Below are 144,179 nucleotides of genomic sequence, written 5' to 3'. Positions count from 1 at the left end.
GGTAGGCCCAGTCCAGAGAGACAAGAGTGTTTAGAGTCATTCAGGGTTGGAGGGGCGGGAGCGGAGTCTTGTAGGTTATACAAAGAAGCGTAAAAGGCCTGGAAGTTATTAGCAACATTGTCCGGAGTGTAAGCTGTGGACCCAGAGACAGGATATTTGAGACGCGCTATACGAGAGAGTTCATTTCTACATTTAAGATTACCCTCTTTATCATTTTGTGAATAGTATCTAGCCTGCGTCTTCCGCAGATTTTTTTCATAATTGAACAATAGCAGTCCTCTTAGGTCCTGTCTCAGCAAGGACAACTGAGTAGCTAAAGCAGGGGAAGGGACTGACTTATTTTGGGTCTCCAATTCCTTCAACTTAGTGAGAATGTCGGTCATCTTTGCTTCCCTTTTCCGTTTGCAAATAGCCCCATATTTAATGAAAAAGCCCCTAATAAATGCTTTGTGACAATTCCACAATGATAGGGTCAGTGATAGATTCAGCATTAATAGAGAAGAAATCTGTAAGATTATTACATAGTGTCTGGACATGCTCCAAATGAGACAAGAGAAAAGGACTCACCCTCCACAGGTAAGTGGGAGAGGTGGTGAAACTCTCATGTAAGGACAGCGTGATAGCTGAATGGTCTGACCAGGAGATGGTTTCAATGGTGGATGATGCCAAGCTAGCGAGAAGTGGACGGCTCACCAGGAACATGTCCAGACGTAAGTGTTATGAGTCAAAGAGTGGTGTGGCTAGGACATCTCGGGGGATAGAGTCGTCTAGATGTTTAGGACGGAGTACTCTGTGAGCCCAATCGACTTTTAGCTCTTGGGGAGAAAAGGCAGGCAATGCAGCCTGTATGAGGGAGCGAACATAGGAATAACAGCAGGTGCAACTGTTTCAGGTATTCCATGTAGCTTGATGTTATTGCGCCTACTGCAATCCTCGAGGTCTGCAACTTTCACTTTAAGAGCAGCAATGTCATCCTCAGCAGCTTGATGGGAATGAATTACCTCATTATGGGAGGCAGCAAGCTCCCCAAATTTAGTCTCTATATGATCAAACCTGTTTCCAAGGTCTTCCACAGTGGTATGCAGGGGATTAATCATCGCCATCATGTCCCTCCTGAAGGATCTTTGCAGAGTAAGTAGCATATTTTTCATTTGTGTGTCTGTTATTGCCTGATCACAGACAGGTAGCAGGTGCAGGTCATCTTCCTCTGAGGGAGGGAGGGTGCTCAGTCCCCATGGCTGGAGTGAATGGTGAGTAGGATGGGCAGAGCTGTTTACCTCCTGTTGCAGAGGGCTGAGCAGTGGTGATCCAGGGATAGAGCCCAGGGATAGAGCAGGGCTGCGCTGTATTTTCCGCCCCAGGTATCTGCTCATTGCATCCCGGTGATGATGCGGGTGACGGTGCAGTCAGGGGACTCCGCAACAGTCGGAAGGTTCCCGCAGTGCAGTGCTGGGTCTGAATTAGAGCTGGGTCTGAATTAGATCCCTAGTAACAGCTAGGGATCGACCAATTATCGGTTTAGCTGATATTATTGGCCGATAATAACGATTTTGGGCATTATCAGTATCGGCAATTACCTTGCTGATAATCCGATAATGCACCGCACCGCGACCACCCCCCCACGACCAGCCGCACCCCCCACCGCACCGGCCCCATTTCCTCCCCCAACCCCGGTTTTATAATTACCTGTTCCCGGGGTCCACGCTACTTCTGGCTCCTGCTGCATCCTGCGTTACGCTGTGTGCAATAACGAGTGACGTGACGCGACGCGACGTCACCATCAGTGCGCACAGTGACAGCTCAGGAGGACGCCACCAGAGCCAGATGTAGAGTGGACCCCGGGCCCCGGGAACAGGTAATTATAAAACCGGGGATGGGGGAGGAAATGGGGCCGGTGCGGTGGGGGGTGCGGCTGGTCGTGGGGGGGGTGGTCGCGGTGCGGAATATCGGTATAAGTTATCCGCTATCGGCCCTAACCTCCACAGATTATCGGTATCGGCCCTAAAAAAATGATATCGGTCGATCCCTAGTAACAGCACTGTTACAGGCAGAATCCCAATAGGAAGAATCTAAATATATACACATACATAAAAGGTAACCAGACAACAGACAATCACCCCTTACAAGTTCACTATGAATAAAAGTTGTAAGTGTAGCTGTGAATTAAATATAGACTATATATCAGGATCATTACAAGACAGGTAATACAATGTATTTGCTAAACTTCATGAAAACTAAGGCTATGGGGGGAATGTATCAAACGATTTAAACTTTTTTTTTTTTTTGTGGTAAAAAGTCAGTCCATGCAACTTTTTTGCGACTTTTTACCGCATGGCAGATTTGTGAAAAATCACTGTTCCCAGTAAAGTCTCCAAATGCGGATGCAGTAGTCAGAAATTTATAATTTCTGTCGCAAAAAAGTTGCAAACCCCCCAAAAAGTTGCAAGTCACTGCCAGATCAGACCTGGCTAACAAAAATGTCTGTTGACAGCTGCAACTTTTTGTGCGAAAAGCTCCTTTCCCTGGCTACCCGCCCGCATCTACCACCTGCCACCTAGCTGCTGCAAGACTACAACTAGCCTGCCAGCTTCTGAAAATATGAAACTACGGCACTGTAATTTCATATTTCTTGGCCGGAGCCTTGATTGGCCGGTGTCTCTCAACTACAACTCTCAGTACCACCTGATAAATGTGAATAAGCCCCTCCCCCCCCCAAAAAAAAATTACGCTCTTTTCCTATTATACAAATAAAATAAAAAAGCTTGAAACAACTAAATATATCAACAAATATAAATATTGGTATAGTCACGGGAGGAAATGTCCGAACAATTCCAAGAAAATGTTGATGATCCCGTGCAATGAATGATGTAAATGTAAAAAACGTACCAAAGTCCAAAATTGCTGATTTTCTGGTCACATCACATCCCAAAATAACACCAAAAATGATTGACTGTAAAATACATCTACCACAGACAATGATAAATTCCCCCCTATATTTATGCACTATTAGCCTTTTTTCAACTATTTTTACGGTTCACGCAGTTCTTTTAGCCATTTTTCCTGCTCAAAGTTTTTTTCCAGACATTTTTTGCTTTTGGTGTTTTTCCCACTATAAATCAAAATACGATGTATGAACATTGCCCAAAGGTAAACATATGCAAGTAAATGTATATCAATCCACTCCCCAGAGTAATTTACATCTATATAACAAAATGGTAAACACAAAAGTTTTTTTCTCTTTTTTGGCAAGTAATTTAATTGATCAGTGCATATATTTTGGCTTAAATGTTTTTAATAAAGAACATAGTTCTGTTTTGCAGTACAGCTGAATCCTACATATACAAAAGTGTAATGGCTTTACCACTTGAAACATGCTACATAAACAGTCTGCACGGAGTTACACAGCCCATGAATGTTTGATATGGCCCCAGCCACTTACAGCACATTCCTCTAATACATAATTTGCTTGAGTTTTTTTTTTAGGGGCCTCTTACCAAATCTTGCAGCAGAAATATAAACAGCCCTGTCTATAGTTGTCACAGTAAATTTTTTCTGGCTCACTGGCAGGTGTCTGCTACTTTCCCTTAGGCCTGCTGCGAAATGTCCAGTTAAATGAAAAGAAATTCCAGTCAAATTGGCAGTGGACTTATCTGCCAGCACCAAAAAGATTAGGAAAGAAACTCCCAGGTGCTAGCTCAGCCTTGTTCTGTAACTCTGTAGAAACATACATCAGCCAGAACAGGGGGCATCAACATTATTTCTTTGGCCACGGGTAGGGTAAATCCAGGTTATGGTTGGGAAAAACGGAGGAAATTTACTAAAACTGTCTACTTTTTGGAAGTGCAAACCATGTTAAATGGGCACTGTCCGATACAAAAAGTTTTTATATGTCATGGCAAAACATTAACCTTTGTAATATACTTCATAAGAAAATTTTATTTCCTTTTTATAGAAATCATGGCTTATAAAATCATGGCTTTGTCGAAGCTGAAGCACAGGCATGTATAAAATCCTGTAAGTGAGGGTGGGCTAGCACTCCTCTGTGCTCTCTCCTGTCTGAAAGTACTCCTCTGTGCTCTCTCCTGTCTGATAGGACTCCTCTTTGCTCTCTACTGTCTGATAGCACTCCTCTGTGCTCTCTCCTGTCTGATAGCACTCTTCTGTGCTCTCTCCTGTCTGATATGACTCCTCTGTGCTCTCTCCTGTCTGATAGTACTCCTCTGTGCTCTCTCCTGTCTGATAGTACTCCTCTGTGCTCTCTCCTGTCTGATAGCACTCCTCTGTGCCCTCTCCTGTCTGATAGTACTCCTCTGTGCTCCCTCCTGTCTGATAGTACTCCTCTGTGCTCTCTCCTGTCTGATAGTGTTCCCTTTATTTTTTGAACAGTGTACTAAGATAACACATCCTAGATCTGAATGAATGAACTAATTGTATGAAATACTTTCGTCTTTACATAGTTGAATGTGCTGACAACAAAATCACACAAAAAGTATCAATGGTAATCAAATGTAATAACCCATGGAGGTCTGGATATGGAGTCACACTCAAAATCAAAGTGGAAAACCACACTACAGGCTGATCCAACTTTGATGTAATGTCCTTAAAACAAGTCAAAATGAGGTTCAGTAGTGTGTGTGGCCTCCACATGCCCGTATGACCTCCCTACAACGCCTGGGCATGCTCCTGATGAGGTGGCGGATGGTCTCCGGTGGGATGTCCTCCCAGACCTGGACTAAAGCAGCGTCCAACTTCTTGACAGTCTGTGGTGGATGGAGCGAGACATGATGTCTCAGATATGCTCAACCGGATTCAGGTCTGGGGAACGGGCGGGCCAGTCCATAGCATCAATGCCTTCCTCCAGCCACATGAGGTCTAACATTGTCTTGCATTAAGAGGCCAACCGCACCAGCATATGGTCTCACAAGGGGTCTGAGGATCTCATCTCGCTACCTAAGCACATGGAGGGCTGTGCGGCCCCATACAAGAAATGCCACCCCACACCATTACTGACCTACCGCCAAACCGGTCATGCTGGAGGATGTTGCAGGCAGCAGAACATTCTCCACGGCATCTACAGACTCTGTCACGTCTGTCACACGTGCTCTGTGTGAACCTGCTTTCATCTGTGAAGAGCACAGGGCGCCAGTGGCGAATTTGCCAATCTTGGTGTTCTCTGGCAAATGCCAAACGTCCTGCACGGTGTTGGGCTGTAAGCACAACCCCCACCTGTGGACGTCGGGCCCTCATGAAGTCTGTTTCTGACCGTTTGAGTGGACACATGCACATTTGAGGCCTGCTGGAGATGAAAGCATCACCAGCATTTAAAAGTGACCAAAACATCATCCAGGAAGCATTGGAACTGAGAAGTGGTCTGTGGTCACCACCTGCAGAACCACTCTTTTATTGGGGAGTGTCTTGCTAATTGCCTATAATTTCCACCTGTTGTCTGTTCCATTTGCACAACAGCTTGTGAAATTGATTGTCAATCAGTGTTTGAGTGGACAGCTTTCTGAGTGGACAGTGTGATTTCACAGAAGTGTGATTGACTTGGAGTTATAGTGTGTTGTTTAAGTGTTCCCTTTATTTTTTTGTGCAGTGTGCTCTCTCCTGTCTGATAGTACTCCTCTCTGCTCTCTCCTGTCCTATCAGACAGAGGAGTCCTAACCCACCCTCACTTACTGGACTCTGTCCATGGCTGTGCTTCAGCTTGGACAAAGCCATGATTTCTATAAAAAACGGAAATAACATTTTCTTATGAAGTTTATTAAAAAGGATAATGTTTTGTCAAGATGGCTCAGGCTAGCCCATTTCTTGGTCTGATCACTGTCCTGTCCTCTTTTCTTTTACTGCCTCTTCTCTTCGGAGGTGCCACTGGCGTCTCAATGATTCTCTTCTTAAATCTTTACCTTCCCGGGAGTCGATCCAGGATTGTATTATAGATTATTTAGCCACTAACGAAGGCTCGGTCTCTTCACAGGCCACCCTCTGGGAAGCACATAAGTCAGTGGTAGGTGGGCATTGTATTGCGATGGGGTCCCGACTTAAACGTGACACTCTGGCTCGCTCCCGGGAACTTCATTTGCTCATAACGTGTCTTGAGGCTCTCTTACTTTCCTCTCCCTCTTTGTCTGTCCTGAGGCGTCTGGTGGCTGCTCGTGCACAGTTGGGCGATCTGGCTCTCCATAGAGTGGAACGTCAGTTGTTGTATGCTAAACAGCACTTCTATGAGAAGGGTAATAAGGCCCATACTATGTTGGCTAGGCGCCTACGTGAGTGTACAGATGCTCAATCCCCTTCTGCTTTGAAGGACTCCTGGTGTCCTTCACTATAACCCTGCTGCTATCTCTCGCGTTCTAGTTGATTATTACTCTGGTCTTTATTCCCTTCCGTCGGACCTAGGGGAGCGTGCGGCAGCCCTTGACTCTTATCTCTCCCGATGCAGCCTGCCCACTATGTCGGGGGCTGATCGTGAGGTTCTCAATGCTCCCATTACTGGAGAAGAGCTCCTTGTGGTTCTTAAAACCCTGCCGGCCGCTCCCCTGGACCTGATGGTTTCTCTTACCTGTACTATAAGACTTTCACCTCTGTCCTGGTCCCTAAACTCGTACCTCTTTTATGGGGGGTGAGGAGATGCCGCGTTCATTTTTGCACTCTTTGATTACCCTGATACCTAAACCTGGTAAAGACCCCCACGATTGCTCCAGTTACAGGCCTATTGCCCTCCTTAATTCTGATTTGAAGCTTTTTTCCAGGGTGTTGGCAGCTTGACTTAGCTCTTTTCTTCCATCCCTTATCCATAAGGATCAGGTTGGATTTATCCCCTGTCGTCAGGGTGGCAATAGAAACATAGAGAATGTGTCGGCAGATAAGAACCATTTGGCCCATCTAGTCTGCCCAATAATCTGAATACTATGAATAGTCCCTGGCCCTATCTTATATGAAGGATAGCCTTATGCTTATCCCATGCATGTTTAAACTCCTTCACTGTATTTGCAGCTAACACTTCTGCAGGAAGGCTATTCCATGCATCCACTACTCTCTCAGTAAAGTAATACTTCCTGATATTAGTTTTAAATTAGAGGGGCAAAGGTTTAAAAGTAATATCAGGAAGTAAAACTACCACAAGAGGACATAGTTTTAAATTAGAGGGGCAAAGGTTTAAAAGTATGTCCTCTTGTGGTAGTTTTTCTTCTTTTAAATATGCTCTCCTCCTTTACCATGTTGATTCCCTTTATGTATTTAAAAGTCTCTATCATATCCCATCTGTCTCTTCTTTCTTCCAAGCTATACATGTTAAGGTCCTTTAACCTTTCCTGGTACGTTTTATCCTGCAATCCATGTACTAGTTTAGTAGCTCCTCTTTGAGCTCTCTCTAGATTATCTATATCCTTCTGGAGATACGGCCTTCAGTACTGCGCACAATACTCCAATTGAGGTCTCACCAGTGTTCTGTACAGCGGCATGAGCACTTCTCTCTTTCTACTGCTTATACCTCTCCCTATACATCCAAGCATTCTGCTAGCGTTTCCTGCTGCTCTATTACATTGTCTTCCTACCTTTAAGTCTTCTGAAATAATTACTCCTAAATCCCTCTCCTCAGATACTGAGGTCAGGGCTGTGTCAAATAATCTATATTCTGCCTGAGGGTTTTTATGCCCCAGGTGCATTATCTTGCACTTATCCACATTAAATTTCAGTTGCCAGAGTTCTGACCATTCTTCTAGTTTGCCTAAATCCTTTTCCATTTGTCTGATCCCTCCAGGAACATCAACCCTGTTACATATCTTTGGGTCATCAGCAAAAAGACATACCTTACCATAGAGACCTTCTGTAATATCGCTAATGAAGATATTAAACAATATTGGTCCCAGTACAGATCCCTGAGGTATCCCACTGGTGACAAGACCTTGCTCTGAATATTCTCCATTGACTACAACCCTCTGTTGTCTGTTACTCAGCCGCTGCCTAATCCAATCAACAATATTGGAGTCCAAGCTCAATGACTGTAGTTTATTGATAAGTCTTCTATGTGGGACAGTGTCAAAAGCCTTACTAAAATCTAGATATGCGATGTCTACTGCCCCTCCGCCATCTATTATTTTAGTCACCCAGTCAAAAAAATCAATAAGATTTGTTTGACATGATCTCCCTGAAGTAAACCCATGTTGTTTTTCATCTTGCAAGCCACAATCCTATACTTTAGTAGGGTTTGGCCTATAGTTGCTTGATTCCTCCTTACTATCTTTCTTGTGAATGGGCACAACATTTGATAATTTCCAATCTTCCGGGACGGCTCCTGTTACCATTGATTAGTTAAATAAATCTAACGGTTTTACTAGCTCACCACTTAACTCTTTTAATAATTTTGGGTGTATCCCATCAGGCCCCTGTGATTTGTCTTCACTTTAGAAAGCAAACGTAGAACCTCTTCCTCTGTAAAGACACATGCATCAAACGATTTCTTAGTTTTTCTCTCTAATGGAGGTCCTTTTCCTTCTGTAAAAACTGAACAGAAGTATTCATTAAGGCAGTCGGCTAGCCCCTTATTCTCTTCTACATACCTTCCTTTCTTTGTCTTTAATTGAGTTATTCCTTGTTTTGATTTCATTTTTTCACTTAGATATCTGAAGAATGTCTTATCCCTTTTTTCCATAGACTGAGCTAGTTTTTCTTCTGCCTGTGCTTTAGAAGTTCTTATAACTTGCTTGGCCTCTTTCTGCCTAGTCTTATAGATTTCCCTATCTTCATTGCTCTGGGTTGTTTTATAATTACTAAATGCTAGTTTTTTAGTTTTTTATGATTTTGGCCACTTCTGCTGAGTACCACAGTGGTCTCTTCCTTTTTCTGCTTTTACTGACAAGTCTAGTGCAATTTTCTGTTGCCTTCAATAAAGCGTCTTTTAAGTAGTCCCATTTCTCCTCAACTCCATGTAATTTGTTCCAGTCTGATAGGGACTCATTTATGACTAATCTCATTTTTGAAAAGTCTGTTTTTCTAAAATCTAAAACTTTTGTTGTTGTGTGGTGTGGTGTGCTTGGATGGCCATTTCTGTTTGCCACCCTCCAGAAGTTTGGTATCACAGGTAATTTCTTGACTGCTCTGCGGGGTCTCTATTCCTCCCCTACGGCTTCTCTCAAACTCCCTCATGCTCCGTCTCCTACTTTTCCCCTGTTTAATGGCACCCGACAGGGTAGTCCATTGTCCCCTCTGGTGTTTGCCTTATGTAATAACACCAGGAGAGTGGTGGGCCTAGTTGACCTGATTAATCAGAGGTCTGAACCGGGACAAATTATTAGCCTGGATGCAGAGAAAGCCTTTGATAGGCTTGGATGGCCATTTCTGTTTGCCACCCTCCAGAAGTTTGGTATCACGGGTAATTTCTTGACTGCTCTGCGGGGTCTCTATTCCTCCCCTACGGCTTCTCTCAAACTCCCTCATGCTCCGTCTCCTACTTTTCCCCTATTTAATGGCACCCGACAGGGTTGTCCATTGTCCCCTCTGGTGTTTGCCTTATGTATTGAGCCGCTTGCGGCTATGGTCAGGGGGTACCCAGACATCACTGGCATGATCGGGAATTTAAAATCTGTTTGTTTGCGGACGATGTCCTCCTCATGCTTTCTAGTCCCTTGCTTTCTCTTCCTAACCTTTATAAGGCTCTCCATACCTACGGTGTGGTCTCTGGCTATAAAGTTAACCTTAATCTTCCTTTGAACCTCCCTCCTCCTGTTTCTAACCTCCTATGCTCTAACTATTCCTTAAAATGGTCCACCTCTGCTGTCAAGTACTTGGGGGTCCATGTTACTTCCAGTTATGCCTCTTTGTACTCCACTAACTATCTTCCCCTCTTCTGAGAGCTTAGGGCCCTGCTGGAGAAATGGCGGTCGCAATATATCTCCTTTTTTGGTCGGATAGCGGCGGTTAAAATTATGCTTCTCCCGAAACTATTGTATTTTTTCAGACGTTGCCTGTCCGGGTACCTTTTGTACACTCTCCACTCTTTCCAATCTGCTATCTTTCGCTTCATATGGTACGGCAAGAGACATCGGCTCCTGATGTCTGTTATGATGGCTAGTAGAGCTATGGGGGGGGGGGGGGGTTTAGTGGTCCCCGAGCAAAGTATTATTGGGCCGCCCACCTCAGTCACCTCGCGGCTTGGTCCTCCTATCATGCCTATAGTCGCTGGATGGAGTTGGAGAAACTTTGGCTGGCCCCTGTCTATCCATTCTTTTCCTCTTATTTTGAGTCCCATGGCTTTTTCTAGATATGTATGGGGGCATTACTCCAGGAAGTTCACTGTCCTCTCCATTCCCCCCCCCCCCCCCCCCCCGCGATCTTTCCTCCACCATTCTGATTTCTCTGCTGGTCTTTCCTCTCCTATGGTGCGGGAGTGGGGTTCTAGGGGACTTTTTTGCTGGGCTGACGTAGTTGATCCCGTCTCTCGCTCACTTTTGCCCTTTGAACAATTGGTGGCTCGTTGGGATCTCCCCTTGTCTGAGCGCTTCCACTATCTACAGCTACGACATTTTATGTCTTCCATGTACGACTCCACAGTGGTCTCTCTGCCTACAGGGTTTGAACGACTGTGCCGTGGTGGGGCTCAGACGCAGGGTCTTCTTTCCGACATATACTCCTTGCTCCTTCAGCTCCCTAATGGGGATCCCCCATCTCATCGGTATATGGGTCATCAGGCGGCTGCACTGAATACCACTATTACTTTACCTCAGTGGCGTGTCATTTGGGAGAGGGCTTCTAAATGTACAGCATACAGGGAAATCCATTATAAAATGATCATGGGCTGGTATCACACCCCTGAGCTCCAAAATAGATTGAACCCGGACATTCCTCCCCAATGCTGGTGTTGGGTACGGTGTTTCACATTTTTTGGTCCTGCCCTATTATAGGGGACTACTGGAAACTGGTTCAAGGACTGATATCTGAAGCCCTAGCTGTTTTGATTCCTCTGGATCCCCGTGTATACCCTCTTCATCTTTCCCACTCCGCCCTATCTAAAAAACAGTTTAAGCTATTTATGCATATTGCTTTGGCTGCTAAAACCCTTATTGCTAAATTCTGGAAGAGTACTTTACCTCCCTCTGAACCTGATCTCTTGGCCCGTATCCATGAAATTCGCTCCTTGGAATCAGTCACGGCTTTGTTAAATAATTCTGTGCCTTCTTTTCTGTCAGTATGGGAGCCCTGGGATCGCTCTTCTGACAGGCAACCACCTTGACCTTTCTCTTTTCTCCATTCCTCCTTTTTCTTTGAACTTTTCCTCTCCCCCCCCCACCTTTTTGTGGTTTGTTGTAGGTCTGTCTTTGTGGCCCCCTCTTGTTCCCTCCTTTCCTCCCCCTCCCCCCTCTGTCCTCTCTCCCCCTTTTTATTCCCCTCTTTTTATCTCTGATTCTTCTGGGTATTTTGGTATAGGTTGTTGTGGATACCTGTTTGCCCATCTTGCTTTAATATGGTTGTTATTTTGGTGGAATTTGCTCATACCTGGTATTATAGGCACATGTCTTGTTGGGTTGCTTCCCTGACTTTGTGCCTTCCCTCCCCCGATTACTTGGACCTTTGTTCTTGATTATTACCGGTTGGGTCCTGACCCTTCCCACTGTTATTCCCTTGCTAACTTATGGTTTTGGACTTGTATTTTTGAAAAATCTTCAATAAAAAACTTAGTAAAAAAAAAAAAAAGGGAGGGTTAAGGCTGATACATCTTGTGCATTTGCAGAGTGTTAGTTGGACGAGACGCATTTCCTGTTCTCCACAATAAAAATAACTGAATTTAATTTTTTTGTACAATTAGCATGACTAAAACTGTCCTTCTCATTTTTATTAATACCATTTTTGTTTTGTGTCCTGCTGCCCAGCCACTTAAATGTATAGCACTTTAATATTGTTGTAAACATTGCATTTTTATGTAATCTTTTGTTTTACTGAATAATTGAATTGTGCCCACTCTGGGACGTGTTATGCATTGGTGCTATGTAACAAATATGTAGGCAAATATGTATGATGCTTGAGTGACTCACGTTTTTTTTCTGTATCCCCATTCTGGGTGGAATTCCTCCATTTTTAACATGTTTCAATAGTGTTTATATATTTTTGCAATATATTGTTTGAAATGACTCCAATTTTTTGAGAGCTTAGTGGATTATGAGGTTTGATTGCTAACATTGTATTAGAGTAGATATTATTCACCCCACAGTCTGAGATAACTTGTTATGGCTGGCTGCAGCATAGGAGCGTAGATCGGACAGCAGGGAAGTAGTAAAGAGACTTCCCTCCGTTCTTACAGCTAAATCGGGACTTCACGATTTCGCCGCTGGTTTCCTGATCAGCTACCCTGCGCTACTTTTATAAGTCGCAACCAGCTTTGATCACGGCGTCTAAAGGCTTAATGCCGGTCACCGGCCTGATCAGTGATGTCCTGTATTAGCTACGGGTCCCGGCTGCTGATAGCACCTAGGACCAAGCGGGTATGAAGCTGGCTTAGCTCCTGAGCTTGCTTTCCGTACCGCGTACGTCATGAGTCTGCTCCCGATCTATAACGCGGGGCCATGGCTTGCCCCTGCGTCATAGCGGGTCGAGCCCGGCCTCTAACAACGGCCAGGACCCGTGGCTAATAGCGCGCGGCTTTGATCGTGATGCAGCACGCTATTAACCCTTTAGACGCGGCGTTCAAAATTGAACGCCGTATCTAAAGTAAAACCATGCCGGTTAGCTCAGGGAGTTGTTCGGGATCGCAGTATCCCGGAACAGCTTATAAGACAGCTGGAGGATCCCTACATGCCTCCTCGCTGTCTGATCGCCGAATGACTGCTCAGTGCCTGAGATCCAGGCATGAGCAGTCAAGCAGCAGAACCATCAACCACTGAGCTATAACATTGCAAAAAAAAAAAGTAGAAAAAAAAAAGTGAAGATCATTTAACACTTCTCCTATTAACCCCTTAAGGACCAAGGACGTATGAGTACGTCCTTGGTCCCGCTCCCGTGATATGATGTGGGGTCACCGTGGGACCACGCATTATATCGCGGCGGGCCCGGCATCATAGTGAAGCCTGGACCCGGCTGCTAATAGCGCGCGGCACTGATCGCGGTGCCGCGCACTATTAACCCTTTAGCCGCGCGCTCAAAGCTGAGCCACGCAGCTAAAAGTGAAAGTAAAAACTGCTGGTTAGCTCAGTGGGCTGTTCGGGATAGCCGCGGCGAAATCTCGGCATCCCGAACAGCTTGCAGGACAGCCGGAGGGTCCCTACCTGCCTCCTCACTGTCCGATGGCCGAATGACTGCTCAGTGCTTGAGATACAGGCATGAGCAGTCAAGCGGCAGAATCATCGATCACTGGTTTCGTATGAGAAACCAGTGATCAATGTAAAAGATCAGTGTGTGCAGTGTTATAGGTCCCTATGGGAGATATAACACTGCAAAAAAAAAAAAAAAAAAAAGGGAATAAAGATCATTTAACCCCTCTCCTATTAAAAGTTTGAATCACCCCCCTTTTCCCATAAAAAAAAAAAAACAGTGTAAATAAAAATAAACATATATGGTATCACCGCGTGCGGAAATGTCCGAATTATAAAAATATATAATTAAAGCGCACGGGCTATGGCGTACGCGAAAAAAAATTCCAAAGTCCAAAATAGTGCATTTTTGGTCACTTTTTAGATCATGAAAAAATTAAGAATAAGTCCTATCAATGCAAAAATGGTACCGTTAAAAACTTCAGATCACGGCGCAAAAAATGAGCCCCATACCGCCCCATACGCGGAAAAATAAAAAAGGGGTCAGAAGATGACAATTTTAAACGTATTAATTTTCCTGCATGTAGTTATGATTTTTTCCAGAAGTACGACAAAATCAAACCTATATAAGTAGGGTATCATTTTAATCGTATGGACCTACAGAATAAAGATAAAGTGTCATTTTTACCGAAAAATGTACTACGTAGAAACGGAAGCCCCCAAAATTTACAAAACGGCGTTTTTTTTTTCAATTTTCACCGTAGATTTTTGGGCAAAATGACTGACGTCATTACAAAGTAGAATTGGTGGCGCAAAAAATAAGCAATCATATGGATTTTTAGGTGCAAAATTGAAAGAGTTATGATTTTTTAAAGGCAAGGAGCAAAAAACGAAAGTGCAAAAACGGAAAAAACCCCGGTCCTTAAGGGGTTAAAAGTTTGAATGCACTTTGAATAAGGTTTTTATTACGAATATCTCTGTTCTTTGCTCCATTCAGTTTTCCCTCAACCCTGACCAGTCTCCTTGCCCCAGCTACTGAAAATCACTCCCACAGAGTGATGCTGCCACCACCATGCTTCAATGTACGGATGGTATCAGGCAGGTGAGCAGTGCCTGCTTTCCTCCAGAAATTATGCTTAGAATTTAGGTCAAAAAGTTCACTCTTGGTTTCATCAGACCAGAGACTCATGTTTTACAGCCTGAGAGTCCTTTAGGTCCTTTTTTATTTGCTAACCAACCAAATGCTCCTAAGTGTCTCAGGGCAAAACAATGAAAATTACAATTTTAGGGACACGTCCCCAAGGACTGCCCTAAACTAGAGACTACTTAACTAAATTATTAAAACTTAACTTTTATTGCTTAATTATAAATTGTGCTTTTGGTACCATAGTGAAAAAATGTTAAAAAGTCCGGTCATCCACTGTGTGACTACAAAATAGGTCAAAATTGCCCATATGTATTGTGATCAGTGTCACAGTGGGAAGGTCTAGTTGAACCAGACAGTGTCGCCACCGCTGACTAGAGAAACTCCCACCCTATTCAAATATTGCTATTGTGTCACTAGGATGCCATTATAAAAACATTATAGCCCCTCCTGCTAACGTTTCGCCAGTGTACCCTGGCTTTTTCAAAGAAGTGAGGACAGGTATACCATGCATCTATCGTCCTTTTATATGGTAGGTAATTAACTTCTGTGCGCATCATTTCCTGTGCGCTCACACCATTCGGTTCCACATCATAACTTTGCGTCAATATCACCCAATCATATTGATTGTTTACATAAACCTGCTACTATTTAGCCAATCCAACTTCAAACTTGCCTGTGATGTCATCCGCCAACGCTCCACTGGCCCTATCAGCGCCCGCTACGTTATCCTTCACGACTTCCATCGTAACTACCCGCAGCCGATCATGTGCCTGATCAGCTGACGGTCAGACATACCCGCTGTCACGGCCGCTATTGGTCTCGCGCGTGCGCGTTGTTAAACCCACAGCGCTTCTTAATACTGCGCATGTGGTGGGACTTAGTCTATGCCGCAGCTTAGTTATACACTGCGCATGTCTAATTGGCACTTTTAGATGACAGTTAGAAGTCTGTTTCTTATATTATAATGTAAAGATGTTAATAAGGTAAGTCTTCAAGGTCAATCATTGGTTCTTAAAAATAGTTCGTTCAATAAAGACATATGTGAAAAAAGTAATAACCCCATATGGGTATAAGTCAATGCCCATTGAGAATAGTGCAATTAGTGCACCCATACATTTAAAGAATACAATAAATCCAACTAATTATAAACCATATGATAACTTATATAGTGCAATTTAAGATTATAAATGGTGAATACAGATCACATAAACCTAAATGACAGTGGCCCGTTATACAGAACAAACCAAAGTCATATGTATTAATACTCATATTTAATAAACCAATGACTGACACAGTTCACTTCTAAGGCCATATGTTTATAGCTGTACCAATATTAATACTTTATAGACCAAACCAAAGGGAAAAATCCCTATAGATCCCATTACTTATATGTATCTTTTCCCAAGTAAGATGTAGATATCTTCATGGTCTACTTGACAACCAACGCATTATTACTGGTGTACTGGCTTTTTCATTTCATACTTAGAACAGAAAGTGAAACCGATCGACCACATTGACGATATATAGTCCAACACCAATAAGTGCCTGAAATAGGTAATACCCCTAACTATACATATTGCATGGTAAACTCTAAAATCACTATGGAGACTTAGTAATCAATTAGCCATCTAAGAAAGCGGAATAAGAGAAACCTTCATTGAGGCCACTCGGATTTAAAGACTTCAGCCGGTAAATCCACCGTGCCTCCTCTCTTAGCAGGACCTGATCAATATTGCCCTTCCTTTCGTTCAAGACCATTTTCTTTAGACCCCAAAATTTTATTGCAAATTTTTGTGTAGAGTGTATTGATCTCATATGTACCGATAGAGGTGTCTCTGTCTCTGTCCTTATTGTGCTCACATGTTTACTAATTCTCTTTCGGAATTCCTGTGTGGTTTTGCCTACATAAAGCTTCATACACGGACACTCCGCAATATAGATGATGTTCTTCGTGCTACAGTTTATGAACTCATTGATCTTGTATGTCTTATGGTCCACTGGATTGACAAAGCTTTTCTTCTTACACATAAATCTGCAATTGGTACAATGCCCACATGCATAGCTGCCTATTGGTGGATTCGGTAACCAAGTTGATGATTCCGGTGATATAGCCGTGCCTTTCTGATGGCTGTGGACCAAAATGTCCTTCAGATTGGGGCCCCTACGGTATGTGATGCTTGGATGGGGACTTAACCTATCTCTCAGATCCATATCTGATCGTAAAATATGCCAATGGGACTCCAAAATCTTATGGATCTTTTGAGAGTAGGCATCATATGTCCCTATGCATCTAATGATGTTGTCATCCTGTCTACTCCGAGAGTCATTCAACAGTGTGGTTCTATCGGCCACTTTTGCTCTGTTAAAAGCCTTCCTCATGTACTGCAGTGATGGTTGCCCTCCCGGAAGTTTCTCCCACCTACACATAGGAACATTGGAGCTCAGCCAGAGTGACCATCGCATTATTAGTCATCTCTCTTCTCTTACCCAAGCCCTTCTCCCCCATTTACTTAGTTTGGTGGGGCAGCCAGCTATAGGAAGAGTCCTGATTGAAACAAACTTCTACTTAAGAATTATGGAGGCCACTGCTTTTGGGAACTTTCAGATCCCTTCTCCAGATCTGTTACTCCATACAACCCTGAGCTCTACAGGCAGTTCCCCTTGTCTAGTCAGCAGTAGCAATGACGGGGGGGGGGGGGGGGGGAAGTAGAAGGAACCTTAGCATAATTTTTATAAGATAAATACAAGGTCATAATGGAGCCTCACCCACAGGGGGATATAAGGCACCTATAAACCACACCCCCTCTTGGGTCTCCTGGCTCGCTCAGGGGTTTGCAAAGTGAAGGTTCCTTCTTCTCCTGTGCCGCACTAAAACAAGGGCACACCAGGATTCCCCACTCTTACCAGAACAGGTTCTGTCATCATGCAGGTCAGGTGACTTGGAGGCAAGTTCTCTGCAGTCTCAAGTCCTGGCAGTGCTTTCTGTATTTTAAAAGTTCCCATAGAACAAAAGTACTTTGTGGAGTGCTCCTTTGACATAACTGACTTGTCCTCTGAAATAGTTACTTTTTTTTTTGGGGGGGGGGGGAGAAAAAAAATTGATGCTGTTAATCCCTCCCTTGGGTTTAATACTATGCAAATCCCCATTTTTGTGCTGCAGACTAGTAGTTAACCTTGTTCCCAGCTGCAAAAGCTACCCTCCCCCTCTTATTTTTTGTTATATATTATGTTATAATAACTCGAGGGTTGTGGTTTACAGGACCCTTATATCCCATGTGGAGGAGGCTCCATTGTGTCCTTAGTTTTATTTATTTCATTAAAATTATCCTATGGTCCCACTATGACATAGGGGCAGACTTACCACTCATTGTGCTGCTGACAGACTTAGGGAAACAAGATTAACTACTCCATTCTTAACTTATTTCACCCTGACGGCGAGACCTTATCAAGACAGAGGTATGTCTTTCCAAATCTTGCCCAATCCATTGAATTTACCACAGGTTGACTCCAATCTAAGTGTAAAAACATCTCAAAGCCATTCAAGAAAAATAGGTCCTCAGAGTCAAGTTTCAAGTGTCAGGTTGGGTTCTGAAATATTAATTTTTAGAGCATATTTCCGCCTAAAATTCTCACTTGATGTTTCTAAACCCCAAATTTATACATTTTACTGTAATTTTTGAAGGGGCATGTGTGATTTTTTTTTATTTTTATTTGCACACTTTTAGACAGGATACATTTGTGCATGTATTTATACATTTTTCTGTTTTTTGTTAGGCTGTAGAAAAAGCTAAAGCCCCCCAAAATGTCTTTATTTGACTTAAGTTCCCAAAAAACAGGGGTATTTTGGCCGAAAAACCAGAAAAGATGCCTGCTGTTTATTTTATGGGAAAAATTGTGGCCCTAAAATGAAGATTTCACATTTTACATCACAAAAATGTGTTGGCCTAATTGTTTTAAAATGTTTGTGTGTGCGTCCACCCCAACAAATGTCAAATGTTCTGATCAGTCATTCAACCGATCACTTCTCCTCTCACTGCTCTCTGTGTACATGAGCGAGACAAACATTGGGAGTCTGTCAGGTGGAAGCTTGGAGAGAACGTATTTAGCGTGCACTCTTGCTTGCAGAGTTCAACAGTGTGAACACAGTGTCTACAACATGTCAAAAGTTTTTTTATTTTATTTAACTATTCAGTTGACATACTGTACATAAGTTTATGACTGATTATTAAATGCACCAGACATGGGTTATACATGTGAATTGCTCTTCATACATCACTTGATTTTTATATAATGTAATAATTTTACTTTTCAGCTCACAAGGCTAGAACTAACTTTACTGTGGAGACTGGTGAACATGCAGGACTAATCCCCCCTTTTAGTTGTTTCAGGATAGCTCCAGGCGCACAGCTTATTCTGTGCCAAATACAGGAGCTTTAAGCCATTCATGCAACTTAATAAGTTTGTTTATGTTCTACATCCCACATCTTACATAGCAGAGCATGGATATTCACTAGTGTAATGTGCTTTAAAATGCTGTACTCATATTAAGCACAGTTTCTACAAAAAAACTAAGGTCTCTTTCTTGAATAGTTAAGCGAGGAAGCAAGGAAAAAGGTGAAGTGGCTGTTGAAGTAGGTTAAATGAACAAGCATAAGGATTTGAGTGTGTGTTATTTAACATAGACCAAATGGTGATGGCTAGACAACCTGGGTCACAGAATCTCCTAAACTCACGTCTTGTGGTGGTACTTATGATACAGTGGTTAGTACCTCTCAAAAGCAGTCCATGGAAGAACAGCCATTGAACCGACAAAGTATTCAGACTCTACTATAAACTTAGCTCTGAGGGCTTCAATTTTTCTTGATCATCTTTGAGATGTTTCTACACCTTTATTGGAGTCATTGTGGTAAATTCAGGTGATTGAACATGATTCGGAAAAATACACCCCTGGCTATATAAAGCTGACAATACATAGAGCAAAAACCAAGCCATGAGATGGAAAGAGCTTCCTGTAAAGCTCACCGATAGAATTGTGAATATTTACAGATCTGGAGAAGGATACAAAATAAATCTACTGTACTGTGCCTGTCCTATCCTACAAAAAATAAATAAATAAATATATATATATATAATTTGTATGTGTCTAGCACCTTTATTTCTCTCACAAATACCTTCTCTCTGTTGCTCACCTGGTTTGTTATTCTGTGCTCTAGAGGGGGGGTGTTAATGTTTTGCCATGATGCACAACATATTGAATCGGACAATGACCATTTAAATAGAAGACATGTGGAACATCCAGGGCTTTTTTTTTATTTTACTTAGAGCTGGCTGCTACAACACCAAAGTTAACAGGGTAAAAGGGCCTTGGTAAGAGAGGTAACCAAGGGTCCAATTGTCACTCCAAACTTCTAGAAGGTCAACCATCACTGCAGACTCCTTAATTTGGACTTTATGTGGCCAGAAAGAAGCCTCTCCTATGTAACATACACACAAAAGACCTTGATAATTTTAGCACATGACTGCAACATAATGTATAGAAAGTCAAGACTTTACAAATGCACTGTGTATTTCATACTGTCCCTGCATGTATTAAGGTGCAAAAAAATGGCCTGATCTGTTTCACTCACTACAGACTTCAAAACCACTTCTGAAAGTGACATCAAAGATGGTGTTGGTAGCTTTATGAAATGGATATCTATGGGAGAGAAGAAGCATGCAAGTTAAAGGTTACACAATACCAATTGGCAGCTGGGGAAGTCTAAAGTACACTGCCAGTGGACTTAATGGAAATGTGTCATCTGGAGAGATAAGTCACATTTTACTATCTTGTGATCTGATGAACAAATCTGTTTTGGTGGATGACCAGAGAATGCTACATCCTGTAGTGTCTTTGGTGCTGGAGGAATAATATTCTGAAACTTTTTTCAAATGTTGTGGACAGCCTTTCCAGAAGAGTGGAGGCTGTTATGACTGCAAAAGGGAGCTAATGGTTTTTGGAGTTCGTTATAACACCTATGATGTCTATACACACTGGCAGGTCTCTTAACTTCCTGGGACCCTTCTCCCAGCTCAAACACTGGCCATGACATGGTGTTAAATGCAATAGAACCTTATAGCATAAACTTTTTTTTTTTTTTTTTTTTTAATCATATTTTTATTAATAGTTTAACCATTTTTAAACATACAAAAACATTTCCCCAACAATAAACCCGCCACCCACCGTACATACAAACAGTCCGTCTCTTCCCTCTACAGGAGCAGGAATATACACAAGCAGTAAACTAGAGGTTTTAATATACTCATATTCCAATAGGGAGACTCCCCCCAATCCCAGCACACACAACTCCAGCAAGCAGCACCCCCAGGCAATCCAACATAGCCACCAGAAGAGGAGAGAAAGAAAAGGGCAGACAAGGAAGAGAGTGAAGCCACATACAGAGAGTCCCCAGACCATAAGCCAATCCTAATATAAACACAGGCCGAGGGGTCACAAGCAATTACGAACCAGTCCTCAGGGGGTCAAAATGGTGTACCCAGGGTCCCCAAATATTATCAAATTTCCGTTCAACGTTACGTTTAATATATATCCCTTTCTCCAAGCGTACTATCTGCCATATTCTGTTAATAAGATCAGCTACACTCGGAGGAGCTGGTCTAATCCAGTAATGCGCAACGAGTTTCCTGGCTTGGTACAGCACACGTAAGATCCCCACCTCTCTCATGGAAGGTTCCTTATCACATCCAATAAGACCAAGTAAGCATACCTTAGGTTCTCTAAGCAGTGTAACCCCATAAACATCCCTGATAAGGCGTAACACATCAGCCCAATAAGCATCTAAAACGGGGCACTCCCACATCATGTGAAGCAAGTGAGCCTCCAGCTCCCCACACCTAGGGCAGGCAGAGTCGGACCGAACACCAACCTTATGTAAGAACAGAGGAACAACTGTGACAGCCTGTTAGCCTCCGACAGAGACAACGACAAGACTATACACCATTCCTCATCACTCAGCCCACCAAGGTCTCTCTCCCACTTATTTCGGACCGTCAAAGGGAACCGTTTATGGTAAAAACTCAATAGCTCACCGTACAGCCAAGAAATAACTCCAGCAGATTCCCGTTTCATAATAACCGATTCTAGGACCCTGTTAGTTTGCACCTCAACAGCCGCAGACGATTTTGAGTTTCATACACGTGACGGAGTTGCAGGTACCGATAAAACGAGGAGCGCGGTAAAGCAAACTCCTCCTGCAAGTCCTCAAAAGATCGGACTACCCCCTGTACAGCCAACTGCCCCACTTCACATAGTCTCATCCTCTCCCAAAAACCAGCATCCACAAAAGAGTAGAAAACTCGCAAGCCCGGGTTACGCCACAGCGGAGTACACGATATGAAACTTGTAAGACCTAGTAACTTACGCGCGTGGCCCCAAAGCTTGCAAAGGAGTTGGGTAATGGGAGAGGAATCCGGAGGTCTGGTCGAGGCTCCAATCTCCAGAATATGCAATGGCACCCTCCCTCCATGTCTGCCCATAAACAACCGAACCGTAGGACCCAGGAGAGATATCTTCGCCCACCCTCTAATCTGATGTATCTGTGAGGCAAGATAGTACAGCCAGGGATTAGGTAACGCTAGCCCACCTGAAGTTTTCCCCCTTTGTAGTGTCTCAAGTTTGATCCTAGCAGTCGCCCCCCCCAACTGTCTGAAAAGCCATTGTATCCTATAAAAGTAAGTCATGGCTATCCACACTGGTGAGTTTTGCAGCACATATAATAACTGTGGCATTAGCACCATTTTTGTTAAATTAGTCCGACCAACCACTGAGATCGGTAATTTACACCAGACAGCTACCTTCGGAGAACTCTTGTCCAGCAGGGGCGTCAGATTCCGGGGTATAAAATTGTGTAAAAAGGGTGTGATGTTAATACCCAAGTATTTAAATTCCTGAACCACCTGAATATTGGAGAGGGCTATCTGAGGGATACGGGGCAAGGGATCCAGGGGCATCAATACAGACTTATCCCAATTAATGAGCAGGCCGGAATAGGTACCAAACTCAGTAATGATAGACATGGCAGGGGTCAGAGACCTAGCGGCATCACCCAAAAATAGCAACATATCATCTGCGTAAAGCGCCACTCTCTCATCAAGGGAGCCATAACGGAATCCAATTATATCAGGTGAGGACCTCAGGAGGCAAGCCAGTGGTTCTATAGCCAATGCAAAGAGTAAAGGTGACAGGGGGTACCCCTGCCGCGTACGTCTCCTCAAATCAAACGCTGGGGAAAGCCGTCCATTAACCCAAAGACGGGCAGTCTGGCAATGATAAAGGAGTTTGACATAAGAAAGAAACCTGGGTCCGAACCCCATAGCCCCCAACACTCCCCACAGATAGTTCCATTCGACGCTATCAAATGCCTTGGCAGCGTCCAATGAAAAAAATCAATCTAGCCCCTGCGCCCTCCTGTGTCATCTGTAAATTAAGATACACTCTCCTAATGTTATCCACCGTAAATTTACCTGGCATAAAGCCAGTCTGGTCCCCATGAACTAGAGATAATAAAATTTTAACCAGTCTGTTAGCGAGTACCCAGGCCAGCAACTTCACGTCAGCACACAGTAATGAGATCGGTCTGTAAGAACCAGCACATAAAGGGTCCTTGCCCGGTTTAGGTATAAGTACTACGATGGCCTCCATCATGGATCGAGGCAAAGCGCCCTCCAAAGCCGCCGACTCGGCCACTCGCAACAGCTGGGGCAGGAGGATCCCTGAGAATTTTTTGTATACCTCACTCGGATGCCCATCTGGGCCCGGGGCCTTTTCATTAGCAGCATCTTTCAGAGCCAGTTCCAATTCCTCCAGAGAGATGGGCGAGTCCAGCTCGTCCCTCTGCTCCAGAGAAAGGGAAGGGAGTGATGCTCTTCTCACATACGCCCCCAAGGCCTCCCCAGTACAAGAAGTCTTAGTAGAGTAAGCCTCCTTATAAAAGTCTACCATCACACCTAAGATCTCCTCCTCCGTGACCTCACTCCCCCGATCACCCCTCAAACAGCCAATATATGCAACCCCCCGCTGAGCCCGAGCAATAGAAGCCAACAGTTTGCCCGTTCCCTCACCACACTCAAAGTAGCGCTGCTTACTAAAAAAACTCTTATGTTCGTCCGTCTCCTCTAAGTATTTAGTATAATCATCCTGCACCCTCAGCCACTCTTCCCTCGATCCAGGGGTAGGGTGCAAAACATATCTAGCGTCAGCTTCTGTCACTAATAGTGTCAACTTTTCCCCCTTCTCTCTGGTGAAGGACTTGTGGACACTTATGTCCCGAATAAACAGACCACGGAGGAACGCCTTTAGAAAGTCCCAAACCATGGAGACCAAAGCCGAACCGTCATTAAGGGCAAGAAAGTCCCTGAGTTCCGTACCAACTAGTTCAGTAGTAGTCCGCAAATGCAACCAGAATGGGATCAGTCTCCACAGAGGGCGCACCCCACCAGCTCCCCCCCGATAAATCAAGTCGTAAACGGATCGGGGAGTGATCCGATAACCCCCTGGCCAGATTTCACCAACAAGTCCAGCCATGGTCCCATCCCCAACCGCCATGTCTATCCTAGATAGAGTGCCATGCGTGGCCGAGTAACAGGAGAACTGTCTAAGAATGGGATTACGGAGGCGCCCCAGATCGAATAGGTCTATTTCGGTCAACAGCTTGGCAAGACCAGTAGGCCTAGAAGGGGGAGGGGCCTGAGTTCCCCAAAACTTATCCTTAGGAGCATCCAAGACCTGATTAAAATCACCACACATAAGCACAGGGGCCACCGGGAATCCAGATACTATTGTTAGGATACGCCGTACGACATCACCACTATAAGGAGGAGGGATATATACGCCAACTATAATAAGCAGTCGATGAGACACCTCACACAATACGCACACAAATCTACCATCCAGGTCAATGCTAGAGGAGACAGCCTTAAACGGAATAGATTTGTGGACCAGCAAACTAACCCCTCTAGCATGGGAGGAAAAGGTAGAATGGTAAGAGTGACCGACCCATGCCCTATGAAGGGCCGAGGTGGTTTCAGCTGTCAGATGAGTTTCAGTGAGGCAGAGTATGGCAGGTTGAAACTGTCTCACAGAGTTAAATATTGCATAGCGTTTCGCCACATCTCCCAACCCCCTAACATTCCATCCTATAAAATTAAAGACCGCCATCAGGGATAACGGAGCAGAAAAGGGCTATTATATCAACACTGAAATCAGGGGAGCCCACCCGTACATTCCCAGGAAACCTACAGACAGTAGGAGAGACTAGACGGAAAACATAAACAAACACCCCAAAACAAGGTACAAATACAGCCACACAAGTCGCCGCGTCACACGGCACTCAGGGGCGCTAGTATACCCACACCACTCATCAGTCGTACCAAGGAAACACTTCAGGAGAAAGTCAGTAAAGTGAGAGCATACAGCAGGCATACAATCGGCCAACCGAACACAGGCGAGTATGCATTCGTACAGCTCTAGAAACTAAAACAAGGTATAGATATCTCGTACAGTAAGCATTGGTGCGCCATCCCCTCCAGAATCCAACTCCCCCCCCCCCCCCTCAAAGGAAAAATAGGAGAGAAGACCAGTCAGACATGACGGCAACACTGAGGCCCCACACATGGAACTAAAAACAGAATAGAGAAAATAATCAAAAAGGGCCGCTAACAGTAATGCCCAACATGTCTCACACGGTAACCTAAGCTATAATATACAGAGAAATACATGAGTCAACAACTTCAGGTAATAGCAAATATCAACATGACAATATCAGCATGAGCACAGAGGAACAGTTCAGTCCGGGTCCGGTCCGGGGAGCCTCCACAGGCCCTCTGGCGCAGCTGGGACTCCACTCCAGCATCCACTCCTTCAAAAAAGTGGGTGGTACCCAAGGCAACCACCCTCAACCTGGCAGGATACAGCATGGAATATTGTACATCCAAGGCCCGCAGTCTCTTTTTGACATCCAAGAAGGAGGCACGCTTCTTTTGCACCTCCGCTGAGAAATCAGGGAAGAAGGAGATGACGCGATTGTTCAGTCACTGGTTGTTGCTCTCTAGCCAGCCGAAGTATCAGATCTCTGTCCCGGTAATGAAGAAGTTTCACCAGCATAGAGCGGGGTGGGCCACCAGGGGGAAGCGGCCTCTTGGAACACAGTGAGCTCTTTCCACCGCAAAGAGAGGAGTCAGGTTATCTGCCCCAAATACATCCTTAAGCCATGTTTCCATATACTCCGTCGGAGAGTGTCCCTCACATTTTTCAGGCAGTCCCACTATGCGCACATTATTACGGCGCAGACGATTTTCCAGGTCATCTGCTTTAGTTTTAAGTAGGGCAATATCATGGCTGTGCCTAGTCCCGAACCAATGGAACAACTGTATCCTCAATGTCGCTGATCCGGCCCTCCGCTGCAGAGGTACGGTCAGTCACCTTTTGTATGTCGTGACGTATAAGTGAGATATCAGATTGTACAGTTCCCACCTGCATGGTCAGCTGAGTGAGAGTCACAGTGCATCTTTGTATTTCAGCGAAAACAGCAGCCAAGGTAGGTTCCACCTGGGGTTTAGAAGAAACAACAGCAGCCGCTGCAGCAAGCTCAGGAGGAGTACTAGGTAGGGAGACACATGGATCCTCATTAGAAGCCTCAAAAATGTCCTCACAATCCCCCAAGGGGTCCGGGGGGGGGCCCCATGTCAGCCATTGGGAGAGGGGCCACCACTTGGTCAGGCGAGTCAGGGGGTGAGTGCCTCAAGGCAAAGCTCTCCAATTTGGCCGCCACCTCCTGTTGTAGTGTCAATGTATTTCTACCAGCGGTCGACACACTTGTTCTCTGTTGAGAGGTGCCGGCCCCCTCTTTGTTCCTGCGCACCATAGCAAAGTGCAAGTAATGTAGTAGGGAGACCGCTCAGGCAACACGGTAGAAGCTGCAGCAGCTGCAAACACTCCGTCCCGCCACCAGCTACAGCTATCAGGGCACCCCTCAAAGGTGTAGTATCTTTCAGCACTCAGTTCAGCCAGCAACAGCAAGAGTCAGAGTACCCCTATATGTTGTGTTAGGGTACAGCTCTCAGGCCATCCAGCAGCAGGAACAGGCAGGGTACCCCTTTAAGTTGCAGCAGCTGTCAGCACTCAGTCCAGCCAGCATTAGGAGGAGTCAGGGCACCCCTTTAAGTTGCAGCAGCTGTCAGCACTCAGTCCAGCCAGCAGCAGGAGACAGAGTGCCCCCCTAAACTGTAGACATTTGCAGCACACAGTCCAGCCAACAAAAATATGGAGCAGGGTTCCCCTTTAAGTTGCAGCAGCCAGCAGCACTCAATCCAGCCAGCAATCTATCACACAGTCCCAGGTATGATGCAAAGGGCACGAGGGGTCCCCCAAGCCACAGCCGTCCCCCCCCTCAGCAATGCTCCCACAGCTCCTCACTCAGCAACCCAGGGGACCTCCAGCTGATGAGACTCCAAGTGTTTTGGGTGCTCCTCACACACAGGTCACTGTCCACTGACTACCCACAGAAGGGCCAGGTACTCACTGAGGGGAATGCAGGGACCACGGCAAGAGGCCCTGCAGACTTGCAAGATGGTGGCCGGCACCGCTCGAGGCCGCTCTCCCTCCCGCACCACGAGAACGTCCCTCCGCACCTTCAAAGTCCTCGCCGCTCTCCACAGCTCTCAAGGATGTCAGGGGCCCAGCAGACAGCGCAGGCGTCCGGAGGCACCAGCGCGCACCTCCGTTCAGGAACCAGCAGCCGGAGACAAAGGGTCGGAAGGAGCATCACAAGACGGCGCCCAGGATCCCGCCGCGGCCCAGGAGAGGATCTCCGCCAGTGTCCACTGCAGGTCTCCCGCTGCTCCCGCGCTCCGGTCTCGTCCACAAGGAGCCACCAGACCCAGTAAGAGGCCTCTTCAGCTTCCCAGGGAGCACAGAGTCGCCCAGATGACGGCCAAGAGGGGCAGCAGAGGCCGCAGGCTTCAGGGCCTAGATCGCTCCCCTCAGCTGGGCTCACTCTCAATGCCCCCTCTCCTCTAAATAGCTCCTCCACAAGGATCCCCCAGCAGCAGGGGTCCTACAGGGCAAGGCAGCACACAGGTAGACGCAGGATGGGTGAGATATCTGCAGGATGGGTTATAGGATGGCAGGAGCTCCCCTCACACACACACGTCTGCTCAGGCAGCCATCCAAGCCACGCCCCCAGCATAAACCTTTTTAAAGTTCAATATTATGATATGTTAATCATATCCTGGACCTGTCACTAGAACTTGCTGGCCATGGTACCCTTTGGGGGGGGGGGAGGTATCCCTTCATTACAAAAACAATGAAACATTAAATAAAAACGGGTGATGACTTCGAGTTCATAATAAAAATTTGAAAGTATCATATGGCTTATAGATTTAACTTTTTCTTTAACAAAAATTAGCAGTATTCATGGCTTCAACAAGTTTTATTTACATTATGAAAGGATTAGTCAAACATCATACAATAAAAACAAACATAATTTAAAGTTTGCATATAAAAAGACATTTAAAAAAAGATAAAAACAGCACATTTACATGGAGACAAGCATGACAGAACACCGTGCCCCACTGAGTAAGAAGAATTTCACCTGGAAAGAAAGAAAAATATTTATTTGTTGGAAAATTATTGCATATAGTGTTTAGGAGTCTGTGCACGGTTACAAATTCAGTGTTCCAATGTGTATGAAAAAATAAAAAAACACATAAACCCACCATTTCAGAAGGTATGCATTATAAGAGTACTCCGGGTTAGGAGTTACATGATCTCCCGTATTGCCCCCTGGCTCTCCTCATGAATGGATGCGCGTCAAACACTGCGCAAAGCAATGGATGACAAGCCCACCTCCATACATCTCTATGGGAGAGTGGGAGATTCTGGAGAGGGCATGCTTCGTGCAGTGATCGATACAGCCCCTGCATCACCTCAGTGCAGAAGAACTTATCTCAAATGGGAATATGTGCCATAGTTTCCATGGCAAAGATTTGAATATCTGCGTGCATGTGGGTTGGTGTTTGGTGGATTTAAGTGTCCAAAACTGCTGTGAATCGTGGCATGCAAACTTAAAATCTGCCAATATCTGAGGGCAGGTTCGGTTGAGTGTAACATGCCTAAGCTTTGAATTTACCAGCATACCTTATGAGAGGAGAGAAATGAGAGCATCCAGGAATTTACTGCGGTCTTCAGTCCTCAGTTCAATTACTAAATTCAAATTAGACAAAAAAAAAATCAATGATATGCAATGCATACTCTATAGCATAATGATTTAAAAAACAAACAAACAAACAAACATTAGTTATCAGGAGCTGTTTGTTTCAGCACTCATGAAGTGCTGCTTCTAAAGAAAGCAACCCCCACCCCTTCCTTTCTGCAATGTGGCTGTTAACATTCCAACCACACAAAACATGTTAAGAGGGACACAGGTCAAACTAAATTTCCACCTGACCTCTGTACAACCATTGCGGCAGCTCCTGTGCAGCCACAGACTTAACTATAAAACGGAGACATGTGACATCTCACTGCAGGTCATGAAATCATATATACAGTAGTGGTCACTCACTAGACATATCAAATTGATTGTGAAGTGTCCGAGAGCTTGTACTTTCTGCAGCTTTCTCAAATGCACGACCAAAGAAACTAGGGGGTAAAAAAAATAAATAGGTAAAGAAGTGTTCCAAGAACATGGAGACCATGACAAAAAGCTACTGTGATAGTGAAGTAAAACAAAACATTTTTAGCACAGTGTATTAAAGGCGTACTGTAGTGAAATAAAACTTATCCCCTATCCTATAGATTGCAGGGTCCGAGCGGATCCGTGGGATCGGGGATAAGTCTTTTTTCACTGGAGTACTACTTTAAAACTAACTACAACTATTGTTAGAATATGTTTGCCCAGACTAATTTTTTTAAATACTTATTAAGGGTCAGTACACATGCCCTTATTTATGTTAGCAAAGCAAACCAATTAGAAGCTGCTAAAATGGTATAAGGTAAAACCCGGAGTGCAAACTTATACGTGCACCTCTCAGATCCACATATTATATCATCATCATGGGTTCTCCCTATAGCAACAATAACATAGGTTTTCCCAACGCGTTTCAGGGGAGTGCCCTAGATATAATAGGGGCTTAGTAGTGATAATCATATAAATACAACACTGTATAAAAAGCATCAATATCACCATCACAACGATTACAGTATATGTTTTAGTGTATCGTCAGGTGAATGTTGCAGGATTCCTCCGCCAGAACAAGTTCCCAGTTGTGGGTAATAACTCCCAGGTTCCCTGTTGTGGGCAATAACTGTTCGGAGTTCTTCTGCATCCAATATACCGGCAGTCCCGCAGTAACCGGAAGGTCGGCAGTGTCCGCCTGAACTGCACTTTAAGTTTTAAACACTTCCTTACACTGGTGTGGTTGAGTGGTATTTGATATTTTTGGTGTATTGCGAGGAGGATTTACTACGGTCGTGTACAGGACCATTATCCTATATGGATAATTTGTATCTTATTTTTGCCGCAGCAGAATTTGCTAACTACTGAAGTAAAAAAAAAACGCATGTGTAAACTGATCTTTAGGGTGTATTCACACATACAGTATCCTGCTCATATTTAATCCCATAGATTTTAAGCTGCAGATTTCTAAATGACTAAACACAGCCTGAAATCTGCAGCCTTAAATTTGTGCAGGATACTGTATGGGTGAACAGACCCTGAAGAATTAGGCCTTCTGATTTAAGCACAATGGCTGGCATTTATCATTGTAGGTGTAAGAGAGGCATTTTTCTAAAAAAATAAATTGTGCTGGTAATGTGTAGGAACACCAAATGTATTAAAATGGTCACAAAGCATTTGATAAATTTGGTGCATGTAAACATTTTCTGAAATCAGTGGATTACAACTCAAAATCTGCAGAAATGTGTAAACCAAAAAGGCGCAAAAAAGGCTTGACCCTGCTTGCGCCTTTTTTGCACCTTTTCTAGACACATAAAACTGTCTAAAGACAATGATAAATGTCAGCCAATGTGTCTATCTGAATGAGCTCTTAACTGCAGCAGGCTTGACAGACAGAGCACCGCACACATAGAGGTAGTTCCAATTTATCTTTACAGAAGAATTCTGTATATAATCCTTACTTCTTTTTGTCAGAACTCTCGACTTCTGGAGGAATTCCCACCATAATCACAGTCCCCTTCTCAACATCCAATGGAGCAGCCAGAACCAGAGGGAGTAGCTTACATCGCTTGTTTTTAGTCTAAAAAAATAAAATAAAAATATATACAAAATCTGTGTCTACCATTTAGGGAGACACAGCATGATCTAGAAATCACTGGAAGCAAAGGTGAGGGCAAAAACACAAATCAAAGAAAGCAAAACCTTTAACTATAAAATGTATTAGCTATATCTATAAACCCTAAAAACACACCCTGAGCCTTATTCTTCTTTTTGTATTACTCCAAATATTTATGAAATACTCTACCCCTAAAAAGAGACTGGACTGCAGTCCAAGATCCAGGATGTAGAGAGACTCAAAAAAAACTGCTGTACAAGGTCACAATAAATCTTGCCTAAACGGAACTTCTGAACCTTTAGCATGTGCAAATGACTGGAGGATATCCCTCTAGAGTGGAGGAAATATGGTTTTCCCAGCAAACAGAAAAGAGGTTTCTACTGTAAGGACAGCCAAGGAAAAGCTGACAATTGAAGAGAGCGGTGCACATCTTGAGGGTTGTACAACTGTAGAAAAATCACATTTGTGGAGGTGCTGCAATGAATAATGGAGTCAGGAAAGACCTCATCCTCTTCTTTCAGCAAACCGGAAATTGTCCTCCCAAGTTTATTTTGATTCAAAATGTGTTTGTCCATCTCAGGATGCTTTGTAGTTCAATCTTAGAGATAAAACTTTTCTACTCAAGCACTAAATGTGCAGTTTTCCCATTTTTTCTTTTACTGAACAGTAATGTAAACTTGCCTACAACAACATTCATATTAAAAATAAAACTCTGCCTTTAAATTAACATGTGCAGTATAGGCCATTGCTGATTTTACAATAACGCAGAATACATAAAAGCCATAAAGCAAATCTTCTCAGTTTGCAAGAACTTTGCGATGAACAAAGTTTCAATTTCCACCCAGAATTGACCAATATGAGGATTTGCAAATTAAAAAAAAAATGTATCTGTAACTGTAAGTATCTATGCAGATTTTATCACAATGTGAAATAGTTATGAAAATCTTATTCAGAATACTTTAATCTACTGTGGATTTTCCACATGCAAAGCCACACCAAATATAACCCATGTAAAAGCACTATGTTGAAAACCAGCAGACTTACAGCTGTTGATCTTATTATGGCTTGAGTAAAATGCTATAGCCCAATATAGCAACATCTAACACTTATTTTATTAATATGCTAGCGCATGCATAATAGAGGACCACTAGAGGCATGACAGATGAGACACTTGCAGGAAGACAAAAAAATAAATAAATAAAATAAAAAAAGTTACTAGAGTTTGTATTTCTAAACTATGAAAGCCAAAAACTACACTCAAAATAAAGCCACAGAGGATGTTGTTACAGAAACCCAGCAGAGAACACCTATTATACTATATTTGAGATGTTACATTGAATGTCTTACTCGGTATTGCTTAGGACAAAAGTTATGTGCTAGTTTAAAAGCTAGAAAGTGACATTTCAGAAGCAGTATCAGGTATATACTTACAGAACTGACAAAGGATTTCAGCAAGTATTTACAGAGCAGACTCAAGGAAACAGGCTTAGAAAACATCTTGACATCTGGGGTCCCCTAGAGATAAAATAGGCAAGTTAAGGCTAAAAGAATAGTGCATCCTATACAACGTCAGTCACTTTAAATAGATGGATACTGGGGTGCCAGGGTCATCAGAGGCTTACAAAAAAGTATATACTGTTTGCTAGGTGACAAGTGGGGGAGGCTGCCCGCAGTCACATGGAGCTGGGTTGGCACATTGATAGGGTGGTGGCCCAGTACAGAAGTGGCCCTTCTGTACACTATTGGTCCTATCAGGTGGACTCAGTCCCAGTCACCTGGCCCACACACTTCTCAGAACTTTCATTGCCATTGTAGAGTTAATGTATTGCATTATGTGTTAATGTATCTTTAAATCCTGTTAAGTACTATGTAACCAAGGAAGGTGTAAGTGACCAGTGACCTATAGGACCCCTCCAAATTGTTCCATTATAAAGCAGGGAGGAGCTAGCTTAGTTCAGTTGAGTTGTAACTGAGGTGCAGTCAAGTGAAGACCTGAGAGTGTCTGGTGTTCCTGAGGGAGACCAAGGCCCAGTCACGCAGCCACACAGCCACTACCAGTGGAACCCCCTGCAGGTGAAAGTCAAAGCCTGGTAAGCACAAATACAGGGGAGAAGTCTAGTCAGCATAGTCAAGTCTGTCAAGTCTAAAGTCAGCATGGGCTGCATAATTGAGTCCAAGTCCACTACAAGTCCCAGAGAGCCAACAAGTCTCCTAAAGTCCACTGAGCATCCCCATGGGCCTGAACTGAGCTGTAAAGACTTTAACATCTGTCTGCCTCAGTAAATTTCCGTTGTTCCGTAACCTTGCATCGGAGTGATTTGCCCAGCACCTGGCCCAGGAACCAGCAGCCATACCTCTGGTGGTGTAGAGGATAACCACACCCTGGCATCACAAACACTAAGGGTTTATACCTTCTGCCCTTCAAACACCCTCTGTCACAATAGTATGTGATTATTATATTATGAAATTAACGTATAATACTGTCTGCTACAGAAACCCTGTAAATATATACAAAACATTGCAAGTTTTACAGTTTTTCTATATAAGATAGTAGAGTGTTCATTGAATAACAGAGGCAGTCCCCCCCCCCCCCCCCTTAGCAGTGTTTGTCTCACAATTGTTGTAGATATCCTAAACAAGCATAAGAGGGGTATTGTGCAAACCCTAAGACTCAATGCAATTACAGTAAGAAGAGTGATATTGGAATTAAGGTGCTGGAGGACTGATACCAACCTCCATAAGATAACAGTACAGGAAAGGACCCTGGGATAGAATAAGATTAGTGCATATGCAACTGGCTACCGTCTGTTGAATGGCACGCAGTAACTTCTTAGATAGATCAAGGCCATGATGCAGTTTATCAAGGTTGCTCCTGCAAATTGAAGAAAAAAAATATATTAAGTCTGGATGGTTCTCAAATATTACAGGTGCACAAATTTTTGAACTGGTGATTGTTGCCATAAAATGTTAAAAGGGATTGCCCCATATTAGAAAAAATCTGCTTTTACTTTGATAAATCTCCCCCAACATGTGGTGCTGTTTTTGCAAAGGATTTAGACTGTTTTCTTATCTAAAATTGTTGCACATAATGTCGCAATCTAAATACGTGAAAATTTTTTGCGACTTTTGCTTTAGAGTATTCTTAGAACATGATGTATTCTAGTCTATTTTAGTCGGAAAAATGCATTGGTGCGAAATTTATCAATAGCGACTTTTCCTGCGAAAAATCGCATCGCCCAAGAGTACGCTGAAATGTCAGGTCATGCTGGAGCCAGTTTAAATACAGTCTAAACCATAGATCCCAAAGTCTGTGCGCAGAATTTATCAAGATCTGTGTGACTTTTGATAAATAAAGTGTACAATAGATCGGCCTATATTGGTGCGGGAAATAGAGGAGCTTTAATAAATCTCCCCCCAGTTGTATGTTGTACTGCAGCTCAGTTGAAGTTGCGTTGCATTTTCACAAAGCTTTGAACCCCCTTCCCCCAACCAACGCTGAAAGGTTTTCATGACACTATTTCAAAGCATAAATTCCCTGGTCCAGATTTCTAAACTTTGAGGAGAAAAAAAAAAAAAACTGACCACAGCAACCATAGCTCAGCTTTAATTTTACCAGAGCCCATAAAGATAGTAAAGCTGAGCTGTGATTGGTTGCTGTAGTTAAATCTCGTAGTCATTTTCTCAGCGTTTGTTAACTCTAGGTCCCGTATGGAGGAAATATGTATACATCACTTACCTGGACAAGCTGTCTAAAGCATTGATAAAGTTATCAGTCCCTTGTTCATCTTTTTCAGTGTTTTCCAAGAGAGAGAGTACAGCTAACACAATATCATTGGCCAGAAACTTATTCTTATAACCAAATTGCACACTGAAGGTCTGCACCCTGATGTCTTTCATCCTGTTATAGTATAAAGAACAAAAGTTACTAAAAAGAAAATATAAGATACTTATGTAGAAGCAGAACAAGATTAGTAAAAGGTACTATTTAACCCCTTAAGGACCACATGTTCAATTTTTTTTGTACTTTTGTTTTTTCCTCCTTACCTTTGAAAAATCATAACCCTTTCAGTTTTGCACGTAAAAATCCATATAAGGGCTTATTTTTTGCGCCACCAATTCTACTAGCCTCCATTGGGGGACACCTAACTGATGGGTATATGCTCTTTCCACTAGGAGGCGCTGACACTAGGAAAAAGAAAAGTCGGTTCCTCCCTGGCAGGATATACGCACCCACCTGCAGTGAGGTAACCAGTTTTGTCACAAAGCAGTAGGAGAAGCCAACAAGGAATTATGTCCTCCAATGAAGGCTACGAGAAAGAGATTTTACAGTGAGTACAAAAAAAAATAATCTCCTTTTCTCGGTCGCTCTTCATTGGGGGACACCTAACTGATGGGACGTACCAAAGCAGTCCCCTAGGGTGGGGGAAAAAAAAAAAAAAAACAACCACCAGCAAAAAAGGGAGACAGTCCAAAGACTGAACTCACCTGTTCGCAAGGCCTGCGGACAAGCCCCCAGGTCGGAGACCCACGAGGCCCAGAAAAAGAGCTCCCGGAAGAGCTCCCAGCCAAGGAGAAGGACCAGGACCCAAGGGAAAGGTCCATTTCCTGTAGAGACCCAAGGCCACCGGGTCATATAGAGAGACAAGAAACCACAGGAAAAAAAAAAAAAAAAAAGAGGGGAACAGATGTTCGCAAAAACTCCTGGCGAAAAAAAACGCCTTAAGGAAGAGAAGGAGCGCAGGACAGAAATACTGCCCCAACGAATGAGATTGCGAAGGTGTCGGGGCCCGAGCCGCTACAAGTGTCCAAGATCTGAACCATCACCAAGGCTCAAGGAATCGGAGAGCCGCCTGAAAGGAAGGCACACCGCAACATCGCAGGACAGAGTCCAAATCAAGGGGACCAACCGTGATAGATCAGGGTGGTCCGAGCAGACCAGAGCAGCCTCAAGAAACATCCCGTCAGAACGGGAAGGAGGGATAACCAATGAGAGCTCAGCTTGGACTCCCAGGGACTGGGCATAGGAATGAGCACACCAGACGACCTTTGGTGTCAACGCAGCACGAGTGACACAGACAAAAAAGGGTAAGAAGGACATACCCCTTCCAGGAGAGAACTAGGCTTTGATAGTGGACAGGAAACACAAGCCTAGACAGCAAAATTCACTGTTGAATGCATCTTAGCAAAAACCAAATAATCCCTCCAGAAGGGAAAAACAAGGGTGGTCGAGACGACAAAGCAAGTACAGACCTGCGACAAGCACCCTGATGACCACACCCCAAGTGACAAGGGAATTGGCAAGCGCGCTAGGCGCAGAAGGAGCAGGGAAATGCAAATACTGGGTGGATGAAGCCCGCAGGCTCCAGCTGCAACCCTCGGCGCCTGGAGGAGCCACCGTGCGATCCAAGAGAGAACGGAGCCCCGTACCCCAAAACTGGTCAAAAATACAAGACCTGTTGAGGGTTAATCCAGATAAAGACGAGGAGGCGCCAGTCACCCTGGACAGAGACTCCGGAAAGGAACACCCGGAAGTACAGGGAGGGGCTGAACCAACAGGCGCCCAGCAGGCCCCATGTCAGAACAGAGGTGCTCAACCACCACGGGACTGTGGAGACAAAAAACACAGGAAGCCCATGGGTGCACTCATCGAGCAAAAGAAAGATGGCTCTACTCCTAATAGACGGTCGAAGTATATTTAGGAACACAGATATGAGGACCCCCCCCAACAGTGGCATACCAAGACTGTAGACACTGAAAACACAGACATCTTAAAGGACCAGTAGGAAGGGAGGTATGCCCACAGCAGACCAACAGTGCAATGTAAGAAAAGAGAACAGAGCGATGCTGCTGTTGCTACAAAGGGCCCTGGAACCCACAGACAAAAAAACACCCCCCATCTCCTAATGGTGCCAAAAACAAAGGCTGGAGTCGCAGACCCAGGAGATTAAGAACTAACGTGGAGCAGGCAAAAAAAAGGCCGACACAGTGTGACCTATAGGAAGAAAAGGGTCCTAAGAACCCACATGCACACACTCTGTGGGACTGCACCTGGGAGAGAGACACCAGACTACAGCTGCAGCTGAACGTGGGAGTTGACCAGGTGGATTGTAACACCAAGCAGACACAGTATGGCCATGGGCCAAGAGACCGTGGTCACGTCTGGTCCCGCACATGGAGACACACAGTGGAGAGATACTGGTCTGTAGGCAGAGTGGCAGGCAACCCTGTAACCAGTATGTGGTGCAGTGCATAAGGCACATGGGGCAACTCAGAGACGCACACAAAAAACTACCATGGCAGTGGTGAACTACCGTCCACGGGGTGACAATGCATGGAAGATGACCCAAAGTAGCCGTCTGGCTGAGCAAGGAAACTCCCCAGGTGTTAGTGAAAAGGGAACAGCCAGACAGGAGATAAATGAGCACCTACGACAAAAGTGGAAGGGCGGAAAGGCGAAGAAACCCTGCCCCCAGGAGAGAGATAGAGGGAAGCAGAGGGACCGTGGAATGCATCCTTGACATCCCGTATAGTGTCCGTGGGACACGCTATGTCAGTTCCACATATACCACGTACAACAGTGGGGTACTGGAACACAAGCCGCCAAAAAAAAGAAAAAAAAAAAGGAAACATCCGCCGTGTGACGGTCAGCAGAAGAAAATAAGCAGACAACTATGAGGCTTACTGGTATGAGTCCCTAAGGGACAGCGAGACATTCCAGCAGAAACCTCACAGTTGTGAAAGACCAGTCGCAGATACACCGGTGATGTGATGCGTAACAAGTGGTGCAGGAGACCATTCAGACCACTACCTGGCTTACAGATGGAAGATTAATTATGTTATTGGCACCTCGCACAGCAGTGAGGTACCGGAGCTCCAGCCTCAGATACATCAGACGTGTGATGTATGAAAGGCGGTGCAGGCAACCATACAGACTACTGTCTGGCTCACTGGTATGGGATCATAGCAGATAAAGAACACTCCGGACACCTCACAGAATAGTGAGGTACCGAAAACTGCCGAAGCAGAGGGTTGATGTAGGACAGGCGGTGTAGACAACCAAGCAGACAAATGTCTGGGTTACTGGTATGGGTCCAAAGTAGACAACGATGCACCCCATCGGCACCTCACCAGCAATGAGGTACCAGAATTGAAGCTGCAGATACATAAGCCGTCTGAAGTTTAACAGACGGTGTAGGCAACCATGCAGAACACCATCTGGCCAACCGGCATGGATCCACAGAAGAAAACTGCTCATAACCTCGGCACTTCGCTCAGTAGCGAGGAACCAGAACCCCAGGCGCAGATACATCAGCCATCTGATGTATGACAGACCACTGTCAGGCTTACTGGCGTGGATTCACCGAAGAATATTTTCCATCCCATCGGCATCTTACCCATTAGAGAGGGACTGGAACACCAGCCGCAGACACAACAGCCGGTTGATGTATGACAGTCGGTGTAGTCAACTATGCAGACCACTGTCTGGCCTACTGGCATGGATCCACAGAAGACAACCATGTATTCCATCGGTACCTCGCCCAGCAGTGAGGAACCGGAACTCCAGTTGCAGATGCATCAGCCGCGAATCGTGTGACCATCGATGTAGGAAACCATGCAGACTCCGTCTGGCTTACTGGAATGGGTCCGTAGAATACTTTGTAACGAGCCTTAGGGTCCTTAAGACCCATCGGTTCAGTTCTCCATATACCGCAGCCAGCAGAGGGGTATCGGAACTTTGGCCACAGACACCTCATCCATGAGACGTGTGCTAAACTGCAGAGGAAACCATGCAAACCACTGTCTGGCTTATTGGTATGGGTCCTGAAGACACATCCGTCGGTTCTCCATATACCGCACTCAGCAGTGGGGTATTGGAACTGCAGTAACAGATACATCAGCCATAAGACTTGTTACAAACGGCAGTGGAAACCATGCAGACCACTGTCCGGCTTACTGGTATTGGTCCTGAAGACACATCGGTCATTTCTCCATATACCGCACCCAGCAGTGGGGTATCGGAACTGCAGCCACAGACACCTCAGTCATGAGACGTGTGATAAATAGCAGAGGGAACCATGAAGACCACTGTCTGGCTTAATGGTATGGGTCCTGAAGACACATCGGGCCAGTCCTCCATATACCACACCAGCATTGGGGTATCGGAACTGCGGCAACATATACATCAGCCATGTAACAGGCGGCAGAGGAAAAACATGCAGACCACTGTACGGCCTACAGGTATGGCTAGTCATTCCATCGGACACCTCCCACAGTAGAGAGGTACCGGAAGGCCAGCTGCAGGTACTTCAGCCGCTAGATGAGTGACTCTAGGAACCCAGGACTGCAGGCATTAAAGGGGTATTCCAGGCCAAAACTTTTTTTTTTATATATCAACTGGCTCCGGAAAGTTAAACAGATTTGTAAATTACTTCTATTAAAAAATCTTAATCCTTACATTAGTTATTAGCTTCTGAACTTGAGTTGTTGTTTTTAGAGATGAGCGAACTTGCAGTAAATTCGATTCGTCACGAACTTCTCGGCTCGGCGGTTGCTGACTTTTCCTGCATAAATTAGTTCAGCTTTCCGGTGCTCCGGAAAAGGTGGATACAGTCCTAGGAGACTCTTTCCTAGGACTGTATCCACCTTTTCCAGCCCACCGGAGCACCGGAAAGCTGAACTAATTTATGCAGGAAAAGTCAGCAACCGCCGAGCCGAGAAGTTCGTGACGAATCGAATTTACTGTAAGTTCGCTCATCTCTAGTTGTTTTCTGTCTAACTGCTTTCTGATGACTCACGTCCCGGGAGCTGTGCAGTTCTTATGGGGATATTCTCCCATGATGCACAGCTCCCGGGACGTGACATCATCATTGAGCAGTTAGACAGAAAACTTCAGAAGCTAATAACTATTGGAAGGATTAAGATTTTTTAATAGAAGTAATTTACAAATCTGTTTAACTTTCTGGAGCCAGTTGATGTATATATAAAAAGGTTTTGCCTGGAATACCCCTTTAACCTTATAATGAAATGCAAGGATTGGCCACAAGAGGGCGCCAGACTGCACCAGATTGTCTGAAAAGCTTCATTATTTTTTTTTTTTTTAAATAACTGTGCATAAACTGAACTGTGTGTCCAATAGGACTTAACCCCGCAAGCAATTCTCCTCGATGAGGAGAACAGACAGCGGGCAGTCTCAGGAGCGGCAGCGGCACGGAGCAGCGCTTAGAAGAGTCTGCTAAGCCGCATAGCTCCTAGGGTAATAGAAACAGAAAGCAGCCCGGACAGGAGAAGCTCCAGCCGGGCCGCAGCTTCGGGAGGCCGGTGTGCAAAGTGGCGCCACCTTCCGAAAGAGTGGAGGGGGCGGAGCTAAACTGTTGGCCCTGCATAGTTCCGGGGGTAATTGAAACAGAAAACAGCCCGGTAGGAGAAGCTCCCGCCAGGCTGCAGCTTCGGGAGGCCAGCGGAGCCGCTCCAAGTAAAAGCGGCGCCGCCTCCAGAAAAAGGTGGAGGGGCGGGGCTAAAACTCCTCCGGAGGCACACAAGTTAAGGCCGCGGGGTAAGCACCCGTGGGCTGAAAGGAGCCGAGGAGCGCACAAACCTGGAGGGGTGGAGCTGCTTGACCCCTCTGTTCGTGCGCTGGCTCAGGAGAAGATGGCCATATGTGAAAACCGCCATAACCCCCGGAGCGTGCGCAGGCACAGGGAAGAAGAAGGGCAGAGTAATGTGCCGCCATGACCCCTTTACTCAGCGCGCAGCCTGCAGATATGAGCAGGGAAGTGAAAAACACCTAACACCTGCAGAGTGAGCCGCAGCCTCGGCGGCTGTCCTAGTAAAACAGCCCCCACACATAAGGACCCCAATAAAGGACAGAGTCCCTTTGTAGAGAGGGGGGGGGGGGTACATACTTACCTGAAGACATCAGTTCCTTATACTCACCCTCAGGCGTCTTCAACCAGCTTATGGCCACGCTGCATCATACCAGGCTACAGGTTAACGGGGCAAGCGGGGGACCCAGACCCAGGGTGCAACCTCCAGCCGCTGGAGGGAAGGGGTTGACTATGCATTGGAATTATTCGTCAATGTCCCATGACCCTTAGCCGCATATGGGGGGGGGGGGGGGGGGGGGGGAACAGGTAGTGCCATGCTCCTGAACCCCCACCTGAAAAAAGGAAATAAAAGGGAGTAAAGAAATCTAACTAAACAGCCCTTACTGGAAAATAATAAAAGACCAGGTCTGGAGAGAACCAGACCGTGTCCACCTCCTAGCTGACACTAGCTAGAACTGGTTACCTCACTGCAAGTAGGCGGGTATATTCTGCCAGGGAGGAGCAGACATTTCTCTTTCCTAGTGTCAGCGCCTCCTAATGGCAAGAGCATATACCTATCAGTTAGGTGTCAACAAAATTGAAGAAAAAACACCATTTTGTAAATTTTGGGGCTTCCGTTTCTACGTCGTACATTTTCCAGTAAAAATGACTATCTTTATTCTGTAGGTCCGTACGATTAACCCCTTAAGGACTCAGCGTTTTTCAGTTTTTTGCATTTTCATTTTTCTTCATCACCTTAAAATTCCATATGATGGCTTATTTTTTGCGCCACCAATTCTACTTTGCAGTGAGTCATTTTACCAAAAAATCCACAGTGAAACTGAAAAAAAAAAAATTCATTGTGCGAAAAAATTTAAGAAAAAACATTTCATTTTGTAACTTTTGGTGAAAAAAAAAAATACACCTTCTCTTTATTCTGTAGTTCCATACGGTTAAAAGGATACCCTACTTCTATAGGTTTAATTTTGCTGTACTTTTGCAAAAGATCATAACTACATGCAGGAAAATTTATACGTTTAAAATGGACATCTTCTAACCCCTATAACTTTATTTTTCCGTGTACGGGCCGGTATGAGGGCAAATTTTTTGCGCCGCGTTCTGAAGTTTTTATCGGTACCATTTTTGCATTGATCTGACTTTTTGATCTCTTTTTATTCATTTTTTTAGGATTTAAAAAGTGACCAAAAATTTGCTATTTTGGACTTTGGAAGGGTTAATAGCGCGCGGCACAACGATCTGTGCCGCGCACTATTAGCCCAGGGTCCCGGCTATCATTAGCAGCTGGGACCGACTCTGTGTGATGCGGGGTCACGGCGTGACTCCGGGACCGGGCGCAGGGCATATAGGTACACCCTGCGTCCTTAAGAGGTTAAAATGATACCCTACTTCTATAGGTTTGATTTTGTCGTACTTTTGGAAAAGAAAATCAACTACATGAATGAAAATTAATACATTTAAAAATCCTCTTCTGACCACTATAACTTTATTTTTCCGCGTATGGGGTGGTATGAGGGCAAATTTTTTGCCCCGTGATCTGAAGTTTTAATCGGTACCATTTTGTTTTGATCAGACTTTTTGATTGCTTTTTATTCCTTTTTTTTAATGGTATGAAAAGTGACCAAAAATACGCTATTTTGGACTTTGGAATTTTTTTGCACGTATGCCATTGACCATGCGGTTTAATTTACGATATATTTTTATAGTTTGGACATTAACGCACGTGGCGATACCATATATGTTTATTTTTATTATGGTTATATATTTTTTATATGGAATTTGGGAAAAGGGGGGGGGCGATTTAAAAACTTTTAATAAGGGGGTTAATGTTCGCGTTTTTAAACTTTTAAAACTTATTTCCCCCCCCCCCCCCCCCCCCTACACTTTTAGTCCTTAGGGGACTTTTAGGAGGAATCATTTGATTCCTCAAACAGAACAATGGGATTACATACAATCCCATTGATCTGTGTGCTCTGCGCTCGATTGATAAAGCCTGGTCCTGCCAGACTATCATTCTGAGCACTGGAGCTGCCGCAGCAGTAGAGGTAGGCCCTCAGGCTACCTCAGTAGTTGATCGCTTGATACCTCCAAGCAAACCCCCCCCCCACGATCGTTCTGTGGCAGGGGGGGGCATGGCGGGCAATCCACCCCACTTGACCACCAGGGATGGGTTGCAGGCACCTTTAGACGCCGCTGTCCACTTTGACAGCTGCGATCTAAAGGGTTAATAGCCGGCCGCGGCGATCGCCGCATGACTGTTATTAACGCCGGCCCCCAGCTACAGGGATCAGCTGGGGCCAGCGGGTATGACGCGGGTATGACGCGGGCTCGAGTCGGGAGCCCACGTCATACCCAGTTAACGGCCATTGGATGAGCATAGACGTCCATGGTCGTTATCGGGTTAAATATAAGGAAGTATTACTTTACCGAGAGTAGTGGATGCATGGAATTTGGATACAGTGAAGGAGTTTAAGCATGCATGGGACAGGCATAATGATATAATTCATATATGATAAGGCCAGGGACTATTGATAGTATTCAGCTTATTGGGCAGACTAGATGTGCTGAATGATTCTTTTTTTTTTTTTTTACTTGATTTAAATTCATTTTTAAACTCCAAACAAATAAGCTTTTCAGCTTAGGGCAGACTATAGTTCTGTTTTTCTAACTATAGCATGTTTTACATAGACTTATGGAGTGCTTAGTTTACGGGTATGTGATTACATTCTTCATGTGTACCTACAGTAAGAGCAACACCTACAGGCAGGATAAGAAAGTGGCAGCAAAATAATTTTCATCATTACCTATACTTCCTTTACGTTAAGTTCCCAAATTATAAAGTGATGGCATATCACAAGGATAAACCATTACGATCAATAGGGGTTTGACCTTTGGGACCCACATCTATCCTGACAACACGAAGCACTGATACGGTCTCATTCATTAAAAGGGTTCTCTGTCCCTTTCATGTATTCCTGTTGAAGCAGGCACCTGTATGGACAAACCTGTAATGTGTATAACCGCTTCCCTATTCTCTACAACAGAGTAGGGTACACTTAGTATTTATTTATTTTTTTGACAGATCTTTACCAATGTGCTCACATTTTTAAAATTGTTGCGGAAAGTAAGCAATCACAACACAGGATTTTATTTTACCAGAGCAGGTTGAAAATTCGAGCAGAGATCTATGAGGAACCAAGTATTTCTTGAAGATAGTTTTGTTAAATGGAGCAAATGGAGCGATCTTTACTGCTGCCCTTCCTAGTGGGTGCCAAACTGCAACTCCCAGCATGCCCAGACAGCCAAAAGCTGCGTCCTTAAGGGGTTAAACAATCTTAATCCTTCCAGTACTTATCAGCTACTATATGCTCCAGAGGAAGTTGAATTCTTTTTTTTTTTTGTTCTTTTCAGTCTGACCACAGTGTTCTCTGCTGACACCTCTTTCCATGTCTGGAACTGTCCAGAGTAAGAGAAAATCCCCACAGCAAACCTATCCTGGTATGGACAGTTCCTGACATGCACAGAGGTATCAGCAGAGAGCACTGTGTCAGACATAAAAGAACAACAAAAGAATTCAACTTCCTCTGGGTCATTTAGCAGCTGATAAGTACAGGAAGGATTAAGATTTTTTTTAATAGAAGTAATTTACAAATCTGTTTAACTTTCTGGCACCAGTTGGTTTGAAAATATTTTTCCACCGGAGTACCCCTTTAATATCAGATTTCTGCAGAACCCCCTGAAGAAACCACTATGCAGATTCTTCTTTACCACATTACAAAAATTATGAAGCCGTAAGGTCTTTTACTATTTCAAACTGACCTTCCTATATCCTCTAAAAGTTCCAATGTTTGGATATGCACATATATTTCAGAATACTACCATGTGCACAGAGCCCAAACACAAAAACCTGTTCTATCCCTAATCAATCTGAAAAGAACAAGCTGAACACATGTTGTGGCAGCTGTATAACCACATTCACATGCTATAGCTGCATGGTTTTGCAATCACATACGCAGTATTTCTGGCAAAATTGTGTAGCCACAGCTGCAACATGAAACAATAACCTTCAAGCGAGTTACCAATGTGTTTAAATTGCATTGATATTACAAAAACATAACAGACCACAATGTGTCAAGGAGGGCATCTGAAAGAAAAATCGGATACAGTACTCCATAACTGAACAACAGATCCCACTCTGGACACAAGATGGGAGCTAGACTTTCTTTTAACTGTAATGATCTGAAAGCTTATCACACACTGCCCCGAACACTGCGTAGTGGCCACCATCGGTGATGCCAGATGTTTAATTTTCACCAACTGAAATCAAGTTCCCACCCTACTGTAAGACAAAAAATAACATTCATACACAACACCAAAAGCACTAGCAAGCATTTCATTTACCCAAATTTGTTGGCAGATTCCTCAATCATTTCTCTAAGATTTTCTTTTAAGGAAATGTCCATGGAGTTAAACTTCTGTTTTACTTGTTTCAAAGGAAGCCTGGGAAGTAAATATACACTTTACGTTTGAGAGCAAAACACCACATAAGGTTATCGCATTTACAAAATTCATCACCTATCCAGTGGTGTCTGACCATTGTGATGCCCAATGATCAGAAGAATTGGGGTCCTATGTCCTCCTGTTTGAATGGAGTATTCAGATTTTTGACAAATTATTTAGTTTATTAGCACCATGCTCACCAATTGTTCATGCTATTCTGCTTGTTTGTTTTTTGGGGCATGGCCTCATGTTTTGTACATTTTACCCCATATGTTCCACTTTCTGACACACAAAAGTGTTGCAGTTTATACCACAGTTTTACTAGTGTTAACTGTGCTATCCTGCATTAATGCCTTGCTATTGTGAACATTTTTTAGATATATATATTTTTTTTATCAAAAAAGCTTGTACTTTAATGTTCACACTAATTTATAGTGAAATTGTATATTTAGCAGTTTTAAAAACTGGATAAACTTGCACCAGATTTTCATAACACGAGGGACCAATTTTGAAAATCTGATACAAATAGCACTTTTTGTGGCACTAATAAAACTGCACTAGTGCCCACCCCCTCCCATTGTCTGTATGGAAAGCATAGAAAAAGAAAAAACACACATATCCCAAAATGCTTCCTTTATTTTGCCAAGCTTAGTCTCTACCCATTATATTACCAGGTGTCTAGCTGTAAATTATGTAAATGACACCTATGACAAAGCAAAAAATAATATATCAAATAGAGCAGATAGACAGGCACTACAGGTAGAACAACAAAGTAAGCCGTAAGAGGAATATATATATGTGGCACAACACACTTTGTGATCCACTTTATAACGTTGTTAAACACTTTTAGACAAGTTGTTGATAATACTAGTCAAATAGCTTTAATCCAAATGGTTCTTCCAAATGACTCTGCACAAGCTCCTACAGTAAAGATGTATTGGTAAAAAAAATTGTCATGAGGTCACTTACCCCATGTCAGCCAAGAATTCTTGCAGCTTCTTCTGGCCTTGCACTGACCAAAGCTTCAGACTGGAGGACGTATAGCAGGAGTTACAGATGCTTTCAAATAATGACCAGTGCTGGTACAAGGAAAGTCGCACACTAACATTGGAATGTTAAAGAAACCAATGGATGGCAAAACATACATATTACAAAATATATCCAGCATGTCTAACACCTACAATGACAAGGCTTGAGAAATAAAGTAAAATATAATTCGGTCCCCAAAAACTTATCCAGCTGTAATAGATGAAAAATCTGTTATAAAACATGTAAAAAAATAAAATAAATAAATAACCAAGGAGGAGTTGGTATTGAATGAAGTGTGTTATGCATGACTGTATTGATGATATATGTAAGTGATTACAATATTAGAGCAAAAGCCGGTAATTACGTTTCCCCGAGCCATGACAGCACCACCTGAGAGGGACTCCACCCGTAGGGACAGGAAACCAAAGGATAAAAAGAACCAGCCTCCTCGGCCTCAACGAGTTTCAGAGATCAGAAGAGCCTTCTTAATTAACAGTCACAATAAAATATCAATTAAACACCAAAAGTAGTGAACACCCACCAAGTGCAAGAAAACACACTGATAATACAGGGTAGGAATGCCCTGATGCTGTCATGGCTCGGGGAAAGAGAAAAAGAGAGAGAGAAAAAGAGAAAGAGAGAAAGAGAGAGAGAGAGAGAAAGAGAGAACAGCTAATTTTAAACCTTTGTGCAAACCTAGCTGCAAAAAAATCTAGAATTTTTGGAATATCAGGAGTGGATTTTGTGAAAAAGGCTCATTAAGGAAAGGAAGTTTTCCAGACTCTGAAGTAAATCTTGTTAGTTATTGGTTTTCTACTGGCCTGTAAGGTGGTTATTACAGCATCTGAAATATCCTTACTTCTAAGGATTATCCTTTCAAATGCCAGGCAGTCAGGTGAAGACTTCACAAAAGCATGTGAAACAGGGCCCTGGGTCAGGAGGTCTTGTATTTCCGGAAGGACCCACAGGTCGGACAGACAGTTCTCTTAAAGCCGAAATCCAAGCCCTGCTGGGCCAGAAGGGAGCCTGAAAAATCACTCAGGCTTTCTCCATTCTGATTTTCATTATTACCCTTGGAATTAGCTGCAAAGGCGGGACGACGAAGGCCAACTCCCCAAGGGTGTGCTAAGGCATCCACTGCCGATCGTTTGTCCTTTGGATTTAGAGAGCAGAACTTTTCTACTTGCCAATTTTGTCTTTTAGACAAAAGGTCTCTGTGGCCAGCCCCCATAGACCACATATTCTCTCGAAAATCTGAGAATTTAGTCTCCATTTTCCCTAATGAACTTGCTGACAGCTGAGAAAGTCTGCTTTTACATTTAATGATCCTTTTAAATGGACTGCAGATAAGGAAAGAAGAGAAAGAAAAATTTGAGTACCCATCTGTATAAGCGATTTGCTTCTTGTAGTACCTTGACAGTTTAACACAGACAGTGTGGTGGAATTGTCTGAAAATATTTTAATATTTTCATGACTGAGAAGATTCTAAGCCTCTGTCAGAGCATAATAAACTGCTAAAAGTTCTTGTGTGTTTGATGAGAGTAATTTTTCTTTAAAACTGCAAGGACCTTGAAAATTTGAGTCTCCAACATGCGGTCCCCACCCCCAGGGATTGGCGTCAGTAGTATTGTTGGGTCTTCTATTACCCAGTCCAGACCTTTCCTTAAATTGTCTTCCACTAACCACCACAGAAGAGAGGTTTTTGTCTTTTGAGATAGAAAAAACTTTTTGTCTAGATTTTCTAACGAGCCGTCCCAAGAAGAGGTTTTCCTGCAAAACACGAGTGGAAATGCGCCCATGACACAGCTTGTATTGCTGCAGTCAATAGCCCTAGCAGTGACATTCCTTTTCTTATGGTGATGTGTGAAGACTGATTACCTCTCTCACTGTGTTTCGTATTTTTTTGAATCTTTTGAATTGGCAGAAAAGATTTTTGTTGTTCTGAATCCAGCAGGATTCCCAGGAAGACCTTTTTGTTTTCTGGAACTAAAGAGGATTTTTCCCAGTTTGTTATCCATCTAGCTTTTTTAGGATAGCGATGGTATGTGCTAGAAACATCTCCACCTCCCCTTTTGATTGTCCTATTAAAAGAAAATCGTCCAGGTCCCCTCTCGTATGTGGGCCGCCATCTTGGACACTTTCGGTACATACACCCTGGGAGCTACGGCTATACCGAACAAAAGGGCTCTGAACTGGAGATGAGCAAGACCTGAATCTAACTGAATAGCTATCCTTAACATTTTTTGGAAGTCTGGATGGATTGGGATATGTAGGTAGGCATCTTTTAAGTATAGAGAGGCCATGGAGCAATTTTTTGTTAGTAAATTTACTTTGGACCTGACTGTCTCCATTTTGAATTTTTGGTAGCGGTTTAATGGTTTTAGATTTATAATTTGTTTTTAGAAAAGGGCAGAGTAAAATCCTAACCCTTCCTATTCTGGAGGAACTGGAAGTAACATTTGTTTTTCTAGGAGGAACAAAATTTATTTTTGTAAAGCTAATAGGCCTGTGGGCCCTGAGTGACTTACAGTCACTTTTAGGAGAGTTGGTGGCGACCGATTCCAGGCGCAACCCTTCTCTTAGGGTATTTAATACCCAGGAGCTGTTCGAGATTTTCTCCCATTCCGCAACAAAATTTCCCAGTCTGCTGCTGACTTGCCCCAGTCTCTCATTGTTAGGTTTTTTGGTACCTGTAGATGCCTGGTTAAACAGGTAACCTTTTGACTTTTTGGGAAGTCTGGCTTCCTCCCTCTGGTTTTCTTACTGGAAGAAAAATATCTATTAGGTCTGGCAGAAGGTGACTAAAGGAAAAACCCTTTTTCCTATGGCCTGCTTTTTCTAGGATGTCTGATAAAACAGGCCCAAAAAGCACAGAGGGCACAGAGTTTATTTTTGGAAGGGATATCCCCCTGCCAAGTTTTCAACCAGAGTGCCCTACGGGCAGAATTTGGCAGGACTGCAGACCTGGCTGACAGGCGCAGGGCATCGGATGAGGAATCTGCAAGAAAGGCAGCCGATTTTCTAATAAGAGGCATACTATTCATTAATTCATCATGAGGAATCTAGTTCTGAATATCTGTAGATAATTGATCCAGCCAAAGAATTAAAAAGCTTGCTAACCAGGAGGCGGCCACGTTTGGTTCAAAAGACGCAGTGGCGGTTTTCCCAAGTTCTACGTAAAAAGGTATCAGATATTTTGTCCATAGGATCTTTAAGTATGCCTATATCTTTCAGAGGAAGAGTGCCTTTTCTAGAAATCTTAGAGATAGCCACGTCAATATATGGAACTTTTTCCCCATTCTGTCAGTTCCGTACTGTCAAAGGGATATTCTCTTTTTAGTGCTCTAGGAAGAAAGGCCATTAAGGGTTTTCACATTCCTTTTTGATCAATGCAGATATACATCTATGAACAGGGAAAGATCATTTCCTAGGTTCTAATCACTCAAACATATGGTCCTGGACAGTTTTAATTTCCCTGGGATCTTCAATATTCATGTCTAAACGTACATTTTTTTATTTTTTATTAACTCAGTGTCCTCTGCCCGAAACAAAAAAAGTCTTCCAGAGGTAGTATTCTCTATTGAAGAGGAATCTCCATTCGATTCTGCTGAATCTACAATAAATTCCTTCCTCCTCTGACCCTGCAGCCTGAGCAACAGCATTTGCAGGAGGATCAGGGATAGGAGGTTTAAGGGCAGGTACAGAAACATAGGCAGATTTCAAGGAATTTCGTATCCCCATCCTAATCATTTCTTGCATGGATGAGAGAGATGGGACTTCAGTAGAAAAAAAACTTTAGCTACACATGACGGACAAGTTTGCTTCTCATAGCCCTGTGGAAACTTGGATTTACACGTACTACACTGAAGGGGGGGGGGGGGATTTTGCGCAAAAATATGTGCAAGTGTTTTTTGCTTTTTTTGCGCAAATTTTGATCGAATTCTTCATCACCTTTTCTACGGTTAAGTTTACCATAGAGCATTTTGTACTGTAGAATCAATTTACTAACTGCGTTTTTTATTTTTGCGCAAAAAAATTTGCAAACAGCATTTTCTTGCGCAATTATTCACCGCCTCGGAGGACACATACCAAAGTGTCTATTTTGGCACAATAAGGACTGCTACTCCCATCATGGGAAAGACTCTGCCCATGATGGGAGTTGTAGTCCAGGGGTTGAGGTGCAGATCATTATCCAGATACCCGCTGCGATCCGCATTTATTAACTGTAAAAGCCGGCGGTACATGTGGCTACACTGCGCTGCCACAGGCTTCTATATACACTGTCATAATTCATAATCCCCGCCGCCGGGAGCTCCGATTGGTGAAAAGTTATTAACCAATCAGAGCTTCCGTCGGGGATTATGAATTAAAACCACAGTATATAAGAGTCGGCGTACAGCGCAGTGTAGACGCATGTACCGCCGTCTTGTATACTTGCGTATCGCAGCAGGTCTCTGGAGAATGATCTGCTGCGATCTGCCCCTCTGCCCTTGGACTACTACTCCCATCATGGGACAGAGTCTGTCCCATGATGGGAGTAGTTGTAGTACCGCGGTGCTGCTGAGGGAAGGCACTTACACATCCAACCGGCTGCGGGACATTTAGAACTACTAGTCCCATCATGGACAGACTCTGCCCATGAAGGGAGTTGTAGTCCAGGGGCTGAGGTGCAGATCGCACCTGGTCATTCTCCAGAGACCCTCTGCGATCCGCATTTATTAACTGTTAAAGTCGGCGGTACATGCGGCTACATCGTGCTGCCACCGGCTTCTATATACAGCTGTCATAATTCATAATCTCCCGGCGGGAATGAGGAATTATGACATGCAGCCACAGGAGGTCCTGCACATATAGCTGAACTGTTAGGGTCCCTCATATCTCTACTAGGAGTGACCGACTGTCATATGCAATTGCTCTCCAGATCACCACACCAGCAGTTGGGGCAGTGGGTCGCTCCACAGCAAAGGCAGGATTAAAGTGCTCACCACGAGACCTCCATAACTGATCAAACTGGATTAGTCATTAACCCCTTAAGGACCAGGCCCATTTTGCCCTTAAGGACCAGACCAATTTTAATTTTTGCATTTTAGTTTAGTAAATGTCATAACTTTTATATTTCCATCCACAGACCCATATGAGGGCTTGTTTTTTTGCATCACCAATTGTACTTTGTATTACGTCACTTATTTTACCATAAAATGTACGGCGCAACCAAAACATTATTCATGTGGGAAACTTTCCGGTAAAACTGACATGTTTTCTTTATTCTGTGGGTCAATACAATTAAAATGATAACCCATGTTATATGCTTTTCTATAATTGTACGGCTTAAAAAAAAATATATCTCAAACCATTTTAACAAAATTAGTATGTTTGAAATTACTCTAGTTTGACCACCTGTAACTCTATAAATTTTCCGTATATGGGGCAGTAGGAGGGCTCATTTTTTGCGCCATGATCTGTAGTTTTTATCAGTACCACTTTTGCTTAGGTTTTCCTTTTTGTAAATTTTTTATAAATTTTTTTGGAATAAAATGTGAAAAAAAAAAAAAACGCAACAATCTTGGACATTTTTATTTTTTTTTTATTATTTTACGTTTACGCTGTTCACCGTACGGGATAATTAACAATATATTTTAATAGTTCAGATTTTTATGCACGCTGCAATACCAAATGTGTGTATTTTTTCGCGCTTTTTGGGGGTAAAAAGGGAAAAACTGACGTTTTACTTTATTGGGGGAGGGGATTTTTCACATATTTTTACTTTTTTATTTTACATTTAACTTTTTTTTTCCCCTTCACTTTAATAGCCCCCATAGGGGACTATTTATAGCAATCATTTGATTGCTAATACTGTTCAGTGCTATGTATAGGACATAGCACTGCTCAGTATTATCGGTCATCTTCTGCTCTGATCTGCTCGATCTCAGATCAGAGCAGAAGACCCCGGGAGACAGCCAGAGCAAGGTGAGGGGACCTCCGGCAGCCATGCTGGATGATCTGATCCCTGCGGCAGCGCTGCGGGCGATCCGATCAGCCATTCAAAATGCTGCACAGCTGCAGATGCCGTGATCTGTATTGATCACTGCATCTGAGGGGTTAATGGCTAACATCCGCGCGATCACAGATGTCTGCCATTATCGGCGGGTCCCTGGCTGCTGATTGCAGCCGGGACCTGCCGCGCACGATGCGAGCACCGTTCCGATGCTCGCGGTCATGGCGGCGCGTAAATGTACGTCATGGTGCGTTAAGTAGAACGTCACCATGACGTACATTTTCATCCATTGCCGTTAAGGGGTTAAAGACTCAGTTCAGTTCCAGTCTGCAGCTCTACTGGCTGTAGCACCCAGTGGTCTAGCCATCCTAATTTGGCACTTGACAAAGTGTCCCATTTTTTATGCTGACAAAATAAATAATTTTCAAGCACTGACTGTTCACGTGCTGCCTAATGCAGTATACTCCATCTCCTGACAGGCACCATTGTAACAAGATGTATTCAACTTGTCAGTGGAACAGTTATGTCTGAACAGGAAGAAAAACAAAAAATTTGAGATGTAGTTTAAAAAGGATACTCGTACTCAAAGGATATCCTCATGCAGTCAATGGACAGGGAGTTTTCCTCATCCTCATTACGGTGATTGTGTCTGGATACATGGCGTTGGATGGTACCCACATCAGTCACATATTTCATCCTGTAACACAGACCATATGTATTCCCTGCTATTAAACATATTCTTGCCATCCCCATGTAATGGCTTTGCAGGATAAAAAAAAAAAAAATAAGTTGTCCAGCTGGATAAGTTGTTTTAATGCCCTTCGAACTGACCACAGAAACAAAAACTTACAGCACAATAGATTCCTTGATGTCCTGCTCTCAGTACAGTTTCTGTGCCACTTAAATTTGCGAATTCCTTTCACCTCTCTGTGGTGGCAGGTGAATAGTCTCAAGCTTGAAGGTGAATAGTGACAGCTGTGTGGCGTTTCCTCATATGCTCATTAAGGAAACAGGTTTTTTTCTGAGCCCCAAATTCTACCATTGTCGTGATTGACCTTCCCAATACGGGCATCCAAACAACCCGAAACATTACATCTGCTGTTTCATGGAACTGAAGACTGACATCCTTTGAGGACTTTTACAGCGTCTGCGCGCAGGGAAACCTGCCTTCTCGCACTGCTTATACACTGCCAACAGTCCTCCTATCCCGACCTGTAATATGTGTACCAGGTATTGAAATATCTCCAGCCGTACGGAAGTTATGTGGGAACATATATTTCCAATTGATTTGCATGGGACTTTAAATACAAATAAATAACATGTGACCAAGTATTATCGAAATATCTCCAGCCATACGGAAGTTATGCAGTAACATTTACCATAGACTTGTATGGGACTAAAAAAAAAAAAATAAAAAATAAAAAACAATCCCTTTTTCACCCTTTAAGGGTGGAATTTCGAAAAATCCTCTCTTATTCCTTGTCTACGTCTTAACAACACCTGTGCAGAAATTCAGGTTAGTAGGTCCAAGGGTTTAGGCTGGGCGTTGATGAGTCAGTTCTTCTCAATATATATATATATATATATATATATATATATATATATATATATATATATATATATATATATATATATATATATATATATGATATACACATAGATAACTCAATGGGTAGGACCACCCACATCACTACTTAGCCCAGAATAAGCAGATGATGTCTGCAGATTGAACCCCATTTTCTATGTGACAGGATCCCTTTAACCCCTTCCCGACCTATGACATACCTGTACGTCATGGGTGGCAAGGTGTTCCCGACCCATGACATACAGGTACGTCATGAACATTTTTGCCGCTACTCGCGGCACCCCGCAGCGCCCGGTAAGATGGTGGTTATCACTGATAGCCAGCCATCTTACCATGCGACCACGGGGGGTTTCATCCCCCACCCCCCCCCCCCAGCCATCGCTGCTATCAGCTAGTCAAATCTGACTAGCTGATAGCAGCGCGGTGTGTGAGTCCCAATCACGGGGATCGGGACACACACCGCTCTGCTAAGTGTCCCTGACCCGTCCCTCGGCGTCACTTACCCGGCCATGCGAAGTCCCGAGCGGTCCCGGAGCGAGCGACGTCCTCCAGGCGGTCCCGGCGGCGCTGGGTCCCGGAGGAGAGTTTCCGGCAGCAGTGCGGCATCTTCATTGGCGATCTCACTGCTGCCTCTGGGAGTTTCAAAACTGCAACTCCCAGCATGCCCAAACAGCCTTTGGCTTTCTGGGCATGCTTGGAGTTGTAGTTTTGCAACATCTGGAGGTCCACAGTTTGGAGACCACTGTATAATGGTCTCCAATCTGTGCTCTTCCAGATGTTGCAAAACTACACCTCCCAGCATGCTCAGTCTGTCCAGGCATGCTGGGAGTTGTAGTTCTCTAACATCTGGAAGAGCACAGATTGGAGACCATTATACAGTGGTCTCCAAACTGTGGACCTCCAGATGTTGAAAAACTACAACTCCCAGCATGCCCAGACTGCCCAAGCATGCTGGAAGTTGTAGTTCGGCAACATCTGATCCTTCAGATATTGCCGAACTACAACTTCCAGCATGCTTGGGCAGTCTGGGCATGCTGGGAATTGTAGTTTTGCAACAACTGGAGGCACACTAGTTGGGAAACATTGTCCGTTTCCTACCTCAGTGCCTCCAGCTGTTGCAATTGTTGCAAAACTATAACTCCCAGCATGCACTGACAGACCATGCATGCTGGGAGTTGTAGTTTTGCAACAGCTGGAGGCACACTAGTTTGGAAACACTAAGTTTGGTTGCAAAACACTTGAAAGTTTATTACTTAACTTAGTGTTTCCAAACCAGTGTGCCTCCAGCTGTTGCAAAACTACAACTCCCAGCATGCACGGACAGCCAAAGGGCATGCTCAGAGTTTGCAACAGCTGGATGTTTGCCCCCTCCCCCCAATGTGAATGTACAGGGTACACTCACATGGGCGGAGGTTTACAGTGAGTGCTGCAAGTTTGAGATGGCACAAATTTTGCGCTGCAGCTCAAACTTCCAGCGGCAAACTTGCTGTTAACCTCTGCCCATGTGACTGTACCCTAAAAACACTACACTACACTTACACTAACCTAAAATAAAAAGTACAAAACACTACATATACACATACCCCTACACAGCCCCCCCCCCCCTCCCCCAAAAAAATGAAAAACGTCTGGTACGCTACTGTTTCCAAAACGGAGCCTCCAGCTGTTGCAAAATAACTCCCAGTATTGCCGGACAGCCATTGACTGTCCAGGCATGCTGGGAGTTTTGCAACAGCTGGAGGCACCCTGTTTGGGAATCATTGGCATAGAATACCCCTATGTCCACCCCTATGCAAATCCCTAATTCAGGCCTCAAATGCGCATGGCGCTCTCTCACTTTGGAGCCCTGTCATATTTCAGGGCAACAGTTTTGGGACACATATGGAGTATTGCCGTACTCGGGAGAAATTGCCTTACAAATTTTGGGGGGCTTTTTCTTTAACCCCTTATGAAAAGGTGAAGTTGGGGGTCTACACCAGCATGTTAGTGTAAAAAAATAAATTTTTTACACTGACATGCTGGTGTTGCCCTATACTTTTCATTTTCACAAGAGGTAAAAGGGAAAAAAGACCCTCTAAATTTGTAATGCAATTTCTCCCGACTACGGAGATACCCCATATGTGGACACAAAGTGCTCTGGGGGCGCACAACAAGGCCCAGAAGGGAGAGTGCACCATGTACATTTGAGGCGATTTGCACAGGGGTGGCTGATTGTTACAGCAGTTCTGACAAACGCAAAACAATATCCATATGTGACCCCATTTTGGAAACTACACCCCCTCACGGAATGTAATAAGGGGTGCAGTGAGCATTTACACCCCACTGGTGTATGACAGATTTTTGGAACAGTGGTCTGTGAAAATGAAAAATAAAATTTTTCATTTGCACAGTCCACTGTTTCAAATATCTGTCAAACGCCAGTGGGGTGTAAGTGCTCACTGCACCCCTTATTAAATTCCATGAGGGGTATAGTTTCCAAAATGGGGTCACATGTGGGGGGGTCCACTGTTCTGGCACCATAGGGGATTCCTAAATGGGACATGCCCCCCAAAAACCCTTTCAGAAAAACTCACTCTCCAAAATCCCATTGTCGCTCCTTCCCTCCTGAGCCCTCTACTGCGCCCGCCGTACACTTGACATACACATGAGGTATTTCCTTACTCGAGAGAAATTGGGTTACAAATTTTAGGGTGATTTCTCTCCTTTTACCCCTTGTAAAAATTCAAAAATTGGGTCTACAAGAAAATGCGAGTGTAAAAAATGAAGATTTAGAATTTTCTCCTTCACTTTGCTGCTATTCCTGTGAAACACCTAAAGGGTTAAAACACTTACTGAATGTCATTTTGAATACTTTGGGGGGTGCAGTTTTTATAATGGCGTCATTTATGGGGTATTTCTAATATGAAGACCCTTAAAATCCACTTCCAACCTGAACTGGGCCCTGAAAAATTACGATATTGAAAATCTTGAGAAAAATTGGAAAATTGCTGCGGAACTTTGAAGCCCTCTGATGTTTTCCAAAAGTAAAAACTTGTCAATTTTTTGATGCAAACAAAGTAGACATATTGTATATGTGAATCAACATGTAAATTTATTTGGAATATCCATTTTCCTTTCAAGCAGAGACTTTCAAAGTTAGAAAAATGCTAAATTTTCAAAATTTTCATGACATTTTTAGATTTTTTACCAAGAAAGGATGCAAATATCAGTGAAATTTTACCAATAACATAAAGTAGAATATGTCACGAAAAAACAATCTCGGAATCAGAATCATAAGTAAAAGCATTCCAGAGTTATTAATGTTTAAAGTGACAGTGGTCAGATTTTCAAAAAATGCCCAGGTCCTGAAGGTGAAAATGGGCTGGGTCATGAAGGGGTTAAAGGCTGTATTCACACTTTTTTCATAGCAGGTTATTAGGTGGCAAAAAGGTCATGTTTTATCAGGATTCTGAAAAATTGCTACACAAACTAATATGTGAACAGCCCCAAAAACAAGTTTATCTAGCTGAAATCACAAACGATAGGGAATAATAAATCAAACTTTTCCCAGTTCTACTACAGTAAGCACCACAAAGACAGGAACCTGACATTTCCCCTAGAAAACCTTAACCTATATAGGGATTTTTAAAAGAAAAGCCAACATTTTTGGCACAATAAAACATTTTGAAGCTGCTGTAAGAAGAAATTTAGGGGCAAGGAAAAGTTTACAATGTGCCAAATTAATGACAGTATGTTCCACTATCAATAATCAGGCTGCCAGGAACAGCTGAAAACATTTTTCATTCATGGTATGTTCACATTAAAAAGTGTTTTTTTTTTATGTAATTTTATTTTTTTTACAGTGTAAAACAATGTTTTTTTACTTTGATTTGTGGAATCTCTGTAAAATAGTGCAATTTTTTCAGCGATTTGGGGTGGGTAGGGTGGCAAATGATTGCAAAATTGCCGTGTGTGAAAACAGCTTTATGGGAGGAATATAACAATTACACATCTATGTCTGTGAGCAGCCAGAAAATGTTGGATAGGTTAGGTCATCAGTAGTTACTAGGAAGTCAGCTAACCCAAGACAGGCAACTTCATCTGACACAAGCACTGATTTTCTGTGGGTCAGAAATAAAACGTAATAAAATGTATGGATGCAGTTACATAGTACGGTCGAAAAAAAGACATATGTCCATCAAGTTCAACCAGGGAATTGAAGGGTAGGGGTGTGGCGCGATATTGGGGAAGGGATGGGATTTTATATTTCTTCATAAGCATTAATGTTAATTTGTTCCAGTTGTGCTTGAATGAAACAGATGACAGTCCAAAAAAGTAACAGTGTGCATGATATGGGCAAAAAGAAAAAGATTTAAAAAAAAAAAAAAATAATTTAAAAAACAAACACCAGGAGCACTTGTTATACCATTGTTTTTACAGTTGCTGCTAGAAGCACCAGAATCCTTATGGGTTCCATTATAACTCATTGGGATCTTTCACCATTCAGCTGTATTTAAAAAAAAAAAACCTTTCTAAAATGGATCCATAATTTAAGTCAAGGTAAAAAGCATAGAACTAAAATGCACAAGGTAGGAGGGCTGAACATTAACCCTACAGAGTCACTATCAATACTTAGCAAGATGCCATAGTAATTACAATTGCAGGACTCAACAAAGGAGCCACCGAGGAGGAGGACTGGAAGAAAGGCCTTGTGTGCACATGAATTTACATTTTTAATTTAATGGTGTTTTTTATTGATAAAAATATGGAACTTACTGAGTTATTCTGTCTTGAACCCACTGATCAGTCAGTCCAATGATTGCCCACCTATAAGAGGAAGAAATAATATAAGCCATGCTCCTAACCAACTGAACTCTGGTGTGCTAGGAGAAGGCAAATATAGGATATATCCACATCAGAACATAAAATACATAAATAATGGCCCAGATTTATCCATGTACCTGAAATCAAAACTGTCCGGTTTAGCCCATAACCAGTCACAGCTCAGCTTTCAAGATAGCAACGCTTGTTAAGATATAAAAGCTGAGCTGTGATTGGTTAAGGGGAAAACCAGACACTTTTGGTTTCAGGCAGAATGATAAATCTAAGCCATAGGCCCTGCTTTGTTATTGTAAATCCAACATGTTTTGTCGGGTTGTGCGCCAAATTCTGGCACATTGCGCCAAAAATTCTGTCTACGCCAGAATTGAAAAGAAAACCAGACCAACTCTCCATTTTAATGAGAAAACCTGGGGTGTGGTAGTCAGGGAAAGGGGGCGTGGCTGCCTAAAAGCTGGTGTGCCCCTGACATTTTAAAAAGGTCCCAACATATTTTCACAAAAATGTGCATTTGAGCTGAGGAACACCCCACAGCTCAGAGCATGTTTAAAAAAAGAAAAATGTAGGGAAACATTAGTAAATACCGTGGAAAAATATCTTAGAAAAAAAAAAAAGTTTTTCGTACTCACCGTAAAATCTCTCTCTCGTAGCCTTCATTGGGGGACACCTATACTGATGTGTATATGCTCTTGCCACTAGGGGGGGGGGGGGGGGAAAAAAAAAAAAAAAAAAAAAAGAGTCGGCTCCTCCCTGGCAGGATATTCCTGCCCTCTGGAAGTGAGGTAAAATCGTTTTTGTCACAAAGCAGTAGAAGCCAACAAAGAAATATGTCCGAAGGAATAACCCAAAAAGAATATCCGGACAAAAAATAAAATTTGAAGAAAATGGGAGGGTGCAATGTCCCCCAATGAAGGCTACGAGAAAGATTTTATGGAGAGTACAAAAATAATCTCCTTATCTCGGTCGCTCTTTATTGGGGGGACACCTATATTGATGTGACATACAAAAGCATTCCTCTAGGGTGGGAATAACCCCAGCGAAAGGGAATCAGTCCCAAGACCAAACCCACTCGTTCGTAAGGCCTGCGGACAAGGCCCCAGGCCAGAGTTAACCGGGGCCCAAAAACAGAGCTCCCAGAAGAGCCCCCGTTCATGGAGATGGACAGGGACACCAAAAGGACCATCCTTCGCACAGACTCAAAACCTACGGTCTGTATAGAGAGAAGAAAAAGGTCAACTAGGAAGCCAGATGGGCAGGAATCATCCTGGAAGGAGGTAGAAAATCATCTAAGTAACAGAACCAGACAGACAGAGGGCTAGCCCGGCTGGAAAACAAAAATGGAAAAGGGCACAACAAGAGAACCCCATCCAGAGTTAACCGATTCAAGAGGACATGGCGGGAAAACGCCAGACAGAGCAGTGTACGCCTGAGCAGAAGGAGAGCACATAAAGGTGGAGACCAGAAAACCACTGGAAAAAAGAAAGACGGAACACAGCTCTAGAGAGGCCTGGTGCAGAAGAACGATTTCAACATCTGCAGCCAAAAACCCCTATCCAGGGGCCCGCCGCAAGCATCTGGAAGGTGAAATAGCTTAACTGAAGTAATTGGGAAGACCGGGTCACCCTCCATCTCGAGAAAACATGGACCCCCGAAGGAGAAGCCGGAAGGGAATAATGGCCAAGAAAGGAGCGGAATGCCCAGAAAAGGGGCATACTGGACACCGGAGTAACTAGAGGTTCCTGAGTCACCTGGAAGAAAGACACGGAATAATCAATGGCCAAGAAAAGGAGCGGAAGACCCTGAAAAGGAGTATCCAAGAACACCATGGTGTGGCCGACATGGGAATTGGAGGTTCCCAAGTCTCCTGGAAGACTTATACCTGAAGGGTAAGTAAACCAACGTCCGCAAAAACGCTCCAGGTGACAGACCTCTGTGCAGAGACAAGAAGTGTGGTACAGAAAGTCCGCCCCATAAATGGGCTCGCAGAGAAGTCTGGGCAGGACTTCTACACATGCCCGAGACCTCAACCGTCACTAAGGCCCAAAGAACCATGAGGGCCAACCTAGAAAAGAAGGCACGCCACAGCATCCTAGGATAGTGTCCAAGACAAGGTGCCTGAGCCACCCTGCACAGGAATCCTGAACTGACTGCGACACCCCACCAGGCTCCATGCCAGAAAAGTTGTGTTCAACTGCCGCAGACCTGTGAAAACAAGATTACAGGAAGGCCCGGGGCCCACTCCACCGGCAAAAGGGGAGGTGGGCTCTAAAACATGCAGAGGGACCGTAGCATACGTAGGGACACAGACATGGATACCTCACAATAGTAGTGGGGTACCAAGACTGCAGACAAAAGAAACCGCAGACATCCAAAAGTCCGGCAGTATAGAAGACATGCTCAGCACCCAACGTTGTGTCACAACCATGCCCTTAGCAGACCAACAATGTGGTGCATTGTTTAAGTCCCATGGAGCAACATGGGGTGACTCACTCGGAACTACACCTCGGCAGTGGGTTACCTTAACTTCCGTCCACAGAGTTGGAAGTGTATGGTAGTTGACTCAACATAGCCGTGAATCATGCAAACAACCGTTTGGCTGACCGGTATAGGATTCCTGAATGCACAGGATCACTCCTCCGAACCTACCCACAGAAAGTGGGGTTCCCGGAGTGCAGCCGAGCTAACGGGCGACCTGACTGAGTAGGAGACACAGCAGATGAAAGTCTTGCTGACTGGCATCAGTCCTGTGTTACTGCAGGGACCCTCATCCAGATTCCTCACACCAGCAGTGACCATGCCCACAGCAGCCCTGAGATGGGAGACAGACGGCGGCAGAAACCATGCAGACAACAGTCTGGCTGAACAAGTACACCTTCAGGCACGGGAGAAAACGGGGCAACAGGCAGATAGGCGATCACTGTGCCCCTCTGTCACATGTGGGAGGGAGGGGAGGCCTAGGAGCCATGGATAGTATCCCCGCCGCCCTGAGAGATCGGGGGAGGCTAAGGAGCCATGGATTGTACCCCCATCACCCCATATAGGGTCCAAAGGACACGCTGGGTCACTCCTTAGTACACCTCGCACAGCAGCAGGGTACCGAAACTCCAGCCCCAGATACATCAACCATGTGATGATGAGTGACAGGCGACAGAGTAACCACGCAGACCACTGTCTGGCTTACTGGTATAGGTCCATAGACAATGGGTCACTCTTTTCGATACCTCGCACTAGCAGTGGGGTACCGGAATCCAGCCGCAGCTGCGACAGCTGTGAGATGAGTGACAGGCGAGACTATTGTCTGGCATAATGATATAAGGTCCAATCCCTGCCCGCCCACGCAGGGGCACTTCCACAGAGACCTCACACTGGACGTAGGGATCCGGGGCACTATCCGCGGATGCGGCAGCCTGTGGAGGAGGGATATACTGAATGCACACGCAACAACCCCTTAATGGGTGACCAGCGGACATAACAGAGGGGTAACTGCAAAAGCGTCCTTAGCAGCCGCCAGGAATGCAAATGCCCTTTCGAGGGCATTCGGCCAGTGCCATCCATGGTTGTGGGGGGGACCGGAATTTGGCCGAGGGCATGACAGACATGGAAAGGCACTCAGCGGCAGAGGAGAACAGACACTGACCGTATCACCAGGAACTTCCAAGGGATCGTGAAATACCTGGCAACGACCGGCCATGGCCGATCGCATACGCTCCAAAACAGAGGCTTACCTCAACCGACCAAACATAATTTGCTATATCAGGTCCCATACAAGGTGATGGAAGCAAATAAAGCGGCCCCCATATAAGTCCCTAGGGCAGATATTAATCTGATAAGAGCAGATATTACAGGTCTGTAATAGGTATTGGATTTCACATGAGGGACCAATAGAAATTAAGGGCACATTTCAATTATTGACCACAAGAGGGAGCCAAACGCCACCAAATGGTCTAAGTGACCAGCAGTTGAGAAGCACTATATTTATTTATATATATATATATATATATATATATATATATATATATTTTTTTTTTTTTTTTTTTTTTTTTTTTTTTTTTTTTTTATTTAGTGTACTAAACATGGCAGGAAGGAAGCGTGGGGAGCAAGTTGCCCCGCGCTGTTTCCACCCGCATGAACCCCTCAGTGAGATGGGCTAGGACGCCCACAGCCTGAGCAGAAAGCAGGCAGTCCTTTGTGCAGCGGCAGCATGAAGCAGCGCACTATAGAAGCGACTGCTAAGCCGCCGCATGACTCTGAGCCAGGGAACAAGGGTGTGTGTGGGAGCGGCCCTGGGAGTAGCTCCAAGGTAATGGGAACAACCTTTGCAGCGCACAAACTTTGAGAGGAGTCGCGGCCTGACCTCCCGGTTTGCGGGCTGGCTCAGGGGGAGAAGGGCAGAGCTACGTGTCACCATTACCCCCTGAACTCCTGCGGGCTGAGCACCCCAGGCGCGCACACCCGTCCGGTCTGCAAAGCAGACCAGGGCGCAGAGGTGAGGCGGTGGCGGCTACCGGCACATGCTAGGAGCGAGCTGGCAGATTTGCAGCAGACCAGACCATGTAGGTGGCTCCTGCACTGACTAAGAGCTTGGAGCCGCAGAAAGTGAAGTGCTGGCAGCTCCCGGCCTCGAGAGGGGACAGCCAGAAATAAGAAAAAACTTGCAGAGAGCCGGGGGAGAACGTTGGAGTAGCTCCCTCATAACCCCCACCCTAGTCGCTGAAGACAGGGTATGCAGCAGAAGCTGCATGAATAAAATAGCAAGGGTTAACACCTCACTGCCCGGACCCACAAAAACAGCTCCAGAAGCAGGACTACTACTGCTCATTCCCCCGGTTAATGGTGGGCATACTCATCTCAGTTGTCACATGCTCCCCCCTTGACGGCTTCAGCTAGCATTAGGCCAGGCTGTATCATGCCAGGTTGCCAAATTGAGGCGAGCAGGGGCAGTGGGGGACCGGACCCAGGGTAAAACCTCCAGGTGCTGGCCATTGGCGATAAGGGGTTAACGGCCCATACTCTTATGTTCAGTGTCCCTTTGTCGCATGTGGGAGATCAGGCAGCGCCATGTTCCTGTCGCCCAACCTAGAAAAACAACAAAGGAAAAAGAACCTAACTAGACTCTACTTAACTAGAAAATAAAATGGAAGACCAGGTCTGGGGAGCTCCCAGACATGTGTCTTGCCTCCTACTGACACTAGCTAAAACTGATTACCTCACTTCCAGTGGGCGGGTCTATCCTGCCAGGGAGGAGCTGACTTTTTCCTAGTGTCAGCGCCTCCTAGTGGCAAGAGCATATACCCATCAGTATAGGTGTCCCTCAATGAAGAGCGAATGAGAACCCTACAAACAAAACTACACTACACTTCAGGGCCATTCTGTTTAAGTTTTAAAACTTTATTATAGATCCACAGTAAAACTCAAACAATACAATTTCACTGCAGAAATTACAACCATATTATAAGTCAAAAGGAAAAACCTGCAACATAAACATGTTCATATATTGTGTATTTAAAATCCAAGATCAATTTCCACACCGATTAGTTTCTGCAGGGCGTGTAAGAGTTTCTGCCCACAAGTCTGCAGAATATCATCCCTATGTGAACATACCCTAAAACAGGGAATCAGTGTGTGGAGATACAGAGAAAACGCATACTCTGATCTGTAATGTACATACAAGTCCACAAATCCTATTTGTCTAGGAGTTTGAGCACTTTCCATAAAAAATAAATAAATAAATAAATAAAAAAATAAAAACACACACACACAAGCTCCTTCACTTACCATAGCATGTCATTGGAATCCTTTGACATTATCCAGGCCAATTCAAACATCATCATTGCAGACTAGCAAAGCAAAAAAATACAACATGAGATACAGGCACACAGTCCTATATACAAAGTAAGAACACAAAAAACCACCAATAGTTCTTTGAAGAATAAAGTCTGATTTTAAGATGTTTTTAAACCAGTGGAGGTTGGGATCATTGAAAATATTTGTCTACATTGAGCTGCTCATAACCATCCACCTGCACATTGTTAAAGTTAAGTCAATCACACCAGCCATTTGAGATACACAAGTCAATTTGAACACATTTTACACTTTATTAGTTCAGTCCCAGGGTTTAGTGTAAATTCCTGTGACCTTAGCTTTACTGATGCACACTAAAGTCATTTCTATAAGTTACTGCATGAGTAGAAAAGTCAACATATTTCTGACCAATGGAACAGATATGTGGCAATCAGAAGTAGACTTTTCATACATTTTGTCCCAGATTTACAACAGAAAAACAACCAAACAAAAAAAATAAAAAGTTCTAACACTTACACAGTGCTGACTTTAATACATATGGCATTTGTAGACTGTCCATCAAGCTTATTAATAAATCTGGTGTATCTAAAGAATTTGGACTAAACAATTAGTTGTCTTACTTTAAAGAGAATCTGTACACTGTACACTCTGGGCCATGCTCAGAGCCCAAGTGTCAAAGAGGCTGTGATGCACACCTCCTCCCATCACTGGGGGGGGGGGGGGGAAGTAAAAATCTGCTGCAAATATAGTTTGCTGCCGATATTTGCATAACAAATATACATTTATATTTCATACACAGGTGAAGACCAGACCCATTGATGCATTCTTTTTACAGTGAAATACATGCAGCTTCAATACAGGTTTTAAATGAATATTATATTAATAAAGTTTTCCTTTTCCAGATTTGTTTGCCATAAAATAGCATGGCTGTAAATAGCAGACACAGGGTATGGTAGGTAATAAGCAGGTTCTCTTTCAGAAAACAGTTAGGTAGTAGACTCAATTTAGTAAATTTCTCAAATCTGTACGCTGCATATTACCTCCTATAGTACGCCTTAGGATCTACCACAATCAATTTTTATACACATGCTATATACAAATTTTTTTTTCTCAATTTTTAGATTCCAGACCTCTGAACAAAGGTTTGTTCAGAGATTGACATGACTTTTATCTATCTTTTACTGCTGCTAGGGGGAACAATTTAGCAGTAAAAAAACTTTCTTTAACAAATGTGGTTAATGTGATTGGTGTAAATGTTACTAGATTTCTTTAAAAAATAAAAATAAAAAAAATACCAAACTAAATAAGCTTTAAGAATATTAAGAATGCCAGCAAAGAAATTTCAACTGGGGAGTCTAAGCAATGCTTATTTTATTGAGCGCAGTGAGAATGTACTATTCCTAAACAAACCACAGAAGACAATGTATGCATTACTCACAGATGTTCCATGGTATTCATACTGTTCATAGTCAAAAAGGATCTCCCTCCTGCCAGTTAGGAAGGATAATGCAAGATATAAATACAATGTAAAGTAGTGAAACTAACTACTACAAAAACTGCTGCCTATAGCAATTATTTTCTCTAGTATAAGTTTGAAAATTACAAGGATTCCATTATTAAATTGTCTGTATTTGTGTTTATTTTTATTTAAAGATCTCAAATAAATCTGGCTTCATCTTACCTACGTGCTTCCCACTCTCTTCGCTGACGTCTTCTTTCAATTCTTCTTTCTACAGCTCCCTTTGGAAGCAAAATACATTTTAAAAACAAAATGTAATAGGGAAAAATTTTCTATTTAAACGCATCAGAGATGGTTTATTGGTAAATATTCTGTATTTCATTCACTGCCTGCCTCTGCTTTATGGGTAAAGAGTTCAGTCCCAAGGAACTAATAGTACCTCATCAAAGCGCCTCCTCTTTCCAGAAGGCTCTGAGCCTTCACTTTCATTCCCAGAATCATCTTCATCCTCCTCATCTTCATCATCTCGGAAAATATCATCGTAGGCAGGGATTTCCAGATCATCATTCTGTTTTATAAGCAACTTTATCTATATAAAACAAGATTATCCATGGTTATTATCCATCTCCCAATAGTAAGATAAAAAAATATATATCCACTGTAATATATTTCAGCCATCAGGAGTACCTGTGTGTCATTGTAAACATTTACTACATCTATTGGTCTGTGGGTGTCACATATGAAGAAGATTGTCTCTTCCTGTGGTTGCAGAGTCTCCAGAAGATCAACATTTGCACCGCAGTTTATAAGAACAAAATATTGAAACTGAAAAGATATAAATTAAAAGTAAATACTATGAAAACCTTCAGGATCATGTATAAAGCATCACATCAAGGTTTTAAAGTGTTTCAAATATTTATAATGTAGTACCAAAATGAGGGGAAAAATTTTTTTTAGGTAACTTAAAATTTGGCCGATGGCAAATTTACAGGACTTTTTCCTTTCCCAAAAACAAAGTCTGTTAATAGTATTTATTAGGCCCTGTTCACATTACATTAGAGCAGTGGTTCTTAACCTGGGTTCCATCGAACCCCAGGGGTTCGTTGAGTCAGTCTCGCGGGTTCGGCGGAGGTCAAGACACACACCCGACCCATATGATTCGTGATTACACACCCCGCTTGGCTGCAAGTGATCATGTCCCACCTAACAGATCTCAGAGTACTGTTTTACCCTACTGTAAATGAAGCCTCTTATCCTTTGTGGCGCCGCTCCTACGCGATTGCCTGCATGCGCCCCATGCTGGAATGCACCACTTCTGGCCAGACGGTCCCTCTGACAAGCGGACAGCCTGGACGTACGGATGCCACTGGAACAGGTAGGCACACTGAACCACCATTGCCTTCCCTCAATGCCTGGCTAACTGTGTCTAGTTCATAGTTAACCCTATCCTTACACTGAATCACCACTGCCTGTATTCAATATTTGTTTATCTATGCCTATATTCTTTTTAACCCTATCCCTACCTAGCTATCCCTGCCTCCAACCCTTGTTACTTACCTGAATCACCACTGCCTTTATCTACTCAGTAGATTGTGCTTTATGGTTTTGTTCATTTTGTGCACCTATGTATAAATATATATACCTATGTTTTGAATTTGAAAAAAATCTTATTTTTCCAAGTAAGAGGGGTTCGGTGAATACGGATATGAAACTGGTGGGGTCCAGTACCTCTAACAAGGTTAAGAACCACTGCATCAGAGGCTTCCATCAGACAAATACATTCATCAAAATGTCAAAAGGATGCCACGTGTCCTCTGGAGAGTAAATAGGGCCCCTATTCACATTTGGTATATACACCTAATGTAGTGCTCTAATGTGACGTGTACAGAGCCAACTGACACTGTGATGACATGGGGACTCATTCTTATATTGGGTAGAGATTGACTATTAAGAGTAAAATGTTACATGCACCGTCCAAACACTCACTTCTTTGGAAGGTAGCCCTACCTTGTGATGGACCATGTACTTATAGTCCTACTATTGCAGTTAATCTTTCAGTATGGATGCTCATTCTGTCTACAAATCTTTTGGGGCCTATTAAGTTTCAGGACAGAGTTTGGGGTCATTTATTCCCTCATTCCCACACTGATTTCTCAGGTTGGGTGGATAAAGGAATTTTATCCCTGACCATTATTTGTGATGGAGATGTATTGATGACCTTTACAGATATCGGTTGGCTCTCTCCCCAAGGGACTTTAATAGATTCTTGCAACTGCAACTCTTATTTAAAAATGGTGCTCACCCTCTCCCCCTACCTCATACAAAACCTTCTTTATAAGTCCTCTGAAAGACTTATGGTATGTCAGTGGCGTACCTCCATCTGTCCATGATACCACAAGAATTGTTATTTCAGAAACGGTGGGAAAAGGATTTGAGGAGAACTATTACACAGTCCCAAAGGCAATGTAGTTATTCCTCACCCTCCAAAGTATCTTTGTTTGCTAATCACCTGGAGTCCTCTCGTAAATTGCTATACTGATTGTAATTTACACCTACACGTTAGGGGATACTTACATGGCAGAATTTTCACATGCGGAATTCCGCACAGACTCTGCCTCAAATTAAAGCCAAATAGACTTCTATTGGATTCCGCACTCCCTTTCACACTTCTGAATTTCTGCATGCGGATTCCGCAAAAGCCAGAAATTGGGGATCTGCGGATGTTGGCATGGCATCAATACAATTTTATATCCTGACTGACAAGGCTCATTAGGATTTGTCTTATTGTTTGGGGTAAATCTATTTAAGCTCCTATGTCGGATAAGCACAAACATATCAGGTAGCTTACCTAGCAGTCGTATATACTAGGTTGTGTAATGCCCTTATTTTGCTTGTGACCTTATGTCCTGGTTATTTTTGTATCTTTTAAGTTTGCTTTGTTTTGTTTCCCCTTTATACTAAGGACATGCAAGTCCTCCACTGTTACTATATGTTTATGACAAAATTCAAGAAAATATTTGTTAAAAAAACCAACTATGCATTATAGAAGCTTCCTCCCCCATGGCATTTTGCTCTTTAGACGTTAGTATTTTATTTGTTATCTTAACATACAAAGATGTTTAAAAGTACCACATTTTACAAAAAATTGCTGGGGAAAAATAACTGTAGAGTTCATAACAAAAAAACAGCTTGATTATGGATTTTTATTGAAAGCAATGGAAAAACAACTGAAATTACAGCCATACAATTTTATTTAAAGTAAGTTCACTATAAAAATAAGTGCAAAGTGTGTTCTTTCTGGCTATTAATGGCTGAAAAAAAATGTCAGTTTATGGGAATATGTTGCAGATGTTTTTAAGCTGAGACAAATCAAACACATTTCAAACAGTGAAAAAAACAGCTAAATGAATCAGATGGGAAAAAAAATGACAAATTATCAGCCTTTATTTAAAAGGAAATCAGTCATCAGTTTCACCAGCACTAACCTGTCAGTACAGACAGGTAGTGCAGGTAACACTGAAGACAACCATACTTACCTGGTCCCATTCTGTGCTGTTTCTACTACCGTATCTTCTGTTCCGGTGCCAACTTTGAGCATGGGAGGCGCTTCGTGACACACCGCTGCTGTTTGCTGTTGCAGTTAGCAGCAGGACCCAGCAGACAACAGAAGCGGTGACATCATGAAGCTCCTCCCATGCTCAAAGTCTGCCTTAGAATTGAAAATATGGTGGAAGAACCAGAGTACAGAATGGGACCAGGTAAGTATTGTTATCAGTGTCACCTACACTACCTGTTTGTACCATCAGGATATTGCAGGTGAAACTGATGAGAGATTTCCTATAATGAAATTCAGCCTTTTTTTGAGGCAGAACGTACTGAAAAAAAAACAAAAAAAAAACACGAGTGTGAATAGGGTTTGTTGAACACTTGAATTGCACTGACGACAGAATTTCAACAGAAAATACACAATGTGTGAAGTCACTAATAGTGAATTAGGGATGATTTATCAAAACATGTGTAGAGGAAGAGTAGTGTAGTTGCCCATAGCAACCAGATTGCTTCATTCATTTTCCACAGGCCTCTTTAACCCTTAAGGACTCAGGTTCTTTCAGTTTTTTGCATTTTTTTCTTCCTTTTAAAAATCATGACCCTTTCAATTTTGCACCCAAAGATCCATATTATGGCTTATTTTTTTGCGCCACCAATTCTACTTTGCATGGACAGTCATTTTACCAATAAATCCACGGTGAAACAGAAAAAAAATTGCTTTCTACACAGTGCATTTTTCTGAAAAAATTCCACCTATTCTTTATGTCCATATGATTAAAATGATACCCCACTTATATAGGTTTGATTTTGTCTTACTTCTGGAAAAAAAAAAATATATATATATATATATATCAACTACATGCACGAAAATGAATAAATTTCAAATTGTCATCTTTTGACCCCCTATAACTTTTATTTTGCCGCGTATGGGGCGGTATGAGAGCTCATTTTTTGCGCCATGATCTGAAGTTTTTAGCGATACCATTTGTGTATTTGCGTTATTCCAAGCTGCTGAGGAAAAGTCGCCACTTTATCCAGCCATATCCAGCATTCAACCATCTGTTCCCATGGCGGCATCCTTCAGACACAGATAAATTCTGTGCACATCGCCACAGCCACGAGGAGATTGCCAGACCTCGGGCTGAATGAATGAAACCACCACAGCGCTCCTAGAAGACGGGACTTACTACTATTACCGCTGTATATTTTGAGACGGCGAGTCTCTAACAGCCAGCGCATTCTTCATATGAGCCGGGACAATCATTCTAATAAGGTACCATGTACGTGATTGCATTCTGAGGCGCTGCAGTCCCCTTGTCTAAAGCCCACACACATCGCTGTATACATGTGAGACTGCGGAGTCTCTAATAGCGAGCTCTCTGCTCTGAGAGCGGGGCTACATTGTAGCAATTCCAGTCCATCTGTTACTTATTAACATTGTATCCACCACTAACATTGTATCTACTTCAAAGCATCACTATATCTATTGAGACTGCCGAGTCTCTATTAGTGAGCTTTCATTTAAAAAAAAAAAAAAAAAAAAATGAACTTTTTCCTTTCTGTGGACATTACCGTTACCAATACCAACAGATTTCATTCATTACTATTTTTTGCTGCTATATTTATTGGGTTTATTTTTTTTTTTAACGTGTGATACTCATCTTTTACAAACTGGATAACCACAGACATGTGGCCCTTTATTTTATTAATTCTATTTTAAGTATTGTCATATTTTAGATTGTTTTATTTTTAATGTATTTTTGCCATTTTTGACTGAATATTGCCTCTATCTATTTGTGTTTCCACTGACCCACAAGGGCCCTGTGAGTCATGGAACACATTAAATTTTAACATTGTGTGAATTCATATACAAATATAAATTTACTTACCATTTATTCTAGACCCTGAGCCTCAATTTCTTTACTATTTATTTGCTATTTTCGACACAGTGGGTATAGGTGGCATTTGAGTTGCTCGGGTCGCAGGTCACTAGTCTGATAAGAGCCTCTCCCAAAATTTTCTCTGTACCATTTGTATATTGATCGGACTTTTTGATCGCTTTTTTTATTCATTTTTTCATGATATAAAAGGTGATCCAAAATACGCTTTGTTGCGTGTACGCCATTGACCGTGCGGTTTAACATTAAACCACATACCACATGTTTATTTACACAGTTTTTTTTTTTATGGGAAAAGGGGGGCGATTCTTTTATTAGGGAAGGGGTTAAATGATCTTTATTTACTTTTTTTCACCACACTTTTTTTGCTGTGTTATAGCCCCCTTTAGTGGCTATGGCAGTGCACACACTGATCTGCTACACAGATCCTTGCCAACAATGAACAGTGCCATTTGTGTATTTTTGTTACTTTAGACTCGGCGATCAACTTTGAACGTCGCGTCTAAAGGGTTAATAGTGCGCGGCACAACGATCGGTGACGTACGCTATTAGCCCAGGGTCTTGGCTTTCATTAGCTGCCGGGACCAACCCACTATGAGGTGGGGTCATGGCGTGATCCCGCGTTATAGACTGGGAGCGGGCACAGGGAGTACAAGTACGCCCTGCGTTCTTAAGAGGTTAAAAAATAAAAGCAGCACAACAGTCAAAGAAGTTATGATGGTGCGAATACCAGTTAGAATGTGCAAATACCAGTTAGAATGTTGTAAAGACCTGTCAAAAGTTTTGAACGGTCGGGGTCTAAGTGTTCACACCACAACCGATAGCTAGAACTAGCTGGGAGAAGAGTACCCTAGGAGAGGAAAAATGTCAAAGTCTATGGCTTTTACAGGCTAAAAGCCATAGACTTACATTGAAATTTTTCCTCTCCTAGGGTACTCTTCTCCCAGCTAGTTCTAGCTATCAGTTGTGGTGTGAACACTTAGACCCCGACCGATCAAAAAACTTTTGACAGGTCTCTACAACATTTATTTATGTGCAGCTAGCTATACATCATAAAACTGTGAAAGAATAAGGCTGGGTTCACACAATGTAAAATGAATTGAAAAGCAGCAGTTAGAAATAAAGCAGTGTGTGCACTATTTCACAGCCTTTTTTCCTTCATTTTGCAATATTTTTTTTTTTAATTCTTAATTTTTATTTTATTTATTTTTCAGTTTTATGGAACATAAATTAATACATTTACAAAACCTGTGAAAACACCCCAGAAATCGTGCACATATATACAACACAACAGTATTCCATGCAGGGGAGAACAATGTATAGGAAATATAAACAAGTCCCGAAACAGGATTAGTGTCGAAGAACAGTAAGTAACACTATTAAACCTGAAAAGACTAAAGAAGGGCAGCATTCTAATTACTTAGTTAGTGGGAGTATTGGAGAGAGCCTTCATTTAAGGCTTTGATTAAAACACAGTTTTAGTAGGCATAGTCTAAACACGGTGTAGAATATGGCGATTTCAGCAGGTATAGTCTAAACACGGTATAGAATATGGTGATTTTCATAGAGAGAAACAGCAGCAGGTACACAAAAAAAGGCATGGACATAAAAGCTAGAGAGTCTTCTCACAAGGATATTGTATACATGCGTTTATAAAGCCATTTACTGTACAGGTAAAGTTATAAGCTATAATGTGTAAAAACAAACAGACAACGTCTGAATCTAAAACAATCCTACCTGTTCTTTGTGCTCAAGGAAAACTATTTCAAGTTCTTGCCATCCAGAAACTGGAATCAATGTGTATTGGACATGGTCACACTGAAACAAAGCCTAGAGGAGAAACACATAGATATGATTTGTAACATAATAGTAATATTAGTTTCATGTGGGTTCATCCAGAAGCACACAATAAGATGCTGCCTTCTAGCCACCAAGAGCATAAAACAGTTCTTTGTATTACGGTTGTGCACTAGGAACCCGAACTCACACAGCTTCATAGGTCTTAATGATTCTATCAGGACAGATACTTTGTCATGCAGTTCAACAGCTACTGTTAGCCGTAATACAGACAAAGAAATGCGCCGCTTAGTCTACACAGATGGCACAAGGGTTTATAACGACTTTACCATACAGAGTATATCAATTTTTAAGATGCCCAAGTCAACAAAATACAGGGACCTGTTATATCTACTTGTGGTCAGGACTTTGAACCGTGCGTGGGCTTACCTGTTATCTCCTGCCAAGGCCACCTGCAAGAAACTAGATTTACCAAGACCTAACACAAAAACTCTACTTATAACATAGAACAGCGGTTGAGGTGTGCCTGAAAACCGCGTCGAGGGTCCGCCTATAGAGGGCAAAAATACACCACCAGTTAGGGTAATTAAGTATCATTTATTTATAGTGCCAAAAATTGAAATGCCTCTGCCATTTCCCTTGAGGGATCTGGGACATAAGTGGTATATGCATCAGACCGCCACCTCCCCAACTTCTGGATGACATGTACAGGCACTTTGTGCCTGGAGGCCACCGATGCTGCTCCTATGCGGAATGAGTGACCTGAGAACTCTCTGGGGTTGTGTCCTAAATTACCAAGCAGCGTGCGGACATGCGATGTGAAAAGAGAAGTGGTAAGAGCACCCCCACCGAAAGGCAACAGTGGCGACTCCGGAGGCTTATCATGGAGGAACTCAAGCAGTTGTGCCAACACCGCCACCGGGCACCAGTTGTTGCCTGAAGGAAAATACTTAACCACCGCCCCCCACCTACAAGTTTTTGTGACAGACAGTGAAACTTCGAACCAAGAACCCTGCCACCTTAAATGAGCCTTCTGTGGATGTGTCGCTCCCCGCCTGACACATGAAAATTCACCCGGCCGGAGGAAGCCATAGAAGGCTAGATAAATGGCAGATTTGATTATCAGACTGCGCTCGAAGCCAAACGGGTTATTGGCTAATGCGTCAGACATGGCTCGGAACAGCTCGCCGCTAATCGGTTTCCTGAGAGTTGGCGCTGTGGCGCTACGAGCCACCACCCCTCTGAGCGCAGCCTTGACAGCCTGAGATGATAGGATAGATAGCCTGTCTGGGTGGGATAAAGAAATGAAATGCTGAATGCCCGAAAGGTAAGATTTGATAGTGCTATGAGACAGGTGCAGAGAAGAGTGGCAGAAACCGATGAAAGATAGAATGATAGTGGTGTCGTAAGAAAAGGGGATGCTATGTTGCGACAGATATGCCCTGAAGGTGTCGTGTGCTGCATGATAGGCCTTTCTGGTATTGGGGGCTAAGGCGTCCGACATTAACTCCCGGGCCACCTGTGTAATAATTCAGTCCAAGATTAATTGTGCCAGGCAAGGGGGTTGTGTTCCTACTGCGTCTGCTTGCGGAGCCACCTGTGAAGAGAGATGGAAATTAGCCCTGGACAGAGCATCTGCGGCCGTGTTGTCTACCCCCGGTATGTGTCTGGCTACAAAATTGAAGTTGTGTTGTAAGGACACCCAGACTAGTCTGCGCATGAATGACATGACAGTAGCATGCCCGGAACTGCCCTTGTTGACTATGGCAACTGTCGCCTGATTGTCACACTGAAACTCCACCGTCTGCCCTGACCACTTGTCGCCCCATGTCACTGCAGCTGCTACAATGGGGAAAACCTCAAAAAGTGCCGAAGTGCTGCTGAAGCCTGCCAGAGCCAATACCTGCTTGGACCATTGGCCCGCCATCCACCTGCTGCTCCACACTGCACCATAACCGATGGAAGATGACGCATCGGTGCAGATCTTGGGGGACAACTCGGAGGCTGGCGGGACAAACATAGCCGTCCCATTCCATTGTGCCATGAACCTATCCCACATGTTCAGGTCAGCCAGGGCTTGGCAATCTAATCACACCCTACTGTGTTGATGAGGGACACCATGCAGCAAAGACAATATTCTGGATACGAACGCTCTGCCCTGCGGGATTGCTCGCATAGCAAATGCCAGCATTCCCAGCAAGCTCTGCAACTCTCCCTTGGTCGTGACCTGGGAGACCGTGTACTTGTGGATAGTGTCTGATACGGTTGAGTTTGTCAGTGGGCAAGCTGACTTGCATTGCGACTGAATTTAGGATTACTCCCAGAAAGGTGAGACACTTAGTTGGACCGACCGTTTTCTTGGGAGACACTGGCACCCCAATATCAGTGAACAGTTTCAGCAATCTGACCAACTGGTCCGGCTCTTCCCTCGGGCGACTGAGCAGAAGAAAGTCATCCAAGTAATGGATGACCTGGCTGCATCCAGAGACATTAACCAGCAGCCAGTGCAATGCCTGGGCCAGTTGGTCAAACAGCCACGGGCTGCTCTTGCATCCGAAAGTCAACTTGGAAGCAAAATAATATGCCCCTTGCCATTTGAGCCCAAACCATTGCCACTGGTCCCTGTGCAAAGGCAGCAACTTGAAGGCGTCAGTGATATCCGCCTTCGCCATCCAAGTCCCTGGGCCGAGCGCCAAGATGACCTGAATAGCCTGGTCTATGGAAGAATAATGCATGCTAAACTCCTCGGATGGAATGAGAGAGTTGATACTGGGGACAAGTGACCCATGAGGAGCCGACAAGTCAAATATCAGTCTCTTTTTCCCATTGAACTTGCCTGTTACCACCCCTACCGGACTGACCCTCCAAGACCTGAATGGAGAAACTAACAAGGGGCCAATCATATAACCTTTCATTAGCTCAGCATTTATTAATTCGGTGACAACAGCGGGATCGTTTACGGCAGACAGCAGATTGTCGCATTCAAATGTGGCCTGCGGCAGTGTGACCATGCCGGCGTGGAAGCCTCTATCAAAACTATTGATCAACCATTGGACCCAATCTGGGTCCGGGTGACCCGCGAGCAGAGCGGCCAGGACTGGGGTACGTACCCCGCCTAGTCATGCTGGCCCTTTCTGCCTACATGCAGAGCCCGGATGTGCCCTGAAGCAGTAGAAGCAGACGTGTAATAACCTGCAATTGCTGAAGTTGCACGAAGACATGTTATAGTTGTTACAAATTTGTGAGCCTCCGAGGTAGTGTACTGGACGGCCCAACTTATCCACGGAAGGTGCGGACCTGCTGAAACTGTCCGTGGAAGGTCTGGTGGCGCCCTGCTCGCCCTGTTGCGCCAGCCCTACACACCACGCCGTAGTATGCGTGATTGATTGACAGGCAGCACATGCGGGGAATTTGAGATTTGCGAAGTGGCTGCAGAACATCTGTGAATCTTCGATGCTCCAGTCCGTGAGGTACCCATCTTGGCTGAAGGCCGCCGCTGCCATGGCTGAGAAACTTCTATGATAATCGTAGAAATGGGTACCACCGTATTTGTATGCGTATTCATTAACCCTCAGCAAATACAGGTCGAGCTCCTCTCTGCGCTCCGGCCTGGCTGAGCATATCACCTCCCTGTATTTGCTGAAGGCAATCACAAACTCGTGGATATTTAGCTTCCGTTTCAGCCTGGTGTCCTTACTCTTAAGGACAACAGATAAGTCAGCGCATGCTACCGTTCTAGTGTCCTCAATGTCGAAGGCAGATAGCAACAGGGCCGCCAAATTGATGTCCTTCCCTTCCAGTATGTCCTTTCTCAGGGCTGCTGGGACAAAATGGACTGGTGACACCCTTGGTGGCCCAGAGCGCCTACCTGGGTTGCCTACCGGAACAGGGGCAGACATCTGTGTAGGCGTTGGCGCCTGCAATGCTGCTGGAGCTGGAGGCCCCTGAATGCCCCTTCTCTCCAGAGAATCCAGCCTGCCCAACATGGAAGTCATCATTGCATGCAGTTCAGAGAGGGTGGACTGGCTCGAGGTCCCCTCCTGACTGTCGCCAGCCCCCTGATCCGCCATGAGGAGTTTGTACAACTCTGCTTTTCGGGCGGTTGATGGAAATGGAATTGCTCCCTTGCGCAACTCCTCCATCAATTTGGGGATCGTCCAAGCCCTGTAAGCTGCAGAGGAGGGCGTCCCTCGCACGGAGCTTCTAGCTGGTGTATCAGGGATGGACATCGGGTCCTCTATGTCTGACACGTGAGACATGACCTGTCCGGGCCGTAACGGGTGCCGGGGAAACAAAACGGTAATCGTGAGTCACCAGATATGAGAAACGTGTACCCCCCTTGCTGAGTACTGACTGACCTTACCACCACTGTAACACAACAGTAAGACGTCTGAACGAACAGCAAATCGACTGTAACCCTGCAAACAACCGAATACATACTTAATGTTAGCTTACAGCTGCAGACTGCCCGTGCAATGTGGCCGAACCCAAGAGTGCTGACCGTAGTGCCAGTGCGACCCAGAGTACCACCTGAATAGTTTGAAACGAGGCCTGACCGTGTGTCTGACCGAGAACGTGTGCATGATGCGTATAGTCATGAATAATTAAACCGTGAACACCTGACTGCGAGTCAAGATTACAGTGTGCACCGTTTCTAACTAACTAGCGATGGCTCTGAAGACGTGTCAGCAACCACCGCAGGCAAGTGGTCACCCTTGAAGAAGAGTCAAGATCGCAGTGACCACTACCCGTGTAAACGAAATGCTCTGTATGCGTGACAGTAGCAATGACGCCTTGAACCCTATCTGACATGTCGAGTCAGATATACAGTGATTCAGGGCCTATGTGTAACAGCAGTAGTGCGTAACATTAACTAATGTAACAGGAGTATTTAAGCATTTGACTGAAATGACGTGAACTAGCGTCTGCTAGCGAAAGTGATGACCACCGTGAAACGTGAATAAATAACATGAACAACCGCCGTACGGTTGGTACTGACCGTAGCCAAATTTGCAATGACCAGGAACGTAACGACCACCTAACTGGATACAGCCCACCTAAACTGCAAGAGAAACTAACAGTGTACTAACCATATGGTTTACGCGCCACCTACCACCTATGACCCATACATGCTGACCCCCCCTTACCCCCCCCTATGCCTGAAACTACCCCAACCCCACTAATTACTTGACTACCCCAAGCTTCTGACCCGATACCCCGATATGCATGACTACCCCCCCCCTAAACCGAAGCCACAGTAATATGGATTATCGTATTAACTTTACAAGCTGCCCCTTGTCTGCGACAGTGCATGTGTCAGGAACTGTGGCCTGACACCGGTGCACCATGAGCCAGCCCCTATTACTGCATGGTACCAATACACTCTGTAAGCCTAACATTTCCTCACACACACACACACACACACACACACACACACACATTTTTTTTTTTTTTCAGCGCCACCTGCTGGCCATCCGTGGAGCTATACCGCCGGCTCCCTGGCATGCTGTGACTCCGCCCGTTCAGAGCCCCGTGTTGCACGTGAGACGCCGTTACAGGGAGACCCACGTGGGTCGCGTCTCCCCGCGCCTGCCATGCCGCCAGCTGCCGCTGGATCCAGAGGCCGTGTTCACTGCGGCCAGCCCGGGCATGCGCTGCACCGACGGACCGCCGCCTACATAACACGCTGGGTGCCGGAGCCTGCCCGCCAAACGAGGGGAGCAATAGCAACAGACCAGGGCCCCAGTAAAGAAACCTGCCGGTCACCCGGCACTTACCTGCACCACCACACACCTGACCCAGCGTACGCAACGAAAGAACCCCCGCAATTTCGCCAACCCAGCATACGCCCAGAGGGAGGGGCCGATGGATGTTAAATAGCCAAAGCCCCTCCCACAAATTCAGCCTGATAGGCTTCCCACATATAGCCACAGGCTATTTGACAATACTATGTACATTTTTGCTTACACAGACAAACATGGGGTCTGTTTGGTGCTATTGAGACTTGTTCTACAATCAATCCCACATATATAAATATGACCATATGTGAACATTAGGAAGTTAACATATTGCAATGCAAACCGTACCATTTATGGCAGAACAATGAGGAAAATGATTACCAAAAATGTACTTAAAAAAAAAAAGGTGTTATCCAGGATTATAAAAACTGTTCCACACACCATGCTACACCTGTCCTCAGGTTGTGTGGGGTATTACAAATCCATTCACTTTAATAGACGTTGTCTGTGATACCAAACATCCTGTGGACAAGAGTGGCAGTTTTTGGAAAAGAGCAGTTTTCTCTTTTTTTTAATCCCTTAAGGACCACAGGTTTTTCCATTTTTTGTACTTTAGTTTTTTCCTCCTCACCTTTTAAAAATCCCTTTCAATTTTGCACCTAAAAATCCATATGATGGCTTATTTTTTGCGCCACCAATTTTACTTTGCAGTGACATGAGTTATTTTACCCAAAGATCTACAGCAAAACGGAAAAAAAAAAAAAATCATTGTGTGACTAAATTGAAGAAAAAAAACGCCAATTTGGAACTTTTGGGCGCTTACGTTTCTACGCAGTACATTTTTCGGTAAAAATTACACCTTATCTTTATTCTGTAGGTCCATACGATTAAAATGATACCCTACTTATATAGGTTTGATTTTGTCGTACTTCTGGAAAGAATAACTACATGCAGGAAAATTTATATATTTAAAATTGTCCTCTTCTGACCCCTATAACTTTTATTTTTCTGCGTATGGAGCAGTATGAGGGCAAATTTTTTTGCACTGTACCATTTTTGTATTGATCGGATTTTTTGTTCAGGATATAAAAAGTGACCAAAAATATACGCTATTTTGGACTTTTGAATTTTTGCACGTATGCCATTGACTCTGCATTTTTTAGAGTTTGGACATTTACGCACGCGGCAATACCACATATGTTTTTTTTTTTAAATGGGAAAAGGGGGGTGATTTGGACTTTTATTAGGGAAAGGGTTAAATCACATTTATGAATTTATTTTTTTTACACTTTTTTTTGCAGTGTTCTAGCCCATAGGGGGCTATAACATTGCATACACTGATAACCAGCACTGTTCACTGCAAAGCCATAGCTTTGCATTGATCAGTGTTATCGGCGGTCGATTGCTCAAGCCTGAATCTCAGGCTTGGAGCAATCAATCGTGCTGGAGGAAGGAGAGTGACCCTCTGCTCGCGTCCTAGCTGATCGGGACACTGCATTTTCACTGTGGTGGTCCCAATCAGCGCCACTGAGCAACCAGGAAGGTTTTACTTTCGTTTTAGATGCGGCGTTTTCTTTGAACGCCGTGTCTATAGGGTTAATAGAGCGCGGCACTGCGATCGCTGCCAGACGCTATTAGCCCCGGCTCCCGATACATGCTGGGACCGACCCGACATGAAACGCGGTCACCGCGCGTTATATTGTGGGAGCCAGCCACGGACCTAAATATGCATATGTGATCATTAAAGGGGGTACTCCACCCCTGGCATCTTATCCCCTATTCAAAAGGATAGGGGATAAGATGTTAGATCGCCGCGGTCCCGCTGCTGGGGACCCCGGGGATCGCCGCTGCGGCACCCCGCCATCATTACTGCACAGAGCGAGTTCGCTCTGTGCGTAATGACGGGCGATACAGGGGCCGGAGCAGCGTGACATCATGGCTCCGCCCCGCATGACATCACGTCCCGTCCCCTTAATGCAAGTCTATGGCAGGGGGCGTGACGACCGCCACGCCCCCTTGCCATAGACTTGTATTGACGGGGGCGGGCCGTGACATCACGAGGGGCGGAGCTGTGACGTAACGATGCTCCGGCCCCTGTATCGCCCGTCATTACGTGCAGAGCGAACTCGCTCTGCGCAGTAATGATAGCGGGGTGCCGCAGCAGCGATCCCCGGGGTCCCCAGCAGCGGGACCCCGGCGATCTGACATCTTATCCCCTATCCTTTGGATAGGGGATAAGATGTCTAGGGGCGGAGTACCCCTTTAAGGGTTTAAACAAATTTTTATTGAGATTTTTCATATAAGAGACAAAAACAAAAACAGTTTGCAAATACAGCATTCAAGGTCTGTAGACCTGGAAAGAAAACGATGGGCAAAGAGTATGAACAGAACATCAACATTTCAATATATGTAGGATTGAACCAGCTAAAATAGCCAATCAATATGCAAGAAGCAAGTATAGGCAATCGAGCCGCCAACTGGCCACAAACATGGGATGGGGAGGAGGAAGGGGAATACAGAGGACCACAAGACCAACACACAAAACAAAGCACAAAACCCAAAAGAAAAATAGGAAAGGGGGGGGGGGGTATGGAAAGAGAGAAGAAAAAAAAAAGAGAGTAGGAAAGAAACAAAGCTGTCAAGTTCACGGAGGTTGGCGATCAGAAAAGCGGTCCCAGGGTTCCCATACAGATAGCAATGTAGGTGTAGAGTTATTCAAAGAGGCCGTAAGAGATACCAGAGAGCTGATCTCACGTAGACGGGCCGACAAGTCAAGTTCAGAAGGAGGCAAGGTTCGCTTCCAACATTAAGCTATGAGGGTCTTGGCAGCTAACATTAAATGCATGAAAAGCTTAAATGGCTTCTTGGGTAAAGGCCTAAAAGACAGGTGCAGAAGGTAATGAAGGGGTCTAAGGGAACTGAAACACCCAAGACATCAGTAATCAATCGTTGTACCAAGCGCCAATATGTTAATATGAGAGGGCAAGACCAGAAGATATGAAACACCATCCCTAATCCCACACCACAGTGCTAGCACTGAGGGGGCAAGACCAGGATTCAGTCTATTTAGGAGTTCGGAGGTGTGATACCATCCCATTTACATTTTATATTGAGTTTCCTTATAGGCCGTGCATATAGAGGCCTTAGAAGCCCGGTCCCAAATAGTCCGCCACTGCTGGATAGAAATGGTAGTGTTCAAAACCTCCTCCCAACTCATATAGGGATAGGAGGGAGAATAACCATGCAAAGGATAAAGAAGGAGTGAGTAAATAGAGAGAAGTCCCGATGCCTGAGGTCCATTATAACACAGCCGTTCAAAGCCCGTGTGCTGAGAAACAACCCCGGAGTTAAGTGATGAAGACATATAATGCCTCAATTGCAAATAACGGAACCATTCAGATAGGGGGAGCTCCCTGCGGGCAACCAGTTGATCAAAGGACAAGAGAGATCGGGTGAGGGGATCCACTACATCAGCCCAACAAAAAAGACCCCAGGAACCAAACACCCTCACCATACCAGAGGACAGACCAGAGGAGAAATCAGGGTGGTACAGAAGAGACCACATAGGCAACAAGGGGGAGAACATCTGAAAATTCCTGCAGCAGTAATCCTACACTTACCTAGAGAAAGATATAGGACCCAAAAAAGGAGGACAGGTAAGGGGGAGGAATACACCAGAGGAGAGTACTCGGATGAATTGGGGCCAACCATAATTTTTCCAGTTCCATCCAGTGACTATATGCATGTTATGTAGACCATGTCGCCAGGCGTCGCAGGTGGGCCACCCAATAATATTTTGCAACATCAGCAACAGCAAAACCACCCATGGACTGACTAGCCATCATTACCGACATCGGAGGCGATGACTCTTCCCATTCCAAATAAAAAACGGAAGATATCGGAAAGAGCGAAGAGAGGCACGCGGACCGGCAGAGTCTCAAAATAAAGCAGTTTAGGGAGGATTTTGACCGCTGCAATTCGCCCAAAAAACTAAATATATTGCGACCGCCATTTCTCCATAAGGGTCCTGAGCTCACGAAAGAGAGGGAGGAAGTTAGTAGAATAAAGGGAGGAATAGGAAGGGGTAAGAAGAACACCCAGGTATTTAATTGCAGTATGAAACCATTTAAAAGAATAATCAGAGCGTAAGAGTAGAAAGATGCAAGGAGAGGTTAAGAGAGAGAGCTTCAGTTTTAGACAGGTTAGCCTTTTACCCAGAAACCACTCCATAATCATGGAGAACCCAATAGAGGCAAGAAAGAGAAACCAAAAGGACGAGAGGGTAAGCGGAACATCGTCTGCAGACAGACAAAACTTTAATTCCCTGTCATGAAGGGCAATGCCAGTGATGTTCGGGTCCCCACGAATCATAGCAGCAAGGAGTTCAATACATAATGCAAAAATCAGCAAGGACAGGGGGCATGGAAGAAAGCAGTATTTTTCTAATCCTGGATAGCCAATGTATGTAAATTTTCTTGCATTCTTCCATTAAAATCTGACCGAATAGCTTGATGACAATGATCTGACTCTCCAAGAGAAATGTATTGGGGTATATGTATTAAAACCCGTGCAGAGGAAAGGTTGATCAGTTGCCCATAGCAACCAATCAGATGTCTAATTTTTCAGCAGCCTTTTTAAAATCAAAATAAGCAAACTGATTGGTTACTATAAGCAGCTTTCCTCTGCACAGTTTATGACAAATCTCGCCTACATGTCTGCATGCATACAGTCTTTCAGGAAAACACTTACCTGCAGTATTTTACATGCACACAAAGCATCGACATCAGGAGCGACAAGGAGAAGCACACGCTGTAAAGAAGAAAAGAAATTGTATAACTGCACTTATATGCCTAAAGCTCATACAGCTACTAAAGCTATATAGAAAAATAGCAGAGTACACCATAAACGTGTGATAGATGCAGAACAGGGGACCCACTTACCACAGCATCCAGGCAGCTGCATATGAACGTGACTGTCCATTCACTTTGAAGGGTGTGAAGACTAAATTATATGAAATATAATGGAGAGATCTATCAAAACCTGTCCAGAGGAAAAGTTGCTGAGTTGCCCATAGCAACCAGATTGTTTCTTTAATTTTTCAGAGGCCCTTTAAAAAATGAAAGACCCAATCCAATTGGTTGCTATGGGCAACTTAGCAACTTTATGATCTTTAAATAATAGCACACTGATCCCCAAATCTGTATGATTTTTGGTGGAGATATTCTGCTGTCCCAAATGAACAGCATTTTTACACTGTTAAATGCAAGTGTTGACCCAACATCACAGGTGCCCACAATAGTCCGAGATGATCTAATGGTGCCAATACCAGTTTGAATGGGCACTGTCACTTGACGGGTTGATCGGACGGGATCTGAGTGTTCACATCATGACCGATAGCTGGAATTTGCTGGGAAAATAGCACGCTAGACAAGGAAAACTTACCAGGTAAGTCTATGGGATTGTCTCAGTTGGTTGTGCTTTTCTCTCGCTCGTTTTAACAGTTGCTAGGGGTCTAAACACTAAGACCCAGACTGGTCAAAACTTTTGAATAGTCTCTAGTGAGACAGGTACGGTTTAGGTGGTCATAGGAATTTTGTCAATTGTATTTGCGGCTGAGAGCTGCAGTTACCTTTGGATAGCTGTATGGGTACATTCACATGTCCATAATTTGCAGCAGGTTTTCCCGCAGCTGATTTTGCTGTACCTTTCCTGAATCTAATGGTGGCTACCAAACTTATAAAATCACCTTTTTATTTCTCCACCAAGGTCAAGGAGATGGAGTCAAACTGCTCAAGTGCCACAGCCAGGCATGCCTCCTCACTACTGATGTACAGGGTATGTCAATGAAGGAGATGCTGGGAGGTGAAAGCAGGTGAGGAGTCATGCCAAGCTGTGGTACTTGAGGAGCTCAGTCTGTCTCCTTGACACTCAGCTGAGAAACAAAAAAGGAGATTTTATGTTTGGCAACCTAAATCCGCTGCAAGAAAGGTAACAGCTATCCACCACTGTCTGCAGCTCATAGCATCAATAGAGCTGACAGATTCCCTTCAAGGGTCTATTCACACGTACAGTATTCTGCGCAGTTTTGATGCACAGGATTTCACGCTGTGTTCAGTTTATATCTGCAGCAGAAAATCCTGCGCATCAAATCTGTGCAGAATACTGTACATGTGAATAGACCATAAAAGGAGGTAAACATGCTGTGAACTATTAATGGTGATGTAAGATTTTAAAGTGTATCTGTCAGATCCCCAAAAAACTGTTACCCAGTACCTAATCCTGACCATGTATGTGTATATATTTCTTTTTGTCCATAACACTTTATTAATTAATTTTTTTTAAATAAAAGTAAAGGGAGGGGGTGTGGCCTCAGGGTACATGCCTCTGCCTCCCCCCTCAGTATGCTGTCAGCATCTGCCTGCTTACCTCTCTCCTAGCATTAGCAAAACTACAACTCCAGGAATGTCCTTACTGACAGGGCATGCTTGTAGTTGCAGTTTTGCTTACCCAAGGGGAGATGTAAGCAGCGGCAGGTGGACATGCACGTGGCGAAGATGGGACGGACATGTGAGCGGCGGAGGACAGCTATATGAGGACGACAAGAGGGGGCTGACAAGTGTGCATCGCAAACCCGGGAGCTGCACCAGCTGACATCAGCTGTTTTCCCTGTGCCCTTCTTGCACTTACAGCATCACTGTTGATAGTAGCGTTCTGGGGAAAACAGCTGATGTCGGCCGTTGTGGAGGTCCGGTGTGGGGAAAACTCCTGCGTCCCTCACAGCTGAAGGAATCTTGAGGGAAGCAAGAGTTTTCACCACACAGGCAGTGAAGGTCTTTCCCGACTCTGTGCTCGCTCCCGGCTGCTGTGCCTTCCTGCAGGCAGAGTGACAGACAGGGAGCAAACACAGACAAGCTTGTCCAATGTCCATGCATCATCCTAATGCTGCCTCTGGACTCGCTGATGTCCTAGCAGGTAAGATAACCCCTAGTAGCCCGTTTTAGAGCCATGATTTCTATAAAAAAAAAAATATATATATATATATAATATATATATATATATTTTCTTATGAATATTAGAAAAGTTCATGTTTTGCCAAGATGTACAAAATATAAAAAGTTTATGAATCTGACAGTGCCCATTTAAAAGAAACTTGTCACCAGATTTTGACCTATATAACTGGTGGCAACATATTATATATAAAATAAGATTTCATCTTAGGTCCCGATGTATCCAAAATAAAGTTTAAAAAAGTCCCACACATCATGTAGTGGACATTGATCCATCAACTGCGTCTTTTCTCTTTACACGCACAAATTATGCACAAGTCCTGATTTTATGGCGCAAATATAAACCATCAAGGAGGACACCTAAAATGTTATAAGAATAAGTGCAGCATGTGTCATACATATTTAGATTAGACTCCAATCTGTACGACTGTAGATCTGGAGAACTGTAAAGTTCAAACTACTGTTCTTGATAAGTGCAAGAGATTGCGCATGTGTAGAGTGTAACCATGGTGACCATACAGCTAAGAATACCACTGTATGTGCAGGGAGGGAGATGGAGGTATGGCTGTTAGGTCTATGTGTATGTGTGATCAAGTGCATGCAGCAGAGCTGAAAGTGTGACTGTGTATATGCAGCAGAGCTGAGAGTGATCATGCATATGCAGCAGAGCTGAGTGAGTGACCCTGCGTATGCAGCAGAGCTGAGTGAGTGACCCTGCGTATGCAGCAGAGCTGAGTGAGTGACCCTGCGTATGCAGCAAAGCTGAGTGAGTGACCATGCATATACAGCAGAGCTGAGTGACCATGCATATGCAGCAGAGCTGAGTGACCATGCATATGCAGCAGAGCTGAGTGAACATGTAACATGTTAATAAAGTTGGAAAAAGAAAAAAAGACCAGAGTCCATCAAGTTCAACCTATATCCCCAATAAGTCCCCACTGAGTTGATCCAGGGGAAGGCAAAAAAACCTCATACTAGAGGTAAAAATTCCTTCCCAACTCCAAATATGGTAGTCAGAACAAATCCCTGGATTAACAATCTGTCCCTATAAATTTAGTATACATAACCCGCAATGTTATTACTCTACAAAAAATGCCTCCAGACCCCTTTTGAATTCTTTTACAGAGTTCCCCATGACCACTTCCTCTAGCAGAGAGTTCCATAGTCTCACTGCTCTTACAGTAAAGAACCCCCGTCTGTGCTGGTGTAGAAACCTTCTTTCCTCAAGACGTAGAGGATGCCCCCTCGTTATAGATACAGTCCTGGGTATAAATAGATCATGGGAGAGATCTCTGTGTGGTCACCTGATATATTTATACATAGTTATTAGGTCTCCCCTAAGCCTTCTTTTTTCTAAATAACCCCAATTCTGATAATCTTTCTGGGTACTGTAGTCCTTCCATTCCCCGTATTACCCTGGTTGCCTGTCTTTGAACCCTCTCCAGCTCCACTGCATCTTTTTTGTACACCGGTGCCCAGTACTGTACACAATAGGGATTGACCGATAGATTTTTTATGGGAGATACTGATAATATGTTAACTTTGAGGCCGATAACTTATACCGATATTCCGGTATAAGTTATCGGCTAACTCCTACTCCCCCCCCCACCCCACAGAGGCCGCTGCAGAACAATGAGTTAAAACATGCGCTTTAAATCAGTGAACTGCAGCGGCTTTTGCGGGGCCAGAGACCGCCGCCTCCAACCGCTTCTCTCCCCCTGCCTGTCCTGGGGTCCTCCCTAGTCCAACCACCGCCGCTGCCCCATTGCCTCCCCCATCCCCGGTTTTATAATTACCTGTTCCTGGGGTCTGCGCTACTTCTGGCGGCGGAGGCGTACTGAGCTGTCACTGTGCGCACTGACGGTGACGTCACATTGAGGACGTCACTCGTTATTGCGCAGCGCACAGCAATAGCGCGGGAAGTCGCAGAAACCAGAAGTAGCACGGACCTCGAAAACAGATAATTATAAAACCGGGGATGGGGGAGGCAATGGGGCAGCGGCGATCCCCCTTGCCGATACCGATAATGTCAAAAATTGGCCAAACCGATAATCGGTCGATCCCTAGTACACAGTATTCTATGTGTGGTCTGACTAGTGATTTGTACAGCGGTAGAATTATTTCCTTGTCGTGGGCATCTATGCCCCTATTGATGCCCCCCAAGATTTTATTTGCCTTGGCAGCAGCTGCCCGACACTGGTCACTACAGCTAAATTTACTATTAACTAAGACTCCCAAGTCCTTTTCCCCGTCAGTCATCCCAAGTGTGCTCCCATTTAATACATAATCCAAGCCCGGATTATTCTTCCCCATGTGCATAACCTTACGTTTATCAGTGTTGAACCTCATCTGCCACTTTTCAGCCCAAACGTCCAACCTATTCAGATCCATTTGTAACAGTGCACTGCCCTCTATTGTGTTTACCACTTTACAGAGTTTAGTATCATCTGAAAAGATTGCTACTTTAATTTTCAACCCCTCTACAAGGTCATTAATGAATATATTAAATAGAACAGGACCCAAGACTGACCCCTGTGGTACCCCATTGGAACAGTCACCCAATCAGAATAAGTACCATAAAAGGAGAACTCCAGAATATAAAAATTGTCGGCCATAGTCCCGGCAGTAAAAAAAAAATAATGATGTACATACCTTTCTCCGCTCCACCGGGGCTTCCTGTAACCGGCTCCAGGCTCCGCCGTGATCCTCTTCCTGGTTGCTGGTGGTCGGCGAGTCATACTGCCCTAAGCCAATCACCAGCCGCAGTGAAGTCCCGGCTCGGTAGGCGATAGGCTGAGCGGCAGTGTGCCGTTTTCAGCCCCGGCAGCAGGTTCCAGTGTAGTGAAGAATTTTGTGTCCTGAAGCGTTCTCCCACTGCCGCTCAGCCTATCGCCGGCCGAGTCGGGACTTCGCTGTGGCCGGTGATTGGCTGAGTGCAGTATCACTCGCGGACCACAAGCAACCAGGAAGAGGATCGCGGCAGAGACCGGAGACAGTTATCGGAGGAAGGTATGTACACAAATTTTTTTACTGCCGGCAGTATGGGGGACAATTTTTATATTCTGGAGTTCTCCTTTAATAACCACCCTCTGTTTCCTATAACTGAGCCAGCGTTAACACTGCAAAAATAAAAAGTGGAAAAAAAATAAAAATAATAAGTTAAAAGCTCATTTAACCCCTTCTCTAATACAAGTTTGAATCACGCCCCTTTTTCCATGAAAAAAAACAAAAAAAAACCTGTAAATAAAATTCAAAATAAACATGTGGTATTGCCGCGTCCCAACTATAAAAGTATATTGTTAATAAAACCACACGGTCAATGGCATAGGCGCAAAAAAAATTGAATAAAAAGCGATCAGAAAGTCCGACCAATACAAAAATGGTACCGATAAAAACTTCAGAACACGGTGCAAAAAATCAGCCTTCATACCGGCCCGTACGCGGAAAAATAAAAAAGTTATAGGGGTCAGAAAATGAGAATTTTTTATGTATAAATTTTTCCTGCATGTAGTTATGATTTTTTCCGAAGTGCGACAAAATCAAACCTATATAAGTAGGGTATCATTTTAACCATATGGACCTACAGAAGATAAAGTGTAATTTTTACCGAAAAATGTACTACGTAGAAACGGAAGCCCCCAAAAATGTTTCCGTTTCGCCGTACATTTTTGGGTAAAATGACTGATGTCACTGCAAAGTAGAATTGGTGGCGCAAAAAAAATAAGCCATAATATGGATTTTTTGTGCAAAATTGAAAGAGTTATCATTTTTAGAAGGTGAGGAGGAAAAAAAAATGAAATGCAAAAAACAGAAAAACACTTAAGACAGTGTTCTCCAAACAGTGGCTCCAGCTGTTGCAAAACTACAACTCAGCATGCCCGGACAGCCTTTGTTGTAGTTTTGCAACAGCTGGAGACACTATTTGGAGAACACTGACCTGGAGATAAATCTCTGAGCAGTGCCAAAGGGTCTGGAGCCCCCTGCGTGGTAAACATCGCTGACATAACTTTGGGGCCTGGACTGGATTCTTCCACAATATTATACAAGGTGCTTATGCTATTCTTTATACACTCCCTTGAGTATGAGTGGCTATAAACCCAGCCTGAAGCTGCACTAAGTGAGTGGAGACAGTAAGGATGAGCACACATATGTTTTATCATATACAGTAGATAAGAGCAGATAGGCGAGCTCACGTCCTACGTCACTACACCGGAGGGGTCGCGCTCACCTTGCTCACTATGACGTCGTAAAACTCCTTGCGGAGATCGCTAACGAACATCTCTGCTGCTGGCGGATGTCCTCAAAACTGGCGCTAAATCGCCGTGCGGGCACTGACCAATCACAGAGCGCGCTTCCTCCCTGACACGTAACCCCGCCCACCGGTGACAGATACCACGGCTCTGGACGTATCACAGACTCAGCAGCCAATGGTTACACAGCACTTCCGCTCCGTGCGCGGTGGTTGATGGTTGTTGTAGTTTAGCTCTTTACACATTTGTTCTGCTTCTGCGCTGTGCTGTGTATTGACAGACTCCAGCACGAACACTTCCGGGAAGATAGTGTGACTCAGACTGCATTAAGGACTTCCAACTGTTTAGGGGAAAAAACAGGCGACAACATGGTAAGAAACGGATCTTATGTATTTATCAGGGTGGTCTGCTCGTTTGGGAGGAAAGCGTCTGCTATATACACAATGGGCAGTAAGTTCTATCACATAGATAAGTGTTTTCCAAACAGTGTGTCTCCAGCTGTTGCAAAATTACAACTGTGCTGCTGTTGGAACGTAAGGGAATCATTAATTTCTAACGATAATTAGTTTTCCCTTAGTCCTAACACTAGCACACAAATATCCCACAATTTTATATTGTTGTATTATTGTTTTTATTTTTTTCTCTAATCTTGTTACAGACACAGGGTACTGTGGGTGACCCCCCCCCCCCCCTCTTTTTTTTTTTTTTTTCTTTTTTTTTTTTTTTTTATATTGAGGAGGTGGGAGTGGTTAATTCTTAACCCCTTAAAGGAGTACTCTAGTCCAGAGTATTCCTGCTCCGTTCTGCCCGGGCTGCAAAATAAATGAAAATGAACCCTCACTCACCTCCCTGGGTTCCCACGGAGCGTCACTACAGCTGTTCGGTCCTCCGGTCCATCCTCTTCATACTTCCGGGTGTAACGAAGCATCACATGGCGCTCAGCCTATCGCCGGCCGCCGCGATGTTCAGCCTCGGCCGGCGATAGGCTGAGCGCCATGTGATGCTTTGTTACACCCGGAAGTATGAAGAAGATGCACCGGAGGACCGAACAGCTGTAGTGGCGCTCCGCGGGAACCCAGGGAGGTGAGTGATGGTTCATTTATTTTGCAGCCCAGGCAGAACGGAGCAGGAATACTCTGCACTAGAGTACTCCTTTAAGGACTCAGGGTTTTTCCGTTTTTGAACTTTTGTTTTTTTCCTCCTTACCTTTAAAAAAATCATAATCCTTTCAATTTTGCACCTAAAAATCTATATGATGGCTTATTTTTTTGTGCCACCAATTCTACTTTGCAGTAACATTAGTCATTTTACCCAAATATCTACAGAGAAACGTAACAAAATTTGAAGGGAAAAAAAACACAATTTTGTAACTTTTGGGGGCTTCCGTTTCTAAGCAGTACATTTTTCGGTAAAAATGACACCTTATCTTTATTCTGTAGGTTCATGTGATTAAAATGATATCCTACTTATATAGGTTTGATTTTGTCGTACTTTTGGTAAAAATCATAACTACATGCACAAAAATGTATACATTTAAAATTGTCATCTTCTGACACCTATAACTTTTTTTTTTATTTTTCTGCATACGGGGCGGTATGAGGGCTAATTTTTTGCGCTGTGATCTGAAGTTTTTAGCTGGACCATTTTTGTATTGATCAGATTTTTTGATTGCTTTTTATAAATTTTTTTCATGATATAAAAAGTGACCAAAAATACGCTATCTTGGAATTTAGAATTTTATTGTGCGTACGCCATTGACCGTGCGGTTTAAGTAATAATATATTTTTATAATTCAGACATGTCCGCACGCGGCAATACCACATATGTTTATTATGTTGTTAGAGGCCGGGCCAGACCCGCTATATGTGGCCCCAAGTTATAGAATGGGAGGGGACTCAGGGCACACAGGTACGCTCTGAGTCCTTAAGTGGTTAATTGGAGTAATTGTTAATAAAAATTCCTCTGGTCCTACCAGTCCAGGGCAGAATATTCCATCTGTGCTGCAGTTAGGACTAAGGGAAAACAAATTATTGTTAGAAATTAACGATAATTAACCACAATATTCAGAAATAATAAAGTACTCAAAGTTTCTCTAGTGTTCTTTCTGTTGTCTACAGGGTGATCCTGGGAACCATGGAGTTACTTATAGGGTGGCACAGTATGCCTGAAATGAGTGCAGTACCCAATTTCTGCCTGACCTACCATACCTCCATACAGTGCATATGTAAAAACACTATACAGAGGTCACATAAAGGGGTTAAAATGATACCGACTTACAGTAGCCAAGTAATAGGACTAAAATAAACAGTGTACGTTAACAATATAACTTTACTTAAAGGGTACCTCTCATCAAAAAAACTTTAGATATATTATAGATTAATGTATGCAGAATAACTTTACAATTGCATGTTATTAAAAAATATGCTTCTTTCTATTTAATTTTCCACTTTGAAGAAATGACCACTAGGGGTCTCCCTACCATTACTGGCAGCAAGCATTTCAGACTCATGCTGGAGTCCTAAACACTACGAGCTGCCAGTCTGCTTTGTTCACAAAAGAACACTCAGAGCTGCCAGCCTGCTTTGTTCACAGCCTGTTTGGCTGTGAACAAAGCAGGCTGGCAGCTCTGAGTGTTTAGGACTCCAGCATGAGTCAGAAATGCTTGCTGACAGGACTGATAGGGAAAAATACTATAGAAAGAAGCATATTTTTCATTAACATGCTATTGGAAAGTTATTCAACATTCATTAATCTAAAATATATCAAAAGTTTATTTGATGAGAGGTACCCTTTAACTGTTACGTTATAGTGTTAATAACACTGATCAGTGATGTTGGAGTACCCCTTTAAAACCACCTGAACATGCACAGAACATCAACAAAGCCTGTAAGTACAGGTTTACAGATACATTTTTTTTTTTTTAAATTCGTTTTATTAAACAGGAAATAAAGTTAACAAAACAGTAAAACCAAAACATATGGCTCCGCACAAGCCATGCTTACACACGACAAAATTCCCACGCAGGGGAGGCAATGATATATATCGGGATAAAAGCATAGTACAGCTGTCAGGTGCTGTGTAAATAAAACGTAAGAGTGCTCCGTGACATAGTAAAACCAATGTATCGTATATATCAGATGGGAATCACTATGGGCACTATCCGCAAGCCACTGCCACTGTCAAAACAAAAAGAGATGGGGGGGGTTGGACGGGGGGAGTAAGGAAAACGAGAGAATCAGTTAGCGTAGGATTAAACAAAACAAAAAAAAGTATAAAGGGGAAAGGGGGAATCAGGGAGGGCCAAAGGGGGGAAGGGGAAAGCACTAAAAAGGAAAAATAGAACGAAAAGGGGAAGGAATAGAGGGGGGGATCAAAGGGAGGGTCCCCAGGTAGACAACAATCAATAATTGTCTCAGGGTGGAGTGCGAGGCAGCAATGCGTCCCTAGATGTATAGTAGTCGTGGGCTGTAAACAGAGTATCAGTAGAAGCGCACCACACACCCCACACCTTATCAAACTTTGCTTCGCATTTCCTATGTTTATATACCAAGCGTTCAAATGGTAATACATTGTTTATCAATCTCTTCCACATAGACACATTAGGAGGTCTAGGGTCCATCCACCTCAAAGCTATGGCCTTACGGGCCATGAACAGTGATTCTCTTAGCAAAACTCTAGTGAAATAAGGCCAGCTGTCTTCATCAATAATACCGAACAGACAAAACAGGGGTATACGAGGGACAGTTCTACCTAATAATAAGGAGAGAAAGGATGTGACCTCCCTCCAAAAATAACACACATAGGGGCAAGACCAAATAAGATGCCAAAAATCTGCCCTGGGAGAGCTACACCTGTGGCACTGGTCACTCTGTGTCCTACCCATTCGATGCAGTCTAATCGGTGTGAGATAGCAACTATGAATAATGTAGAGTTGGGTAATCTTATTATTCGCAGCGGGGGACACCAGTGTGTGAGACGATTGGACCTCCCTCCACTGTTCCTCAGTCAAACCAGGGATATGGGATCTCCAGTATGCTTCCGCAGGGAGAGGTGCCCGAGCATGCTTAATTTCAATAATATGAGCGTAAAGAACAGAAACCAACCCCCCAGGACCTTGAGACCTGATAACTCCTATCAGTGGGTAATCAGAGATTTTAGTGGTGGACGGGGGGAATTGAGTCAATAAGGCATGGCGCAACTGCAGGTATTTATAAAAAGCCGTTCTAGGTAGGTCGAATTTCCCTTGTAACTGGGTGAAGGAAGAAAGAATATTATCCGAGTACAGGTGAGACAATTCTCTAATGCCATGGGATTTCCAAAAGGTCGGGTCTAAGTCAGCTGTCAAGTGCGTCAGATATGGGGCATCCCAAAGCGGAAGGTCAGTCGCTACGTCCGTAAAGTCATGAAGCTTCTTGACCGTCGTCCACACCTGGGAGGCCAGGCGATGTAAAGGTAAGAGTCTACCGCTCCCAGAGGAAGGCCTGTCCAACCAGGCCCTTAAATGGGTCTGATGAACATAATGAGCAAGGTGGTGTTCCGAGTTGGGTAGTGGCTCCGCCCTGACCCATGAGCGAAGCAGCCTCAATTGTCCAGCCAAGTAGTACGCCTGGAAGTCCGGGAGGGCATAACCCGCCCGGGCCTTCACGCGTTGCAAGGTTACCAACTTCAATTTAGACCGGGAATTGCCCCAGATAAAAGAAGGTAAAAGCGAGTGGAGGGACTTAAAGAAGGACATGGGTACCGGAGTAGCAGCATGCTCCAGAATGTAGAGACATTTAGGCAAAATGATCATTTTGATCAAGTTTATTCGACCTGGGACGGACAGAGGCAAAGTACCCCAGATCTTAAATTTGTCTTTAATCAAGGAGAGGAGTGGGAGGGCGTTTAATGCAAAGTCATTAGACATATCTCTATGGACCAGAATACCCAGATACTTAAACTGTTCGACCACCTGGAGGCCCGCAAAAATAGCGGGCCACCCAGTAGGCCGAAGAGGAAGTAAAAAGGACTTGGACCAGTTAATAACAAGACCAGAGTACTCACCAAATCTATCTATCGTAGATATGACTAGAGGGAGTGAGGACCGCGGGTTACTCAAGAACAAGACCATGTCATCAGCATATAAACCAATTCGGTCCTCCCTACCACCATACACTATACCGGAAACATCCCGGTCCTGTCTGATTTGGATAGCCAAGGGCTCCGCCTCAATAGCATACAACAGAGGCGATAGCGGGCATCCTTGTCTGGTACCCCTCCCAAGACTAAAAAGGGTAGAGCAAATCCCATTAACACATACTTGCGCCCTGGGATTCGTGTAGAGAATACGTATCCAGCGAATGAATTTAGCTCCAAAGCCAAACTTCTGTAGTACTGCCAGGAGATAAGGCCATTCAACTGAATCAAAGGCCTTGGCCGCGTCAAGCGAGGCCAAAGCCCAGTCCTGTTCCAATGCGGACCCCAGTTGCACCGCCGTTTGGACCCTCCTTATATTATCAGTAGTGGATCTGCCCGGTATAAAGCCGGACTGGTCTTCATGAATAATGGTCCGTATACATTTATTCAGGCGCAATGCTAATATCTTTGTGAGTATTTTGTAGTCGATATTCAGCAACGATATTGGTCTGTACGACCCACAATCCAAGGGGTCCTTATCGGGCTTAAGGAGAACCACTATGGTAGCCTCACATAGAGAAGCCGGCAAGGACCCAGACACGAATGCGTTGCTATACATAGACTGCAAACTGCTGGCCACCTGAGGAAGATACTTGATATAGACCTCCAAAGGAAGCCCATCAGGACCCGCGGCTTTGCCCCCAGTCATCCCAGTCACAGCCTCCTCGATGTCGTCAGTCGTAATGTCCCTGTCCAAGTCCTCCCTATCCACAACCGAAAGTCTGGGAAATGTAATCCTCGCCAGGTAGTCCAACAGGTCAGAAGTCGAGTACGTCACTCTAGATCTGTATAGGTCAATGTAAAAGTCAGCAAATCTATCAGCAATACTGGTAGAGTCCAGTAGAACCGTCCCAGCAGAGGATGAAATGCGGAGAATAGGGGGAGCGGCCTTATCCTGTCTCACCAGTTGGGCTAAGAGCTTGCCGGATTGGTTGCCATGCTCGAAGAAGAATTGTTTAGAGAAAAACAACTTACGGTTCATTTTCTCATTTAAGTGTTGTAAATATGTCCTACCCATGGCAAGCCAAGCTTCCCTATGAGCGTCTGTAGGATCCTCCGTGTACCTGGCCTCCAATCCAGCACACCGCTCCGCCAGTTCCTCCTCTCTGACTGAGGTTTCCCTCTTCAGATAAGAGATGGATGATCTAAGACAACCTCTCAAGTATGCTTTCAGAGTTTCCCACAGTATACCAGGGTCCGTCTCACAGTCCTGTGTCCCTAGAAATACCTGCAGTTGGTCAGGGATCCTGTCCACCGGATCTAAAAGCTGCAGCCAAAAGGGATGCACCTTCCATCTTCTATGAACAGAAACAGAAGGGACATTAATTGAAAGTAACAGAGGTGAATGGTCAGAGATAGCTCTGGTATAGTAGTAAATCTCGGACACCACCCCCGCCAAAGCGGGAGACCCATAAGCGTGATCTATACGGGATAGAGAGTTATGCCCTAAGTTATAACAGGAATATACTCTTGCACTTGGGTGTCTAACCCTAAATAAATCAACCCAACCCACCTCGAGCATGAGAGCCGCGAAGGGACTAGGGCCCCCGGAAGGGTTACCCAGTCTCCCCACTTGTCGGTCTATAGACATATTTGGAATCATATTGAAGTCCCCCATACACAGACATTTAACACCCGGGTACGCTGCTGCAAAGGATATTGCTATGTGGAACACCTCTAGCGTTGCTGGCGGGGGATTATAAATACCAATCAGGATTAAGGGGTCATTATTCACATAGGCGTGAACCAATATAAAACGACCAAAGGGGTCGATCTTGACAGTAACGGGCTCCCATCTAAGGGATCTATGTATCAGCAAGGAGACACCCCGTGAGAAGGACGTGTGGCAGGAATGAGCTCGCCATTGCACCCACGGCCTCCCCAGGAGGTGACACCTGGATGGGACGAGATGCGTCTCTTGTAGACACACTATCTGTGGTTGAAATTTCCGTATATGAGAAAAGACTAGTACCCTCTTTTTAGGGGACCCCAATCCCCTAACATTCCAGGACATCACTCTATAAGTAGCCATCATTAAAACAAACAAAAAAGAGCATTAAACAGAAAGTCAAAAAAAAAAACACCTCCCCTCCCTCCCCGAGGCCACCCCCCACCCCCCCCAGAAGCAACACATACCATACAGTCCCCAGCAAAGAATCATAAGTGCGGGCCAAAACCATTAACCAATTGAAAACCCAAAAATTGAGATACCGTAGCATCCCACAAAAACACATAGTCAAAAATCCAAGTCCAGTACTCAACCAGCTATAACAAGCTCACCATAGTCTGTAGATGTAATATAGGTGACTTCTATATACGGGGGTGAACCCGGGATGTTATTAATAAAGCGGAGACCCCCTCCAACCACCGGGAATGGCTTTAACTATCACCCATTAGGGCCAGGGTACTGTGCGACGGGGAGCAAACATGAAAAAAGGGAATCAGGACTAGCAGGATCACTCATGCCACCATGCGGGGGGAAGCTCCTCTCCTTCTGCGCAGCCATTCCAACACCTCCGCTGGATCAGTGAAGAAAACCGCTCGATCTCCATCTTGTACCCGCAGGCGGGCAGGATATGCCATTGAGTACGAAATTTGCAATTCTCGAAGACTCGCTTTCACAGTAGCAAAGGTCGCCCTCTTTTTCTGTAAATCAGCAGAAAAGTCTGGGAAAAAGGATACTTTCACATTATCATAGGTGATGTCCCCTAATTGTCGAGCCTGACGCAGTAATAAATCACAGTCGTTACAGTTCAGGATACGGGCCAAGAACGGCCTAGGAGGGGCCCCAGGTGGTGGAGCCCGGGCCGGGACCCTATGGGCCCTCTCAACTGTAAACGCCACGGAGAATGGGGCATTGGGGAACAACTCACGGAACCACCGCTCAGCAAACATGGCCGGCGCCTGACCTTCAGCCCGCTCAGGTAGTCCAATGATGCGAACATTATTCCTTCGCAGTCTGTTCTCCAGGTCATCCTGTTTCTGTTTACACATAGACAGCTGCGATTCCAACGTGGAGATAGTATTCGGCATCGGAGATACCGTATCCTCCAGAGTAGAGACACGGTCCTCGACCTGCACCAACCGTCCTCGTACATTCTGCAGGTCCTGACGCAGCAGGCCCACGTCCACCTTCACCTCCTCCAGCTTCCCTGTGAGCGTCGTCTGGCAGGACGAGATCGCTTGGAGTAGCTGTTCGGTCACCTGCTTCAAGGTGAGATCCGAGCCGGAGTCTCCGGGGCTTCCGGACTCAGGAGAATCGTCCTCCACATCCTCCGGCTCCGGGGCCGTGCAGGCCGCGCTGCCGGCGCCATCTTGGATAGGGCCCCGTGCAAACTCCTGCAGCTTTTCCACTGCAGATTTATCTTTGTTCCGGTTCTGGTCGGCCTTATTAGTGCGCCCCATGGTTCCGGTGCGTCCCGGTGGTGTCTCGGGAGTCAGGATACTAAACAGGAGAAAGATATCCCAGGTTCGGTGCGGGAGCTACCGCTACATGCGACCGCTCAGACCGCTGCACAAGCCACGCCCTTACAGATACATTTTACATAAAGAATATTAGATACAACCCATTATCACAGTATGGGTAATAATCCAAAATACAAAAATAAATGTGTCCGAGCCTGGCTAGGGTTTGGAGGCAAAGCCTGTCCCTCTCTGGGTTTTATCAGGGGTGAGCATGTAGAATTTGCAGCTTTAGGACTGTAGCTTAGAGCCAGCCTGGGCATCGGGGGAAGTGTCTGGTGTCTGCCCGCGATCTTCCGTACAGGTCCCAGCTACTTACTTGTCCTAGGAGCAGAGCAGCCCCCACCTTCTTTGACAAGCGCGAGTGACGGCCCGCTCAGCCAATCATCAGCTGAGGTGGGACATTGCAGTGGCCAGAGATTGGCTGAGTGGGCTGCTCTGCTCTTAAGACATGTAAGTAGCTGGCGGTGCCAGCGCTCGGATCCCCTGCGATCAGACACTAATACCTTATTGTCCCCCCATCCTGTGGATAGGGGATCAGTGTCTAGAAAGGTCAGTTCCCTAGACTACCCCTTTAAAATGATCGCTGTTGCACTTCACCTGATGAATACTTTTGGTTGAGATCATCCATCTTCATTAACCTTATTGGGAGAGGATCTGTATGTTTTCCTGTAAAAAATGCTGCTTACTGTCACGATGCCGGCTGGCAGGTAGTGGATCCTCTGTGCCAGAGAGGGATAGCGAGGACCGTGCTAGTGGACCGGTTCTAAGACACTACTGGTTTTCACCAGAGCCCGCCGCAAAGCGGGATGGTCTTGCTGCGGCGGTAGTGACCAGGTCGTATCCACTAGCAACGGCTCACCTCTCTGGCTGCTGAAGATACTGAAGATAGGCGAGGTACAAGGGAGTAGGCAGAAGCAAAGTCGGACGTAGCAGAAGGTCGGGGGCAGGCGGCAAGGTTCGTAGTCAGGGGAGATAGCAAAGTTCTGGTACACAGGGTATAAACACACAAAAACGCTTTCACTAGGCTCTAGGGCAACAAGATCCGGCAAGGGAGTGCAAGGGAGGAGACTAGATATAAGGAGGGAACAGGTGGGAACCAAATAAGCTAATTGGGCCAGGCACCAATCATTGGTGCACTGGCCCTTTAAGTCTCAGGGAGCTGGCGCGCGCGCGCCCTAGAGAGCGGAGCCGCGCGCGCCAGCACATGACCGCAGGAGACGGGAACGGGTAAGTGACCTGGGATGCGATTCGCGAGCGGGCGCGTCCCGCTGTGCGAATCGCATCCCCAACGGCCATGAGAGAGCAGCGCTCCCGGTCAGCGGGACTGACCGGGGAGCTGCAGGGAAAGAGACGCCGTGAGCGCTCCGGGGAGGAGCGGGGACCCGGAGCGCTAGGCGTAACACTTTCTAATGTGACTACTGGACTATATTTTGGTAAAGCTATTGACATGTCAGCACTGAGCAGCACCATTGGAGATGCAGGTAGTTTTTCCTGCATAAGAAATCATACTAAGGGTGCATGCACACCACGTTTTTGCTATCCAGTTCCCTTATACGGGTTTCCTTCAAAAACCGTACTAAAACGTATTGAAAACCGCATGTATTGACTTAACATTGCAAACCGTATTGCAAACGCATCATACGGTTAGGTCCGTTTGGCGAATTTTTACGGTTGGGCCCGGTTTTTCAGCCGTGTTCGCAACCGGAGTATACAGCGTTTTTAGGTCCGGTTGACCAACCGTATCCCAACCAGATACATTTTTATTAACATGGAAGTCAATGAGAACCGGACTAAACCGTATGAGTGTACGGTTGCATCCGTTTTAATCCCTCCGTTTTTATTATTGCACATGCGCAATGCAAGTCGAAAACACCACCCACCTTCTAGAATGTTCTTTCTGGAAAACTTTATTTAAAAACAAAGCGAACATTGACAGACGTATACGTTTTTTTAGGGTGAAAACGGATACAACCGGATTAAACCGTACATCACGATTCAAACCGTATACGGTTTCAAACCGGATACAGGTTGATCTATGTGCACACGGTTTAATACGGTTGAGTCCGGTTTTTGCCTATCCGGTTTTTACAAAAAACCTGATACGGGAACTGGATAGCAAAAACGTGGTGTGCATGCACCCTAACACTGACAGTTTTCTCAATTCGTTTGATACTATTATATACTTATTTTTGTTATTCTGTTATGTCATTATGTGTTTTGTGTGTTCTTTTTCAGTTTTCCTTCAACATGTTTGACCACCCAATACCACGGGTTTTTCAGAACCGATTTTCCACACAATACCGCTGCTATTCTGTTTCCATGCTGGCTGGACCCAATGACCGCTCTGATGTAGAGAAAGGAGGGAAAAGTATGCTACACTAGCATTATTATGTGGGTTGTACTGCTAGTGTAGTAAATGTAGCCAACCTATGTGACTTTGTGTAAATGGGATCTGAGGAGGGTCACCTGCTGGGATCCTATTCCTGAATTTTGGAGTTTATTTTCCACCCCTATAATATCTGGTATACCTCTTCTTCTTTTTTTTTTCTTTTTTTTTCCTTTAATCTGATATGATAAATGTATCATTATTTATCATCAGGGGGAGTTCACAAAGGTCTTCAGCTCCCACAGAATAACAAGATATATTCCCATCTTAAAGGAGTACTCCGGTGGAAAACTTTTTTTTTTTTTTTAAATCAACTGGTGCCAGAAAGTTAAACAGATTTGTAAATTATTTCTATTAAAAAAAATCTTAATCCTTCCAGTACTTATTAGCTGCTGAATACTACAGAGGAAATTCTTTTCTTTTTGGAACACAGAGCTCTTTGCTGACATCTCTGTCCATTTTAGGAACTGTCCGGAGTAGGAGAAACTTCCCATAGAAAACATATTCTGCTCTGGATAGTTCCTAAAATGGACAGAGATGTCAGCAGAGAGCACTGTGGTCATGATGTCAGCAGAGAGCTCTGTGTTCCAAAAAGAAAAGAATTTCCTCTGTAGTATTCAGCAGCTAATAAGTACTGGAAGGATTAAGATTTTTTAATAGAAGTAATTTACAAATCTGTTTAACTTAAAAAATAAATAAATAAATAGTTTTCCACCGGAGTACCCCTTTTAAGATGTTATGGGAGTGGCCCCCAATACTATGAATGTCATTTTGTAGGTGGTGGCCCTGTTACAGATTTTGCTTTGAGGACCAAAAGTTTTAAGTTACTCCTGGCTGGCATTATGGCATATCACTGTGATGTTAAATAATTTTGTGTTTAAAAAAAAAAAATAAAAAAAATAAAAAAAAAAAAGCTATACTATAGGCCAGTGGTCTTCAACCTGCGGACCTCAAGATGTTGCAAAACTACAACTCCCAGCATGCCCGGACAGCCGTTGGCTGTCCGAGCATGCTGGGAGTTGTAGTTTTGCAACATCTGGAGGTCCGCAGGTTGAAGACCACTGCTATAGGCTATACTTTTATTGGCAACCAAAAAATATGTTTGTAACCTTTTAAAGGACTGAGGCCCTTTTGATTCAGCAAGTTATAGGGTATTCCAAGGCAAAAATAATTTAGTTTTGTAAATGGCTCCTTGTGTAATGAAACGACAAAGGAGATGAGTACTAGAGATGAGCGAACTTACAGTAAATTCGATTCGTCACGAACTTCTCGGCTCGGCAGTTGATGACTTTTCCTGCATAAATTAGTTCAGGTGCTCCGGTGGGCTGGAAGAGGTGGATACATTACTAGGAAAGAGTCTCCTAGGACTGTATCCACCTTTTCCAGCCCACCGGAGCACCTGAACTAATTTATGCAGGAAAAGTCATCAACTGCTGAGCCGAGAAGTTCGTGACGAATCGAATTTATTGTAAGTTCGCTCATCTCTAATGAGTACCACCGCTGGGACCAATTGCAGACAGAACAGCAGTCGTGGGTCATCGGTGGAGGGGAGTACGCTGTCTTCGTATTTCTACCCGGAAAGCCTTATTAACAAAAATATGCCATAATATAATGATAGAGAGGGTTCAACTTAAATGATTCTGCTGTAGTTAGAAGTGAAGCAGAAAGTTATAAAATCTGTGTAACCAATGAGAACTAGTCATTTGCTGTGATAATGTTTGGCTTGTACAGGGGTCCTAATAAAGTACTGTTCTTGTAATTGTCTGTATTTTTCTTTTTTAGTTATAATGCCTCCGTCTGCCCTAGATCAGCTAAGTAAGTGTATTTTTCCTATTAATAATGAAGCAAGTAATACAAATATAGTGTTTGAATTTAAAAATGATAAGCTGCCATTTGTACATAACTGTCGAATTCTTCATCAGTAAAAGGCTGCATATTCACCAGTTTACAGAACATTCAGGCAATATGCCATAGTTCCCATATTTATCAATCAGCCAGAACCCCTATTGGTCTGATCTTTCCCACAGCAACCAATCACAGCTCAACTTTCACTTTATAAGAGCTCGTTAAAGGCGTAGTCCAGTGGTGAACAACTTATCCCCTATCCTAAGGATAGGGGATAAGTTGCAGATTGCGGGGGGTCCGACCGCTGGGGCCCCCTGCGATCTCCTGCACGGAGCCTCGACAGCCCTTTGGATAGGGGATAAGTTGTTCACCCCTGGACTACTCCTTTAAGATATGAAGCTCAGCTGTGATTGGTCGCTGTGGGAAAGACCAGACCATTAGGGTTTCTGGCTGATTGATAAGTCTCCCCAGTACAGTGGATGTAATTAAGGATGTCCCAATACCATTTTTTTTTAAAGACAAAGTACCAATACTTTTTTTTAATTATCGCCGATACTAATTACTGATACTTTTATTAAATGTCATGTGACTGTTTTTTTTTTTTTTTTTTTTTTAAGCTCATCTTGGGAAAAAAAGGGGTGTTTTCAGTTTTTAATTAGAGAAAGGGCTTTTTTATATTAAAAAAATAAATAAATAAATGAAAAGTAAACCAGATAGCTGTCCCCTCTATGAAAACCCTCATAAGCTGTGTAGGTATTAGCTAGCCCCCTTATTAGCTTGATATTTAGTCTCCCATATTACCTTCTCAGGAACGTGGTGCATAAGTTGGGTTGGTCAGCAGATTTCCCTTATAATAGGCAGCAGTTAACATGGAGCACATTCAGAGAGCCAAGGTCCCATTTAGGACCTTGGCTCTCTGCATGTGCTCCATTCAATTCTATGGGAGCGCCAGAGATGCCTGAGTACAGCAGTCAGGTCTCTTCAACTATAGGGGTCTTAGCAGTTGGACCTCCTGCAACAGACACTTATCTCAAATCCTGTGGACAGGAAATAACTTGTCTTTTACTGGACAACCCCTTTAATTCTCCCATAGACAAGGCAGCTCCCCCAAACATGCATACATAAGGGGACAGAGGGAGATTGCTGTCAGGTAAACGTGTATTTAGCCATCAGCTATCCTATGTGTATGGTCAGCTTAAAATACCTTGTAGACCATGCTCTATATGCCGTACTACTTACAATTTACTGTTTTTACATGACATTTTTTATGTTAAACGTTTCTGTGGAACATTTAGTTTTATTTTTGATCGGTTTTATCTTCAGGCAGATTGAATATCACCTACCCCATGCTCTTCAAGTTAACTAACAAAAATTCCGACAGGATGACACATTGCGGTGTTCTCGAGTTTGTAGCAGATGAAGGTATTTGCTATCTCCCACACTGGGTAAGTAAACATTGTAAGGTCTATGTACAGAACTGCATAATATGACTTCTTTGTCTTATATAACAGCTTGTCCACCGGAACCAGATAAAGGTATTAAATGCCCACTCCCTGACATTCTGCTTCATGCTACTATGTGAAAGCGTCTTTAATAGCTAACACATATATTAGAGGGAATTACTTTGGCTGTACACCTTCTTATCTGATGATCAGGAGTGGGTCTAAGTGATTATCACATACAATTTATTCCAGTTGGATCACTGACCTGTCCCCCTAAGATTATGATTCTAGAAATCCTATTTAAATGTTATATTCTGACATAATCCCATATGCCAGTAGACTACCCTGTTTCCCCGAAAATACACCCAACCCAGAAAATAAGCCCTAGCTGGATTATCGGCGTAGGCTGCAATATAAGCCCTACCCCCAAAATAAGACCTAGGCCATTGATCTTCAACCTGCGGACCTCCAGATGTTGCAAAACTACAACTCCCAGCATGCCCGGACAGCCGTTGGCTGTCCAGGCATGCTGGGAGTTGTAGTTTTGCAACATCTGGAGGTCCGCAGGTTGAAGACTACTGACCTAGGCAATGCCCGGGCTGCAAATATTAAGAGATTGCACCCATCACATGATGATGATGGGGGGGGGGGGGTAAATATCGTTAAATGTTGTTCAATGTACATACCGTAAATAAATAAGCCCTACCCTGAAAATGAGCCCTAGTGTGTTTTTTGTGATTAAAATTAATATAAGACCCGGTCTTATTTTCGGAGAAACACGGTATACAGGGCAGGGGTGAGCAGACTTTTGGTAGCGATCTACTATTTTCTGAGCCTGATGATCTACCATCTAATATACTGTTGTTTTGTAGCATGGGTGGATATGAAAATGGTTTTCTTTAGTTGCAGATTGTTGCACAATTTACCTTTTTTTTTTTTTTTTACAGATGATGCAGAATTTGCTTTTAGAAGAGGGAGGTCTGGTGCAAGTGGAAAGTGTCAACCTTCAAGTTGCTACATATTCCAAATTTCAACCCCAGAGCCCAGACTTCTTAGACATCACAAATCCCAAAGCAGTGTATCCTTTCTTTGTTCTAGTGTGAATTGCATTTATATATATATATATATATATATATATATATATATATATATATATATATATATATATATCACCTATAAAATGATTTTCCACAGTAATTGTCCCATCATGAAATATGTATGTCCTCAGTCTCAACTATTTCTAATGCCTAGTGGAAGAACTCCTAAACTGTATCAATGTTTAAAATCAAATTTTATTCACAAAAATACCAATGAAAACCCTATATGCAGGATATTAGAGAGAACCAGTGTAGATATGGAGAAACACTATATTAATTCAGTTATTAATACGCCATGTACCCTATTGATGGGCAAGTTCCACTGGCATAATTACACAATGTATTTCACAGACTTATTGTCATATAAAAGTAACTTTCCAGCCTTCCAAGAGTCACTATATTCTGTAAATAATGGCACATTGGATCATAGCATATCCATCTATTCTATGTGTCAATGTTTCCCACAGGGACCATCAGTGGCAGTTTGTGAAATATGGAAACATAGGTAAGTAGCTTTGGCATTAATATTGTGTTACCTATTCACCTTTCTGCTAATGATGGTTCCTGTGTGAAATAGTGACCCATAAAATAGAAGGATAGGCTATGAACCAATGTGGGTCTAGTTGCAGAATATGATTATAACATTATGCATCTGGGTACGAATAACCTACATGCAACATATGTCTTGGGTGGAGTTAAAACTAGAAGACTACAAAATAACATGCACTGTCAAGCAGCTGCTTCGAAGACCAGCAGAATATTTTCATGTATCCAAAGAGGCATAGACTCACGCGGCAGGGACATATTAACGCTTTATAAAGCATTGGTACTGCCTCACTTGGAATATGCTGTTAAGTTTTGGGCACCTGTTCATAAAAGGGTACAGAGACGCGCAACTAAACTAATAAGGGGCATTGAACATCTTAGCAATGAAGAATTTTATTTGTTTAGTAATTAGAATAGACGTTTAAAGGGGGAATACGATCAACTTATTTAAGTATATAAATGGCCCATACAAAAATATGGGGAAAATCTGTTCCAGGTAAAAAAAAAAAAAAAACTCAAAAGACAAGGGGAACTGTTCACAACAGGAACAGTTGAGGGCTTCAAAACAGGGTTAGATGCATTCCTAGAAAAAAAATAACATTAATGCTTTTGCAGAAATATTGAATTCCCTTCATTCACCCATACCCCTTCCCTTCACCCCCTTGGTTGCATTTGATGGACATATATTAACTATAACTGTGATGTTCTTTATTTTTTATATAGATATAGCCGTTTTAGACTCAGTTCTTTTTTGTATACATTCTTTAAAATAAATGTTGTGTTTCTTAGACCTTCCTTTACTTAATAATAAGATTGGAGAATGCATTGAGAAACTTTGCTTGTTTAACCACGGGTGATGTAATTGCCATCAACTACAATGAAAAGGTAATGTTAATTCATTGACCAGCTGTTAGATTATATGCAGCTCTGCCAAATGACATATATTACATATTTGTCAGCATGTGAAATTCACCGTAGTTTTTTCCATTTAAAAAATACAATATTATTGGTAGAGATGAGCGAACTTACAGTAAATTCGATTCGTCACGAACTTCTCTGCTCGGCAGTTGATGACTTTTCCTGCATAAGTTAGTTCAGCTTTCAGGTGCTCCGATGGGCTGGAAAAGGTGGATACAGTCCTAGGAGACTCTTTCCTAGGACTGTATCCACCTTTTCCAGCCCACCAGAGCACCTGAAGGCTGAACTAATTTACGCAGGATAAGTCATCAACTGCCGAGCCGAGAAGTTTGTGACTAATCGAATTTACTGTAAGTTCGCTCATCTCTAATTATTGGTACCATTTACCTACATTTACTATGCATTGCCGAGAAGCTGTCACCTGGTTTTTCTGCGTGTGTAGTAAAGCAAGGTGTACTCTCCTGCTTTATTAGCGCAATGTGCCAGAAGTCGGGGATGCAAGTCTGGTATTCCACTCTCGGCACACAGAATTTCTGACTATTTTACATTGCTGAGCCAGGTAAGCTTCATACAAGCAGTTTTTGGGAAATTAAACCCCAGCTGTATGAAGATTTAATTTTGGTTAAGCGTCCCAAAACCAGATGACAGGGTCCCTGTAAGCAAGGGTTTTTAACTCTTTTTCTACTGGGGCCTCACATCTGGTTGAAATTTATCCAAAAAGTAAGAGCCCATTCACACTATGTATTTTTAAAGTGAAATTCCGCTTAAAAACTACGGTGCAGCAATCTCCTATTGTTCTCAATGGGATTCAGTTGTACCTTTCACACTACTGAATTTCCACGGCGGACATTTCGTTGTGGAAATTTCGGACCCCAGACTCCACTGACAGAATAGCCTTGTTTAATCTTTAATCCGCCCTGAAATGCATTGCCGTCTATTGAGACTATTTTCAAGTGGTCCAAGCACTGGCTTGTTTTGCCACCACCACTTGCTACATTCAGTTTTTCTTCAAACCTGACCAGTCTTTCTGTCCCAGCTGCTGAAAAACATGCATCTCTGAGCAGTCCTAGCCTGCTACAGACGGGGTCTCTGTCCATGGTGTAAATGAGTCCTTAGAATTGAGGCCAAAAAGTTCAATCTTGATTTCATCATACCAGAGAATCTTGTTTCTCACAGTCCTGAGAGTCCTTTAGGTGTGTTTTTGCAAACTCCAGGCGGGCTTTTATGTGTCCTTTACTTAGGGGATGCTTCTTTATGGCCACTCTACCATAAAGCCCACATTGGTGAAGCACTGCAGTGATGGTTTACCTTCTATTTGATCCTCAGCCAGAGTGACCATTGGGTTTTTGGTCTTACCAAGGCCTTTTTCTCTCCTATTAGGCTACTTCCACACTGCCGTCATGATCCTGCCTGTTATTAACCTGTTATTCATCAATAATGGATCATGACAACGGATCAAATAACTGATCATAACAGGTGGCCAATGTTCATTATGTTAACGAACATTGTTAAAATAATGGACATTGGCCATCCTTTATTTTATCCGTTATTTTAACCCCTTTTTGACTTCCTGGTTGAGAGGCTTTACTGAGCATGCTCAGTAGCAATAACGGCTCATGACAGAATACACAAATAACGTTCATCCGTCATCCATAGACTTCAATGCAAAAATCTCAAAGAGGATCAGGAGAAAGGAGGCCCCAGAGATACATTTCAAGTTTAATTTTTAATAATTTTACAAAAAATTCTCACTTTCACCATCTTATAGATATCAAGGGAAGAATGATGAGGGGAAATTTTTTTTTCTTATATTTTATTTATTTTAGTACAAGGCCCCAACATAACAATATGTGAAAAAAGTGAAACCATCGGAAAAATTTACGAATGCATTGCAAATGTAATCTGATGTGTCTTGCTTTAAAGGGGTACTCCACTGGGAAAAAAAAAAAATTCAACTGGTGCCAGAAAGTTAAACATATTTGTAAATTGCTTCTATTAAAAAATCTTAATCCTTCCAGTACTTATCAACTGCCAGATGCTCAACAGGAAGTTATTTTCTTTCTTTTTGTATTTCCTTTCTGTCTGACCACAGTGCTCTCTGCTGACACCTTTTGTCCATTTTAGGAACTGTCCAGAGAAGGATAGGTTTGCTATGGGGTTTTCTCCTACTCGGGACAGTTCCTAAAATGGACAGAGGTGTCAGCAGAGAGCACTGTGGTCAGACAGAAAGGAAATTCAAAAAGAAAAGAACTTCCTGTGGAGCATATAGCAGCTGATATGTACTGGAAGGGTTAAGATTTTTTAATAGAAGTAATTTACAAATATGTTTAACTTTCTGGCACCAGTTGATATAAAAAAAAGCTTTCCATTGGAGTACCCCTTTAAGAACACAACAATATTTGAAAATAATGAAATTGATGGTAACATTTGGTGAAATTGATCAATCTGCTGTAAATCTGTTTACAGATTTATGAACTTCGCGTCATGGAGACTAAGCCAGACAAAGCTGTATCCATTATAGAATGTGACATGAATGTAAGTCTATGATGTAATCAAACTGTCCATCTTTACTGTTAAAGCACCAAACTATGCAGCTTTTTTGGTCCGTTAGACATCTCTCAATATATTATATAACCTATAGATCAACTAGCAGTGATCTATAATACCAACCTTATATACCTATAGCATCTATAAATTGGACACGAATTGGACAAATGTCAGATATGAAAATATGAATATTAATAATTCAATTATTTCATTGGTGTTACCCAACCTCCAGTATGTATATGTCATGAATAGAATCAGTTTGATAATGAAAAGACACTGAGGTTATGCCACATCATACACACAGTGCACCATGTACCTTTCCATAGGACTATAGGTATACACGGTGAACTGTGTCTCACAGTCTTATATTATATATTCTACAAAAATTATTACTGTACTAATACTGTTTATGACTATACGCACTGGAAGCTGGATCCCCTCTGTTTTTTAGTTATTTTTGTTTTTGTTTGCTTTGTGTGTGTCTCTTGTTCAATATTATAAGAAAATGTGATTATTTTTATTACTTTAGGTTTGTGATTTTTGCTGTCAGATTTATAGATAATATAGTTCTTAACACAGTATATTACCCTTTGGTCGATATTATTAAATAAGTCAGTGTTATTATTTTAATGTTGTGTATGTATTAGGGATGTCCCGATACTAGTATCGGGGCCGATACAAGCAATTTCCCTGGTATCGGGGACTCGTTCAATGTCCCCAATACCAAATCCACATTATGCCGTTCTATGGAGGAGCATGTGACATACACGTCACTCCACCTCCTCCAACTGCTGTTAGCGTAACGCTACAGAGGAAGCAGAGTGACGTGTATGTCACATACAGAGGTCAGTCGCAGGTGAGCTGTCTACAAGGGTGGGGGCTGCGGTCTACAGGAGGGCTGCTGCCAACATCTGCAGGGGGACTTGCTGTCTACAAGGGGGGGGGGAAGGGGTCACTGTCTACTGTGGACATATTCAGGTGGATTTTGATGCTCCGCTTGGTTACAAAGAGCCAGAAAGACAAGCACAACATGAAGAGGCAACGGTATATATATTCTTCACCTTGTTGAGTGTGCACAATAAATAATTGTGTGGACATATTTTTTATCCATTTGTAATGCATTATTTTACAATATATTTATAGACAAGGGGGGCTGCGTTCTACAGGGGGGCTGCTACTAATGTCTACAGGGGGCTGCTGCTAGTGTCTGCAAGGGGATACTACCTAATATTAAAGGCAATCTTACAGCAGAGTCACCTGCACTAACTTCAATTTATAGGTAGATAGTGCAGGTGACCTGGTTTCTACCTCTGCTCACCATGTGGTCAATGGTCTCGCCGCTAATGCAAATTTTTTGTTCTGCCCAATGGAGAAGAGAGAAATCTCGGCTCATACTACAGCAGCCGCCTCCATTGCGCACAACAAGGAACCCACATATCAGCACGGTAAACAGCGCCAGAAACCTGGTCACCCAGGTGTCAGATTCCCTTTTAAAATAAAAGTACTCGTACTTGGTATTGGTGAGTACCAGAATTAAAGTATCGTTACTCGTACTCTGTCTTAAAAAAAAAAAAAAAATAAAAATAGTATCGGGACATCCCTAGTATGTATACTATTTTATATTTGTCTGAAAAAAATACTTGCTGTGTGGTTATGACCTGATGTAGCACTGTTCAGTCTTCTCCTTTATGAGACACTATTAAAAAGCTGTGTTATCTGCTTATATAGCCCCTTTATCCCTGCCAGTAGTTTAAGGGACTGTAATTAAGTCAACATTGTCCCTAGATAGTAGTGTCTCTGGACCATTTCACTAGCACTGATTTTCATGCCAACATATTCCATGCAGTGCTCCAGCACATTTCCAGCATATGGTATTTTGCACATTAGGGCAGTGTGTAGTGTTCTGCAAATAAGCCATTCTGGGTTTAGAGAACATGACCTATTACACTTGCCTAGCTGAGATAAGGGAGGGCAACTGTAACTTGTAGTGCCCGTATTCTAGAAGACATCATTGCAATACCTGCCTATACTAGGATGCCTTCAGGTGTGAATACCATGAGCCGATTGAAATGCAATTGTTCATTATAAAAAGTACTTATATCAGCAACTATAACTTGGGGTGCCCCTAGTCTAACATACTGTATATCAGCATTTTTATATGTCCCATATATGACCAGTTTCTACTTGCTTTTGATATGATATCCTGTGTCTGAAGTTTAGAGGACCTGTGGTTAGTCCAAAAAAGAATAAATACAATTTAATAAACATTTTATTCTTGCTCCTCACTTACCTTGGGTTTATTATTCAGGTGGATTTTGATGCTCCGCTCGGTTACAAAGAGCCAGAAAGACATGCACAACATGAAGAGGCAACGGTATATATATTCTCCACCTTGTTGAGTGTGCATAATAAATAACTGTGTGGACATATTTTTTTTTTTTTCCATTTTTAATGCATTATTTTACAATATATTTATCATAATAATGTTATAGATCATGATATTTAATTACAATGAATCATTCCATAGGTGTTAATAGTACTAAAGTTTTGATTTCCTCCTAGGAAGCGGAACCAGATCACAGTGAATACGTAGCAGACATAGGGTTTAGGGTGAGTCTGGATTTTGTTTGTCATGTATCTATTCTTCTTTATCACAGGTATAAAGAAGAAAATTAATTACTATATACACTCGCTGGCTATATTAGGCACACCTTGCTAGTGGGTTGGACCCCCTTTTCCCTTCAAAAATGAGTTCATTCTTTGCGGGACACTTTAAACAAGGTGCTGGGAACATTCCTTAGTGATTCTGGTCCATATGGACTTGATAACAGTCGCTGCAGTTTTGTCAGATGTACATCCATGATGCAAATCTTCCATTCCACCACATCTCAAAGGTGCTTTATAGGATTGAGATCTGGTGACTGCAGTGGCCATTGGAGTACAGTGAACCCATTGTCATGCTCAACAAACCAGTTTGAGATTATGTGAGGTGCATTATCCTGTTGTAAGCACACTGTTCTCATAAAGGGATGAACATGGTTAGAAACAATACTCTGTCAGTAGGCTGTTGGGTTTTAACAATGTTCATTTGGTACCAAGGAACCCAAAGTGTGTCAAGAAAGTGGTTCCCCCCCCCCCCCCACACACACACACACACACACACACACACACACACCCCATTACACCACCACCAGCCTGAACCATTGATACAAGGCAGGATGGATGCCTAGGAGGGGCATCTGGTGTGCACTTCTGCTGTAGCCCATCTGTTTCAAAGTTAGGTGTTGTGTGTTGATGGAATTTTTTTATACCTTGGTTGTTACAAGTGGTTATTTAAATTACTGTTGCCTTCCTGTCATTCTCAGTATTGCACTTATTATATTGTCTTTCATTCATATGTAGGCCTTCTCAGGATCTGGCAATAGATTGGATGGGAAGAAAAAGGGGATTGATCCCAGTCCTTCACCGTTAAAACCAGAGGATATCCGCAGGTCAGTGTCTTACGGGGTCTGCTTTGATTACAGAGAAGCAGCATGTTTAAAAGTGCCCAAAATGTGTGTATGTTAAGAAATATTTACTTAATGTTTACATATTATTTTTCCTTGTTGCAGAGGAATTCCTAACTATGACTTCAAGATTGGCACAATTACTTTTATTAGAAATTCACGGCCACTAGCAAAAAAGGTAGAAGAGGTAAGTATGTTTTAAAGTACCCCACAATCTTTACATGTACAGTGTTAGAAGGTACAAATACTTTTTAACCCTGTGCCGCCATCTTCTGACATTTACGTCAGACGTTACCCCACAGTACAGAATTGAGTCTTGACTACATTATTATTAGTAACTTTACACATAAAATAAGTCACACTTGGCTGTCACAGCCAAACCCTCATGAAATACCAGGAGACATTAAATAATTACTGTCATTAAAACAACTTTTGACATGTCGATCAAAGTTGTTGATCATACGTGATATCTCCTGAGACTCACTGCAATCGTGTGTTATTTGTCGGAAAAGCGGGCAGCATTGCACACTGCTCCCTGGCCAGCCGAGAGATCCGTACATTTCTTTTCATAGACTTCCCTGGCTAATAACTCATGATAGCAAGTTGTTAATGACAGGAACGCTTTAAGAATCAACAACCAGGTAGAATTTGGGAACATTGAACTTTTGACCACTTATGCAGGAAAGCAAAATAATTTTCCATATTACATGCACACTGTGTCATTGGCAAACAGACAAGCCTTACCTACTCCACATTCACCTATGTCACTTACAAACATATTAAAAATAATCGGGCCATAAACAGACCCTTGTGGCACACCACTTCTTCCACAATTAATAATACATAAATGACAATCTATTGTATAAATGAAATAATTGTAAAGTGCTACAGTGCCCATAATGAGTTCTTTTATTCTCTGTATATAACTTTGTTGGACAAATGGCAGAAGTGAAATACTGGTGCAGGAAAACTGTTGCTGATATCCCAAAGGCTTAAGGAAATGCAGCATGATTTGTAGATTACATGTAGATTATATCACTCTGTATTAATTTCATGTGACAAATTATTTACTGTACATTAGTAATCCTCCTTTTGTTTTGTTATATATAGGATGATTCTATTAATCGGTTTATTGCATTTTCTGGAGAAGGACAGTCCCTGCGGAAGAAAGGCAGAAAGCCTTAGAATGATTGTGCAAGAAGAAAATAAAATGATGCAGCTTTATTGGGTTGTATTTCTTCATGTGGAGTGAGAAAAAACTATCTTCATGCACTTCATTTGGATTGCTGTTATTTACAAGCCTTGGGCTGATTTCCCACATGCATATCCCCTTGGGTTCTCCAATAGCTGCACTATGCTCCCAGGATTATCGGCATCATCATGCGGCCACTAGAGAACACATGGGGGCATAGTTTCAGTTGCATGCATTCACTAACATGTGAAGACGCAACATCGAGGTGTTGGGGAGGTTCTGACAAACTTGACAGCCTTACCCAGGTTTCGAATCCAATTAAACTAACATCAGTGTTTCCCAGATAGGCTGAAAATGACTGATGCAAGGTACAACAAAAAGTATAAGTGTATTACAAGTAAAGGCTTTTTTGTCCCATCATTTTCAATTTACTTTGGAAGTGTTTTTGGTATATGATTCTTATATTTATAGCTGTATGCAATTCTTTAAAGTTTACTATGCTGAGCAGCAGAATAGAATTTTAGAAAAAAAAAATGAGCAGGGGACTTAAAAGAGAATACCCATTTTAGGCACTTATGCCATATTAAAAAGATATGCCATAGATCAGTGTTTCTCAAGTACCCCCAAAAGGTCATGTTTTCAGGATTTGCTTAGTCTTTCACAAGTTATATAACGGTGGTGATGCCTGATTCACTGACCATAATTATATTACTTGTGAAAGATTAAAGGAGTACTCCGGTGCACACTTTTTTCATTTTATCCCTTCCGGGCTGCAAAATAAAAGAAAACACACTTTATCTTACCTGCCAACAAGCCCCCGGAGCTCCGGTACAGGTGTTCGGTCCCCGGGCTGTATTCTTCTTTCTTCCTGTTAGCCCCGCACGTCACACGGAGCTTCAGCCTATCACCGGCCGCAGCGATGTCCCGCCTCGGCCAGTGATAGGCTGAAGCTCCGTGTGACGTGCAGGGCTAACAGGAAGAAAGAAGAATACAGCCCGGGGACCAAACACCTGTACCGGAGCTCCGGGGGCTCGTTGGCAGGTAAGAGAAAGTGTGTTTTCTTTTATTTTGCAGCCTGGACGGGATAAAATGAAAAGTGTGCACCGGAGTACTCCTTTAAGGAAAACCTGACCTGCCGAAGGTGGCTGACATGTGATGGCCCCGAAATGAGAAAAATAGAGGTCCCTGAATTGTCTATACAGATCAGTAAAGAGGTTCCCTCTCTTGTGTGAACCCTCAGCATTAAAGTGCAAAGACATTACAGAAAAATTTGTGGATCTGGTTCTTTTGCACATGTCTTATATATCTGTTGGGGATACACCTGTAATTCTGTATTAGGTGTCCTTGGTGCCTGTTAAACACAATCATAATATACTTCAGGTATCTCTTTTAAGACTAGTTTTTAGAGTAGCTACATGAAAACAGCCTTTTTTTGTCAATTGCATTTAAGCACAGCTTTTATTTCTTAGGGTAGGTTCACACTGCAGAATTTCCTAGTGTAAGACAGCTTAGAAATCTCACTCAAATGAATGTGTATCAGAATCCCTTTGCTGGCAGTGGGATTCAACTGCATAGTGCACATTGCGGAATTTGTGCCGCCAAAATTCTGCAGCCTAAAGAATGATCTATGTCATTCTTTTGGCAAAATCCACCTGAAATACATTGCTGTCTATGGGGTTTGGCAATGTGCGCTTTGGCCACTCTCAAAATCTCTGGCTGAAGATTCTGCGTGAATGAACCTAGCCTTACAGTAACCTTGAAAACTGAAAAAAAAATGAATCTCCATATAGTGCTTCATGCAGGAAAATGGCCTGGTCAAACCTGCTTTTCTCTGGGAAAAATGACATCTAGAATCTGTTTAAATTAGTTTTAACGCATAGTAGTGTTTTTTTTGGTCTTTTCATATATGAATACAATCCACATGCAGTTGTTATGTGTAATAAATTGTTCATTACTACCAAATATTTTATCCTATGAAGTTGGTAAGTCTTAAAGGAAAAAATGTTTTAAAATCACCTGGTTTCAGAAAGTTAAACAGATTTGTAAATTACTTCTTTAAAAAAAAAAAAATCTTAATCCTTCCAGTACTTATCAGCTTCTGTACAGGGGAAGTTGTGTAGTTCTTTCCACTCTGACCACAGTGCTCTCTGCTGACACCTCTGTCCAGAGCAGAAGAGGTTTTCTATGAGGATTTGCTTCTACTCTGGACACCCTGATAGGTCAACCTCTGAAAAAAAAATATTGTGGGGCACCCCTACTTAATGTTTTTGACACACAACAAAAATGGCTAAAAAGAAGAATTGCACAATACATATATCTGTTGGCTATGTAGATTACAGTGCTGCTAAATGCATCAACTCACAGATGACATCTTTTCTGATCAGAGTCCTTCTGGCGCAGGCCATCATGACTATTTCTTCCAGCCACAACTCTTCACCACAGAACCTGCAAAACAGACATTAGGCTCCACCCTTTTCAATTATCAGCTTTCCCCTTTAGGGTGCGTTCCCACATGGCATATACGCAGCGTATTTCACGCTGCACAAAATTTGCGCCAGCAGCGGGAAATATGCTGCGTATTCCTCACTCACTATACACACGGGGCTTTCCAGAGGCAGCCCTATATGTGTGCAGTGAATTTAGGAAGCGGAGCCGCGTGTCAGTCACACTGGCACATGGCCCCGCCTCTAAAACTTACTGCACACAAAGGGCTGCTGCCGGAAAGCCTTGTGTGTGAATAGTGAGGAATATGCAGCATATTTCCCACTGCTGCAAATTTTGCGCAGCGTCATATATGCTGCGTATACGACATGTGGGAACGCACCCTTACGCTACGTTCACACATACAGGATCCTGCGCAGATTTGATGGGCAGGATTAGTAACTGCAGATTAGAAGCTGTGCTCAGTCATTTAGTTTACATTGAAATCTGCAACAGAAAATCCTGTGCATAGCAACCAGATTGTAATCTGGTTGCTATGGGCAACTGCACCACTCATCCTCTATATAGGTTTTGATAAATCTCCCCCATTATCGCCAGTCTCACATGCCTCCAGCCTCACGCACACGTGGGTGACAGAGGGGTGTAGCGGAGTGTACATGGGTGGCAGAGGGGTGTAGCGGAGTGTACATGGATGACAGAGGGGTGCAGCGGAGTGTACATGGATGACAGAGGGGTGCAGCGGAGTGTACATGGATGGCACGGGTGAAAGGAGGTGGACATAGGGATCAGAGGGGTGACGGGGATAACGTGAGGGGTGAATGGTGTGATTCATGGCATAGGGGGGAGGCTGTGTGCGTGCACACACAGGCTTCCGTTCCCCTCTGCACCTCCATCACAGGGGCGCAGGCTGGGATGGGAAATAAAAATAAAATTTTTACCTTCTGGGCCATCTTTCCCACCGGAGTGTCCTGACTGGGAGTCACTGTACTAACGCAACACTTTTAAGTGACGTCCCCCACGCTGTAAAAAGGGAAGGTCTCAAAAAGGTGTTCCCAAAAAGATATAAGAAAGTACGCAATCTTTCATTGTAAAATCTGCCCCACCGCTTTAGGATAAATCTCTCCTTGGATTTTACATTTGTCATTTTACCTGCACTCTTTTTGAAAATCAGGCAGCTTATACCAAATGTTCCTTTCCCTCAGAGCCCTACTATGTACACCTACACTTTGGGATCTAAATGTTATGTACGCCCCCAGGATAAATTCTTTGAGGGGTCTTTTTTTTGGGATAGGTCTACTGTACTGGTACTATGTGAACACTGCTAATGTGCATGGTTCTAGCAAAATCTATCCACACGGTTCTAGCACCAATACATTTTTGGGGTGGCTCGGAGGAAATTTCCCACCATGAATATCTCTAAATGGGAATTCCGCAGTGTGAACATGATTTAAATGCAGTATGGCCTTTCCTGCCTCCTGAGCCCCTCTGTTGTCCAAATGTTAGTTTATGACCAGACATAGAAAGCAGAAATCCAGCTCACCCCTCCTTAGGCACATGCCATATTGCTCCAGCATGGATTCCTGCCCTGGCTCGGGTCACTGCACACAGCGCTACTGGTAAATAGTGATCCAGAAGGCATCGGAGATACATCAAAATGTAAATGGGTTATCCAGGTGTAAAATATCAAAATCACAGTGATTGGAGCCAGGAGGACCGAGCGTTTTCGCCACGTGTTTGGGGTCTTTTCATTTTTTTAAACATTGATAAGGGTGTACACTACCAGCACACTCAGTTATATTGACTATGTTCAAACAACTATTCTTCTATTTGAGTGTAAAAGCTAAAACAAATACTTTGTACATTTTTAACATGCCCCCTGCCAAATGTGAAAAACTTTTAGTTCCCTGGAAAACCAATTAAAGGGGTACTTCAGTGGGAATTTTTTTTTTTTTTTTTTTTTAAATCAACTGCTGCCAGTTGTAAATTACTTCTATTTTAAAATTGTAATCCTTCCAGTACTTATCAGCTCCTGTATACTACAGAGGAAGTTGTATAGTTCTTCTCTGCCTGACCACAGTGCTCTCTGCTGACACCTCTGTCCATGTCAGGGACTGTCTAGAGCAGGAGATGTTTTCTATGCCAATTTGCTCCGACTCTGGAGAGTTCCTGACACGGACAGAGGTGTCAGCAGAGAGCACTGTGATCAGACTGGAAAGAACTATACAACTTCCTCTGTGGTCTATAGCAGCTGATAAGTACTGGAAAGATTAAAAATTTTAAATAGAAGTAATTAACAAATCTGTAAAACTTTTTGGCACCAGTTGATTTATAAAAAAAAGTTTCCACTGGCGTACCCCTTTTAAATTGTCTAAATTTATCAGTGCAGCTTATATATATGCACAAAGGGAGAGATTTATCAAAACCTGTTAAGAGGGGAAAAAATGCCCAGTTGCTCATAGCAACCAATCAGATCACTTCTTTCATTTTCCAGAGGCCTTGTTAAAACTGAACAAAGTGAGCTGATTGGTTGCTATGGACAACTATTCCTCTGCACAGGTTTTGATTAATCTCCCCCAAAGCTGTGCAGTATACACTTCTGCCTCCACGCAGCTTATATATACTATACATGGCACGACTATACTGATGCACATCATTCAATATAGACGTTTTTTTCCGTCTATCCTTGGCACTTGAATGTCGCAGTTATGTAAATTTAGCGACTTATATGTGACTTTTTCCTAGCGTTTTGCGTAGCAATACACCGTTTTCTGGCACTGCACCCTTATTTATCATATGCGACATTTGTAATAAGTCGCAAAATATTGCGCTAACCCTGATTTCTAGGCGCAAAAGTACGCATACCAAAAGCACACGTACAAAACCTCTCTACCTTGCGCAAAACAAACGTGCACAGCCGCGGGGAATTCCTTATCATAGATAGACAGAGATGATAAATTACATGCTGCTAAGCAAAGAGTTAGAAGGAAAAAAGACAGGTAAAAAAAGAGTAGGGTACACGTTTAATGATAAATGTCTCCCACAATGTATTTGCTATAGTACACCAAGACAAGCACAGCCCTGCCCCTCCTCATCATGTGACTGATCACATGGTCATGACATCATGGAAGGTCCTTTTCCCTTGTAGAGTGTGCCATGGCTGACAACTGGAGGGTGAGTGCGGTGTCTGGTGTGTTAGTTCTATGTGGAGAAGGACATGTAATGTGTCCTGCACTGATGGTACTTGTATGAAGTGTAGATTGTTGCTAGGTAACTGCACAGGAGATATATATATATATATATATATGTGTGTGTCATGTGAGTGTTAACTGCTGGATAGAGGTCATCATCTCCTCTTATGTCCCTTCATGCTTCCCCACTGTGTGGCTACCCCATTGGGGAAGTGATCCTGTGTCGCTCATACCCTGGATGGAGCAGAGGCTGTCCACGTTTAGGGATAACTACTGGCATGTCCTGATTTAATAAACACTTTGGCGATCTAGGTCAGTAAAGAGTTAATCGGCACTTTCCTGGTGTCCTAATCTAGTGAATAGGTTAATGGATACATCAAATGTCTGTCTAGGGCAGTCTAGGGCATCAAATGTCTGTCTAGGGCAGACCCTAGGGCCCTCCAGATGTTGCAAAACTTCAACTCCCAGCATGCCCGGGCATGCTGGGAGTTGAAGTTTTGCAACATCTGGAGGGCCACAGTTTGAGACCACTGGTCTAGAGTAAAGACGTGGTTACAAGGGTATTCCAGGAAAAAACTTATTTTTATATATCAACTGGCTCCAGAAAGTTAAACAGATTTGTAAATTACTTCTATTAAAAAAATATTAATTATTGGAAGGATTATCAGCTGCTGAAGTTGAGTTGTTCTTTTCTGTCTGGCAACAGTGCTCTCTGCTGACATCTCTGCTTGTCTCGGGAACTATAGGTTTGCTATGGTGATTTGCTTCTACTTTGGGCAGTTCCCTAGACACGTGTCATCAGAGAGCACTTAGACAGAAAAGAACAACTCCACTTCAGCAGCTAAAAAGTACTGAAAGGATTAAGATTTTTTAATAGAAGTAATTTACAAATATGTTTAACTTTCTGGAGCCAGTTGATATATATAAAAAAAAAAAATTCCTGGATAACCCCTCTAACATCCTTGGTGTACTATGTACATATGAGAAGACCAGGACCAGGTCCGCTTTATTATAAGGCTGGTTTAACATGATGTTTTTGCATCCTGTTGAAATGTCCTGATTCTTAACTTTTTTTTTTTTTGGGCAGATTTACCATTGATACAGGATGCATCTGGACACATAAATGGTGCTGCTTTCTTTTTTTCTGTCAAGTTAAGCTGATAGAATAAGCCAATGGCAACAGGAGGACCTTTGTTTTTTTTTGTAAAAAGTAAGCTACCGGTATCTATAGACATACACAAAATGAACGTTTCAGCAGTTTTTAATAAAAAAAAAAAAAAAAAAAAAAAAAAGGGGGGGGGGGTTTAGTGTACTTTTTGATCAGAACGTGTCCCTTATCCACCACGCGGAGCTGGCCGCACTTCAAATGGAACCCTAACACGCTCACTTCTGCTGGGGGGCGATCGCCATACTTAAAACAGGTATGTGATCAGCCCTCACTTGCCTGTCAATAGCTGCTGGTTGCTCACTTTTTACAAGGGGACCACGGGTGCTCTTTAAAAGGTACCTTTTTTCTAACCTTGAAAGCAAAAACAAGACCTTTTATCAGGATTTAAAACCAGCCTTTGATCAGTGACATAACTCAGTGCTAGAATACACAGACTACTGAGGTTAAAGGAAAATGGTCATCCTGTTCACCCACACTAAACCCAATATACTGGGCTATAGTGTGGGCGAACATGAGACCGATGCAGGGTCAGTGAGTTAAATACATACCTTTTAATTTGGCGTGGTGTTCCTCCGAATGTCCGCTTCTATCTTTGGTGAATTGCGCGCTGGATCACTGGTCAGGTGAGCGCTCAGTAGGCACAAGCGCTCATGTGACCAGTGACCATGAATATTCAAATTCAGCTGGCAGGCCCGCCTCCAGTGCACAATTTACTGAAGATAGCAGCGGACCTTCATAGGGACACCACGCCGAACTGAAGGTACATATTTAACTCACTGACCCTGCACCAGTCTCCTGTTCACCCACACTATAACCCAGGGTATTGGGTTTAGTGTGGGTGAACAGGATGACTGTTTTCCTTTAAAGGATTCATGGTGCAGCACTGGCTGTAGCATATAATGAAATGGAGTAAGATAAGTAGTTTTGATCCATTTTTTTTCTCCAAAGCCTCCCCGAGACTGTGATGACTATTGGGATGAATGGAAATACTGCAAGAGCTTAAAGAACCGTTTCCACTATTACTACACTTATGGTGGAAAACCAGCCTGCCAGCAGTGGAAGGAAGACTACACGGCCTGTAAAGAGTGGGAGAAGAAGAGGAGTCAGACAGCCAAGGTTAACATTTCCTGACATATGTATTATAACGGACTAGTATATTGTATTGTATTGTACTCCTCGGGGCCATATTTACATTTGAGAGAGTAGCAATGCCATTACTACTTGCTTTTATTAAATATTTTCTTTTTCACTATTAATGTTAACAGTAGCAAACCACAAACATAAAACATGGAAACTGTTAGTTGTTTTATGGATCCTCACTGCAATGTGCAAATATGATTTACTGGGAAATCCTGCAGCGTTTCAGAGAAATCAGTTTGAGAGTCAGAGACACTAACATTGGCATACTGGGAGCTGTTGAAATTCAACAGTTAATTATGCTAGATAACGTGATAAACCTTTTTACTCTCTATTGACCTTTTTCCCTGCACGTTCAGTGTACGTTCCAGGAAAGCTCCCAGCACGTGTCATGGTAAATATGTCCCATCCACCTGATTTTTTTGTCTTTTTGTACTGTTAAGGAAAGCATAAACTGCTCTGTTGTCCTATATGGTCACTATATGGCCACTTCAAAAATGTACATGTACAATACATCTTTGTTATTAATAAAAATAATTTATTTTACATTGTGGCACACAGGCAGGTATGACATTATGTGGGATACAGAGGCATACATCAAGACTTTTCGTTGCAATGTGAACAGAATAATATTATTTATATAGCACCTACAAATTCTGCAGCACTTTACAAATCTGAAGGTATAAATAGAGAAAATGCATCAGACTTTACAATATTACACACTAGTTATTTAACAAGAGGAGTCGGGGCGCTGTTTGCGAGAGTTTACAATCTATGAGTAGGTAAGTTGGGGATATAGCTGTTAAGGCGTTACTGTCACTGAGCTGAGACCCCCACTGATCTCTAGATCAAGCCAGGAAAGGTCCACGGCTGTCTGCTTCTCTTCCCAGCTTGCCACTTAGTCGGACTCACTGCAAGAGATGCGCCCCTTCCAAAGTCTATAGAGCCTGTGTCCAGCAATAAGTCCAACTAAGCAGCGAGTTGGGGAGCGAAGTATACAGCCTCATTCTTCTACTGGCTATACATAGAGATTGGTGGGGGTTTCTGCACTGGGACCCTGACTGATCAAAGGTTTTGACATGTCTCACAGGTTAGAAGTACGAAATGACAGTAATGCCTGAAATATCTGGGACCAGTTGTACCCGAAATATTTAGAAGTTCTTGCCATGCCAATAGTAGTCTGATCAAAACTGTTCTCTTTATTCTCTTCAGGAAGCTCTAATACAGAGCGAGAAAGCAAGGGTAAAAGAGAGACAGAATAACAACCCAGTGTGGACCATGAGAAAGCGACCTCCTGTAGACTGGTATCTACCTCTTGACAGAGATAAGCCTCAGCAGCAAGACTGAGACTTCCTTCCTGGAACTAGAAATACTACAAAGCTTTCACTTATGTCATTTATTTAATGTATTTGTACTTGGGATATTTACAGATATACATTCTGTTTTAAAGACAAACTTTTTTTTATTATGAAAAAATGTGTCTGGATTTAAATAAAGAAAATGTTCTCCTAATTTGCTCTACAGAGATTGAAAATCTAACCTTAGTTGAACACATATTTGGGAATCGGATAAAAATATACCGAACAATTCATAAATCGTATTACTCAAAATTTTAAAAGCTCACAAATCTTCGCCCATCTGGCAGCCTCCTGTGTGTGCACGAAGCAGGTACAGGATCACATTGAGAGCATGTATCAGCACAAACTTGAAAAATGGCTGCTTGCAACGTGTCAATGTGTTCCTATGTTTGTATGCTGTATACTGGTCTTAGAAAGATACAATAGAGTTTGAAAGATTTTATTTAACCTCTTCAGGGCACAGGGCGTATGGATACGCCCTGCATTCCAAGTCCTTAAGGACCGAGGGCGTATCCATACGCCCGTGGGAAATCCGGTCCCCACCGCTAGCTGGTTGGGGACCGGAGCCGGATGCCTGCTGAAATCATTCAGCAGGCACCCCGGCACATCGCCCAGGGGGGTCCTGAGACCCCCCCATGTCGGCGATCGGAGAAAATCGCATGTCAATTCAGACATGCGATTTTCTCCAATTCTGGGCTGATCGGGTCTCTGGTGACCCGATTACCCGGAAAATAGGGCTGATCGGAGTTGTCAGCAACAGCCCCGATCAGCCTAAAGGATTGGAGTGAGATCACAAAGCTGCGATCTCCTCCTATCCCCTGCCATTAGTCAGAATGGAGTTCTGACCAATGGCAGCGCAGGACAGGGGGTTGCCATGGCAACCCCCCATTCTGCCCGCCCCTGGATGTCGAGGGGATCTGGGAAGAAGATGGAGTCCGTACCTGCAGGAGAAGATGCCTGGGTACCCGGGATGTTCGCTGGAGCCTGCTGGATACTTGCTCAGGTAGGGAATCGACGGTGGGGGGGGGGGGGGGAGTTGTAGTTTTGCAACATCTGGAGGGTCACAGTTTGGAGACCACTGTTACAGTGGTGCCCAAACGGTAGCCCTCCAGATGTTGCCAAACTTCAACTCTCGGCATGCCTCGCCTGCCCAGGCATGCTGGGAGTTGTAGTTCTGTAACATCTGTCCCTTCAGACTTAGCAATTTTCATGAAATTTTTGAAAATTGCTGCTCTACTTTGAAGCCCTCTAATTTTTTCAAAAAGCAAAAATATGTCCATTTTATGATGCCAACATAAAGTGGACATATTGTATTTGTGAAGAAAAATTAAATTTATTGTGAATATCCATTTTCCTTACAAGTAGAGAGCTTCAAAGTTAGAAAAATGTAAAATTTTCATGAAATTTGGGGATTTTTCACCAAAAAAGGATGCAAGTAACGCTGAAAATTTACCATCAAAATAAAGTAGAATATGTCACGAAAAAACAATCTCAGAATCAGAATATTCGGTAAAAGCGTTTTCGCGTTATTAATTCGTAAAGTTATTAATTCGTTAAGGTGAAAAAGGGCTGCGTCCTTAAGGGGTTAAGTTAACGCTGGACATTCTATGGGCCTATGAATCTACATGTTATCTGTATTAAAGAGGTATGGTTAAGCAGTCATTATATGCTACCAGATGTATGCAGATGTACATGGAAGAGGAAACAATAAATGGGGGTGCTTAATGTGCCATAACCCTTGCATGGCCTTTTACCTTTAGTTGTTGCGCTATGGATGCTGAATATATTGAATATTGTGGTATTGGTGTATGGCATGCCATATGCATAAAAAAACAGAATACTGCGTCTGTGATTCACCACTTTCCACCATGAAACTGACTGTATATAGGCACACATGTATAGTGTTTTATTTCACAACAAATTAATAGATTATTTACAGAACTCACTGTTAGTTAAAGAAATACCGTATATGGTGTGATTATGGCATACTAGGTAGAATTTTCTTCTTCCTCCTATATTTGCAAAGCTTAGGCATACAGTGTCATACTCCTTTCCTTTTGAGCCCAGTTGTTAATACTATGCAGTTATTTGACACAAAAATCCACATTACTCCCAAACATTGGTGGAGTAATTGCATTTGCTGAAACTTTTTATATAATGTATCCTTTACAGTGAAAAAAAATGCTGTCTCTACAGCTATTGCCTGTGTATCTCTGTGCAGAAACAAAATCCAGGAAGAGTGGGCGGACAAGCAGGGCTCTGTGCAGTGAGGACAAGCAGGGCTCTGTGCAGTGAGGACAAGCAGGGCTCTGTGCAGTGAGGACAAGCAGGGCTGTGTACAGTGAGGACAAGCAGGGCTCTATGCAGTGAGCACAAGCAGGGCTCTGTGCAGTGAGGACAAGCAGGGCTCTGTACAGTGAGGACAAGCCATGCTCTGTGCAGTGAGGACAAGCAGGGCTCTGTACAGTGAGGACAAGCAGGGCTCTGTGCAGTGAGGACAAGCAGGGCTCTGTGCAGTGAGGACAAGCAGGGATCTGTACACTGAGGACAAGCAGGCCTCTGTACACTGAGGACAAGCAGGGCTCTGTACACTGAGGACAAGCAGGACTCTGTGCACCGAGGACAAGCGGGGCTCTGTGCACCGAGGATAAGCGGGGCTCTGTACACTGAGGACAAGCGGGGCTCTGTGCAGTGAGAACAAGCAGGGCTCTTTGCAGTGAGGCTCTGTGACATGCTCCTGGCTCACACAGCAGGATGATTGACAAGCCAGGAACCTGCACAGAGCCCTGATTGTCCCTCACACACTTCTTGTATTTTGTCTATGCACAGAGATACATAGGCAATAGCTGCAATGACAAGACAGCATTTTTTACAATAGTAGTTGCAGATCACATGGATTATAACGTGTGTCAGCTTCTGGGACTGCTCACCAGGGCCGGACTGGGTGTGAAAACCAGCCCTGGAAAAAATTACATACCAGCCCCATAGTGTTGCGTCATTATACCAGCATGTCGTCATTTTCTTGTTCTTAAAAGGTAAACCAGGGGTAGACATCCTGTTCCCTCTCCAGATTTTGTGGACTACACCTCCCATGATGCTTTGCTAGCCTTATTGGAGATGTAGTCCAAGGTCAAAGGTTACTTACCCCTTCTCTAAACCAAAAATATATCATATTGCAATATATAATACCATCACCCTAGTCTTTCTCCCTCAACCTATTTACATTTCCTTCCCCACAAATATATATCATATTAAAATATATAATCACCACAGCCCAAGTTGGCTAACTTTAGACCCCTACATAATATAATCTAAAAATGCTTCATCTCAAATTCCCATGTCCGATCTTTCCCATCCTCCACTCTTTCCTGTGCTCTAATACAATGCTGACTCCCTTCCTGAGCTCTAATACTAACTCCCTAATCTAATACACTGCAGACCCCCTCCCCCTAATAAACTGCTGATCCCCTCCCCCTAATGCTGACCTCCCTCCTCTCCCATCCCCCTAATACACTGCTGATCCCCCTCCCATCCCCCTTATACACTGCTGACCCCCCTCCCATCCCCCCTAATACAATGCTGATCCCTTCTCATCTAATACAATGCTGATTCCCCCATCCCCCTAATACAATGCTGATTCCCCCATCCCCCTAATACAATACTGATCACCCCCTAATACAATGCTGACCCCCCTCCCCTTCCATCCCCCCAAAACACTGCTGCCATCCCCCCTAATACACAGTTCCCCCACATTAGGTGTGCAGTACAGTTCCCCCACATTAGGTTGGCAGTATAGTCCCCCACATTAGGTGCAGTATAGTTCCCCCACATTAGGTGCAGTACAGTTCCCCCACAGACATACAGCCTTCAGCCATATACAGTGTATGGCTGGAGACTGTATGCCTGTTTACTGCCCCACTTCAGTATTCTGACCACCGCTCTGGGGTCATGATCTACTGCTATGGCCTATGGGCCATAGCAGTAGGTCCCAGGACCGAAGGTGGGGTGGTCGGAACACTGAAGATGACGTGCCGCTGGTCACTTGCCATGCGCGCGCGTCCTCCTCACTGCTCTGCTCTGTTACTATGGGTCATCAGTGACGTCTCTGCGTGCGCTACCTCCCGGCGGCCCCTGCATTTTTAAAGTTAACACGGGGCCTCACTGGGGCATCCTTGTGTCCCGAAAATATTTTTTGTCCCTAATGTGACAGGGGCCCCTGCGGGCACGGGGCCCGGAGCAGGCGCTCCATGAGCACCAATTATGTGGCTGCTGGAGGGGAAAAAAATGCAGCCACATCTCAAAGCAGCCCCAGGAAATTTCCCGGTAGGCCAGTCCGGCCCTGCTGCTCACATACACACTTTCCAGTTGTATCATGTTCCATGTTTGTCTTCTTGAATCTGCTCATAAAAGGTTGATGACAGATCAGTTTTAGTTGGGTAAGGTAAGGCTATGTTCATACTGCATTCATTGCTTCAGTTACAGGTATCTGTTAGCAGCTAAGGAGGAGGTCTGAAGGGGCTTAGCTACTGACACAGCTGACGCAAGCCCTTGCTATTGGGGCAGCTTTTTGATGATTCCATCTACTTTGCTACTGTGTGGCAAGAACTTGTGCAAGACTTTCCTCCCTGAAGGAACTCGCTTCTGCTCTGGATAACAAAACTTAGCACTATAATGAGGACTGATTTTGATATTTGCTAGTACTCCTCGTCTATGTACATCACTGGTTCCTTTAATCCATGATCATCAGAACACAACATGTGAAGAAATATCTATGGAAGTAATAGCCCTACCAAATAGCACTTCCATTACTTCAGGTTCCACCATGAAAACACAAAAAGAAAACATCAGGTTTCCCAAAGGAGTTCCTGCTGTTGAAGAGTGATCCTTGGCCTTTTTACAGAACAGGAAGCATTAAAAAACTTGTTGGTACATGTAGTGAACATGACCATCGCTACTCTTAGAGGTTGTGGGACGGATGGATAGATAGACACATTTATCTCTATTGATAACTGCAATACCAGACACAGCCCACTGACGTGAGGGGTACCGTTTCTGGTAGCAGTCATGTTTTTTTTCTAATCTTAAAGGGGTTGTTCAGGTTCCATCAATACTGAGGACAAGTGTGGAAGTCAGGAAGAAAGCTGCCATGTTTTTCTAATCCTCAATATCCATCTTTAACCTCTTTTTAGAGCATCTGTCACTTCTGCTGACAACTGTATTCGTAAATACTTGTATTCCCCTATAAAATACTAGAACATCAGCACTCTTTGTAATACCGCTCCTGGAAATGTATACATAAATGGACAACTGAGGGTAGATCAGTGCTCCGGTTAATCAGATCCTTTGGCTTCCTGTGTAAACCTGATGCCAATGTATTCTGTTAACAGGAGCAGCCTACCCCATAAATTTTTGTGGCTGAACTAAGTTAACTAGTGACTATGCACTATTTTCAATGGACTTAAAAATGCTGCCCAATGAGCTTACAAAATAGAACATGTCCTGAACAGAGTCAATAGGCGTTTCCATATGGCCAGAGAAAGCCATGGGGTCCGTTGCTCCCACTTACAGTATACGTTGGCATCCCTGTATAAGCAAGATGCCGACTGATGCAACCAATGGGAGCAGTAACTTAGTGTGAGCTTAACCTGAGCATTACCATTCCCTTTATCAATAGGGTGTGTTCCCACAATGAGTGCCCACCACATCCCATCAACAAGGGAATGGTAATGTCCACTTTCAGGCATAAAACTTTTCTAGGCGGAATAACTGAGGATCAGCAAAATGCAAAGCTCCATATGATCCAGTATTTATATTTTATGGGGAATGCAAGTATTTAAAGGGGTACTCCAGTGGGGAAAAAAATGTTTTCAAATCAACTGGTGCCAGAAAGTTAAACAGATTCGTAAATTACATTTATTAAAAGAGCTGCTGTATACAACCGAGAAAGATGTGTTGTTCTTTCCAGTCTGACCATGATGCTCTCTGTTGCCACCTCTGTCCATGTCAGGAAATGTCCAGAACAAGAGCAAATCCCCATAGCGAACCTTTCCTGCTCTGGATAGTTCCTGACACTTATATAGGTGGCAGCAGAGAGCACTGTGCAGGAAAATAAGATCCTGAACAATGCTCCCTGTGGCCATGATTAAGAATGAAGTCTGAGCCAAAACGCATTGGCATTTGGATCCTGTCTGTGTGGTCCTTAACATGTTGCAATAAGTTTCCTGCTTTTATCACATTCAAGGGCTGGACCTTGTTCTCCTGTATGCTGCTGCTTCAGGCTAGGAACACTGCCAGCCGGATAGTGCGCTGAAGTGATTACAGGTGGAGGCGTCAGCTGTCTTCATCCAGATTTTGCAGAGAACTATGGTCAGACTGGAAAGAGCTACACAACTCTGGAGCATACAGCAGCTGATAAGTACTGGAAGGATTAATATTTTTTTATAGATGTACTTTACAGATCTGTATTACTTTTTGGCACCAGTTGATTTTAAATCATTTTCTCTTCTCCTGTGTACCCCTTTAAATGTCCAGAAAGTAGACATGGATGCCTCATAAACCATTGAGTATGCCTATCATGGCAAAATATGTCTTAAAGGGGGTACTCTGCCCCTAGACATCTTATCCCCTAGCCATAGGATAGGGGATAAGATATCTGATCGCGGAGGTCCCGCCACTGGGAACCCCGACGATCTCTCCTGCAGCACCCAGTGTTATCTGCTGCACAGAGCGAACTGATGACGGGCGATACATGGGCCAGAGTATCATGACATCACGCCCCCTCGTGACGTCACAATCCCACCCCCTAAATGCAAGCCTATGGGAGGATGTGTGGTGTCCGATCAGACATCTTATCCCCTATCCTTTGGATAGGGGGATAAGATGTCTAGGAGCGGAGTACCCCTTTAACCTCTTTACGTGCCTTTCATGAGTGAGGTAGATCAACCCCCTTTTTGTCTTTTCATGTTCCCCCCAGGGTTGGCATTCCTCCATCTGTGTATGATTGTTGCATCAAGCCTTTCCCAGGAACCTGTTCGGCTCGAGAAAACAGCTGATGACATGTGCGGTCTAGCTGTACATACCTCCGCGCCAACTTTCAAGTCGTCCCTCACTGTTACGCGATTCTCAGCAGTATGCAGACAGCAGAACGCATTGAACTGGTCCGCACACATCATCAGGGGATTGCTTGTCAGGAAAGACAAGAAGAAGCCAATCCTCCTGTGATCCAGATGTTGCAAAACTTCAACTCCCAGCATGCAGCCTGGTAGTGGAAGTTTTGCAACATCTGGAGGACCACAGATTGAGGCCATTGATGATAACAAGGCTTTTTTCACATCCTGTTTTTGTGATGTCCACTGGGAGTATTTATCAGCAGATTGCCCAAGGCATACCCCCACCATTTAGCTGTGACGATATATACAGTTGAAACTCGAAAAATTATATTATCGTGCAAAGTTAATTTATTTCAGTAATGCATTTATTTTATAAGGATCTTGCTGTATCAAATAGCGCCTTCGGAGAACACCTGAATGGAGGCCAAAATGACACTTTTCTAACCTTCAATGAGTGACTGTGGTCTAAAAGGTACGTTTGCCTAGGTTATGTTCCAAAACAATACATAAAAAATTATCTTGTGTTAAGCCAAGAAAAGTCTACAAAGCACTGAAAATAAAATCTCCAAATAGAATTAGTGACGTCGGAATGTGGAGAAGTTGCACATAACATACATTAGACCCCAATGTACTTTGGAAAGTCAAAGCTGTTTTCTGATTGGTTGCTAGGCCTTTGCACTAGTTTTGAATCAGTTACTGGGCATCTCGGGGAAGCATTTTGTGCATCATTTCCACACTTCTACCTTACACTGGACTATGTAAAACACCAGAACTTCCAATGTCTTATATTACTTCAGAAAATGTATTAGTTATGCATTTCCAATTAACTAAAATATCCAAGAGTTCGAGAAAGAACAGGCCCCAAAACGTGGATTCTTGGGAAAAATACTAACCATGGCAACACTGTTTAGGCTTTGTTTTATACCGAAAAGTGTATAAGGGTACGTTCACACGCGCAGATTTTTTTTGCGGGTTTTCCGCTGCGTAATTGAAAGTGGGCGGGCTCTTCTCGGCTGTCCGCAGCAGATTTTCCGCGGCGGAAGTCCCTACTGACTTCAATGGGGCTTGCGGCAGATTTTCCTCGGTGTACATTCTGCCGCGGTAAATCGGCTGTGGACAGCCGAGAAGAGCCCGCCCACTTTCAAATACGCAGCGGAAAACCCGCTAAAAAATCTGCGCGTGTGAACCTACCCTAACATCCATATCTCCTATGGTAACTTTGTATATTTTTTTTTTTTTTGTACCTCAGACATTTTTCCATTTAAAAAAAAAAAGTGGCACAAAATTCAAGCGTCCATTGTTCCGTTCTTCAAACTTAGAAAAGTACCAAAATTGAAGATCACAGTCAGACATATGCCCTTATTGTTGGGTGTACACTTTAGTTATATCATTGTATTTCCCATCTGGTGGATTGTATTTGGAGATTGGGGGAGTGTTACATGGTCCAGGATTTTCCAAAGGTAACAATCCTGTGTCACAACGGATAGCGGCATTGTAGAGCTCCTCTGACTCTAGGCGCAATTCTTCCAGGGCTTTTCTTTGAGATTCCAAGAGAGATGCAATTCCCCTGTGCTCTGCATCATGTTCCTGTTGCTTAATCCAAGACCATTTTTTAATAAGCAGAGCCCGTCTTTCTTGTTCTTCTTCAGAAATCTTTGGTTGCTTCCGAACTCTACAAACAAAATAATAATAATAAAAAAAAGTCAAAATGGCTCCATAATCTTTAGCTCTGTTTAAGTGGTGTTGTTTCCCTTACCTCACGCTGATAGAGATGTGACAGCAAACCGGATACCTAGCATGACTTTTTCAGGCACTTTTTATTTAATTTTTTTTAAATACAAGATTTTACTGTTTAATTCAAAACTGCACCTATGCTGGTGGCATTTTTGCTATTTCCTTATGTTTACATTTAGTAAAAAATGGGTATAGGGCAGTGTTTTCCAAATAGTGTCTCTGCAGCTGTTGCAAAACTACAACTCCCAGCATGCCTGGACAGCCTTTGGCTGTCCGGGCATGCTGGGAGTTGTAGTTTTGCAACAGCTGGAGACAGACTTTTTGGAAAATACTGTTCTAGGGTGTATGATGTAATTTTTCATTTAATAATTCATATTTCATTTGTGCATGTCAAAAGTGTGAAAACTGTCCTCACACCTCTGGAACCTGGTTGTCCCCATTTTCTGTGTGCTCTGACAAAGCCCCAAACTAGCAAAGTTTTAAAGGATACCTTTCATCAAAAAAACTTTTGATATATTATAGATTAATGTATGCAGAATAACTTTCCAATAGCAGGTTATTAAAAAATATGCTTCTTTCTATTTAATTTTCCACTTTGAAAAAATGACCACTAGGGGTCTCCCTACCATTCCTTTTTTATAGATTTCAGACTCATGAAGGAGTCCTAAATCTCAGACTGCAGACAGAACACAGACAAACTCAGCACTGCTCACTGCCAGGGAGTTTGCCTGTGTCCCGGCTGCAGTCTGAGATTTAGGACTCCTGCATGAGTCTGAAATCTATAAAAAAGGACTGGTAGGGAGACCCCTAGTGGTCATTTTTTCAAAGTGGAAAATTAAATAGAAAGAAGCATATTTTTTAATAACATGCAATTGGAAAGTTATTCTGCATACATTCATCTATAATCTATCAAAAGTTTTTTTGATGAAAGGTACCCTTTAAAGTTTTAATCACTGAAACCTATTATCTGGAAAATGTTGTCTTTAAGTAATTTATAAAACATTATAATGGTGCTATTTATCATTTCACCTGCTTTCATCCAAGAACTTTGCAGATCGTGTAAAGTCTTCAATGGGTATAAATTCTGGTGGAATACGCTCCAATCTCTTAAGTTTTTTTCTTATGCGCTCCTTTGCTATTTGTTCCCTCTTAGGATCCACCTTCTTCTTCTTCTTAGGTTCAGCTCTAAAAGGTGGTGGAAAAGGGAAAAAAACAATGATAAAGTGTCAACACTGATAGGAATAACAATCAACATCAACAAAGGAATAAGAAGTAAAAGCATTATGCAGACAACAGTAGGGATGTCCTTCTACAAGACATAATGTTCTGGTGGGGTGTGGAAATTAATAATAAAAAAATAAAAAATAAACACTACTTGCCCAAGGGACTAAACTGGAGCACAGTCTACTTGTCACTTATGACGATCCACTTAAAGTAATTTCAACCAAAATAGTACTTAAATAAGGTCTTTATTAATAGAAACCTTATAGGCAGACCAGTATGTCACTCCAATAGGTGGATAGAGCCCCTGATACGTAAGTAAATAAATACCCCCCCCCCCCCTTAGCCATTTCACTTTAGCTCCACTCGCAATTAATCGTGATATATAGATATATATTTTTCCCCAGTTGGTAGGCAGGTAGTGCTCCCCCAGTAGGTTAATAATGTCCCAGATTGATATGTCCCCCCCCCCCCCCAGGTAGGGCTCCGGGACAGAGCCCCAGAGAGATATGACCCCTATTAGGTAGAGCTCCCCCAGTAGGTAGACAGGCGCCCAGATAGATATGACCTCCTCAGGTAGGCAGGTAGGGCTCCCATTTAAACAGTTATACCCCCTAAGTCAGAGATTTCCAAAATTTCTATGGTGACACCCTTTATAGGCATGCATAGTTTGGTGACACACTCCTTGCTATACGGCCAATTGCACGAATCGCATTGCAAATCGACAATGCACAACGTAATACTAATATCAGCATTATAAATGTGGCTGCTACCCTCATGTCCCATTACAACGCTCCTTGTGCCATTTCTAACCCCCCCCCCCTTATAACACCCTGTGCCACATCTTTCCCCCATTGATTCTCTCCTGTGCCATTTCATTCCCCCCCCCCTGATGTCCCCTGTGCCATTATATCCCCCCATTTGATGCTCCCTGTGCCGCTGTGCCATTATTTTCCACCCCTCTCTGATGTCCCCTGTCCCATTATATCCCCCCTCTGATGCCCCCTGTGCCATTATATTCCTTCCCCCTCTGATGCCCCCTGCGCTATTATATTCCTTCCCCCTCTGATGCCCCCTGCGCAATTATATCCCCCCCCCCTCTGATGCCCCGTGTCCTTATATTTTAGCCGCTCCCCCTTTATCACCTCCTGTGCCCCATTATTCACCAAACCTCCCTCCCCTTCTCTTCTCTCTCTGTAACCCTGCTATGCATTACCTATCCTCTGTCCACTGGTGTGCCCCGGCAGGCTAAGCATCTCAGCGGCCCGGGGGTGGCTGCTGCAGGGGGATTCGGTGCCGCTGATGGAGGTGTGCGCAATGAGCGACACTGCACGCACCTACGCCTGGATGCTGGCCTGAACTGACCTGTCCTGCATGGTGACGAGGCAAGACTTATTGAACCCAAAGCAGGGCTAAATGCTTGAAGAATTCACCAGCCCTGTGAACATTTCGTGGAGTTGAGCGATAGGTTTTCCACACACCTGCACGGTTACCATGACTTTCATTTATTCTACAACCATAATAAATGGAACAGCTCGGTTATAATCTGGTTTGATGGATCTGTCCTCCTTTAGGATTTCCATGCTAACCTGAAAAAGCGTAGCGCAAAAAGGGACAGCGTAAAATAAAACAGGTGAAGTCACTTACCTCATAGGAAGTTCTGAACGAAGGCCTAGCAGAGAAGTTTGCCAATGACTTTCACGCTTCCATATCCAAGGTGGGCTGCAGGAAAAAAATTGGTTTGTGAGATACATTTTCAAAGTTGTAAACTTATCTTACACGTCACACTTTTTACAAGCAAATAAATAACGGTAAGAAGGTAGCCCATTGAGTTAATGCAATAGAAGTAGAAATTACATGAAAAGTAATTTGCTTAAAAAATAAAAATAAACATTTTTGCGCCCAGTAAAGATGCATCTGTGTTATTTTGGCCTCTGTTCGGGTAGAAACGGTTGCAGTTCTGTTTATTGGCAGGATGTAATAGCACAGACCTTTGCGTTATTCCACTAAGCAAGATTTAGCACCACTGAACAAACCTGAAAGTATTTTATGGATTAATATGCAAAAAGTATGCATTTTTATGGATAGGGGATAATATGTCTAGGGACGGAGTAACCCTTTAAGGACGATGGACGTAAATGTACGTCCTGGTGTGCTGGTACTTCACACAACAGGACGTACATTTACATCCTGTACCATGAAGCGAGCACAGGAATTGCACTCGCTTCATGCACGGCAGGTCCTGGCTGCTATCAGGCTGGTAATGGCCATTAACCCTTCAGATGCCGTGATCAATACCGTTTACAGGATCTTTGGCATTATTGGGGCTTGTAGGGACTCATTGGAACACCTGCGGCATAATCGATGAGTCATAATGGCTACTGGAGGTCTCCTTACCTGCCTCCCAGCGGCTCCAACAATCTTCTCCTCTGGTTTGCCTTCTAGCAGACCAAAGAAGTAGACTGCCGATATTACTGATCAGTGCTATGTTCATGATGAAAAAAAATGTATGCATGTTCATTTTTTTGCTCCACTCCTGTAAAATACCAGTCACCCGACATACCTCATTCAAGTCAATGGGGGAGATTTATCAAAACCTGTCTAGAGGAAAAGTTGCCCATAGCAACCAGATTGCTTTCATTTTTAGAGGCCTTTTCAAAAATGAAAGCAGCAATCTGATTGGTTACTATGGGCAACTCAGCAACTCTTCCTCTGGACAGGTTTTGATAAATCGCCAATGAAAACAGCCAGGACCCAGTTGTGCTCTGACAAAGAGTTGACCCAACCATAACTGGGCCAGAGCACAACAGCCATGTGAACTGAGCCTAATCCATTAACTTATTAGATCATTGACAACCTACCATAGCTGTAGAGGAGTACAACTTTTTCATTACAAGTTTCACCAAAAGTTAAGGGGATCTCTGTTGAATAAAATACTTAGGAGGCTGAAGTTGGTTTCTTATTTGGCCAGATTTTTATTCACTGAAGTTGGTTTCTTATTCAAACATTTTCTTATATATTACTATGACTAATTAACCTTTTCTCCTCTAATTCCTCTGCAGTAAATCTGTTTTTTTATACATAAATGTTGATTTTGGAAGAATCAAATTCAGAAAACAAAAATCTAGATTGTTTTTGCTGAAAAAAAAACTATAGTAAACAATGGATGAAAAAATATGCATTTTGAATAAGCAACTGAGGAATTTAAGGGGTTAAACCTCATTGGCACACTGACCTAAGGGTGTGAAGGGCCCATCCATAATATCAACTGTATTCAGACTGGCCCAAACAGTGCATTGGTGATTTCAAGGGGTTAAACACAATTGGGCCACTAACCTAAGGGTGGAAATATAAAGAGTAAGGGCCCCTCCATAATACCCAACTGTATCCAGCCTGGCCTAAACAGTGCATTGGCAATAAAACAGGTGCCAACTTCATACATTTTATACATTTTGAATAAGTAACTGAGGAATTTAAGGGGTTAAACACTGTTGGGCCACTAACCTAAAGGGTGGAAATATAAAGAGTAAGGGCCCCTCCATAATACCCAACTGTACGCAGCCTGGCCCAAACAGTGGATTGGCAAGAAAAAAGGTGCCAACCTTGCCAACTATATACATTTTCAGTATTTTATATAAGTAACTGGTGATTTCAGGAGGTTAAACGCTGTTGGGCCATTAAAGTGAGAAAAGAAATAAAAAGGACAATGATCCCTATGTAATATACAAAAAAAGTAGTGGCCAAAAAACAGGTGCTAATCTTTGTATTACACACGGAGAAATTTTCATTGAGTCTGCCCGCACTGTGTAGCCCCAACACCCCCCATTCCACTCGCCTGGTCCCTGAAGCCATTTTGGATTGTTACAAAATATTGCTTGTCTCCCTCTAAAAGCGATCTTGGCTTGTCCCTGGAGAAGGGAAAAAACCTCCATGTGAAGAACTCTATGAAGGAGATTTATCAAGGGATTTAGTTTATTTATTTATTTTTCATACACAAAAAGTCGCACGTGCCTAAGCAATTTTTTTGTGCAACTTTTGTGGGTAAGCAAAAAAAAATAAAAAATACCAGTCAGCCCTACCTTAGCAATTTTCAGTGGTCGAGAATTTATCAAGTGCGAAAGTCGCACGTAAGAAAAAAAAAGAAAAGAAAAAAGTTGCAAACGCTCTTCAAAAGTCGCAACTGTAAGCCCGCATCTACCACCTTCCAGCTAGCTGTTGGAGGACTAGAACTCTTAGCATGCCCTTATAGTGACGACATTATGGGAGTTGTATTGGCACCAGCTAGTGAGTGGGAGGTAGATACGGGCGGGTGGCCGGGGGGGGGGTAGCTGCACAAAAAGTTACACAAAAAATAGCTTAGGTAGGGCTGATTGGTATTTTGCTAACCCACAAAAGTCGCACAAAAATTTTCTTACGTGCGACTTTTTGTGCAGCTTTTGTAGCCGTTTTAACACCTCTGCCTACAGACTCACACAGCCGGGACTACTACTACTCCCATCATGGAACAGACTTGTTTCCATGATGGGAGTAGTAATTTCCCGGCTGCAGGATTCTGCATACAGCTGGGGAGACTACATTAGTGTTTGTAATACTACCCCCATCATGGAACAGAGTCTGTTCCATGATAGGGGTTGTAGTACAGGGGCTGAGGGATTGATCACACCGGGTCTCACTTCTGAGACCCAATGCGATCAGAAGTTATTTAGAAGAGGAGCGGGCAGCATGCTCCGCAACCCTGCGATGTATCCTGTGTTTTTACTTTCATTTTTAAATGCCCAACGGAGCCCTAATTGGCCAGTAGCGAGGAGCCATTCAGGGCTCCAGGCGGGGTTTTTAAAATGAAAATTATGAGCGGCAGCGAGGGCCATATGTATATTAAAAGCACTGAGGGGGGCAAGATATATAGCGCTGCAGGGGGGCAGATATATAGTCTATATATCTAGCCCCCCAGCACATTTATAATATGACCCCCGCCAGCGCATTTATACATTTAAACCCCCTGCCGACGCGTATATATATATATAACCCACGCAGCGCATTAATAAAGACATGACCCCCGCAGCACAAATATAAATATATATATATATATACACACACACACACACACACCCCGCAGCGCATTTGTCATAATATGCCACTGCAGCGCTATATGTGAAAAGTATTTCTATTAGCAGCGCAAAAGCGCTGTGGGGGGGCATATTTGAATTGCGCTTTGGGGCTAGATATATAGGCTATATGTTTGCTACATATCTTGCTCCCTACAGCACTTTTACTAGACATATGGCCCCAGCTGCCACTTCATTTTAAAAACTCCTCCAAGATCCCTAAATGGCTCCTCAGTACCAGCCATTCAGGGCTCTCCACGGGGGATTTAAAAATGAAAGTTAAAACACACCATACATTGCAGGGTTGCGGACCATGCCACCCGCTCCCCTTCTTAACTTCAAACTGCATCGGGTCTCAGAAGTGAGACCCGGTGCGATCCATCCCTTATCACCTGTACTGTACAGAGTCTGTTCCATGACGGCGGTAGTATTACAAACACTAATGTAGCCACCTGCAGACTCCCGCAGCTGGGGAACTACTACTCCCATCATGGAAACAAGTCTGTTCCATCATGGGAGTAGTAGTATTCCCTCAGCACTGCAGGAGTCTGCTGATGTCACCTCCTCTGAGCATGCTCAGAAGTAATAACGGATATTATAAACCAGGTGCAAACAGATTACATAAAGGCTCATCCGTCAGCCATAGACTTCAATGTTAAAAATAACAGACGTTAATTTACCAGTTTCTTTTGACGGAAAAAAATTAGTGCATGTGCTGCTTTTTCTTCCGTCACAAATAACGTCCGTTATTCATTATGGGCTATAAAGGTTCCTAACGGATAATAAAAAAATCCCATAGACTTGAATGGGATTTTGTAACAGACGTTTAACATCCGTTATTAAGGGTTTTCTAGCGGATCTTTTAACGGAACCACTTTATAGTGTGAAAGGGGCCTAAACCACTCGCATCAATCACTTTTGGCCAATAAAAGAACTTGTGTCATGCAGGTGCAGATACTGACATTTCAAGCTTTTAGGATAGTGTTTCCCAACCAGGGAGCCTCCAGCTGATGCAAAACTACAACTTCCAGCATGCCCGGACAGCCTTTGGCTGTCCGGGCATGCTGGGAGTTGTAGTTTTGCCTCAGCTGGAGGCACACTGGTTGGCAAAGACTGCTTTAGTACAGCAAAGGTGTGTTGGTGTTATATACACATTCCAGATCTACTGTCTCTCCCACAGAAACAGCCTGCAATGTATATAATGTAATGGAGGAAATAGAGAAAAGGCCACTCACCAGCCCCGGCTGCCCTGTCTGCACACCCGGAGAAGCGTACTACACGCCGCCGCATTCATGCCGCCAGTCTCCAGGTTTTCTCCGGCTCTGACTCTTCTAACCTTAGCTCACACTGCTGCGGAGCTGTGCACCCTGCAATGCGACCGGCCGGAAACAAAAGCGCGCATGTGGTGTTCCTGTGTGAGCGTAGTGTGACAGGAGGGGGCGCTCGCTGGAGACTGGAGTCATGGGGCGGGGTTATACGGGGACAAAACTTCGTTCATACGATGTGCATTGGTACCCTGTTTAGACACATACCTTTTGTTCAGCTTTTTTTTTTGGCCTGAAACCGTCCCAAAAATGCCCTTTTTTACGCCTCCATTTTTTGTGTGACATTTTTCCCAAAATAAAATGTATTTGTGTATTTATATGTTTTTGTGTATCATTAATATTATTTATTTCCATAGCACCCTATGGTTCCAGGGCACTTTAGATTTGATAAAGGTTAAAACCATATAGGAGGAGATTTATCAAAACCTGTGCAGAGGAAAAAGTCCAGTTGCCCATAGCAACCAATCAGATCGCTTCTTTCATTTTTCAGAGGCCTTTTCAAACATGGAAAAAGCGATCTGATTGGTTGCTATGGGCAACCCAGCAACTTTTTCTCCACACAGGTTTTGATAAATAAAGATCAGTTAACCTCTTCCCTAATAAAAGTTTGAATCACCCCCTTTTCCCATTTAAAAAAAAGAACTGTGTAAATAAAAATACACATATTTGGTATCACCGTGTGCAGAAAGGTCCAAACTATAAAAATATATCATTAATTAACCCCCTAACGACGCAGGACGTATATTTACGTCCTGCGCCGGCTCCCGCGATATGAAGCGGGATCGCGCCGCGATCCTGCATCATATCGCGTCGGTCCCGGCGCTAATCAACGGCCGGGACCCGCGGCTAATACCACATATCGCCGATCGCGGCGATGTGCGGTATTAACCCTTTAGAAGCGGCGGTCAAAGCTGACCGCCGCTTCTAAAGTGAAACTGAAAGTATCCCGGCTGCTCAGTCGGGCTGTTCGGGACCGCCGCGGTGAAATCGCGGCGTCCCGAACAGCTGATCGGACACCGGGAGGGCTCTTACCTGCCTCCTCGGTGTCCGATCGACGAATGACTGCTCCGTGCCTGAGATCCAGGCAGGAGCAGTCAAGCGCCGATAATGCTGATCACAGGCGTGTTAATACACGCCAGTGATCAGCATAGGAGATCAGTGTCTGCAGTGTTATAGGTCCCTATGGGACCTATAACACTGCAAGAAAAAGTAAAAAAAAAGTGTTAATAAAGGTCATTTAACCCCTTCCCTAATAAAAGTTTAAATCACCCCCCTTTTCCCATAAAAAAAATAAAACAGTGTAAAAAAATAAATAAATAAACATATGTGGTATCGCCGCGTGCGTAAATGTCCGATCTATAAAAATATATCATTGATTAAGCCGTACGGTCAATGGCGTACGCGCAAAAAAATTCCAAAGTCCAAAAAAGCGTATTTTGGTCACTTTTTATAACATTAAAAAATGAATAAAAAGTGATCAAAAAGTCCGATCAAAACAAAAATCATACCGATAAAAACTTCAGATCACGGCGCAAAAAATGAGTCCTCATACCGCCCCGTACGTGGAAAAATAAAAAAGTTATAGGGGTCAGAAGATGACATTTTTAAACGTATACCTTTTCCTGCATGTAGTTATGATTTTTTCCAGAAGTGCGACAAAATCAAACCTATATAAGTAGGGTATCATTTTAACCATATGGACCTACAGAATAATAATAAGGTGTAATTTTTACCGAAATATGCACTGCGTAGAAACGGAAGCCCCCAAAAGTTACAAAATGGCGTTTTTTTTTCGATTTTGTCGCACAATTATTTTTTTTTCCGTTTCGCCGTGCATTTTTGGGTAAAATGACTAATGTCACTGCAAAGTAGAATTGGCGACGCAAAAAATAAGCCATAATATGGATTTTTAGGTGGAAAATTGAAAGGGTTATGATTTTTAAAAGGTAAGGAGGAAAAAACGAAAGTGCAAAAACGGAAAAACCCTGAGTCCTTAAGGGGTTAAACTGCACAGTCAATGGCGTACGCGCAAAAAAAATTCCAAAGTTCAAAATAGCGTATTTTGGGTCACTTTTTATATCATGAAAAAATTTATAAAAAGCGATCAAACAGTCCCATCAATACAGAAATGGACCGATAAAAACTTCACAACACGGCGCAAAAAATAAGCCCTCATACCGGCCCGTTCGTGGAAAAATAAAAAAGTTATAGGGGTCAGAAGATGACAATTTTAAACGTATACATTTTCCTGCATGTAGTTATGATTTTTTTCCAGAAGTACGACAATATCCAACCTATATAAGTAGGGTATCATTTTAATCGTATGGACCTAGAGAATAATGATAAGGTGTCATTTTTACCGAACAATGTACTGCGTAGAAACGGAAGCCCCCAAAAGTTACAAAATGGCATTTTTTCTTCAATTTTTTCGCACAATTAATTTTTTTTCCGTTTCGCCATGTTCTTTTTGTAAAATGACTAATGTCACTGCAAAGTAGAATTGATGGCACAAAAAATAAGCCATAATATGTTATTTTAGATGCAATATTGAAAGTGTTAGGATTTTTACAAGGTGATGAGGAAAAAATGAAAATACAAAAATGGAAAAGCATAAGGGGTTAATAAAGTGTGTGTGTTTCACTTTTTTTCTCTATTTTAAATTTTTTTAAGGTAGTACTACTACTCCCAACATGGAACAGACTGTTCCATGATGGGAGTAGTAGTACCTGTACTAATAGAAACATCGCCCCGGGTGTCCACTCCTGACACTCGATATGATCGTCCTATCTATTGCAGAGATGTTGAGCGGCTCTATACAGTGCTCCGCATCTCTGCTCTGCACTCCGGGCCGGCCAGTGATGTGAATAGAACATCACTCATTCATATTTTTGGCCCAGAGTGGGGATTGTTGCAGCCAATCACCACTCTCAGAGGGAAATATGGATGCGTGATGTTCTATTCACATCACTTGCCGGGCCGGAGTATAGTGCAAAGATGTGGAACGCTGTACAGAGCCGCTCCACATCTCTGCAATAGATAGGGCGATCGCATCGGGTGTCAGGAGTGACACCTGCTGTGATCTTTCCTTAACTGCAGGTACTACTACTCCCAACATGGAGCACACTCTGCTCCATGCTGGGAGCTGTAGTACCTGCATTAATAGACAGATCGCAGCGAGTTTCATACCCGATGCGATCGTCCTGTACAATGTATAGATGCAGCGGCCGCTCTTCTATGGTCCCCTGCACTGACATATATATACACCTATTCATATTTCCCACAGGGAGTTTTCATTGGCTGGAGCCATCTGGCTAATCACAGCTCTCTGGGGGAAATATGAATAGGTGTATATAAACGGCAGTGCAGGGGACCATAGAAGAGCGGCCAGCCACATCTATAAATGATACAGAAGGATCGAAATGGACCCGAGGCCATCTGTCAATTAGTGCATGTACTACTACTCCCATCATGGAACAGTGTGTTCCATGCTGGGAGTAGTAGTACTACCTAAAAAATTTACAACAAAAACAACAAAAAACACACACACTACATTTTTATTATTGTCGACTACTTTTTAGGTCCCTGCCCGCACACATAAATTGATCCCTGTTTAAAAATTTATAAAAATGTTGTTATAAAAAAGATACATTTCGTTAAATACAATTTATTTCCATCACTACTGTATCTTTGTTATTTTTTTTGAATGGTACCCTATGAAATTTTATTTAAAAAAGGTATCTCCATCACTTTTTTGGAACGCTTAAGTCCAAAAAAGAATAAAAAATGACGGCAAAAACGCCAAAGTTAAAACCCACATGGCGTTTTTCTTGGAGTTTTTTCATTTCCATAGACTTCTATGGGAGGAAAACGCCAAAATCTTCCTTTAAAAACGCCAAAGTCTCAACAAGAGGTCGTTTTTGAAAAACTGCCACGGAGCAAAAAATAGCTGAAAAACACCAAAAGGATAAAAAAAAAACGCCAAGTGGATATGGCATTTTGCAGTTCCCTATTGACTAACAGTCAAATGGTGACTCCGGTCGGCTCACTTTTGACCCGTATGCGGTTTCCTCAATGAACCTAAAACCGTAGTATACTACAGTTTTAGGTCCGGTCACAAAACCGGATACGGGTCAAAAATGAGCCGACCGGATTCACCGTTTGACTCCGGTTGGCTCATTAAAGTAAATGGAATTCAGCACTGGTCCGGCTGGGGTACGGGAGAGCCCGGTTTGCCCCTCCCCCAGCCGGATCCGGCAGCCGTAATGTAAAAAGGAAGTGTGAATGCAGCCTAAG

At 43.5% G+C, this 144,179-nt stretch overlaps 4 protein-coding genes across 5 annotated transcripts; 2 read left to right on the top strand and 2 right to left on the bottom strand.

The window, feature by feature from the left end:
* Positions 1-27,860: 27,860 nt before the first annotated feature.
* On the bottom strand, positions 27,861-90,096 carry CDC45 (cell division cycle 45). The gene is made up of 19 exons (XM_056532212.1): positions 89,959-90,096; positions 83,473-83,532; positions 72,926-73,018; positions 66,429-66,566; positions 66,181-66,330; positions 65,964-66,022; positions 65,721-65,769; positions 64,256-64,317; positions 58,418-58,468; positions 52,655-52,774; positions 46,023-46,154; positions 44,955-45,053; positions 34,469-34,630; positions 33,466-33,604; positions 32,164-32,247; positions 30,578-30,696; positions 29,004-29,080; positions 28,580-28,645; positions 27,861-28,034 (listed from the first exon to the last, which is right to left on the bottom strand). The coding sequence occupies exons 1-18, from the start codon at positions 90,007-90,009 to the stop codon at positions 28,581-28,583; spliced, it is 1,710 nt and encodes a 569-aa protein (XP_056388187.1). The 5' UTR covers positions 90,010-90,096; the 3' UTR covers positions 27,861-28,034; position 28,580.
* Positions 90,097-90,196: 100 nt separating this feature from the next.
* On the top strand, positions 90,197-114,884 carry UFD1 (ubiquitin recognition factor in ER associated degradation 1). Its single transcript, XM_056532225.1, has 12 exons — positions 90,197-90,351; positions 100,856-100,988; positions 102,789-102,821; positions 104,175-104,296; positions 105,241-105,371; positions 106,749-106,821; positions 109,321-109,389; positions 111,710-111,775; positions 111,964-112,011; positions 112,804-112,892; positions 113,013-113,094; positions 114,018-114,884. The coding sequence occupies exons 1-12, from the start codon at positions 90,349-90,351 to the stop codon at positions 114,090-114,092; spliced, it is 924 nt and encodes a 307-aa protein (XP_056388200.1). The 5' UTR covers positions 90,197-90,348; the 3' UTR covers positions 114,093-114,884.
* A 4,699-nt stretch (positions 114,885-119,583) lies between these two features.
* On the top strand, positions 119,584-123,546 carry C1H22orf39 (chromosome 1 C22orf39 homolog). Its single transcript, XM_056552328.1, has 3 exons — positions 119,584-119,712; positions 121,846-122,013; positions 123,247-123,546. The coding sequence occupies exons 1-3, from the start codon at positions 119,695-119,697 to the stop codon at positions 123,379-123,381; spliced, it is 321 nt and encodes a 106-aa protein (XP_056408303.1). The 5' UTR covers positions 119,584-119,694; the 3' UTR covers positions 123,382-123,546.
* Positions 123,547-130,848: 7,302 nt separating this feature from the next.
* MRPL40 (mitochondrial ribosomal protein L40) lies at positions 130,849-140,336 on the bottom strand. 2 transcript variants are annotated; one of them, XM_056532199.1, is made up of 4 exons: positions 140,313-140,336; positions 135,104-135,178; positions 133,265-133,420; positions 130,849-132,173 (listed from the first exon to the last, which is right to left on the bottom strand). In XM_056532199.1, exons 2-4 carry the CDS (start codon positions 135,106-135,108, stop codon positions 131,861-131,863), a joined length of 474 nt encoding a protein of 157 aa, XP_056388174.1. In that variant the 5' UTR covers positions 135,109-135,178; positions 140,313-140,336; the 3' UTR covers positions 130,849-131,860. The 2 variants fall into 2 exon arrangements, with proteins under 2 accessions (XP_056388174.1, XP_056388164.1); XM_056532189.1 differs by lacking the exon at positions 140,313-140,336 and adding an exon at positions 139,797-140,006.
* Positions 140,337-144,179: the final 3,843 nt, after the last annotated feature.

Source organism: Hyla sarda, chromosome 1 (assembly GCF_029499605.1).
Source record: "Hyla sarda isolate aHylSar1 chromosome 1, aHylSar1.hap1, whole genome shotgun sequence".
NCBI classification, from domain to species: domain Eukaryota; kingdom Metazoa; phylum Chordata; class Amphibia; order Anura; family Hylidae; genus Hyla; species Hyla sarda.
Note: the sequence above shows the minus strand (reverse complement) of the source record. Positions and strands in the feature narration are given on the sequence as shown.

Excerpts from the sequence above, each read along its gene's own strand:
- CDC45 (XM_056532212.1), bottom strand. The coding sequence starts at position 90,009 with ATGTTCGTTAGCGATCTCCGCAAGGAGTTTTACGACGTCATAGTGAGC. Across the intron at positions 64,318-65,720 it reads ATGAATACCATGGAACATCT|TCTGCAATGATGATGTTTGA; the intron begins GTGAGTAATGCA and ends TTGCTTTGCTAG. Across the intron at positions 46,155-52,654 it reads AGGATATCCTTTGAGTACGA|TGTGCGACTTTCCTTGTACC; the intron begins GTATCCTTTTTA and ends TTCCAATGTTAG.
- UFD1 (XM_056532225.1), top strand. Across the intron at positions 102,822-104,174 it reads GTCTGCCCTAGATCAGCTAA|GCAGATTGAATATCACCTAC; the intron begins GTAAGTGTATTT and ends TTTTATCTTCAG. Across the intron at positions 104,297-105,240 it reads TTTGCTATCTCCCACACTGG|ATGATGCAGAATTTGCTTTT; the intron begins GTAAGTAAACAT and ends TTTTTTTTACAG.
- C1H22orf39 (XM_056552328.1), top strand. Across the intron at positions 122,014-123,246 it reads AGAGGAGTCAGACAGCCAAG|GAAGCTCTAATACAGAGCGA; the intron begins GTTAACATTTCC and ends TATTCTCTTCAG.
- MRPL40 (XM_056532189.1), bottom strand. The coding sequence starts at position 139,855 with ATGAATGCGGCGGCGTGTAGTACGCTTCTCCGGGTGTGCAGACAGGGC. Across the intron at positions 135,179-139,796 it reads AGACAGGGCAGCCGGGGCTG|CCCACCTTGGATATGGAAGC; the intron begins GTGAGTGGCCTT and ends TTTTTCCTGCAG. Across the intron at positions 132,174-133,264 it reads AAGTTCTTGGATGAAAGCAG|AGTTCGGAAGCAACCAAAGA; the intron begins GTGAAATGATAA and ends TTTTGTTTGTAG.